The 139,970-nt window shown below is 36.7% G+C and overlaps 8 protein-coding genes, 2 long non-coding RNA genes and 4 pseudogenes across 12 annotated transcripts; 7 read left to right on the top strand and 7 right to left on the bottom strand.

The window, feature by feature from the left end:
• Window positions 1–13,406: 13,406 nt before the first annotated feature.
• LOC113275195 lies at window positions 13,407–16,361 on the top strand. Its single transcript, XR_003323500.1, has 3 exons — window positions 13,407–14,886; window positions 15,456–15,538; window positions 16,119–16,361. It is a non-coding gene; the product is annotated as an uncharacterized LOC113275195 (long non-coding RNA).
• Window positions 16,362–18,195: 1,834 nt separating this feature from the next.
• Window positions 18,196–21,549, top strand: LOC113275194. Its single transcript, XR_003323499.1, has 3 exons — window positions 18,196–18,530; window positions 20,473–20,557; window positions 21,519–21,549. It is a non-coding gene; the product is annotated as an uncharacterized LOC113275194 (long non-coding RNA).
• A 4,636-nt stretch (window positions 21,550–26,185) lies between these two features.
• On the top strand, window positions 26,186–27,394 carry LOC113272377. Its single transcript, XM_026522221.1, has 4 exons — window positions 26,186–26,527; window positions 26,713–26,985; window positions 27,085–27,195; window positions 27,281–27,394. Exons 1-4 carry the CDS (start codon window positions 26,186–26,188, stop codon window positions 27,392–27,394), a joined length of 840 nt encoding a protein of 279 aa, XP_026378006.1.
• Window positions 27,395–47,478: 20,084 nt separating this feature from the next.
• Window positions 47,479–56,011, bottom strand: LOC113275190 (annotated as a pseudogene).
• Window positions 51,679–53,673, bottom strand: LOC113272376 (peptidyl-prolyl cis-trans isomerase CYP21-1-like). The gene is made up of 6 exons (XM_026522220.1): window positions 53,496–53,673; window positions 53,162–53,229; window positions 52,860–52,964; window positions 52,441–52,519; window positions 52,315–52,340; window positions 51,679–51,690 (listed from the first exon to the last, which is right to left on the bottom strand). Exons 1-6 carry the CDS (start codon window positions 53,671–53,673, stop codon window positions 51,679–51,681), a joined length of 468 nt encoding a protein of 155 aa, XP_026378005.1.
• On the top strand, window positions 55,518–59,692 carry LOC113272375 (annotated as a pseudogene).
• Window positions 59,693–67,253: 7,561 nt separating this feature from the next.
• Window positions 67,254–71,812, bottom strand: LOC113275189 (annotated as a pseudogene).
• LOC113275191 (peptidyl-prolyl cis-trans isomerase CYP21-1-like) lies at window positions 68,887–75,921 on the bottom strand. The gene is made up of 10 exons (XM_026524639.1): window positions 75,686–75,921; window positions 75,176–75,254; window positions 74,390–74,437; window positions 73,719–73,742; window positions 73,279–73,461; window positions 72,939–73,013; window positions 72,021–72,082; window positions 71,470–71,890; window positions 70,988–71,225; window positions 68,887–70,789 (listed from the first exon to the last, which is right to left on the bottom strand). Exons 1-8 carry the CDS (start codon window positions 75,785–75,787, stop codon window positions 71,876–71,878), a joined length of 588 nt encoding a protein of 195 aa, XP_026380424.1. The 5' UTR covers window positions 75,788–75,921; the 3' UTR covers window positions 68,887–70,789; window positions 70,988–71,225; window positions 71,470–71,875.
• Window positions 75,922–76,149: 228 nt separating this feature from the next.
• Window positions 76,150–77,438, top strand: LOC113273758. The gene is made up of 4 exons (XM_026523378.1): window positions 76,150–76,281; window positions 76,381–76,598; window positions 76,745–76,805; window positions 76,984–77,438. The coding sequence occupies exons 3-4, from the start codon at window positions 76,754–76,756 to the stop codon at window positions 77,331–77,333; spliced, it is 402 nt and encodes a 133-aa protein (XP_026379163.1). The 5' UTR covers window positions 76,150–76,281; window positions 76,381–76,598; window positions 76,745–76,753; the 3' UTR covers window positions 77,334–77,438.
• A 16,437-nt stretch (window positions 77,439–93,875) lies between these two features.
• On the bottom strand, window positions 93,876–95,669 carry LOC113273757 (annotated as a pseudogene).
• Window positions 95,670–121,692: 26,023 nt separating this feature from the next.
• LOC113275187 (cytochrome P450 84A1-like) lies at window positions 121,693–122,431 on the top strand. The gene is made up of 2 exons (XM_026524637.1): window positions 121,693–122,126; window positions 122,368–122,431. Exons 1-2 carry the CDS (start codon window positions 121,701–121,703, stop codon window positions 122,425–122,427), a joined length of 486 nt encoding a protein of 161 aa, XP_026380422.1. The 5' UTR covers window positions 121,693–121,700; the 3' UTR covers window positions 122,428–122,431.
• Window positions 122,432–122,561: 130 nt separating this feature from the next.
• On the bottom strand, window positions 122,562–129,650 carry LOC113275185 (UDP-glycosyltransferase 72B3-like). Its single transcript, XM_026524632.1, has 2 exons — window positions 128,781–129,650; window positions 122,562–123,108 (listed from the first exon to the last, which is right to left on the bottom strand). The coding sequence occupies exons 1-2, from the start codon at window positions 129,417–129,419 to the stop codon at window positions 122,587–122,589; spliced, it is 1,161 nt and encodes a 386-aa protein (XP_026380417.1). The 5' UTR covers window positions 129,420–129,650; the 3' UTR covers window positions 122,562–122,586.
• A 133-nt stretch (window positions 129,651–129,783) lies between these two features.
• On the top strand, window positions 129,784–131,440 carry LOC113275186 (abscisic acid receptor PYL1-like). Of its 3 annotated transcripts, none has more exons than XM_026524633.1 (2): window positions 129,784–129,906; window positions 130,485–131,440. In XM_026524633.1, the coding sequence occupies exon 2, from the start codon at window positions 130,520–130,522 to the stop codon at window positions 131,147–131,149; it is 630 nt and encodes a 209-aa protein (XP_026380418.1). In that variant the 5' UTR covers window positions 129,784–129,906; window positions 130,485–130,519; the 3' UTR covers window positions 131,150–131,440. The 3 variants fall into 3 exon arrangements, with proteins under 3 accessions (XP_026380418.1, XP_026380420.1, XP_026380421.1); XM_026524635.1 differs by lacking the exon at window positions 129,784–129,906 and having other exon boundaries at window positions 130,361–131,159; window positions 131,270–131,440; XM_026524636.1 differs by lacking the exon at window positions 129,784–129,906 and having other exon boundaries at window positions 130,361–131,159; window positions 131,266–131,440.
• A 2,357-nt stretch (window positions 131,441–133,797) lies between these two features.
• LOC113275188 (probable calcium-binding protein CML13) lies at window positions 133,798–134,667 on the bottom strand. Its single transcript, XM_026524638.1, has one exon. It carries the CDS (start codon window positions 134,504–134,506, stop codon window positions 134,063–134,065), a length of 444 nt encoding a protein of 147 aa, XP_026380423.1. The 5' UTR covers window positions 134,507–134,667; the 3' UTR covers window positions 133,798–134,062.
• Window positions 134,668–139,970: the final 5,303 nt, after the last annotated feature.

Genomic DNA, 139,970 nt, shown 5'->3' with positions numbered 1-139,970 from the left:
AACCTGATTTGAAAACTATATAAAGAAGAACTCTAGAAACTGGGAAAACTAATCCCCACACCTCATGTGTGTTACTAGTTGCATAAGCTAGAGTTGATTCTCCTCTAACCTTAGGTTTTTCATGAAACCTTATAGTTAACGACTTAGAGACTTCATTGGAATTGTGAAGCCAGACCCAAATATTTTCTCTGTAGTTGCGTGTTCTAATCTTGCGATGTTCTATCGTGATTTAGTATTATCTTCTCTGAGATTCTAAGATTTGCTCGAGAGTGATCTCCGATAGGCAAGATAAAAATAATTCAAATACATCTTCATCTCATCGTTTGTGATTCCATAATATCTTGTTTTGTTTCCATACGATTAAGATTATTGTGAGGTGATTGATAATACAAGGCTGGTCTTCGGGAATATAAGTCCAGTTTATCAATTGGTTCATGTGCACCTTGATTTATCAAAAGACGGAACAAAAACTCTTGGGTATTTCTTTGGGAGACAGATTTATTCAATCTATATACTTTTCTGTGTGAGACAGATTTGTTTGTCAAGTCTTCGACTTTGGGTCGTAACAACGCTTGGTTGTGTGTGAGATCATCTAAGGGAATCAAGTGTGTGGTATCCTGCTGGGATCAGAGACGTAAGAAGCGCAACTGTACCTTGAATAAGTGTGAGATTGATTATAGTTCAACTACAGTCCAGTCTGAAGTTCATTGGTAGTATGCTAATGGCTGTAGCGTCTTAATACAGTGTGGTGTTCAAAACTGAACTAGGTCTCGGGGTTTTTCTGCATTTGCAGTTTCCTCGTTAACAAAATTTCTGGTGTATGTGTTATTTCTTTTCCGCATTATATTTTGTTATATAATTGAAATATCACAGGTTATGCGTTGAATCGATCAATTGATAAATCCAACCTTTGGTTGTTGATTGGAATTGATTGATCCTTGAACATTGGTCTTTGGTACCGTTCAAGTTATTTCTCTTATTCAATCGGGCTCGCAAATTTCTATTTTCTGATTGCGGACTGAATTGAGAATTAGAGATATTAACTCTTAGATATAATTTTTTATATATTGAGTATAAATGTTTAGATGATTCTCTTGAAAGTATATTGGCGTTTGTGTATTCACATTGCCGAACGAAATATTGGGTGTGGTTGTTACACCCCCCGTTTTTTCATAAGTGTTCAGGATTTGTGAGGTTTGCTAACTTTATCTATTCCAAAAGAATTTCCAATACTTAATCTTTAATCTAAAGGGAAATCAAATAGGTTTATTTTTTAGAGGCGGGTTGGTATCAAAAGTTTTCTTTTAGTTAAAAAAACTCTTAGTATGTAAAGGACGTCATCTAAGGGAATCAATTGCGTAGAGCCTTGCAAGGTTCAAGAGAAGTAAGAAGCGCTACTGTAACTGAATTTCCTAGAGGGTGGATTCGGTCTCAACTACATTCTTGTCCAAAGTCTGATAGTAGGCTAGTGTCTTTAGCGTCTTAATATAGTTTGGTTTTTATATTTGGACGAGGTCTCGGGGTTTTTCTACAGTTGTGGTTTCCTCATTAATTTTTTTATGGTGTCTTGTGTTTTTCCTTTTCGGAATTACGTTGATTATCCATAAATATGATTCACACAAGCAGTACATATTTAATTCTAGTAGATACATATATATAATTAAAATCAATTAGGAGACTTGTTTCTTGTAGAATTCGTATCTTGAAAGATAGATGACAAGTTTCATAATTGATAGAATTCAGATTTGAATATATTTGATACGACTAGATTTATCATGGATATTGATATTTGAGATCGTCCATGTTACAGCATTGCTCGGTTGAAATCATAAGTGTTTCTATCTCAAGCTTGTTGTCAAATTTAGTTGATCAAAACTATATCTTGATTTCTAGTCTACATTTCAAGTCTCGGATTAGGATAGAAGTGTATAGTTGAGTACGAGACATCATTGCTGTAAGGACCCTCAAGCTCGTCAACTCTATTAAACTAGTCAACAGACGATTTAGTCGTTCATGAATCGATTAGTTTAACACGAACATTAATAAATAGAAATTAATCTAACACCGATATAGATACGAAATCAGTACTTCTCGATAGGTTTCGAAAAGTTATGCAGAATGGAGTACTCTAACGTGTCAATCGGATACCGAACGAAGAAGATATCAACGGATAAGTATGAAGGGCCAAATAGTAACTTCGTAGCTTAGTTGTGTGGCTTCCCTTATCTTCAACGAGTGTCGTGGAATTTGGTGTGGTCGTGTCAATACCAAACCGAGAGGATAAACTCGCTCTCTTTCTTTTTTCTTTTTTTTTTAATTATTCTTCGTTCTTCTTTTTCTGCTTCTCTTTCATTCTTCTCATGTTCCTCTTCTTCTGCGAGTTCGAGTGATGAATTTGAGAGCACGTTTGAGAGTTTTTGATTGATAAAAATCAACTGATGAAGATGTATAGATGATGGAGGAGTCGAGGTTGTTATTAATGAAGAAGAAAAGATGATTCAGAGAACCAAGTTGGGGTTGTCTGTGATTATGAATTGGGGTTTCGAAATAGTGATGATTAAGATGAAATTGAAGATGGGTTTGTTCTTAATTGGGTTTGATAGAAGTTGTGGGGTTGTTCTGAGGTTGATTTGAGAATTGAATCAAGAGCTAGGGTTCATAAGAAAAGTTCAGGGGAGAGTTTGAAGATGAAGTTATTGGTTTAGGAGATTGAATTAATGATGGGTGTGTTCTGAATCGAAGAATAAGTGGATGTATTGGGTTTAATTGCAGTACTGTAGGAAATTGAATCTGAAATTAGGGATTCTGATATAATGGAGATTTAGGGTTCTTGGACTTGAAGTTTAACTGGAGAAGATGAAATCGACAGTTTAGGGTTTTGATGAAATCAAGGTAGAAAATTAAGCATAGGGTGAATCATCCATTTCAATTTGGGATTTAGTCTGATAACAAAGAAGAGGTTGAATTCGAAGTTGGTTGAAAGAAACTTCTTTGAGGTAATTGTTATCTGAGTTGATTTAGTAAAGTCATTTATTTTATTGATTGAGTATATACAGTTGGTAATTGAATTAAGAATAGCTGGGTGTTTGAGTAGATGTTGTATGAATGGGGATTACAGGTAGTGGTGGTGTTATCATCGCTGTTGTGTATTGTGGAATGCAGGGGAGAAATTGGAGGTTTGTTTTGGTTCCCGGGGAGTTGTTATTTGAATTGAGAAGTAGGTGAGCTGTGTTAACTGTAGTGGTGCTATAAGGTGAAGAGAATGTGTGGATGAGTGTATATGTATTACATTTGGTGGTGCAAGTGGTGGTTATATGTGATGGGAAGAATTGGGAATTGTTAGGTTGCAGGTAATGGTGTTTAACTGATGTTGTGTTGTTTTTAGTGAAGAAATTGTAGTTGATGGAATTGTTGTAATGAATAGTTGCAGAAGATGGATTACAGATATGTCCAACTGTATAGGGGTTGCCTGTAATGAAGGTGATGTTGTTGTTGGGATTCAAATTGAGCGTGCAGATTTGCCTGAGTTGGTAGTGTTGAACTGAACTCAGTTGAGTGGTTTGTGGTTTGGGTTATAACTGATAAAGAATATGGTTTGTATGTAATTGCTGAATTTAAGTTACATCAGGGGAGAGTTGAGTTGTAGTGAAGTTATAATGGTTATGATTGATCCAGTTGAATGAGATAATCCGAGTTGAAGTTGGTTTGGATGTTGTGTTGGAATGAGTAGATGTATTGTTGAAATGGCAGTTGATAGACACATTTTTGTGTCTAATTTGTCCTCGATATCCGTATTGTTGGAACTCTATTTTTGTACTAATATTGTGTTTTTATGTATTTTTAGGAAATAATCATTTTTGGAAAATTCGGCTCGAAAAGTTGATTTTGGCACCCCGGAGGACAAGTGTTATTCAGACTCTCTCTTTTGGATAAGGGGTAACCTAATTACTAAGGGGCACCCCCAGGTCACCCCAAGGCAGCTGCTATTCGCACCCCAGTTCTGGTTAGGGGGAGGACATCTTCTTCCCAAATTCAAAAACCAAAAATTGGCGGGAAAAATTGTTCTTGAACTGCCGTGACTAGGGTAGAGGATTTGAAGGTGTTCCGGTGAGATTCAATGGCCCAAATTAAATGGGTTTGTTCCTAGGGCCTAGATAGAGCTGGTATGGGTGTTGGATTCGGTCAAAATTGGTTAGATAACCGGTGGTAATCAAATCAGGGAAGATAATCTAAAATAGGAAAAATATTCTATTCTTGGAATTCTTGGATGGAAGAGACGTGCATGGGTTGATTCTATTGGCTGGAAACAATCCCTACAGCTCAAGGATGACGCGTGAAGAGATAAAACAGGGAACAATCCGTAACAAATCAGAGAATTAAAGAAAAAAGATATCGGGAATATTTTCATTCACTGCCGAGTAATGGGAAGATTTTTTGGATTAATGAGAAGTTATTCTTGGTCCAAAGGTGTATAAATATAACTCTTGGGTTAGCATATAGGGGTGTCGAGATTTTGGGGTCGAGAGGAGGTCCAGAGAAGCAGAAATCAAGAGTTGATGAAACTCTGTTGCTGCTGCTGATGATGAAGAACACCAAGAACGCGAAGAACGGACCTGCAACAACAGTCATTTTTCTACAGCAATAACGACTCACACCTGTGGGTCGTAATCAGGCAGTCTTATTTTCCACAACATTTGCGACACAGCAGCAACAGTCTTATTTTGTCACTGAGGGTCGTAGGTCTCTGGTTTTATTGTATTTCTCATATTCTCATCATTTGTAAACCATTTTTGAGCCATAATAAATTATTTTGAGAGCATTTTTACTATGATGAGCTGAATCCCTCGTAACCAAGGCAATGGAGGAAGCTATTCACGCAACATAAATGTCTAACTATTTCATTTAATTATATAATTCACCTAATCGCTGCTTTTGCAGAGCTTTAAATTATTTGAATGATTGTCTTAATTATTTGTTATTCAGTTTGATAGGTCATGCTTGGTTTAATCTCTTGATAATCTATGCTTAAGGTTTACAAATAATGTTTGAGAATCTGTATGATTGATAGTGAATTAAAGATAAAAGAGGACTTAAGAATTGAATAGAGTTTTGAAATATTTATCATTCAATTTTGCATAATAGTGGAATCTAGTGTCTTGTTTACCTCTCGCACTCCTTGTTAATAATTTTGTATACAATTTTATTAAATCTTTAAATTTAATCTTCACAAGTCCGAGAGTTTGAACCTCATTACTACAAACCCCAGAAAAATCTTAATCATTTTGGCGCCGCCGACGCGGACTTGTGCTTATGTAGAATTTTTTTTAGGTTTATTATTTTTTTTTTAGAATTGTTTGTTTCTTTTTACGTTTATTTTTGTCTTTATTTTGCAGGTTCAAAGTGAAAACTAAGGACTTGGAGAGGAAAAAGCTTAAAGCGAAAAGAGAAGAAAAAAGGACAATTTTAGGATTTAATTTTTAATTTTTAATTTTTTTTAGAGTGTGTGAGGAAAACTGTAATTATTTATTTATTTATTTTGGACTTTGGACTTTAAACAATTGGACTTTATTATTTTTTTTTACCCTACGGAAGGGTATTATTATTGAAATTTTTTTTTATATAAACTGTGTGCAGTGAAGGACGACGATTACTATATCGTCTCGCCCCCTCGGGTTCGTACATGACATAGGAGTCGTGGCCCGTGTCGATTTCAACGGTTCATCCGCCGTCTGGTACGGGAGGTAAGTGCATCGAAACACTCGCGAATCTCCTGTAAGCGAGTTACTGTATTCCTTAAGGTGATTCATTGATTGAGGACGAATTTTGACTGTTTTTAAATTCCTAGTAAAGGGTAAGGCCTGGCCAATAAAAGATAAGGGTTTGGATTTCATCACCGCTCCCTTCTTGCCCGCCTTAGGAAAACGAAACCTAACGCGAACCCAAGCTTAAAATTTGGAATAGAACGAGACTGATAGGGTAACGATATTAATAGGAAACTCGTTCGAAAAATATTGGTTTCTCTTTAAGCACACTCCAAAGTTCATGATGGTTTCTGTGAGTTGAATGCGTGACTGCGCCGCCTTGTGATAGCGGTGAGGCCTTGGGTATCAAAGCTCCACTGAGCTTCCCTCGCCTCAATTCAACTTACTTTGACTCGGATTGATTCCAGAGGGGTTTGCTTAAATTGTATCGAATTCCCTTTCGAAAGATAGAAACTGGTCTAGAAACAATCTAAGTGGAGCCATCATGCTTTTTGTTTGCTAGATTTTATAGGTTTGATTTGGTCGAGTCAGCCTTGTTTTGTGTAGAATTCCCTTGCAATTAAGAATGTCGAGTTGGTATGTTAGAAGCCAATACAATGAATATCGACCTGAATTTGAATATGGACATCATCAGTTTTATTACCATGGTGGGAATAGTGGTTGGGAACGCCAAACTTTTCAAGGTTATGGTTCATACCATGGTGAGACCAATCACTATCCTCACAACCATCAGTCATACGAGAAAAATTCTGCTAATTCCTCTTTACTTGAGTCGACACGTAAGTTAGCTGAGACAACACGTAAGTTCGCTGAAATGAATAACTTAGTTAGGGACGAAAATAATGCAATGAGTGAACTTTTTTTACCTGATTTCCTAGATTACGTCAGGAATTCATGTGAGTCGGCCCAAAAGCTTTTGTTAGAGACCCAGAATAGAACTTCTCTAAAAGATCTAAATTTCCAAAATAGTGTTTCCAATTTTACCCTTGATGTAAATAGTGAATAGTTGCCTAATCTAGAGGACGAGGTTAGAATAAAAAACACTACTTATTTAGATAAGGTTCAATCATCTTCGTACTATGATGATGAGGATAGCAGTAATGAAGAATCTGAAATATGTAGGCATAGTGATCAGGAGTCTAATAATCCAATTGAGCTGTATAGTGATTATATTATTTCTAGTTCAAATCCAAATAATTTTTATGATTATTCACCTATTCAAAAAGACGAGGATTTGATTAGGGATACCACCGTTTTAGACGATGTAGTTTTTCCTTTTGATTACGAAGCCGATAGTAGTTTAGAGGAACGGGTTCATTTCGAAAATACTGTCTTAGAGTCTAGCGACTTAGAAACAATAGTCTTGGAAGAAGAAGATAGACCCGTAGAGATGAGTAAAGATGCACTACCTGATAATAACTTAGAAGAATCTCTTGAATATTTTAAGGACTCTGAAGATACGGAAATTCAAGAAATAATTAGAGGTCTATCTAGAGACACTGAAAACTCTAAGTTTGGGGGTGATTATCACTTTCTTAGTGCCTTACCTTTAACTCTCAGAAAGTCCCCACACTTAGGACTTGATATCTCCGCCTCGACCATTTTGCAAGATTACCTTCATACTCGTTTTCCCGAACCTAATGATGTCCAGGAAGAAGTTCAGTCGTTAGAAACCCATCCTCTGGTTGATGTGGTTTGCCCAGGCTATGATACCCAGATTGACTTTGTTTTCCCACCAAATAGTTTTCTTCCAAATGTGGGAACGTTTATATTTCAAATGTGTCGAATTTTAAGTTGTGAGACTAAACCTAAATGCTTTAGGAAATTAGAATCGACACATTTGCTTAAGAATGACCACTACTCTCATTTTGGTCAATATTGTAAGTCAAATCTTATTGACTTAGAGGATCCTCAGTTATTTAGGTTATTATTGTGCGCTTCTAAGATCATATATGAGTTTTTCCAGACTCTAGGACCTAATGATTCGGATCCCACCTATGAAGAAACGCAACCTATGAAAATATTTTATTTAGACCCTTTCATAGAACCTGAACCTGAATCGCAATTAGCGATAGTTTTCAGGAAACTAGGTAAGGGCATGTTATTCTTGTCCATTTTCTTGGTTCACTGCAGTTTCCTATGGTCAGCTCTATTTGGTTTTGATGACCCACAGTTATTTCGACCGTTACTTTATGGTTCGAGTTGACTAATCCTTTCCTAAGTCTGGCTGAAGACTTTAAACTTAGCACTTCTTGGGAGGTAACCTAATCTCACGCAACACGGTAATATCTTTCCTCAACCCTTTTTGCTTCAAGTGGTAATAATTTCTCCTCGTTCATGCTGTTATCATTGGAAACATTGAGGACAATGTTAGATTTAAGTTTGGGGGTATGGGAAAATATTTTAGTTGCAATAAATAAACTCCAGAGCCTAGAAATTTATGCGTATTCAGGATGGAACTAACTAATCTAAGTGGATGGAAACATCTTGGTTGTAGGAGTTGAGGAACCAATCTGATTAGATGGAAACATCTATAGAGTCTATTCATAAAAGCACAGAGCTCAGGTGTTAGAAATAACATGATAGTTGCACCATATCTCGTTGAGTCCTTTTCACTTCTATTTTTATTTTGTTTTTAAACTATGTTTCTCTAAGTGATAGGTGGGGCCCACGATTCAAGTTGTTACCAATGCGAGGGTGAATTAGAGTGATTGAGGTACCATGAAAAAAAAAGAAGAAAAAAAAAAGAAAAAGAAAAAATGGTAGTTAAAAAAAAAATATATTGAGACCAGACCATTTGACCAAAAGGAATAAATTCAATAAAGTCGACCACTCGTACCCTTGTATATGCCAGTTGTGTTGACCTAGAGTTAGGTTATCGACCACTGGTACCCTTGTATATGCCAGTGTGTTGATATTAGTCAGACTAGTATCTCAATCCATTAGGATTTTGGCGGAGGCCTTCAGACAGATATGAGAAACGCCGTTCACTTAGTAAACATCAAAACCATCTATGTTTTTTTATATCCATCTCTTAATCTTTCCATGTGATTAGTTTGACTCCGAATATGATGTCCATAGTACAACTATATGAGTAGAGCTCTGTCACTTATATATGAATTTTAGTATGCTTGAGTGCAAACTCGTGTACATCAATTGGAATTTCGCATCAGGGTACTTCCTCTTGTAGTCAGTAAGTATGACAACCAAGGAGATTCTTTAGTGCCTTCCAAGGTTCGTTGTAGATAGCTAGGGCCTGGAGTATAAAGGTTTTGTGGGTACACCTCTGGTAAACCCTCCGGAGACAACACTCCGCCACTAGGGCCACCTAGTGGTTTAACGGCTTGCTGCACGTGCTAAGTGTAGTCATTTTACTTTCTAGATTAGATTTGCTCGAGGACTAGCAAATAATAAGTTTGGGGGTATTTGATAGACACATTTTTGTGTCTAATTTTTCCTCAATGTACGTATTGTTGGAACTCTATTTTTGTACTAATATTGTGTTTTTATGTATTTTTAGGAAATAAACATTTTTGCAAAATTCGGCTCGAAAAGTTGATTTTGGCACCCCCGGAGGACAAGTGTTATTCGGACTCTCGCTTTTGGATAAGGAGTAACCTAATTACTAAGGGGCACCCCAGGTCACCCCCAAGGCAGCTGCTATTCGCACCCCAATTCTGGTTAGGGGGAGGACATCTTCTTCCCAAATTCAAAAACCAAAAATTGGCGGGAAAAATTGTTCTTGAAATGCCGTGACTAGGGTTGAGGATTTGAAGGTGTTCCAGTGAGATTCAATGGCCCAAATTAAATGGGTTTGTTCCTAGGGCCTAGATAGAGCTGGTATGGGTGTTGGATTCGGTCAAAATTGGTTAGATAACCGGTGGTAATCAAATCAGGGAAGATATTCTAAAATAAGAAAAATATTCTATTCTTGGAATTCTTGGATGGAAGAGACGTGCATGGGTTGATTCTATTGGCTGGAAACAATCCCTACAGCTCAAGGATGACGCGTGAAGAGATAAAACAGGGAATAATCCATAACAAATCAGAGAATTAAAGAAAAAAGATATCGGGAATATTTTCATTCATTGCCGAGTAATGAGAAGATTTGTTGGATTAATGAGAAGTTATTCTTGGTCCAAATGTGTATAAATATAACTCTTGGGTTAGCATAGAGGGGTGTCGAGAGTTTGGGGTCGAGAGGAGGTCCAGAGAAGCAGAAATCAAGAGTTGATGAAACTCTGTTGCTGCTGCTGCTGCTGATGAAGAACACCAAGAACACGAAGAACGGACCTGCAACAGCAGTCGTTTTTGTACAACAATAACGACTCACACCTGTGGGTCGTACATCAGGCAGTCTTATTTTCCACAGCGTTTGCGACACAGCAACAGCAGTCTTATTTTGTCACTGAGGGTCGTAGGTCTCTGGTTTTATTGTATTTCTCATATTCTCATCATTTGTAAACCATTTTTGAGCCATAATAAATTATTTTGAGAGCATTTTTACTATGATGAGCTGAATCCCTCGTAACCAAGGCAGTGGAGGAATCTATTCACGCAACATAAATGGGTAACTATTTCATTTAATTATATAATTCACCTAATCGCTGCTTTTGCAGAGCTTTAAATTATTTGAATGATTGTCTTAATTATTTGTTATTCAGTTTGATAGGTTATGCTTGGTTTAATCTCTTGATAACCTATGCTTAAGGTTTACAAATAATGTTTGAGAATCTGTATGATTGATAGTGAATTAAAGATAAAAGAGGACTTAAGAATTGAATAGAGTTTTGAAATATTTATCATTCAATTTTGCATAATAGTGGAATCTAGTGTCTTGGTTACCTCTCGCACCCCTTGTTAATAATTTTGTATATAATTTTATTAAATATTTAAATTTAATCTTCACAAGTCCGAGAGTTTGAACCTCATTACTACAAACCCCATAAAAATCATAATCAACAGTAGCTTGTGAAAGCCTACAATTGCAGACCAAGGTAAGCTTAGCTTACATTTGTAAATAGATTTTGTAATTGTAATTGTGTTACAAAGTTATTTGAGATGTTTAAGTTACTGCAATAGAGTTTTTAATTTAAGCTTGTTAGTCTTCCCAATCAGTTTAGCTGACTTAGTGTGACTAACTGAGTTAACTCAGTAGACCAAGACCGATTTGATCAGTTAGCCATTGACTTGACTTTGACCTGGACTTAGATGTTGACTGTTATTTGACCTTGTTGACTGTTATTTGACCTTGTTGACTCTTAGAGACCATTAGTTAACCCTAGTGGACCAGGCCTTGTGTAATGGGCTTGTTTAGTGGACTTGGGTTTTGATTTAGTGTTCCTATTTTGATGTGTTGGACCCTTATGGTTTGATTTAGCCTTCGGCTTCTTCTACAAAGTTGTAGATACTCATTTGACTTAGCTAATGGATTATAGAATCAACCTAATTCGATTAGTAAAATCTTTGTTATGTTAAGGATAGAGAATGAGATACCATAATGGGCTTAGAACCATTAGATATAATTATATGATTCTTCTGTGAGCCTTTTGGCTAAACTCTTAGAGTTCTTGTATGATTAACAGTTAGTCTATTAACAACGATCGATTCAAAGGATGAACTAGTGGAACGTGGATCTCGAGATAGGCGTGGCTTGTCATCAAAAGAGGTGGGAATACTTTAACTCTTTTGCAACCATTGTTGTTGTTTCTTTTATAAAAGGCTTTGTTTAACAAACTCATGCATTGCCTGATTGTGTATTCCATGCATTGTTTATTTTAAATTCCGAAAGTAATGTTGATTCTTTTAATCTTTCCCTTGCCTGGAAAGGAATTGTAATGCTTTGTGTGTCTTTATGATTGTCTATGGGAAATGAGAATTTCCAACTATGGTATATTGGATACGCTCCTTCGTTATTTTATTTTTGTGCTTTATTCGGTGTGAAATTAGCATCAATATTACGGGTGTGTACATTCAACCACAAACTATCTAGGTGGTACGACCATCAATATTACGACATGTAAATGTCGCCACAAAAAGTTATCAGGTGTGTAAATGTCACCGCATAAACTAAAGAAGGAGTTTAGGTCCATATACATGATTGTTTATTTCAGTGGTTTGGTTGTCTTCTAATGTTTGGGAAAACATGTATTGTTTTCCAAATCATGCCAATGATTACTTAAAAGTTAATTGTTATTCCTACAGGACACCCCTTTTAGGGATGATGTGCTCACCCATTCCCACTTTCAGTTTCAGAGACAGATCAGAGTTGTGCAGCGAAAGCTTCGAGACGTTGAGTCCGTTAGTTGGTTAACTTCGGCTATGATTATTATGATGGATATTATATTCGTAAACCATATGACTATTGTATATGTATCATTTGAGAGGAGTTCTTGTATATATATACTTTCCAGAGCGTGGCTAGTTTTGGGGTTAAGTTTTGAAGCAGATTTCTTAATTGAATGTTTAAGTAAATGATTTTGATTCGTAGTGCCTCTTTATTTAGTTAATCTCTCGGATTAGTTCAGCTGCTAGCTTAGGGGGCGCTACAGTGTTGGTATCAAAGCTCAATATTAAATCTTAAATGGGAAACAATAGATAATAGCCAGTGCCAGATATACTAATAGAATAGTTTAGACTGGGTTGGGTTTGTGAGATAAATCTTAATCACTAAAAACAATCAATGAACTAAAATATTTTTGAATTGAATTGATTTGTTGGATTTGTATAACATGTTGATTGTTTGTTCTTTGTTTGTGTAGATTTGTTATTTTATAATTTATGACGTAAAAATTGTAAGTTGAAACCAATTATGGTATAGTCTAGAAATTTTATTATAGAACTAGAGATTAGTTAGTCTCAGTTTTTTTGACATGTAATTAATCTAGCACTGGAGAATAGTGAGGTTGGAAATTCTGGTGTGATTGTGTTGTCTTTGTTCGTGGGAAACCATCGTCGGGTCTTGCTAACCTGGACAGACCAACTACAAGCATGGATCACTATTCATATTAGGAAGACTTGCTTCTGTTAGTGAACTGATAGATCCCAAATTTTACTTAGAAACTTTATCATAGAGTATTTTCTCTCGTAACTAGAACCATTGTATTTTTGAAATAGAAACTAGTTTGTTGAACCTAGAGTCATAAATTTTAGTTGTAAAAAGCAATGTAGGTTTGTGCTTTGTTTGTTGTTGTTTGCGCTTAGACAAGAGATAAGATTATTCTGTAAGGTGGGGAATTTTTGAGGACCAGAAGGATGGTTTGATTTTTGAGGACGAAAATGATACAAGGTGGGGAGAATGTAAGGACCCTCAAGCTCGTCAACGCTATTAGACTAGTCAACAGACGATTTAGCCGTTGATGAATCGATTAGTTTAACACGAACGTTAATAAATAGAAATTAATCTAACACCTATCTAGATACGAAATAAGTACCGCTCGATAAGTTTCGAAAAGTTACGCAGAATGGACTACTTGAACGTGTCAATCGGATACCGAGACGAAGAAGATATCAACGGATAAGTATGAAGGGCAAAATAGTAACTTCGTTGCTTAGCTGTGTGGCTGCCCTTATCTTCAACGAGTGTCGTGGAATTTGGTGTGGTCGTGTCGATACCAAACCGAGAGGATAAACTCGCTCTCTTACTCTTTTTTTCTTCATTATTCTTCGTTCTTCTTTTTCTTCTTCTCTTTCATTCTTCTCCTGTTCCTCTTCTTCTGCGAGTTCGAGTGATGAATTTGAGAGCACGTTTGAGAGTTTTTTATTGATAAAAATCAACTGATGAAGATGTATAGATGATGGAGGAGTCGAGGTTGTTGTTAATGAAGAAGAAAAGATGATTCAGAGAACCAAGTTGGGGTTATCTGTGATTATGAATTAGGGTTTCGAAATAGTGATGATTAAGATGAAATTGAAGATGGGTTTGTTCTTAATTGGGTTTGATAGAAGTTGTGGGGTTGTTCTGAGGTTGATTTGAGAATTGAATCAAGAGCTAGGGTTCATAAGAAAAGTTCAGGGGAGAGTTTGAAGATGAAGTTATTGATTTAGGGGATTGAATTAATGATGGATGTGTTCTGAATCGAATAATAAGTGGATGTATTGGGTTTAATTGCAGTTCTGTAGGAAATTGAATCTGAAATTAGGGATTTTGACATAATGGAGATTTAGGGTTCTTGGGCTTGAAGTTTAACTGGAGAAGATGAAATCGACAGTTTAGGGTTTTGATGAAATCAAGGTAGAAAATTAAGCATAGGGTGAATCATACATTTCAATTTGGGATTTAGTCTGAGAACAAAGAAGAGGTTGAATTCGAAGTTGGTTGAAAGAAACTTCTTTGAGGTAATTTTTATCTGAGTTGATTTAGTAAAGTCTTTTATTTTATTGATTGAGTATATACAGTTGGTAATTGAATTAAGAATAGCTGGGTGTTTGAGTAGATGTTGTATGAATGGGGATTACAGGTAGTGGTGGTGTTATCATCGTTGTTGTGTATTGTGTAATGCAGGGGAGAAATTGGAGGTTTGTTCTGGTTCACGGGGAGTTGTTATTTGAATTGAGAAGTAGTTGAGCTGTGTTAACTGTAGTGGTGCTATAAGGTGCAAGAGAATGTGTGGATGAGTGTATATGTATTACATTTGGTGGTGCAAGTGGTGGTTATATGTGCTGGGAAGAATTGGGAATTATTAGGTTGCAGGTAATGGTGTTTAACTGATGTTGTGTTGTTTTGAGTGAAGAAATTGTAGTTGATGGAATTGTTGTAATGAATAGTTGCAGAAGATGGATTACAGATATGCGCAACTGTATAGGGGTTGCCTGTAATGAAGGTTATGTTGTTGTTGGGATTCAAATTGAGTGTGCAGATTTGCCTGAGTTGGTAGTGTTGAACTGAACTCAGTTGAGTGGTTTGTGATTTGGGTTAATACTGATAAAGAATATGGTTTGTATGTAATTGCTGAATTTAAGTTACATCAGGGGAGAGTTGAGTTGTAGTGAAGTTATAATGGTTATGATTGATCCAGTTGAATGAAATAATCCGAGTTGAAGTTGGTTTGGATGTTGTGTTGGAATGAGTAGATGTATTGTTGAAATGGCAGTAGCTTGTGAAAGCCTGCAATTGCAGACCAAGGTAATCTTAGCTTATATTTGTAAATAGAGTTTGTAATTGTAATTTTGTTACAAAGCTATTTGAGACGTTTAAGTTACTGCAATAGAGTTTTTAGTTTAAGCTTGTTAGTCTTCCCAGTCAGTTTAGCTGACTTAGTGTGACTGACTGAGTTAACTCAGTGGACCAAGACCGATTTGACTCAGTTGGCCATTGACTTGACTTTGACCTGGACTTAGATGTTGACTGTTATTTGACCTTGTTGGCTGTTAGAGACCGTTAGTTAACCCTAGTGGACCGGGCCTTGTGTAATGGGCTTGTTTAGTGGACTTGGGTTTTGATTTAGTGTTCCTATTTTGATGTGTTGGACCCTTATGGTCTGATTTAGCCTTCGGCTTCTTCTACAAAGTTGTAGATACTCATTTGACTTAGCTAATAGTTTAGAGAATCAACCTAATTGGATTAGTAAAATCTTTGTTATGTTAAGGATAGATAATGAGATACAATAATGGGCATAGAACAATTAGATAGAATTGTATGATTCTTCTGTGAGCCTTTTGGCTAAACTCTTAGAGTTCTTGTATGATTAACAGTTAGTCTATTAACAACGATCGATTCAAAAGATGAACTAGTGGAACGTGGATCTCGAGATAGGCGTGGCTTGTCATCAAAAGAGGTGGGAATACTTTAACTCTTTTGCAACCATTGTTGTTGTTTCTTTTATAAAAGGCTTTGTTTAACAAACTCATGCATTGCCTGATTGTGTATTCCATGCATTGTTTATTTTAAATTCCGAAAGTAATGTTGATTCTTTTAATCTTTCCCTTGCCTGGAAAGGAATTGTAATGCTTTGTGTGTCTTTATGATTGTCTATGGGAAATGAGAATTTCCAACTATGGTATATTGGATACGCTCCTTCGTTATTTTATTTTTGTGCTTTATTCGGTGTGAAATTAGCATCAATATTACGGTGTGTACATTCAACCACAAACTATCTAGGTGGTACGACCATCAATATTACGACATGTAAATGTCGCCACAAAAAGTTATCAGGTGTGTAAATGTCACCGCATAAACTAAAGAAGGAGTTTAGGTCCATATACATGATTGTTTATTTCAGTGGTTTGGTTGTCTTCTAATGTTTGGGAAAACATGTATTGTTTTCCAAATCATGCCAATGATTACTTAAAAGTTAATTGTTATTCCTACATGACACCCCTTTTAGGGATGATGTGCTCACCCATTCTCACTTTCAGTTTCAGAGACAGATCAGAGTTGTGCAGCGAAAGCTTCGAGACGTTGAGTCCGTTAGTTGGTTAACTTCGGCTATGATTATTATGATGGATATTATATTCGTAAACCATATGACTATTGTATATGTATCATTTGAGAGGAGTTCTTGTATATATATACTTTTCAGAGCGTGGCTAGTTTTGGGGTTAAGTTTTGAAGCAGATTTCTTAATTGAATGTTTAAGTAAATGATTTAGATTCGTAGTGCCTCTTTATTTAGTTAATCTCTCGGATTAGTTCAGCTGCTAGCTTAGGGGGCGCTACAATTGCGTTATACCGTTTGAAGGCGAAGGTTAACCAAAGCTTTTGAAGAACCTCATCAACAAAAGGTAAGTGAAGACTGAACCACATATTACTCAAATTTTCACCTTTCTATCCATGAGACATTGTCGCATGACTAAAGTAGATACATGCACGACACGAATTTCGAGTCAAGTTTATCTTTTTAATTATTCTCGAAATATATATGACTAAGTTTAAGAACATTTGTTTATACTTGATAAATTCGGTTAAGAACAATTTATTGTTTATGACCTAAATCGTGATTCAAGATTTAATCATTTGAAAATATCTTAGAACGGTGATATTTTCATTGATGTTATTCAGGAATGTTTCACAATGATTATTAGAGAGATATAAAACTATTGTTAATCTGGATACAAGACAGTATGTGAAAATACGGGGTTACCAAAATACACCACCAACTATATCTTAGGAAACATGTATGGACAAAACCTAAATACAATTCCGAGAGTTCAAATTAATTAATCTCAATCAAGGAATAATATTCAGAGTTTATATATCTTTCTCCCATAATCAGAAAGTTTACACATCCTAGTCCGGGAACCTGATTTACGGGTGAGAGTACTTGGACGATTTCAAAGATCAATATCCAAGAATCAATCAAGTCGTATCCAATCAATTACAATGGACGTATCTCTTTGATTGATTTACGTACAACCTGTGATATTTCAATTATAAAGATAAACAACATAATGTGAAAAAGAAAAACATACATACACCATAAATTTTGTTAACGAGGAAACCGCAAATGCAGAAAAACCCCGGGATCTAGTCCATATTGAACACCAAACTGTATTAAGCCGCTACACACTCTAGCCTACTATCAATACTTCGGACTAGAATGTATTTGAGGCCGATTTAAACCCTCACAATTCAGTTACAGTCGCGCTCCTTACGCCTTTTGAATCTCAGCAGGACTCCGCGCAATTGATTCCCTTAGCTGACGTACTTTACAGCCTAAGAGTTGCTTCAACACAATTGAAGACTTTATACCAATATTCCTCCCACAGATAAGCCTATATGTGATTTCCTTTCTGATCAACTATCACAGTAGAAAAAGTCTAGCAAACCTCAAAATCCGGACTTGATTATTATTCACCTCACAAATATTAAACATGTGGAATCACAAAGTCTGAGACGATGAGAAATTCTCAATTTATGTCTATCTTGTTTGATGGAGCAAGGCTCAAAAATCGAAACAAGATCAAGATACGCAAACTATCAAAGATAGTTTGACCTGGCTTCAAAAATCCCTAAGTGAAGTTTTTTTAGTCGCTAAATCCAAGAAGGGTTTGACGGAAAGGATGACTCTGGTTTACATCTAGAAACCACAAGAATGTCGTCGGGATTCAAAAATCCCAATTGCTTAGGGTTCTCTTGTAACGAGCCTCAAGCTCGTCAACGCTATTAGACCGGTCAAGAGACCATTTAACCGATAAGGACTCGATTAATTAGAGATGAACGTAAATTAATAGAAATTAATCTAACAACGATATAAATACGAAATTAGCATCATTAGATAGATATGGAAAATTCATGCGAAATAGATTACTCGATCGTGTCATTCGGATACCGGACGAAGAAGATATCTTTGAATGAGTGCAAGGGTAAAAATAGTTTCTTTTCCTTAAACCGACCTGGCGGCCCTTATCAATTCAATGGGTGCCTTTATAATTTTTGTTGCCTTATCATCACCAAACGTGTCGATGAGATGCATTTCTCTCTTTTTCTTCTTCTCTCTTCTTTTCTCTTATTTTCTTCTGTTCTTCATTTCTTCCTCTCTGTCGATCTCAGTTCAGAAGAACTGAGTTGTTTGTGTGTGAGTTTTTGATAGAATGTTAGGTAGCTTGATGAATCAAAGAAGATGAAGTTAGAAATGAGGTTGTTTGAGTTCCAGGAGAAGAAAAAAGTGATGTTGATGTTGAATTGAAGCTAGGGTTTCTAGTAATTTTAATTCAAGTTGATTTCGTGATGGTTAAGGAAGGATTGAGAACTGGGTTTAGTTGATTGAGGTTTAATTGAAGTTCCGAGGCTGTCCTGGTGATGAATCAAATTCAAAACTCAACGGAAAAGGTAAATCAAGGATTTAAATTAGGGTTTCTAATTTATTGAATTTCTTTATGAAATTGAGTTTTTCTTGGTGAATTATTTCATGGGTTTGTTGTTATTTGAGGCGTAGATTATAGCATGAGGTTTAATTTTAATTTCTTAGAAAATTAGGGTTTTCCCCTGTTCTTCCCCAAATTAGAAGTTAGAGGTTCAAGTTGAATCACATGTGATGGAGATGAATTAGATAATGGCAGTTATGATGGTGGTGTAGTTATGAAATGGTTTGGGAATGAATATCTCAGTTGGATGAAGATCTCAATTGTAATTGGTGGCTGGTCATGGGAGTGGTGGTGCTGCTGCTCAGTTGATGAAGGTCATGTATGAATTGTTGGGGTTCATTGTCCAGAAAGTAGAGCTGGTGTTGCAGGATGTTATAGAACTTAAATGGGGATGTGAATTGATTTGCAGGTGGCAATGTTTGATGAGTACAGATCTTTGGAGATGATGTTGCAGCTTAGATTCACAATTGTGATAGGTTGTATGCAGGACATGGTGAAGAAACTAATATGGGTTTAGATGAATGAAGTGTCGCAGCTGGAATTACAAGTGGTGTTGCAGGTCGTATTAGATGATTGCAGTTGAACTGTTGCAGGTGGATTTGTACCAAGGACGGACCCAGAAAGGCTAAATTTCCTTTTAAGGCCCTGACTAGAAGCCTTGGTGGAGTAGAATTTTTTTTTTTTTGGCTTGTGGACTGGGAGGACTACCCGGGCTAAAGCCCCCTTTAGCCCAGCTGTAGGTCCGTCAGTGATTTGTACCAGAAGCGTTGAGGCACAAACTAATTCTGTGGGTGTTGGTGATGTCGTGAAATGATGACATTGACAGGGTTGTGTCACAGAAATTGGCGGGATTAGTGAGTTGAGCTGGGACTATAACTTGTGAAGATTTTAGGCTAGCTATGATTGTTACTGTTGTTCGAATGTAATAGCTGAAGTTGGCTTGAGTCCGAGATGCTATTGGTTAGACAGTGGTCTGGTGGTGGCATGAATTTGCAGTGAAGAGTTAGAATGAGGCTGTGGTTGTAGTCTAGTTTCGGTTTGATTTACACAGGTGATGAATCTGAAGATTAGTTGAGGCAGTCATTGTATTACCACAACTATTGGAATCTAAATGAGCAGATGACTGTGTTGTTGGGTTGAAGATGTAGTATTAGTCTGAGTTAAGGGGGAATAGATTGCAGTGTATTTAGTATTTGAAGTTGAGGGTGTAATGCTTATGTAATCAAGATAGTAGTTAGAGTTGGTGTGAGTTAGATCTAAGAAGTTGTCTTCTGCTAGAGCTGGCCTTTGTGAATTTATATTTTTGGTGTTGTTTGAATGAAGTTTTGTTTCTTGATTTCAGACCTATTAGTCATCCTAGTCAGATTGTCTGTCTGACTCTGTCCTTAGCTGACCTAGGATATCTGACTGAGATGAGTCAGTCTAACCCTGAGTTGACTCATTAACCAGTCTTGACTCAGTGGACCTTGACCGAGTTAACCCTTTGACCTGGACTTGACCTTGACTATTGACGTGGACTGCTGTTGACCTTTGACTGTCAGTTTGACTGTCAATTGACCAGATTGACCGGGCCTTGTGTTAATGGGCCGAGTTTAGTAGACTTGGGCTTAGAATTAGTTTTCTTATCTTGTTGAATTGGACCCTTATGGTCCGAATTAGCCTTTGATTTCTTCTACAAAGTTATAGATGATCTTAAGATGTATCTAATGAATTATAGAACCAACCTAATTGAATTAGTAAACCTTTATTTGTGTTAAAGATAGATAATGAAAATGTTTAGAATCATTAATGGGTTTAAAACCATTAGATAGTTCACTTAACCTATGATTAGAGAATTGTATGAGATTATGATTTGAGCCTTGTATGAGCCTTTTGACTAATCTTTAGAGTGATTGTGTGGTTAATAGTTACTCTTTATTAATAACGACCGATTCAGAAGACGAACTACTGGATTGTACATCTCGAGGTATGCGAGGCTTGTCATCAAAAGAGGTGGGAATCGATAACGAACTCTCTTGTATTCAGTATTGTTTTAAAAATCTATCTTTTATGAAATGCATGCATGTCTTTGTTACTATATGATATGTGTACGCATGTATCATATGTGTTTATTACAAACTAGTTTTCTTTTACATTTTGGGATGGGCTTGGATCTTTAGAATCAACTAATATGGAGTATTTACTTATTTTCCAAAATGTGATTCTTTCCATTGACTGGAAAGTGGTTACAATCTTTATTTGTTGTTAACACGAAAGGGAGAAGTTTTCCTTTTGATTGGTGTGAGATATGTGCTCCCAAATGTGATATCTATTTATTGCAAACCTAGATAGGCCTCGTTGGGCTGAATATTATATAGGTCTGGTTTTAATTTGGCCATTATATTTTCCCTATTTTTGTACATGAATGTTTACTGTTCTTTTAAATTACTTTCAAAAGATATTATATTATGTTTTGGTGTTTAGAAAAAGTGATGTTGAGAATCTTATATAAGATTGTTGGATTTACGCGGTGTATATGGCTCTGCACTGTGTAAGCACTTCGGTCGGATATAATGTTGTTACCATTTGTTTCCTTTGAATACTTGCTATGTAGAGTGCGCGTAGAATAAGGTACTGGTAAGGTACATATCGTTTATGACTTGAGGACGGAAATCTCATGGGCGTTTTAATGATCATTGAAGAATCCGCAACAGTCATGCCTTGCTACTTCGAAGGAAGACGTCGCTCAACTACTATTTATGTTGTGAATGTGTGCCGGTTTATTGGTTGGAGAACTTTATAATTTCAGTATTACTATTATTTTAATATGCTTTATATGTTTTTTTGTGTTTTATCGGTTTTTAGTAAAACCTGCATTATCTTTAAATCATTTTAATGATTACTTGAAAGTTAGTTGTTATTTCTACGGGGAACCCCTTTTAGGAATGATGTGCTCACCCATTCCCACTTTCAGTTTCAGAGACAGATCAAGTTGTGCACGTGGCAATGAAAGCTTTGAATAGTTGGTTTCGTTAGTTGGTTAGCTTCCACTATGTATATTTTGTGTTTATATTCTATTTGTAAATCAACTCAAAATTAAATATGTAACACTTGAGAGGAGTTCTTGTATTTATTTCAGAGAGGGTTTAGATTCGGGTTAGTCTTTGTTTAAAACTTCTTTCTTAATGTTTAAATAGATGTTTTAGACCGTTAGTGCCGCATTTTATAGTTAATCTCTTGGATTAGTCAGCTGCTAGCTTAGGGGGCGCTACATCTCTCTTATATAGACTTTCAAAAAATATGTTGCTTTAGGTTTAAGCTAAGATAGCTTTGGAATCAAGCAGACAATATCCATTGTTAGATGAATCTTTGAAATGATATTAACATAACAAGATATACACTCTGGTTAGGATGAACCACAACCAAACAGTGTACAAAGACGTTGTTCATAAACGGTTAGCCAAAACTAGCCAATTTAACCATAAGTTTAATCATTTCCATATAACACTTAATACTTTAATCTTGAGTCACAACCATAGGTTATAATGTGATCAGATATTTCTATAATTTTTTTAGAGATTTATTCAAATGCCAATTATCTCACATAAATAATTTTATGTGTATATGAATATAGTTCATATACGGTCTGCATACAAGGTATGCGTACCATTCCAGGTTCACGAGCAACTGACTTTTTATGGTATGGATACCGGGTATGCATACCATAAAATTGTCGTCGAACTATAACTACGACGGTACATGTACTGCGGCGCCGGTCCTATAACAGTTTTCCCAGCGGCTCCAGACCTATAACAGTTTTCCCAGTTTGTGAAACTGGTATGCATACTGTCATGTATGCAGATTTACGGTAGTTATATATTTCTCTCTAAAAATCAATTCTAAATATCCCAAATAACGTTAATGACATATATCACTGTTCCAGGATATTTTCGAATGATAATCTTGAATCACGATTTAGATTATGAACAATAAATTTTTCTTAATCGAAATTCATCAAGTATGAACAAATGTTCATTAAGCTTAGTCATTGATTTCGAGAAGGATATTACCGAGATAAACTTGACTCGAAATGATTGGTATGATTTCGATAGTCTAATTAGTCATGTGACACAGTCTCATAGATGGAAGGATGAATATAACTTGAGAAATAGGTGGTTCGGTCTTCACTTACCTTTTATTGAAGAAGTTCTCCAAAAGCTTTGGTTGATTTTCGCCTTCAAACAGTAGAACGCAGTAATGTCTGAATCTCAACTACACACTTGAGACTTATATAACTGTAGGCTATAAATCAAGATATAGTTTTGATCAACTAAATTTGACAACAATCTTGATATAACAACACTTTTTAGTTCGACCGAGGAGTGATCTAAAAGTATGCATACCAGTTCACATACTGGCACAACTGTTATAGGTCCGGAGCCGCAATACATGTACCCAGTACACGTACCGGCGTATCTATAGTTCAGAAGTGACTTTTTGGTACGCATACCTAGTATGCACACCTTAAAAAGTTTGTTGACTCGTGAACCAAGAATTTACGCATACCTAGTATGTAAATCGGAAAAGATATGTGGATTCCTGAACCAGGACTGTATGCATACCCAGTATGCAAACCGAAAAAGATATGTGGATTTTCGAATCCATTTTTTTCCTTAAGGGTACACATAACCGGTACATGTACCATGAAAAAAATACTTACGAATAGGAATACGATACACGTACTTACTATGTCGAATATTTTCAGATGCATCAGAATTATTTCTTTGAGATAATCGTTATTTGAATAAATCTCTGATAACACTATATAGACATAGTTGATCACATTATAACCTATGGTTCTGATTCAAGATTAAAATTTTTAATATTATATGGAAATAGTTAAGCTTGCAGTTCGTCTGGCTAGTTTCGGCTAACGTTTCATGAACAAGTCTTTGTACACAGTTCGGTTATGGTTCATCCTAACCAGAGTGTATATTTTGTTGTGTCAATCTCAAATCAAAGATTTATCTAACGTTCGATATTGATTGCTTGATTCCAAAGATATCTAGCTTAAATCTTAAATAACCTTTGATTTTGAAAGTTTATATAAGGAGAACCTCAAGCAACTGGGATCTTTGAATCCCCGACACTATTTTTTGTGTCATATTTGTAAACTAGAGTCTTCTTCTCCTTCAAATCCTTTTAGGGTATAGATACTAAAAATACTTCACCTAAAGATTAGTGAAGCCAGGTCCAACTAATTTTATCTTGATAGTTCATATATCCTGATCTTGCTACTGATTGTTGAGTCTCACTCCGAACAAGAAAGATAGATATAAATTGTAAATTTTCTTCGTCTCAGACTTCGTGATTCCACAAGTATATTCATCCATAACGATTATTTGTTGAAATCGAGTAGGAATTACTTGTGAGGTGAATAATAATCTAGGATGCTCTTAGAAAGTCATGAGTACCGGACTTGTGGTTTGCTAGACTTTTCTATTACAAACGATTTCTTATCCCACCTTGATCTTTGATCAAAACGTAAAACACATATAGGCTTACATGTCGAAGAAAGATTGGTTTAATGTTTTCAATTGAGGTGAAGAAACTCTTAGGTTGTAAAGGGCGTCAGCTAAGGGAATCAATTGCGCAAAGTCTTGCGGGACTCAAGATATGTAAGGAGCGAAACTGTATCAGAATTATTGTGAAGGTTTAATCCGGTCTCAACTACATTTTAATCTGAAGTTTTGATATTATGATAAAGTTTGTAGAGTCTTAATCAGTTTAGTGTTCAAATCTGGATTAGGTCTCAGGTTTTTTTATGCATTTGTGGTTTCCTCGTTAAAGTAGATACGTCCATCGTAATTGTTCGATACGACTTGATTGATCTTGGATACTGATCTCTAGAATCGTCCAAGTACTCTCACGATATAATCAGGTTCACGGACTTGTATCCGTTTACATATAGATTGTGAGAGAAAGAGATATTATAAACTATTGTTGTAATTCCTGATTGAGGTTCATTAAGAGGTTCATTAAGTTGTCATTCTCGGAATTGTATTTGGGTTTGGTCCATATAGATTTCCTAAGAAAAATTTGGTGACAATATTCTGGTACTCCCTCATTTTGAGTCCAAGTACTCTGTTTAACAATCAGGTTTATGATTGAGTAGAGGTTGAGATATAAACTATATATACATATTATCAAGGATCATTCATTTAGTCTACTTGTTATTGTATTAATTTTTGTCTATACATATTGTTGAACAAAAAAAGTTGGATATTTTTGTTATCAAGATAAATTACATAATCCATAAAATAAAAAAACACACGACACCGTAAATTTTATTAACGAGGAAAACTGCAATGTGCAGAAAAACCTTGAGACGTAGTCCAGAATTTGAACATGATACTGTACTAAGCCACTACGGATGCTAGCCTACTATCAGAATTCGAAATGGAATGTAGTTGAGACCTGAAAACACAGGGGTACCAAGTACATTTGTTAGACAAACCGCATGGACAAAAATTAGTAATACACTTGCAAGTAGACCAACTGAATGATCCTTGACAATATGCATATATAGTTTATATGCCTACATCTTCCCAAATCAATATCTATATAGACAAGGAGTCCATGAACCTGATTTTCAAGAAGAGTACTTGGACGATCTCAAAAGTCAATATCCAAGATCAATCAGTCGTATCCAAATAATCCAATCGGAATTCTGCAAGTAATTAAACTTGTCATCTATATTTCAAGAGACGAGTTCTATAAGAAAAGAGTCTCGTAATCGGTCACAATTTGATGTATGTATCTACTAAGATTGAATACGTACAGCTTGTGTAAATGCAATTATAAAGATAAACAATATAATGCAGAAAAATAAAAACACAAGACACTCGAAGTTTTGTTAACGAGGAAACCACAAATGCAGAAAACCCCCGGGACTCCGTTCTGATTTGGACACCTGTACTAAGCTGTTACCCACTATCATACTTTAGACTGGAATGCTGTTGATACCAAATTCACACTATAAGAAATTCAGTTAGAGTTGCGCTCCTTACATCTCTTTAACCTCGCAAGACTCTATACAATTGATTCCTTTAGTTGACGTCCTTTACAACCAAAGTGAAGAATTTTGATACCAATCTGCCTTTAACATATCAACTTATTTGATTTCCTTTAGATCAAATATCAAGGTGTGGATATTTTTTCACAATAGACAAAGCTATAAAATGTCACAAATATGGAACTTACGACTCCTGAACAGAAACCTATATTTTTAGCGAACTCTTTGGCCGGTTCCTATGGGGGTGGCTAAACCCCCCATTTTCCATGCCAGCTGGCCTGGAAAACTGGCTGCGCCACTATGGGAAAATGATTAACCGGTTGAGTTTCCACCGAGTGGTGGAGACTAGACCGCTAGCGGTGTACACTCGACCGCTAGCGGTTTTCATAAAACCGGTCGGTCTTATATTTGTCGGTTATTAAAATGTAGTAACAACTATTTCCCCCCCACATCTCCCTATAAATTCACCCCATTCAATTCAGTTTAATCACACCTCATTTTTTCATTAATCCTATCATCTTACTCTTTTATACCTTTAATCCTTTTTAATTTTTATTTCTAAATCAATGGATTCCTATGACGACGAAGTGCGTATTCATATGGATCCATTTGAAGAACAACAACGGATACTCGTTCAGGCGCTTCAACAAATTCATGATGAGTCAGATGAAGATAAAGAACTAAGCAACAATTTGCTGCATCTATATTCATCGGGGAAAATACCTAGAGATCCAGAGCCAAGAGAAGTGTTCACAAGAAGATATACGTACAGGTGTCGGGATGAATGGCACCAGAAGCTGATGCACGATTATTTTCTACCCAATTGTGTGTTCTCTAATGAAAATTTCCAAAGCCGGTTTCGCATGCCCCGACATTTGGTGCTAAGGATTATTGGTGAGCTTTGTCAGGTAAAACCTCAATTTAATTATCAGTATGATGTACTGAATATTAGAGGTCATATCCTAGGATATGGCAGACCTCCAGATTCTAATGATGAGTACCTTTGCATTGGAAAAACAACCACATACGAGTATCTTTCATTGTTTTGCGAAGTAATGATTAATCATTTTGGTCCAACCTATGCGGATGTTAGAGAGCTATTAAAGACAAATCAAGAAAGGGGATATTCCCTGGAATGCTGGGTAGTCTTGACTGCATGCGTTGGGTATGGACAGGGTGCCCTAGCTATTGTGCCGGTCAGTATAAGGGTCACCACACAAAACCAACGGTTATACTTGAGGTTGCTGCTTCTTATGATTGTTGGATATGGCACGCTTTTTTTGGCCTCTCGGGATCTCAGAACGATATCAATGTCTTACAGAAATCGCCTTTGTTTGAAGATTTAAAGTATGGAATTTCACCTCAGGTAAATTTCACTATCAACGGGAATCACTACACTCATGGTTATTATCTTGCAGATGGAATTTATCCAAAATGGTCAACTTTGGTTCAATGTTACCGTCAGCCACCTTCGAGGGAAATGGAACGTTCATATTCATATTTCAATAGTAGACAAATGGATCTGAGAAAGGATGTGGAACGAGCTTTTGGAATTCTCAAACAGAAATTCGCCATCGTGTGGGCCTTATCGTGGTCTAATTCCTCGTGAAATGCATAAGACTATGCTGACTTACATCATTATGCATAACATGGTAATTCAGGAAACCCGTCGTAATAAGGATTGGACTAACCATGCATATGAAGATTTAAGGCCCGAGGTTCAACCAGAAAGAGGAAGCCGCAAGGGACTATGCGCAAATAACAAGTCACATTGAGAACAAAACTTTGTATAACAGGTTATGGGAAGATCTCAGGGCGAATATTTGGGCTGAGTTCGGAAGAGATGGAGGACGAATTTAGTTGTTTTTGTTATTTCATAACTTTTTTGTTAAGTTGTTTAAGTTTCATTTGTTGTTAATTGTTAAGGTTACATCTTGTTGATGGTGGATTTTAGTTCAAGGCTAAAATTGTAAAACCAATATTTTATGCGTTGTCACCCTGCAAAGGGAAAAGCCGTTTAAGAAGTGAGGAGTGCAGAAAACCTCTTCACTTTATTTGAAGCAATTCAATAAATACACAAAATTCACCCAGAATGGTGCGTGCAACGACAATCCCAAATATTCTGTGAATTTTTAGCATTATTAATTAATGCATTATTTGCCTGGTATTTTCCGTGCTATGTTCTCAGCCGAACTCTTATTATTGACATGGCATGATGATTGAATGTTCACTCTCAGCAGAGTAGCATGAATCTCCCGATCGAAGTGCCAATATAGAGATTTGCATGAAATATCCACACAGGCTACATCACTCTCTGACAGAGAGAGTCTCGCATCGACGCGCTTTGGTTAGCCCGATCGAGCATGCTTAATTTCCTTAAGGGAAATCTAGACTGTCCATATCAGTCTCAGTAACGATCGCGGCCACACAAGTTGGATGCACAATTTAACAAGCCTAGCCAAACCCTGACAAGAATAGGAGATTGTCGTGATGACCACCGGCGGGCCCACTTATTCCCTAGCCGGTCGGACATCACACGAACATCTCCTAGCACCGTCAAACGCCAACCCTAAGTAGGGTGGCCATGCTGCTTTGTGGAAATTTGATCGAACATAGACTGTTCAGGGCAGTCTTAAAATGATCACGATCGTCCAACTTCGCCAGCCTGGTTGGACGGATTAGATCATCCCATGAATGATCAGGGAAGCGCTAACGCACACCTTGGCGGGTCCACTTCTCCCTCACCCGATCGATTTTCTCACGACAAGGCCATGGAGCAATGAAACGTTTGCTCAAACTATGGTAGGCGTGATGCTTCTAAGGGTCGCGGAATTTCACAATTGTCTTAAATCGATCACAACCATCCAATTTAGCCAGCTTATTTGGGTGGCTAAGTTCATCAGGAAGGTGCACATACGTTCAGGCCTTGCGCATAATTGTTTCAGTTCAGCAATCTTCATCCTCCGTTGTAACTGAAACATGTATGACATAAGCAAATCATTAGAAGAACTAAAAAAAAAAACATAAAATAAATCAGATTATACCATAAATAATAACTAAGTACCTTATTCTTTTTATTTGAAACCCCTCCTTTCTCATTCTGGTTGTTGGCATCTTGCTCTTCTTCTTGATCTGAATCAGTGTCATCTTTCTTCTTTGTTACCTTTTTCTCCTCTTCATCCTTCTTATCATTATCCTATATAAATGACACCACAAACCCCAAATCCAGAACCCAAACCCAAATCAAAAATTATAAACGAAAAACACAGACAAAAAGAATAAAACCTCAATTCAAAATCTATGAATTTATTAACTCTGCATCAGCAACTTCCTTAACATTAAACTTCTCAAAGACGCTCTTCAACTCGGCGTAAGCATCCCCAAATTAAAGGTTCTCGGTGACATACTCAATTTCAACTTTTTCAAGAGGATGTTAATTCTCGAATAATCAACACATTAGTAAACCCAATTACAACATTATACACAACATGAAACCCTAATGCGAATTATAACATAGATATAACAAAAACCCTAACACTATAATGAAGAGAGTAAAACAAACAAAAAAGAAGAAATAATTACCTGGTGCGGATCGAAGTTTTCTCTAACGTTGTCATCACTATCATTATCAGTTTCAGTGATGTTATTTTGTTTCTTATTTTTCTTTTGCTTTCTCCTGCGTCTACGCTTCTCGCTCTCTTCAAATTTATTGTTGGTATTGTTTTGCTTTAAATCTCCATTAGGGTTTTCAATTTCGACTGCCATTCCGCCAAATCTGAAGAAGAAATTGAATTGAGAAGAAGAAATCGAGCGAACAACGAAGGGAGTATATATTTAGGGATATTTTGATTTTGGTCCCAAAAAAGTGACGCGTTTGGGTCCTAGAAATATACTAGTTAGAGTTTGGGTCCCAGGACTAAGGTTGACCATATTGACAGTTACGGAATCTGTTTAATTATGTAGATGATGAACATAGTATAAGAATTGGAATTATTTACTAACCTAGCCATTCTTCTTCCGTTAGCCAGACGTGTGGAACCATCAAAATATTCTTTTTAACGAACGCATAAAAGTTTACATCTCCAAATTAAAAAAACAGATCGAGCTGGTTTCCTAGGGTTCTAAGATGCGACTAAATTGGGGAGTTTATGTTGGAAAATGGGTTCAAACAGAGGATGAAATAAACTGAAAAGAAATTGTTGTACACTTGACTTTCAACGCTCGAATAGGTTTCTTTTAGACGATTATTTCTACCCTTCGAATATCAATTGGTGATTACAACAGGTATGTGAAATAATGCCTTCAGGATACAATGAAAGCCCTACAACAGAAAATTGGATTCAAGGTTTGTACCCCTTGACCCAACCAAGAACACACGAGAGAGGTTTCTGATGATGCTTTATAAAGAGAGAAAACAAGTTTAATTGATGATTAGAATGGGAGAACATCTTCGCTATTTATAGGGATATCCATGCCTGTTGGTAGTGTCGTTTCATCACCAACATACGCTTCCAAAAGCCATCAATGGTGACTTATGGGAAGAGACGTGTCTACTCAGTTTCAATGGAAACTTCTAGGTTTTTTTTCAAATTAAAACCAGAAAAAAATTCCACGAGACGCTGTCTCAGACTCTGCTAGGGGGCGTTGTCCCCTAGACCCCCACGACCTGACCTGTCAGGTCGAACACAGCCGAGAGGGGCTACGCCCCCCTGGACCCACCCGAAATAGCGGAACACAATATTGAAAATATCCAACAGTTTATTCTTAAATTATGGATTTATCAAAATCCTAGTTTGTACGGTTTAATTTAGGATTTTGGTTTAATCTGAGATGGTTGTGTTGATTTGGGTTTGGATGAGTGATGTGATAGAGACTGCTGATGATTTCGTAAAGAGAAACAATATTCGAATGATGATTTATAAGAAATCCACATAAGGAATTTAAGGTTGATTTAGGTGGTTAATCAAAAACGGAATGATATCGTTGTCCTCTTTATCATCAATTGGATTATCGTTTCCGTTAAGAACTCAGTTTGTTCACTGATTACGAATTGTGATTGAAAAAAATGTCTGTATTGACTAGCCATTTGTGGCCGAGAAAAAACTAATTTCCGGTCTTAATATTTGGACTCATGTGTAGTTGTGTACCCAAGTTTACATCATCACTATTTTTTTTTGTAAATGATGCACGACTGGTTCTTGATTTATTTCCAAAACTGTTAGAGCACTGCTCGGTTGAACCCACCAAGCGTTGGTATGTCAAGTTTGGTTGTCATATTTTAGTGAATCAAAACTCAATTAAAGAGTCGCTTGATTATATACTAGAGTCTACTTCGTACAGGTTAGCTTGAAGTATTAGGATTTGAGACTTACAAGTATTACCGAAGACTTGAAGACGTGAAGAAGTATGGAGCTACAACGACAACAATCATCCTTCATCTTGAGGTTAGTAGTATTTGACTTGAAATGTTTCGTTCCCTAACGTATCTTTCAAGTCGTGCATATTGAAAATGAAACTGCGAAGCTGTGTATGAACTCTAGATATACATAGTATTAAGGAATACGATACGAGGTTTATTGCTTAACCATTAAACTTTATATATAAGACATTGACATAATCGTTTAAATATTATTGTGATTATGTATGGGTGTGAGTGAAGATTTCATCCTATGAAACAATGTTTACATTCGTTTAAAGGAAGTACGTTCACAAACTTGTTTGTGGATCGAAAGGGAAATCGTTAGGCTTATTGGTGATGTTATTCATATTGCAGATCTATTATGAACTAACAATATGGGTGATGTGTATAACCCATCATAAACTTGTTTATGTGGTTGGTAAAACTAATCACAGAGGTCCGTCTTAAGTTATTGATATAACTTTTATTAGTAAAACCGATCTTAAGAAATCACTCAAGATGGTATGATCTATACCTTGCAAAATAGTAACTTTTATTAGTGAAAAGGAAACGGATCCTAGTAAGAGGTGCAATAGATTTTGCAAGAAGGGAATCGATCCCTATAGGAGGTGCTACAAGTAAGTAGTGTGAGGGGAACCCATCCTATGAACATGTGCAACAAGTTCTTAGAAAAAAGGGAACCGAACCTATGCACATGTGCACCAAAATACGGGTGGTTACCATATTACGTGGGGAACCGATCCTAGTACCTAGTCAACTGAGTTTTGGTAACTAGTGTGACTATTTAAAGTACTCACTGGAGGTATAACCGAAACTTGTTTTGGTAGAACCGATGATACCCATGGTTAGTGATTTGATAGGATGATCAATCACATGGTGCTTAGAAATCGAATCTTCGTTTCTAAGATTGTAAGTTTGAAAGAGAACTTATAAAGTAAGGATGTTGTCATTCTTTGAATACGAGTTGTAATTCTTATCATTAATTGTTCAAAGATATTCCTTGATAGCTAAGGAGAATCCCGGATCGAAATTAATTGAGAATCCTTTTTATTAAAGGTTGCTTGATTTTACATGGTATTTAATTTCCAGCAATTAAATAACATATCGTTAGAAAATATTATTTAGTAATATGCATTTACTAATTAAAGAATTTTCTAAGTGAATTTCGTTCAAAGTTGGACAAACCATTTCCAAGGAATTATGAAAACCGAATCTGACTTTATTGCATATCTTGAAATTCCTTGGTGTCCAAACTTCCTTGTCTATAAATATCAAAGTTTGCATCTCTAGCAAACTAATCCTCAGAGCCAACAAAACTACCTCAGTTGTGTTGTTACTGGTGGAGCCGCCTATCAGAGTGGAGAGTACCCTAATTAGGAGAAATCACTTACGGCCGCTCGGTTTAAATACTTCTTTGGGATTGAGAAGCTCCATTAGTACCGTTGGTGGGAAACTAGATAATTGCGGTTTATTATTAGTTTTCGATTGATTTGATTGACTAATGGTGGTTGAACTTTGATTGCACCTAGTTTGTTTATGCTTGAGAATTTTCTCTCATGATATAAGATTCGCTCAAACTAGATCGAAGTTTCGACGGGAATCTTTAGACTGTTTTTAGATCTAAAGATAATCTTGTGATAATCCAACGTTAACAGACTCCGTTCTGTGTGGATTGATCATAAGATGATTCAAGTTGATTGTGTGCAGGTGTTTATTGAAGATCAAAGAAGATTTGAAGACAAAGGAGTTTGCATTCATAATATTTGGTGTGCACAATACTTTTTTCGGCTGGAAAGGGATACGACTTCAATCAGATTTATTCTTGTGATAATCTTGGATTAGATTGTCGTGTAGATCTACATCAACACCGTTATTTGGATTAAGAGTGTTGATTGCGTGTGTCTTATAATCACCGGGTGATTGATAAGAATGAGATCTAAGGACCCGACAAAGGTGTTTATGTGATTTAAACGAGAGAGCCTTTATCAGACTCATATCACTGGTTTGAAAAGAGTTGTTACCGAACAGATTTGTTGTTCCTTTACAGTTTGGAATACGAGCCAAAGGAATTGCAACGGGTGCATGGACTTGGAGAAGTTGGAGGCGCATGGATACTGAAGGACCTAGGTAAGCTATAGAGTTAGTTATTTAGTGTCATATATACGAAGTGGGTTTAGATTTTGTATAGCTGTATAATTCTGAGAGTATTCAATCTGGACTAGGTCCCGGGTTTTTTCTGCATTTGTGGTTTCCTCGTTAAGAAAATCTTGGTGTGTGTTTCACCTTTCTATTTCCGCAATTATAATTGTTTATTATAATTAGAAGTAAAATACACAAACGTTACATCCCATTTACTTGATATATAATCCTATAGTGTTTGGTTAAGTCCGAACCTATTATCAAGTAAACACACTTCGTAGATTGTATTGTCTCGATCTCGTATCCATAGACGATCACTCGAAGTGTGATGCCGATTAGTTTTATTGTCTCGACTCTATCCATAGACGATCACTTTCGGAACAAGGGACTTATAGGTGCAAAAGTTTTAGATTGAGGTATATTTGGGTACCCTCGTCTTTTCAATTGGTATCAGAGCAAGCAAACACGAAAAGATCTAACAATCTGTGTTTGGTGCGATCCAACCTATAAGAAATGAATTCGAGTTCTCACGAATCGACTTCTATTAACGTGCCGCCAAGATTTTATGGATCAAACTATCTATGGTGGAAATATGATATGAGATATTTTGTTCAATCACGAGACTTTAATACTTGGCTATTAGTCGTCGATGGTTATGATCGTCCGAAAGTTGCAAATTCGGAGACAGAGTATAAACATTTGGTTGATTACTCGACAGAAGAAAAGGCTTTTGCTAAGCAGAATTCAGATGGTTTGAATGCTATTATACATGGTGTAAGTCGTGATCTACAACATCATGTATCATCTTCTCTTTCTTCGAAAGAAGCTTGGGATAATCTTCAGATAGCATTCGAAGGAAATACTGCAGAGAAAGAAGGTAGACTTCAAACTCTTTTATCCGATTGGGAAAACCTTCGAATGGATGACAACGACACTTTTGAAGAGTTTTACCTCAAACTCTCTGAGATAGTTAATGCCTCTTTCTCACTTGGAAAGACTATTTCTGAAAAAGATATAAGATGCAAAATTCTCAGGTCGTTGCCATAAAGATATGATTCCAAGAAGCATGCAATAGTGGAAGATAACGATCTCTCTTCCTTGTCGAGATGTTCACTTGTTGGAAAACTGAAGATATTTGATCAAGAGTTTTTGCCTAAACAAAAAGAAAATTTATCATTTAAGGCTAACAAAACATCTCCGACCCCGTGTCTGAAACTCTCCAAAGATCTGGAGAATCAAAATGGTGATGAAATCACCCATCTACTCTCGCTCGTCTCTCAACAATTTAAAAATTTGTGGAGATATCAGAAGAGAGAATATCCTGTGACAAATGGGATACAAAAATCTACGACTCGTAGAAAAGACACTTGGGATGACGATGACAATGTTCCTCAATGCTACAAATGTAGAGGATTTGGTCTTATCTTTCCTGACTGTCATACCAAGGAGAACCATTGGAAGAGAAATGCTTACTCTGCAACACTAGATTATTCTGATGAGGATAATCAAAGTCTGGAAATGGACTATGTTGCAACAATTGCAGAGGTCTCTAACTCCGAAACTTCCTCGATAATAGATACAAAAGAAGAGAACGCATCCTCGATGTTAAAAGAAATTTATCCATATGCTAATGGAATTATTTCATATCTTGATCAACTCAAAACGAGTTTTCTCAAAGACAAAGAGAAGTTTAATAAGCGACTTGAAAAAATCGAGGTTTATCAGTGTTCTGAAAAGATTCAAGTATCTAAACTAATTCTTGATATTAAACTATGTCAAGATGAAATAAGGAAGTTGAAAGCTGAAAATCAAAAGCTTAGAGACAAACTTAAATATTTCAATAAAACAATAATAGATATCAATCTATCAAAAGAAAAGGATTCCTGGTCAAACAAGTCTGTAAAACCAAAGTTCTATAACCAGAATACTTCTGGATCTTGCTTTCGGTGCAAGAAAAAGGGGCACTATCAATGGCGGTGTCCTGGTAATGGAAAAAAGAGTGGTTGCAAAACCAAGAAGCAAAGATTTCGATCTTCAATTACGTCGAAAGGAGTGAAACTGATGGATGTTCATCAGGATCAGTTATTAAACACTGAACCATGTAATACAGGCATGATGATCTCCCAAAACATTAAAGGTTATGATGTCTTCGACAGGAGAAGATTAAGTAATCGGAATGTGATAATCTAACAGATTATCATAACTCCTTACTTGTTACCCTCAAAAGTACACAGTAAGGATAAAAGTGTAAATATTTGAATAAAATATTTCTAAAAGTATTTTCGGTTAAGAGTTTAATTAGAATAATATTCCATAAGATTTTTGGGAAAAGTATGTAGTACTATAAGAGAAAGGTTTCACTTGCTTCATTTTACAGAGTTTGACAGAATGTCTTCCTCTAGCTGCAATTCTCGCAAAACTGAAAATGTCTGGACGATTTTGTTTTCTAACAGGAAACTCCATCTTGAATCATCCGACTGTATTTCAGATCTATCTCCAGATGATCATCAAGATTTTCAAAATGAAGAATTCTCTTTAATCAATGATAATATTCTCAAGAATATTTCATTAAAATTAAATCTAATTTTATGTGAAGTAAGGAACATGGAGAAGGATTTGCGAAAAGAGGTAAAGGAGGTCAATAACAGTGTTGATAGTCTGGAATCCAGACTTGTTATCATAGAAGAAGATTGAAATCCTGAAAAATCTTCTGATCCGACCTCATCCCTGGAAGATTCCCTAAAATTAAAATAGATCTTCCAGTTAGAATAGACTTTAGTGTTTTGGTTGTTTTTTAATAAAAGTCTATTATGAATAAAACTATCTTTATATTATTTGAATAAAATTATTTGGTTATAATTTTTATTGTGATAGTTTTGGTTTACATAGCTTGTGCTTAATTGCTTTTTAATATTGCTATGTATGATTATGAGATGTTTGATTTCGGTTTTACTACTGTGATATTCGATCTCATATTATGTAGACCCTTATGGTTTGCGTGACTTTTTGATTTAGCGGGATTAAATTCTAGCCCTAGTTGGTAGGCTTTATCAAAGGATCATGAGGGGTGCTAGGAAACAATATGCGAAAAAGTCATAATATGTTGGATTTCGGTTTAGCATAAAAGCATATGTGTTTCAAGGTTCTAAATTTTGCTTGCAATAGTTAATACCGGTTTTCAACCTTTCTCTGGTAAAGGTTGGTTGTTGTTATTCTTTGCTTAAGGATGACAACATGATGATACTTCGTATCAATGCTCCCGGAATAAAGATGCAAATATATGGAGTTGAGGATGCGAAAGTGGAGGTAACAATGTTGTTAGTTAATTGTTTTCCTGTTTAAGAAAAGCCATGATTTTATTTTATATTCCTATTGCTTTTTCTTAACAAAATGTTTCGGTTCATTTGATGTTTTATTCCATTATGCTGTGTGGATGTGTGTTTCAATTGGTTTCGGTTAAGAAAAACATTTGTGATCTTTTTGATTTCAATTGTTTAGGCTTACAAAAGGTGTGGTATAATTGATGTGTTGTTTCAATTGGTTCCGGTTAAGAAAAACTCTTGTTATCTTTTTTATATCAATTATTTAGGCTTACAAAAGGTGCAGTACAATTGATGTGTGTGATTCAATTGTTTTCCGGTTAAGAAAAACCATTGGTGTCTTTGATATCAATAGTTTAGGCTTACGAAACGATGGTGCAATTGCGGTGCTTTAATGTTTATGTTGATTCAATTGCTTCCGGTTAAGATAAACAATTTTGCAAGTTAATTTTTTGGTTTGTATGGATTGATTAAGGCTTAACGAAAATTGGTGTTTGGTGTCATTTGTGTAGTCCAAATGATTTCCGGGTAAGAGAAACTAAGATCTTATGATACAAGTTAGACTTATCAAAAATTGGAGGATCCGTCTATTCAAGTCTAGCCGTAAACCTTAACGAGAATTACTAGTTAACTAACCTAGTATTTGTCTTGTTAAAAGGGTAGGTCATTGTTTTTCTTTGAGAGAAACTAGAACCTAGACGAGTAAATAAAGTTAAGTTCTTATCTTTATTTAGATCTTGTCCAACAAGCGATTGTATTTGTACAATCGGTTTAGCAAAGAACTATGTGATTATTCGATTTTTTATTTGCTAAACTATTCACTATTGCTTTATGCAATTGGGTTCTAAATAACATATTAAAATCAAAATTACTTGTAGTTTCGGTTTTAGTATTGTGTATCTAAAGGTGGTGTGTAAAACCCCCATGCTTAACTCTTATAGGTTTATATCTACTCTTTGTGAGATTTGTAAGATCCTTTCGGTTTGTCCTTTGTTTTTTCGTTTCTTTGTCATTTTTGTGACAAAAAGGGGGAGAAATATATAGAGTAAACAAGTGATATTTAGCTTATGCTAAGTTGGTAAGTTGGTATCACTAAGGGAAAGGACATTTGTGCTAAAACGTTTATTCTAACGAATAGGGTGAAAGCATAGACTAAGGGGGAGTCGCATACCATGTGATATGTCGTAATGAGGTACTACATTGGAATAACAAAGTTGTGCGGATTGAAAATCTACCTAACTTGCCTTTAGGGGGGAGTATTATCTTTGTTATTATGATGTCATCAACGACATTTGAAGATTGAATTTAATGCAGGTTATGTGCTGTTGAACTTGGAATCAAGCGTATGTGTATAATGAATTCTTGTAATTTGTTTATCCATATGATGTAAAAGTTTTGTCACTAAAATTTACAAAGGGGGAGATTGTTAGAGCACTGCTCAGTTGAACCCACCAAGCGTTGGTATGTCAAGTTTGGTTGTCATATTTTAATGAATCAAAACTCAATTAAAGAGTCGCTTGATTATATACTAGAGTTTACTTCGTATAGGTTAGCATGAAAGCATTAGGATTTGAGACTTACAAGTATTACTGAAGACTTGAAGAGGTGAAGAAGTATGGAGCTACAACGACAACAATCATCCTTCATCTTGAGGTTAGTAATATTTGACTTGAACTATTTCATTCCCTAACGTATCTTTCAAGTCGTGCATATTGAAAACGAAACTGCGAAGCTGTGTATGAACTCTAGATAGACATGGTATTAAGGAATACGATACGAGGTTTATTGCTTAACCATTAAACTTTGTATATAAGACATCGACATAATCGTTTAAATATTATTGTGATTATGTATGGGTGTGTGTGAAGATTTCATCCTAGGAAACAATGTTTACATTCGTTTAAAGGAAGTACGTTCACAAACTTGTTTGTGGATAGAAAGAGAAATCGTTAGGCTTATTGGTGATGTTATTCATATTGCAAATCTATTATGAACTACCAATATGCATGATGTGTATAACCCATCATAAACTTGTTTATGTGGTTGGTAAAACTATTCACGGAGGCCTTTCTTAAGTTATTGGTATAACTTTTATTTGTAAAACCGATCTTAAGAAATCACTTAAGATGGTATGATAGATACCTTGCAAAATAGTAACTTTTATTAGTGAAAGGGGAATCGATCCTAGTAAGAGGTGCAAGAGATTTTGCAAGAAGGGAATCAATCCTTGTAAGAGGTGCTACAAGTAAGTAGTGTGAGGGGAACCGATCCTATGAACATGTGCAACAAGTTCTTAGAAGAAAGAGGAACCGATCCTATGCACATGTGCACCAAAATACGGGTAGTTACCATATTACGTGGGGAACCGATCCTAGTACCTAGTCAACCGAGTTTTGGTAACTAGTGTGACTATATAAAGTACTCACTGGAGGTATAACCGAAACTTGTTTTGGTAGAACCGATGATACCCATGGTTAGTGATTTGATAGGATGATCAATCACATGGTGCTTAGAAATCGAATCTTCGTTTCTAAGATTGTAAATTTGAAAGAGAACTTACAAAGTAAGGATGTTGTCATTCTTTGAACACGAGTTGTAATTCTTATCATTAATTTTTCAAAGATATTCCTTGATATCTAAGGAGAATCCCAGATCGAAATTAATTGAGAATCTTTTTTTATTAAAGGTTGCTTGATTTTATATGGTATTTAATTTCCAGCAATTAAATAACATATCGTTGGAAAATATTATTTAGTAATGTGCATTACTAATTAAAGAATTTTCTAAGTGAATTTCGGTCAAAGTTGGACAAAGCATTTTCAAGAATTATGAAAACCGAATCTGGCTTTATTGCATATCTTGAGAATATTTTTGGTTTTGGAAATTTCTTGGTGTCCAAAATTCCTTGTCTATAAATATCAAAGTTTGCATCTCAAGCAAACTAATCCTCAGAGCCAGCAAAACTACCTCAATTGTGTTGTTACTGGTGGAGCCGCCTATCGGAGTTGAGAGTACCCTAATTAGGAGAAATCTCTTACGACCGCTTGGTTTAAAGACTTCTTTGGGATTGAGAAACTCTATTAGTACCGTTGGTGGGAAACTAGATAATTGCGGTTTATTATTAGTTTTCGATTGGTTTGCTTGAATAACAGTGGTTGAACTTTGATTGCACCTAGTTTGTTTATGCTTGAGAATCTTCTCTCCTGATATAAGATTCACTCAAACTAGATCGAAGTTTCGACGGGGATCTTTAGACTTTTTTTAGATCTAAAGATAATCTTGTGATAATCCGACGTTAACAGACTCCGTTCTGTGTGGATTGATCATAAGAGGATTCAAGTTGATTGTGTGCAGGTGTTTATTGAAGATCAAAGAAGATTTGAAGACAAAGGAGTTTGCATTCATAATATTTGGTGTGCACAATACTTGTTTCGGCTGGAAAGGGATCCGACTTTAATCAGATCTATTCTTGAGATAATCTTGGATTAGATTGTCGTGTAGATCTGCATTAACATCGTTCTTTGGATTAAGAGTGTTGATTGCGTGTGTCTTATAATCACCGGGTGATCGATACGAAGGAGATCTAAGGACCCGACAAAGGTGTTTATGTGATTTAATTGAGAGAGCCTTTGTCAGACTCATATCATTGGTTTGAAAAGAGTTGTTACCGAACAGATTTGTTGTTCCTTTACTGTTTAGAATACGAGCCAAAGGAATTGCAGCGGGTGCGTGGACTTGGAGAAGTTGGAGGCGCATGGATACTGAAGGAGCTAGGTAAAATATAGAGTTAGTTATTTAGTGTCATCTATACGAAGTGAGTTTAGATTTTGTATAGCTGTATAATTCTGAGAATATTCAATCTGGACTAGGTCCCGGGGTTTTTCTGCATTTGCGGTTTCCTCGTTAACAAAATCTTGGTGTGTGTTTTACCTTTCTATTTCCGCAATTATAATTGTTTATTATAATTAGAAGTAAAATACACAAACGTTACATCCCATTTACTTGATAGATAATCCTATAGCCTAGTTAGCAATTCGGGATACAAAGGGGAGTTCGGGACAACATACATCCCGGAATTATACGGTTTCAGTAGGTCGGATTCGGTCAAAAATGCGGTCAACGGTTGGTTGTTCGGAACGGCATATGTACGTGTATAATTCGTTTTAGAAATATAAGTTCGGTATCGAAAATTCAACACGCATTAAATTATTGGAAAATGCATTCTAGTGTAGAATCATATAGAAATATGATTTAATCTGAATATAACAAAGATATCTAATTCATAATCATCAATCAACATGTAGTTCATAGGTTGGAAACTTATTTAACACCCTTGAGGTCAGGGGTTCGAACCCAAACTTCTGACCCACCCATATTATACGCGTACTGGATTCGGAGTTTAAGTAATTCGGAAATATCATTCGAATTCGGGCGATTCGGTTCGGTTCGCGAATTATTCGGGAATAATTCGCCGAATTACTAACTAGGTCCTGTTTCGCGACAAATTCGGCTGACCCATATTATACGCGTACTGGATTCGGAGTTTAAGTAATTCGGAAGTATCATTCGAATTCAGACGATTTGTTTTGGTTCGGGAATAATTCGCCGAATTGTTAACTAGGTCCTATAGTGTTTGGTTAAGTCCGAACCTATTATCAAGTAAACACACTTCTTAGATTGTATTGTCTCGATCTCGTATCCATAGACGATCACTCGAAGTGTGATACTGATTAGTTGTATTGTCTCGACTTTGTCCATAGACGATCACTTTCGGAACAAGTGACTTATATGTGGAAAAGTTTTAGATTGAGGTATATTTGGGTATGCTCGTCTTTTCAAAAACAAGCTTTTATGAGAGCTTTTTTTTGTACAACTTTGATTACATGGGTTCCATACTATGCTTATGGAGTTCTTGTTCTTTAGCAAATTCTACAGAAAGCTTAGACGAGACGGATGATATCCGTAACCGTCCACGTATTGTATATGAACTAATCTAAACAGTCAAGTAAACTCATGTTTGCCTCACGAGTTAACAGAAACTAACACCGTTAACTTATTATCAATTAACTAGCACAGGCTCAAATTGGTTGTCCCTTATAAGTTGTCTTATTCAATGCTTGTTCTGAAGTACCACTATCAAATAGTACCAACACCACATTGTGATCTTTTAACATGAGAAGAACAGTTGGAGATTAATCTTTATAACTTGATTTTTCATACATTTCAATTCTGATATGCTAAGAGCAACTGCAGTGGTGCGAGTATAACCAAAGATCAAAGACCAAAAGAAATGATCAAATTTGAGTTTACTCTGTACTGTTACGTTAGGGGTAGAAGATTAAATTTGGTCGAGCGTAAAATTAATCACCGCATGAAATCGGGCGTAAATTTGGTGTACGCTTGAATGGGGCGTAAAACTGGTTTACGCCCGAAATTTGAATGGGGCGGATGGTTTGGTGTACGCCCCATTGAGTAAGTGAACGGACGGATGGTTGGGTGTACGCCTGATGAGATTTCATTTTGAATGGGGCGGATGGTTGGGTGTACGCCCCATTGAGTAAGTGAACGGGCGGATGGTTAAAGTCACGCCTGATGATAAGCGTAACTTTGGTATACGCCCAGCAACAAGCGTACTTTAAATTTACGCCCGACTATATTAAGATTTGGGATTTGGTCGCGACCAAATATGGTCTGGAATTTGATCTTTGGCTGGGATTTAATCTTTACTCTGTCCCACTGCATTACGATCTCATCCCAAATTTTTGGTTATACTCGCCCACTGTGGATGCTCTAAAGAGAACAAAAAGAAGATGCTATAGAGAACAGGAAGACAATCCTAGACTTACTAATCCCATTCTAATATTACTTCAACCACGCACTAACTATTTATATGGCAAAAACCACCATGTGGTGTAGTACTGGAAATTCCAATGAACCAACAGTCACCACCTATCAGAGATTTTAGTTCAATGTAGCATCTTCTCACTCTTTAACAAATACTATAGTTGCCATGATCTCTTCATCATAATCCAGTCTCGCCCTATCCTTGATTTCGCAGAAAGCGACGTTCGAAATGGGTAAACCGAAGGAAAGATTACACCTAGCTTCCATATCATTTTTCAAATATCCGTGTGCAGACTATTAGTGCTGCAGGGTGCAGAAAAACATTGATTTGCAAGAGACTTCAGTCTCCACTGTCTGCAAATTCAATGGAAGATTACTTAACTAATGGAAGATTACTTACCTAATCGTTCCATCGGTAAGAGACTTCAGTCTCCACTGTCTGCAAAAACTTTGTATTGTCATGTCAGAGTTTCTATAAAATCTCAAGGCCCATTAATGTTAAATCTCGAGACTTGTATTCTGCAAATGAGTACACATTACATCATAAAGTTTCCTGAACTCGTTATCACACTGGTTTTGAGAACATATGCCCGGGTTTTATATTATTAGGACTGATCACCCTAAGCGAACATAAGACAGCAAATTTAATGTGCTCAATTAATGAATCGCAATTCATACAAACTATTCACAGCTGGAACTGGAGTTAACAACACTACATTACAATAAGTGGAAAATAATAGCAATCCTAGCATTTGCGAACGTATATAAATGGCTAAAGTAAGTCTGGTCCTAGCACATACATGCTAAATGTGCAAGTAAATGTAAGCCATTGCACATACCAAAGGATAATTAAATTTATCATTCAAAGTTTCAGTGTTATGAGATATCTATTAAAGTACAAAGTTGAAAAGCTTAATGTAACAATGAACTAAATTGTTTCAAAAATAAATAAGATGAGATACTAAATATATTTCATCCCCTATACAAAAATAGGAAGGCAGCTCTAAAGTGTTTACATTTCATCCCCTATACAAAATATGACATGAAACGAACTCAAGTAACCATTTTCTTATGTTCCGTAACTTGTATTAAAACTCAAAAGAGGCCTGAGTTTACTATATCATACTATTAATTATTTCTTTTACTCCCTGCAGTTAGGATGACGACATACATTCAAGCTAAACTGAACTAAACTACCTCCGTTTCACAGGAAAAGTGTTACTTTCACTTTTTCGATTTGGCCTATTTTTAGGCTAAAATGAAAAAGTGAAAGTAAAACTTTTCCAACAAAGGGAGTAGCATATTTTTAGAAGGCTGTTATTGGGGCGTCACACTCCTTTAGAGAGGCATCACCTAATAAGACAAAAACGGGTCACCTATAAGTAATATCAAAAACCCTTATCTTATATAATTTTGTGATGACCAAACAACTCTTGTTTGGCTAATTTTAATTTAGTTTAATTAATTACGCCTAGGTTGGACATATAGCAAACCCAGGCGTAAAATTGGAGTTATGCTTGGAAATCAACTAAACCTAGGCGTAAAATTGGAATTACGCCTGGAAATCAACTAAACCTAGGCGTAAAATTACGCCTGGAAATCAACTAAACCTAGGCGTAAAATCGGAATTACGCCTGGATATCAACTAAACCTAGACGTGAACGACATGCAAATAAAAGTTTACGCTTGAATTGAACTAAACCTAGGCGTAAGTTCTTCAAAAACTAAATTATGATTGAAAAATCTAGTATCGTACCCAGGCGTAACACTAGCAGAAAGTAAATAAAATCCTAATTTTACTTTGATTTCATTCGATTTAAGCACAAAAACGAGTACGAAAAGATGGGTTTGTTCGATTATTACCTTTATACACCATGGGTTGTTGTTGAGGAGTTTGAAAAATTCATTCTTCAATTGATTGAATCGGTGGAATGAGTTGAGGATGAAGTTGAGGTTGATTGAGATGTTGATTACCATCACTAGGATCAGTATGCTTCTTCCTCATCTGTTTTTATTAGTTTTAATTGAAGGGTCATTTTGGACAAATTGTTATCGAATCAAAAATATCCCTTAACCAGATTTTTGATCACCAGATATCCAAGTGACGCCATTCTAAAGGAGTGTGACGCCCCAATAACATCCTTCTATTTTTATCATATAAAAGGTCCTAAAAAATATGAAATAATTCATAAAATTTAATAAAAACCCTACCAAACACAAACAAATAAATTTTTTGTTGATAAGGATCCCACAAAACACAATAAAACATACTACTTTAATAGAATTTGCCATTTTTATCAAAGTAGTTTACCATGCCACGTGATATGGCAAAACAACTTTTATACACCTCCACCATAGGAACCGGTCTTACTTACGTTAAAACGAGGGGAGATTGGTGGGCCAGGTGGCGTGGTGTCATTTGTACTTATGGTAAAAAATGATGGCAGTGGTAGTTTTTGGCAATTTTCTATTACTTCATTTTCTTTCCCTTTTTTTATATTTTTTTCATTTATCGGTCAAAAAGTTTGGTACCGACAAGTTTCAAACTCAGGTCACTAATCTGTATTTATGGGATGTGGCAGTTGTGCTACTTGATTATCTAGAACCATCTACTGGGTACCCAGTGATTTACTTCCGGAGCAAATAACTAGGAGTTCGGACTAGGAAACAGAACATTGCACATTCAAGCTAGATTAGATTTCTTTACAGCTAAGCCATTCTGCATCCATGTAGCATATCCTCCTCCTCACCCTCAAACGAAAAAAAAAGAAGAAGAAGCAGACCAATGTTATTCTATCATTACTTCGGTAAGCTCAGAGAGGCCGCAACTCCTGATAGTTGCTGCCATTTCACTTTTTTTTTTTGTTTTTTTGAAACAAACTCGAATACATACTTTCTTTTCACTTTTTCATGAAAACAGTGTGATCTTATAGACTATAACTGGGAGTAGTCGCTCCCAATAGAATATAAGCACAAGCTTGGGGAAGGCTAAAAACTCCCGGCTGTAATCCAATACTGATGACGACAATGTAAGAACTAAAACAACAGAATTCTCCATTTTTAATGAAAAAGCTGATATTATTCATTAGGACACAGAAATTGATCAACAACCTATCCATTATAGTGCCAACTGCTCTTTTTCTATCCTAGCCTAGCTAAACAGACACCATTATTGTGTTTCTGTTTGACCTGTTTCAAACATACCTGCAGAAGACGTCAATTCAATTTAAATATTTCCTGGATCAATCTGTTTATCCTTTGGAATGTAAAAAGACATCAACAACAAAATGCTTTAAAGTAATTTCAGAAACACATTCCTGTACAACTTTACGCCAGTGAAAGCAAGAACCAGGATTACAAAATTCCTTAAGGTTTCTCTTTTCTCGTATCATCTTTGTGTATCGTGGGATGATTTACATTATACTGCGAGAGGTCTAGACACTACCCTTGAGAAACCATACATGACAGAGCTTCTGCCAGCTTCACATAGCTGCATAGACTTTTTAGAATGTTGGTCGACAAGGAAACCATGATACATCAAGTCTAAATCAGATGGGGTTGTGTTTCTCTACATGTACATTATCACAGTGTAGGGATTCCATATACAGATGTCTGGAAGGGTTTTGCTTTGCAAAAAGAGAACCTCCGTTGTCATTCTAATGAAATTCAAATCCACATATTTTTTAATACAAACAGAAGTAAAAGGTGATTTCACCTTGATATGGGTGTGTAAGTGAGTGGTGGGTGTGTACAGATCCTCACCCTCAAACGAAAAAAAAAAGGTAAGAAGCATACCAATGTTATTCTATCATTACCTCGATAAGCTCATAGAGGCCGCAACTCCTGATAGTTGCTGCCATTTCTGCCATAGGCAACCTAGCCTAAAAAAGAGGAAACAAGAAAGCTCAGTAACACTTCATGGAAGGAAAAAATCACCTTGATAAAAGATGGGGAAAAGACAAGAAAGAAACCGATATATCTGCTTACCTGTGCTAGAACGGCAGCAGTAACTGTAGACTTGGCTCTAAAGTCTCTAGGACAACCTGGTAAGTGAGTTGATTACATTGTGCACATTATCTAGAACAGCAACAGTAACTGGAGACTTGGCTCTAAAGTTTCTAGGACAACCTGGTAAGTGAGTTGATTACATTGTGCACATTATTAAGTGGAGGTGTTGTGACAAATCTTGAAAGGGCTCCAAATCCTTATAGCCATTGGTTGATTGGTCAATGGAACTCTATTAACCAAAATGTCCTTTTCACTTTGCCTATTTTTTGGGTATAGATGGAGCATACAATATAACTCATATAAAATAATAACGTCGGGACCGGTAAAATGTATCAATTATCGCGATATTAAATAATCAAATAAATTAATAATTATTAAATTATACTCCATATTAATTCTTTTTTAACTAGTTTATCAAAATATTGTTTAATTCTAAAAAAAAAGTAATCAACAAAATGAACCAATACACCTTATTCCATTGCAAATTGTTTTCGTCATTACAAGATTTGTTCAATAGATGACACCATATCAAAGAATCGAAGTGAAGCGTTAGATAATAAAGGAACTAGAGAATCCCAAAATTCAATCAATGGGTTGAATTATCACAGTAGAATGGATGTTAAATTTCTTTTAAACATCCCTCAAAAGGATATTATCTCAGATTTATTAACCGACGATGAAATAATTGAGAGTGTCATGGGAAAATATGAAAGTGATGATGTGGAAGTCAAAGATGAAAGTGTAGTTACAGAATCACCTTCCCGTAAAGAAGATACCAAAGCTACAAAGATATTGAATATGTTTTTATTGCATTGACAACACCAAAAAATCTTCTATTGTTAAGAAAAATCCAAGATGAAATTCAACGTGACATCAATTTTAAGAAAAATCAAGTCACGATTAAATCATTCTTTACCAAATTAGTATAAATGTAATACTAAATTTATATAAATTGAAGAGTTATTAATTTATATATTCGAATTGACCTATAAAAAGCTAAAAAAAATTATTATTTTAATTTATGTTGCAAGAAGATGAAAAACTCAGGCAGCCTCATTTTAAGACCATAATGACGAGTAGGGCACCATCTAACAGCGAAGATTGGGATGCAGATAAGCAAAAAAGGACAGAGAAAATAATACATACTATGTAGTCTCCCCTGCAATATAAGTTGAAGTTTCAAGATTAAAGAGTATATTCCTCAGTTAACAAGACTACAGATGAGACTTACTTATAAACTCAGCTCAAAACATTTAAACCAGTGCAGGACATGAGAGAAACTTCTGCCAGTTAGAAAATGCTAAGAAAACCAAAATATACAGATCCAGTGCTTTCCGCATACTTTCCCCAGGCTCTGTTACTATTCAGTTACTATTCTAACACAGGTACAAATATTACAATATCTAAAACTTGAAATCTTTCTTTTTTGATTTCCCATCCTTCTCGTGCATCTTTCTCTTCCTCTTCTTCTCATTCTGCACAAGTCCCATCAAATTTATGAGTGAAACAGGTGAATATATAAAACTACCATGAAAATGGCAAACTGCAGAGACGTCAAACATACCTCCGCAACCATATCGCTGAAATCCTCACGCTGGCTACGCTGTTTCTCTTCTTCCCTTGCTTCCTCGTACCTGCAACAGAGAGAGATCAAACATTAGCAATATATTCCTCACAAAGCAAAATATTAACCCAGTCTTTTGACAACAATCTCTGTTACAGTTTCTCTCTTACTTGGCAGCCAGAACACCATCCAGGTTCTCCAACCCTTCCAATTCCTCTGGTTTGAAAGAGACATCAACTTTATCTGCCTTTTGACCTCGCGGAAGAACACTAGTAAGACGAATGACTAGGACTTATCTTACAAAACTATGAGTGATCAAACCAGGAGACCGCATACTGCAGAGTGGAAACAACTTAACTCGAAATTACTTTTTCATCTCCTAGGAAATTTTGACATTAATTCAAGTAATTATGACAAGCTAAGCCACTTCTACATGTAGCCCAGCTTCATAGACATTGCAAAACATAGTAGTGCAGAGAACTTTCAGATACTTGGTGCAATCAATATTACAATGAGCTAACCTACTATCCAGTGCGCCATACCAAAAACCCAACATGCTTATAGCAGTCAGATTAGAATAATTAGTTACATAACATTGGTTTTGTTTAAAGTCTCTGCTATGTATATAGTTAGCTTTCCCCTAGTTAACATTCAAAATTTACTAGAGCAATGAATTCCCTATTAAAATAAGGATGGAAGAAAGGAAGATAACAAATCAATACCCTTTTGGAAGCTGCAGCCTTTTCCTGTGCTCCAGTACCAACCACATACCTGAATCCAGAAACAAATGTTAAAGACTTTTTCTAAATCATTATCAAATATACTATAGTCAATTCAACAAAACTACGTGACTATCATTGCCATGTACATACGTGTGTGTTGTCCCAAGCAAGGTTCCAGGAGCGATCTTTTCTTCTTTTTCTTCAAGCACCTATATGAGAAGGACCACAAGAAGGTAAGCAAGAATACAAACAATGACTCTGCTGCTTCCGTAGTTCAATGACATCCGGTGTCTCCACACCACCGGAACTGCTGAAAAAAGAAAAAGCTCATTAGTACACATTATCTAGCACACGCTACCACTAACCATATTATGCAGAAGGAAGAAGTTACCTTGACAGTATACTCTCATAGTTAAGTTGTTCCTGTTGCTGCACTCCAAAGACATCTCCGTATAATGGACGCCCATACTATACAAATATTGAGAAGAATTCCCAATGTTAACAAGCATTCCTCAAATTAGCGAAACAGAATCTAATAAAAAACTGAAGAAAAAAAGTGAACTCACTTCGTCAACAGGCGGTTTACCCCAACCTCCAGGATGATAACCGAAGCTAGCACCGGGAGGAATAGGAGCATTCAGACCAGGAATTTAGAGATGTGGATAAGACGGAGGGGGGCCATATCTCTGTTGAACAAAAATAAGAGAGACTGTCTCAATTAATGAATCAAGAAGCTTGTGATACCAATTAATGAAATCAGTAATATATTAGCTAAAATTGACCTGCATATTAATAAGCCATGGGGGAGGCGCACCCTCTGGCATACCAAGGGCTTCTTTTAAATCCTGTGACAGCATACCTGGCTTCATCTCTCGTAATTTCACCTGTACACACCAAAATAACTGTAAATACAACTACTAGATTGGTTTCTATGAACTCAGTAGATTAACCACAGAACCTATACCTCAAACTCTTTCCCTTCGTGATAGAGCTCGCCATGACTAGTAAGCTTAGGCTTGGTCTGATATTTAAAGAAGGCATCATGGAGAACCTGTATATGTAGAACCATTATGATTAGCCAGAGAACATAATGTGTAATATACAAGACTGGACTTTCTGTATAGAAGTAAAACAACGAAGGAGAGAGACGCGTGATAATTCATAATATCATAAAAAGTTGCTCAAACCTGATAATCAATATCCATCTTTCCCATCTTTGGTTGCATTCGCTCACGTTGCTTCTGTTTCAACTTTTTACTGTCCTCTTTCTCAATGTACGCCTACATATGACACCATTGAAACCATTAACTAATAGAATAATTAATAGAATATAAACCGAGAGAACATGACAAATAATTGGAAGGATCATTATCTGGCTACACAAAGAGGAAAGCAACAGAGTTATGTAACCATCTTCCAAAAGAAGGTGAGAGGATTCTAACAGCTCAAAACATTCTTCAAATATACTGAAGTGTTTAGAAAACAACTGATAGCACAATGGCTAGTGGCGCAAAAAGAATAAATGTCTCAAAATTGGATAACATTTAATCATTGCAGACCTAAGCATCCAGTTATACCTGTCTAATTTTCTCGATTCCGGTTGCCGCAATGAAGTCAGGGAGTTGAAAAGGCTGTTTCTCAATACCACGTTTTCCCTAAAAAACACATAAAAGATGGATTAGTGATATTAGATTCTCCGTATCAAAGCAGCCAATGGGCATAATTATTCCAGTGGACTATACTGCCGCAATAAAAAAATACATCCAGTCCATGTATTGCGCAAAGTAAGCCCACACAAGCTGCATTGCAACATCAAACATAACCCGACGACCCGCTCTCACTCAAACTTGTCTAGGCACCTTAGTTTGATGTATAATTCAACGTCAAACGTAACCTGACAACTCATAGCTCTCACTCAAACTTGTCTAGGCACCTTAATTTGATATAGAACAAAAAACCTACATAACCCCTAGCAAATATGTTAAAAAATAAACATATCAAAGATTCTTTTCAAAAAATACCACCTACTTCTGTCTCCATGATTGTTACAGCCAGTCCCCTGCAAGAACCTTATTGATTCTATTATTTTCGCTCACCCTCTTACATGAACCCCTTTTACAGTGTAAGTTCATTTATCATGCATGTACATACTAAGTAAACTATTATCTATGTCCAGTCGACCACTCACCTGTAAGAATTTCCTCTTTTGACACCAGTGCAGGAACAGTATTTCAGTACGATTTGAGAAACACTAGCAACTTTGGGTCTGCTGCTGTTGCATCCCACACCTAAAAATATATGAAACATCCAAATTTTTTTGTCAAACAAAAAAATACAACTGAATACACCAAAAAAGAAGAAGATATCATAATATCATATATATATATATATATACATACATACAGTATGGCATACCTCAACCACATCAGGCCTTGCGCATAATTGTTTCAGTTCAGCAATCTTCATCCTCCGTTGTAACTGAAACAGGTTTGACATAAGCAAATCATTAGAAGAACTAAAAAAAATAAACATAAAATAAATCAGATTATACCATAAATAATACTAGAGAGCATCACTGGTAGAAAAAATTATCTGAGTGACAATTTGTTTCGGGAATCTGCTTAAATTTTTACAACTCAGGCTGATCAAAGAAATAATGATGTGGTTCCCCATTGAAAAATTTGGCTTCGTATTAATGAGATAGTTAGAAGAACATATTTGCCAAAGGAAAGTTTACTCCAATAAGACAATTCAAGGTCATCAAATTTCCTAAATATAGACCATTGTAACATGCAGTTTTTGAACAGCCGTAAAATTTAATTAAGATCTATACACCATAAAGTTTACTTTCCTATTATATTTGATTTCAAACGGCAAAATCAGTTAAAAATGCTTAATCAATGAAATTGATAAACTATGATTCCGTAGGTGCAATTATAAAGGCAACATAGAAAGGGATCACATCAGGATCAAGATCATAAAGTAATAGGAAAGGTGTAGGACATACCAACTGTTTTGGGGACAACCTGGCCATACAATCCAATTACCAATCTACCTGCAGAAAGTGCAAAGGCAGTTCTCAGAGGCACATAAAGTTAATGACCGGATACATAATACCACAAACTTAAACATGCTGTTTCATTTTTAACAATACTGTTTACTGAGTTATCAAAACACTGCAAACATCAGAGACTGGTACAAAAGTAAATACACAAAACTCAAAATGTTAAGCATGTGAATAAAGGTAACCCATCAATTTGGGATCCAATTCCAGATTTTCCTTGGAAGGTATTGGAATGCAATTTATACCGATTCATAAAGAAGAAAAAAGATTGCTACTTTGAACTCAAATTTAAAAACAAAAAACAATTGTCTGTTTTTCTACGAAAAATATATAACATAGCAGGGCAGGAAAACAATTATCTAGTGAAACCGAACCTCAGCTATGGAGTTAGAACTGTTACAATAGTATATTAGTATGTCACGGAGATATGACCCATTGTTAACTTTAAGACCCCACAATTATCGACTCAGAGTTGTCCTCGGCAATCTACATAGTTTATTGATTAAAAATCACACACGAATGAAGTTTTAAGCAAATCCACCATGGCGAAATTGGAACAGATATAAAGAGCAATAGATGGACCGCACATATACTTCTGACTTCTGAGCAACTTACAGCATGTTGTAAAGCAAAACACATGTCTGCTTTTCCAGAACCACAAGTAATGCAGAAAAGGTAAAATAAACTGCATTTTCAGTTTAAGCTACTTCACATACAAAGAGTAGTATATAGCTTTTTTACCTATACGTTGTTCACCAATATCAACATCCAAGAACATCCTGTGAGTAATTTCGTGTACCTCTTCTGCCTTATCTTCTTCCTAATTTGAGATTACTTGTGTCAAAAAAATGAAAATTTTCATTAGGCAGACGCAAAAAAATGAAAATTTTCATCTACAAGACTACTAGTGAGACTGTATCTGTATTGTGTAACATTGTTAGCTAGCTAACGTGCTAATGCACAAATTAAATGCTCTGAACGAACAGTTGGCAAAAACAAAGGCAAAACAGATCATCTAGAAACACATGTCAGATGATTAAACACTAATGCCATGCACAGTCAAATCATTTGCAACGTAGTACTTCTTGAAGAGTCAGATTTTTTCATGTTTCTTCATCCCACTTGCTCATAAGTATCTCTCCTGAGTCTGCAATCACAACCTTCTTCCTGGGTTTACCGTTGTAAGTTCCAGCTCCACCATCTATTGCATATACAGTGTCCATCCCTTGAATCACTTTACCAAATGCAACATGCTCCTCATCCAGCTTTATTCATACAAACAAAACATATGGTAAATAACAAGTAGTTAGCCCTAGCCAAAGCATGAGAAGAGAACAGGAGAAACTGAAAATAGATATTCAATATGTATACATGCATGTATATGCTCATGTGACCACCATAAAATCATTAAGCATGCAGTTGGATTTAATTGGATATCAAGTGAAGTGACTTACCAGCTGGCCTTGACTGTCGTTATGAAGAATTGTGAGCCATTTGAATCAGGTCCAGAGTTCACCATGGAAACAATACCTACAACCACCAGCAGCCTACAATTCAGAAATCTGCATCACTTCAGGGAACATTCAGACGAATGCATTCTCATAGGAACCAAAAAAGAATGATAACGAAATGCAATCAATAAAACTCATGTAATTTAGCTCACAATGATTTAGTGTATTTTTCTTAAAATAGAAACACAAGTTACCTTGCGTTATATAACATATAATACGAAGGAAGGATAAAAAACTCGGGATGTTTTTTTTAGGTTGTTCTAATTGAATATGCCAAGGACCTACCTGCATCTGAATGTTTGACCTTGAAATTCTCATCATGGAAGGTGCCACCGTATATAGATTCAGTTCCCTTCCCATCCCCATGAGCTATATCACCACCTTGTACTACAAACCCAGAAATTATTCGATGAAATGGTACTCCCTTGTATTGGAGTTCTTTTCCATTGACACCCTGACCCATTTCTCCTACACTTGAAATAAAACTTGATCATAACCAGAGTCTTGCAGAAGTTTGGTATTGGGTCTACAGTTATATGTTCATCATATCCAGGAACCATGCCAGGAGAGATGATACACAGATCTAAGTAGAAGTTACGATGAAACCAGATCGGACGTTATTACCATGATGCTGGGATGAGATGTATATGATAAAAATATACTGGAAAATGTGCTTCTCATAAGTGATCAGTTAATTGCTAAAGAGATCAGGAAGCTTGACGCACCTGTACACTGAGCCCTGAAATTTTCTGCAAAAAACAGATATAGCTAGGCATCAGGCATCAATTTATATCCATGTAAACAAAGTATGACTTGCTAAATAGATCAAGTATTGTTTGAACTTCCAATACGGAGTATATATAGTGGTATATCAAGCAAATGAATCAAGGAACACATGAAAGAAATCTAAAGTAGAGAACATCACTGGTACAAAAAAAATATCTAAGTAACAATTTGTTTCGGGAATCTGCTTAAATTTTTATAACTCAGACCGATCAAAGAAATAATGATGTGGTTCCCCATTGAAAAATTTGGCTTCGTAATAACCAAAGGAAACTTCACTCCAATTTGACAATTCAAGGTCATCAGATTTCCTAAATATAGACCATTGTAACATGCAGTTTTTGAACAGCCGTAAAAGTTAATTAAGATTTATACACCATAAATTTTACTTTTCTATTATATTTGATTTCAAACGGCAAAATCTGCTAAAAATGCTTAACCAATGAAATTGATAAACTATGATTCCATAGGTGCAACATAGAAAGGGATCACATCAGGATCAAAATCATAAAGTAATAGATGAAATGTGTATGACATACCAACTGTTTTGGGGACAACCTGGCCATACAATCCAATTACCAATCTACCTGCAGAAAGTGCAAACGCAGTTCTCAGAGGCACATAAAGTTAATGAAGAGATACATGATACCACAAACTTAAACATGCCATTTCATTTTAACAGATATTGTTTACTGAGTTACCAAAACACTGCAAACATCAGAGAATGGTACAAAATAAATACACAAAATTCAAAATGTTAATCATGTGAATAAAGGTAACCCGTCAATTTGGGATCCAATTCCAGATTTTCCTTGGGAGGTATTGGAACGCAATTTATACTGATTCGTATAGAAGAAAAAGATTGCTACTTTGAACTCACTTTCATAAACAATTGTCTATTTTTCTACGAAAGATCTATAACATAGCAGGGCAGGAAAACAATTTACAATTATCTAGTGAACCGAACCTCAACTATGGAGTTAGAACTGTTACAATAGTATATTAGTATGTCACAGAGATATGACCCATTGTTAACTTTAAGACCCCACAATTATCGACTCAGGGTTTTTCTCGGCAATCTACATAGTTCATTGATTAAAAATCACACACAAATGAAGTTTTAAGCAAATCCACCATGGCGAAATTGGAACAGATATAAAGAGAAATAGATGGACCGCACATATACTTTTGACTTCTGAGAAACTTACAACATGTTGTAAAGCAAAACACATGTCTGCTTTTCCAGAACCACAAGTAATGCAGAAAAGGTAAAATAAACTGCATTTTCAGTTTAAGCTAATTCACATACAAAGAGTAGTATATAGCTTTTTTACCTATACGTTGTTCACCAATATCAACATCCAAGAACACCCTGTGAGTAATTTCGTGTACCTCTTATGCCTTATCTTCTTCCGAATTTGAGATTACTTGTGTCATCATTAGCTACATAATGAAAGTAATAATGCACATTTGCTTCACTAACTCTTAAAACAGTACAGAGTGAAACAAATTAAACAAATATAAATGGCAGTGCCTGTTTTTCGTAATAACAACATGATAAACAATAGCATCCCTACTTGGAACCCCGTAGATGGTCTCTCTCACTCTCTCTTTGTTACTACTAATTGTTTCTAAAAGTTAAATTAGGGTACATCCAGGTCAAAAAATAGATCAAGGACAGATCAGAATGAATAATTACTTACTTTGCAATCTAATGATCAAACGAAATTAGAGAAATCCCAAAAATGTTATCAAATTAAAAGCAAAAACTGAAAGAGACGATGAAAACGTACACTTACCCATTGAAAATTTGAAAATGCCAGAAAAATAACAATGAATATAAGAAGAAATCTAGGTTGCAGATAAGGTGAAATATCTCAACGCATCATTTTTTTTGTGTCTAGTTTTCTTCTTTACGCATCATTGAATTTCTCTCTGAGAAGTGAGATCTCTCGCAGTTTCTCTCTCCTTCTCAACTCTGAAAGCACACTGAAGAAGAGGAGTGAGACTCATGTTTCTCCTCGTTTCGTGAGAGTGTTGAAAAGACAACATTAGATTTTCATCGACCCATGGCCCATTAAGAACATGGACCTATGGATTGGGCTTTACCGCTTACATATGAATTTCCCCCCAAAAAGGAAATTCTTCGATCCGTCAATTAGTTATGGATATCACCAAGGGTTTGGAAGAGGAGTTGAATTCTTCTGTAACAGGGGTTCGGTTCGATTCTCAGTGAATTATATTATCAAAAAAAAAAGATGATGAAAACGAAGACGGAAAGACGAATAGAGAGGATGATCGAGAGATTACAGGGATCATATTCTTGGGAAAATTGAGGATATACCCCAAAATCCGGTGTAATTTTGGGAATATGTCCCGAGATTCCAGTTTTGGGTAATATGCCCCAGCCGGTTATATTTCCATCCAAAAATGTTAGTAGTCAATATCTCGATCTTGACCGGTCAACATCTCGATCTTGACCGGTCAACATCTCTGCTTATGAAGAAACTGCATACAAATTTAAAATGGAGCAGCTGTATTCATTATCTAAAGAAACTGCATACAATGAAGAGCTTTTGATCTAACAAATTTAAAACCAGAATAAGTACTAGCTTGACCTTTTCCCCACGTCTTTTGTTCACTATTAGAACAAAAAAGAAGATGACCTTCCATAATCCCTGAACTGCTATACCACCATTATTGAACGGCAAGTTCTTGTAATTGATGATGATTTCTTCTTAAACCGATGAAAGGGTACTTCTTAATAATGTGAAATTCTAGTTTTATAAGTTTGATTTTTCCAGTTTCAACGTTTGGGGTTTTCAGATGTAATTAGGGTTCATATGTGAAATTGAGGATGATTTTATGGAAATTAAGATGCCTAGTGATTGTGGTGTTAGTTATTACTAAAAGAGGTGGACTTGATAATATAATTGAATCTTATATGCTTAATTTCGAATTGATCTACAATGATCTTCAGGCTTCCCCGAACTAGCTGATATTGTTAATGGTGTTCTGTAACATTGATTCTTGGTCTGGGAAAGACGATAAAGAAGATGGTCTAAACTTATGCATGTGGTTTACACATGCGTTGGGAGGGTGCAAATGTATTTATTTACACGTGTTATCTCGCATGTGTGCATACATTGACTACTAACATTTTTGGACGAAAATATAGACGGTTGGGGAATATCACCCAAAACTGGAATATCGGGACATATCCCCAAGATTACACCGGATTTTGGAGCATATTTCCTATTTTTCCTATTCTTTACTACCTCGAGAACTAACTCACAAGGTTTAAATTATCAACTCAATTTTAGTTAGTCTGGGAGAAATTATTGACTTCTAAGGATTATATGATAGTAGTATATGATTAGATTATGTTGATTTTCAGGATCAAAATGGACGACGGCCTAATCATCGATGTTTTGTAAATGCTTTGAGTGGCCATGGAGATTCAGTTGTAGCTTTGTGTTTCTCGGCTGATGGTCGAAATTTGGTTACAAGTGAAATTACTCTTTATTGTCGTTAGTTTATGTTTCATCAACTTGGTTTGGGAATCAGATTTTGGTTTTACAATGCTAGCAACTGATGCACTGTAAAGTGTAAACAACAATTAGCATTGCAATTTGAATGTTCTCTGTATATTTATATTGTTTATGTGTGAACTTACTTTTTGAAAAGAGAGAAACTGCCTTTTGACATAAAAAAACACCACGATAAAATCCGCGTGTATTTGAAGATAAAATTGTCTGGAAAACGTACCATCTTTACATTTCGAAACTTGATGACTGTAGAGGCGTTCCATGTAAGTTTAATAGCTCAGATACTTGTAAGTTGGTTCTTCAACGCAGACCTAACCTTCCACTTACTTCGTCTAGGGTCATAATTGGGTAAAGGCTAGCTAATTTATCCCAATAGTTTGTTGAGTGACTCTGAACTGTGATTTACCTCGCCACTGTTACTTGAATTACATGGATGATCATATTGGGAAAGTCCACTTGATGACATTCGTGATTCCTTTGACGGTTGAGAAAACTTTAATGATTTGATGACAAGTTAATTTGGATTTCATGTTAAACTAAGACTGTCATTCATGTTTTTATATAAATTACATTTTGTTTACAGGTTGTGCTGATGGGGTTGCCAGGGTATTCAAATTGGATAATGTTCAGAGTTCAAGCTTCAAGTATGTATGTGTATGGAAATTTATTAAGAGTTATCACTACCTTGATCAATCATCACCAAGTTGATCATTTAGATTATTACTTCTCGTTTTGCAGAGTTGTAAAAATTCACTTACCGGCTGGTGGACAACCAACAACAGTTTCCTTCTCTAATGAAGATTCATCTGTGGTTGTGGCAGCTCAATATAGTTCTGGTTCTAATTTGTATATGTACGCTGAAGGAAATTCAAATACCTCAAAGCACAAAAAGCATGAGAAACCTAAATCTCTTGTTCCGGAAATGAAATGGCTACGCATGAAAGTCCATCAGACGAGGGCTATTGTAACTCTTGCTGGAACTACTGCCAATTATGACACTGCTGGTGGAAGTCCATTCATTGTTTCGTGTTCCGAAGGTAATGACATCATTATTTGGAATGGAAAGAGTGGGAAGATTTTTGGAAGCACTGACACGAACGAGCTAAAAAATAGTATGGCCAGAATAATCCATAACGGGAGGTTAATAGCTGCTGCTGCAGCGTCTTCTGCAGATGTGAAGATATGGGAGATCATACTTACCAAGGCTGGATCAGTAAAAGAGATTACAGGAGCTATGCAGCTGAAGGGTAATGAGAGTGTTGTGACTTGGTTATGCTTTTCATCTAATTCGGAACAAATCATAACAACATCAAAGGATGGTACCATAAGAATATGGAATATTAATGTTCGGCATGATTTTTATCAGGATCCCCAGATTCTAAAGGTGTTCCCAATTACACTTCATGACTTAAAAGGGAACACGTTGCACTATTAGCATATCTATATCTCGCCTGATGGAAATATATTAGCTGCCACCCATGGTCCAATACTACAATGGATATGTGCTGAAACTGGGAAAGTTTTGGAAACACATTATGAGGCACATGATGGTATGCTAGTTTCTTACCACTCTTTTCAATTTTTTCTTGTGAAAACTTTTCTCAGTATGCATAATATTCATCTCATTCCCATCTCTTGACACTAATCCCCTGGTAAACCTCATCTTTCGTGCAGAGAAAATCAAGGTCGTTGCCTGTGCTCCGAAAGAACTTCGTGTTGGTTAGTAAACTTTCTTTTCTTTTTAGTCTTCTCCGTTGTTGTGAGGATTGTTATTTTATCTATTGTTTCTCTTTTATAGTTTGATCTTACATCATGGTATCGTGTTGTTTTGCAGGACGTGACCATAAGATGGTTTTAGCCACAGCTGGTGATGACGAGCGAGTGAAGCTTTGGGTGGTTCCAGGTGACCCGCCGCTTTGATGTTGATTTGGTTGTGCAATAGACAAATGGGGGTGAAATTTTCCAATCTTCACCTTCGATCCATAACAAGGTGCAGCAGTGAAATGGGACTAATGAGCAAAAAATGCCAAGTGTTTTTTTTAGACTCGGGACTATCAGAGTGTCGGCAATCCCTCTTTAACTCTATTGAATTAAAGTGGTACTGGCATATCTGGTTGTGTAGATGTCTTCCTAATAGTATATCTAATCATCTTTGTATTATGTCCTTAGTCATTGTAGACATCTAAATACAATGTGCTATCCATGATCTTACTATGGTTGAATTAATATATAAAATGTTTCATTCTTGTTTAGATCAGATAGACATTGATTTGATTTCGAGTTTCATGCATCATTCTTGTTATTCCATTTCCCCAACAAAAAAACAAATTGTCACTTGTATATACACTTATCAGATTTTATGTGAAGATGGTGGTTACACCTACCAAGGTCATCACAGCTGTTGATGGTGGTTTTTAGCTTAGGGTAAAAATCGTAAAACCTAGACTTGACGTGACGTCACTCTGTAAAGAAATAGAGCCTGATTACTAATGTCTCCACTAGAGCATTTATTGAGTCTTTCAATACGTCTACGAGAAGTTACCAGGGTACCTTTTTTACATACATGCTATGTTCCACGATAGAACCTCAGTATTGACTGGCATCATCTCCGCACATGCCAACCGCGCACGCTACCCAAGCATGCCAACCGCGCATGCTGTATATTCTAATTAGAGTTTCGACATGCTAAACCCTAATTTCCGCATCTTCGCGCCAAAGGCATACCATGCCAGCCGCACCACTGTGCCAACGGCATGCCAGCCATGCCAGCCACATCTCCACGCCAAAGGCATATCATGGCAACCGCACTACCGTGCCAACGGCATGCCAGCCACATCTCCGCGCCAAAAACATGCCAAAGACATGCCGACCATTCCCCCATGCCGCTGGCTTCCAAACGGAGGGTTGCAACAATCAACGGCAATCCTTCCTTTTGAGATGCAAATCTCAGCCGTACAAGTTCGCCACCAAACGCGTGGCAACTTCTGACTTAATGCCAAATTCCACGGTTTATGCCAAAACCCTAATTTGACCGCGCCTAAAACATGCCAAAGCCATGCTGGCCATGCCTCCATGCCGCTGGCAACGACTCCCTTCCAAGACGCAAGCACTTCCCTTCCAAACCGCACGCTACCAACGGCTCCCGTCCAAGACGCAAGCGCTTCCCTTCCAAGCCGCACGCTGCCAACGACTATCCTTCCTTCTGAGATGCAAATCTCAGCCGTACAATCTCGCCCTTAAACCAAACGACTTGTGGTAACCTTTGGATACGATGCCACCTCTTTTGCCACGACACACACTTAGCTATGCATATTCTTTGGTCAGGGCACCAAACCCTAATTAGCCACGCCAAGAGCATGCGCAAGCCATGCCAACACCGTGGCCACGCTACTGGCTACTAACGGAAGGTAACCAAAATCAACGGCTAACCTTCCTCTCAAGATGCAAAATCTCGGCCGTCGAAGGTCACCACATAACCGACAAGCCTCTCAATCTTAACTTGCCAAACAATAGCAACATGCTACACGTTTTGCACGAAAACACTCGAGACATCAAAACATGTCACAAACTGGGGGATGCTCATCAAAACATCTTTTCCAGCGCTGACAGCTTGCGTCCTTCCAGCGCCGACAACTTGCATCTTTTCCAGCGCTGACAACTTTCATCCTTCCAGCGCCGACAGCTTGCATCTTTTCCAGCGCTGACAGCTTGCGTCCTTCCAGCGCCGACAGCTTGCATCTTTTCCAGCGCTGACATATTGCGTCCTTCCAGCGCCGACAACTTGTATATTTTCTAGCGCTAACAGCTTGCGTCCTTCCAGCACCAGGAGCTTACATCCTTCTAGCGCTAACAGTTTGCTTCCTTCCAGTGCCGGCAGCTTGCATCTTTTCCAGCTAACAGCTTACATCTTTCCAGCGCCAGCAGCTTGCACCCTTCCAGCACAACTTCTCCGCCCATAGCCGATTGCACCAACAACTCCACGTCCCAAGACGAGCCAACGACGTTGACGGCTCACCAAGCCAAGATGGAGCACGCCGAGCCAATGCTAGCGGCTCCATGTCAAGCCGACGCCAACAGCTCGCGTCCTAGCCGGCAGCGCCATGGGACATTCCTTAGCCGGCCGGGGCAGCGCCATCCCCCTTTCCATATCCAGCCAGAGCACCGTCTCACGGACTAAGTTACAATGCCACCGCTACCGATCAGTGGCCAAAGTTGCAGCGCTGACGCCAACACTCAATGGGCAAACCAAATTTATGCAAAGCCGCGAATGCAAGGATCACAGATTCTTCATGCCTCCTATCAGAGTGACATTAATACGCCACCTTTCAACACCAGCGACGCAGAAAATGTCCCTTCAGGCGTTACACCTCCGATCACCAGAGCCAGAGGCGCTTCCGTCACACCCAACGTTTCTTCAAGTGTGACAGCTCCAACCGTCACCAGAGCCGCTGCTATTCCACCATCAGGATGAGAGACTGGAGGAGCCAGAAGAGGCCGACCTCCTTTTACCACAGTTGATTTGGTGGAAAGAAAAAAGGTTCTCGTAAGGCTTAGAGAGACATGGCTATAACTCAGAAAGAGATGCTTATTTTCCTCAAGACACTGACGGATCGACCACCATAAGAGTCACGCTAACCCAAGATGGAGCTACAAGGAATGCTTTTAACATCCGGCGCAGGCACTTCAGCAGGACGTGCGTTTATAGATGAAGATGCTTGCGTTTCTATTGAACGCCCATTAGAAGGGAATCATCAATCCAATTTCATCACACGTAAAGATCAGGAACAACTTCTCCAAAATCGAGGCAAAGAAACCCTCATGAGTTCACAGAGACCCTCTTCCTGTCAGGAGCTGCACGATTTCTGGGGACTTCGCCCAAAAAATCGTGCAGTCTATGATGAAACATTTATATGAGATTCTATATTTCTCCAAGGAGCAGCGTCAAGACATATTTGCATCCCTCAACCGCACTGCATCAGGAAAGTAGCTGTTTCCAGCCAGGGAAGCTGTTCCCAAACCCCAACCTCTCATGGGAAGCACGATTGATAGATGAAACTGGGGACTCCTAACCACTGTTCACTTGAAGGATGTCGAGTTTGACAGAACGCTGAGTGACGTGGTCTCCGAATTCAACATTGTAACCGTCAAGGCTCTGAGAGTTGAAAGGAGCCGCTTCAAAGTTCTCTCTTGAAGTGGCCCCACTTCAACGTTCTCCAGCAGCGGCTCCGCTTCAACGGTCGCTCCAGTAGCTACTCCGTTTCAACATTATCTCCATAAGCTGATCCAAGATTCGAAGCCTAAGCTTCAGCGTTTTGCTCCATAAGCTTCAACGTCCTCTCCATGAGACGAAGCCGCTTCAACGCCTCCTTCCTGCCAAGGATTGTGTTGTAGCCGCCACACTCCTTCTTTCCAAGACCTGGGGACTTTTGTTCGTCTATCAACCCGTCATCTTCCTGGTGCCATCACCAACCCAAATGATGCTCACTCATGGGAGAGCCTAAAATACCCAAAGCCCAATCATGCGCGAAGAACATGCCTAGCGGAGACAGAGCTAAGTAACTATCCTTAAACTAAATGCTTTATATCTATTAGGCGTATTCAATAAGTTTTAAAAATATCTTAGCGTGTCGAGACGTGAAAATTCCTCGACACTCACTACTGTGTTGCCAGGCATACTGCCTCAACACACCTTTTTTAGTAGTGTTGAGACGTGCAAGTTCCTCAACACTCACTACTGTATTGTCAGGCATACTGCCTCAACACACCTTTCCTATTTCGTGTTGAGACGTACAAATTCCTCAACACCCACTACTGTTTTGCCAGGCATACTGCCTCAACACACCTTTCTTAGTAGTGTTGAGACGTGAAAGTTCCTCAACACTCGCTACTGTGTTGCCAGGCATACTGCCTCAACACACCTTTCCTAGTAGTGTTGAGACGTGCAAGTTTGTCAACACTCACTACTGTGTTTCCAGGCATACTGCCTCAACACCTTTCCTATTTTCGTGTTGAGACGTGCAAATCCCTCAACACCCACTACTGTGTTGCTAGGCATGCTTCCTCAACACACCTTTCCTATTCGTGTTGAGACGTGAAAATCCCTCAACACCCACTACTGTGTTGCTAGGCATGCTTCCTAAACACACCTTTCCTATTCGTGTTGAGACGTGCAAATTCCTCAACACTCACTACTGTGTTGCTAGGCATGCTTCTTCAATACATCTTTCCTACTAGTGCTGAGACGTGCAAATTCCTCAGCACTCACTACTGTGTTGCTAGGCATGCTTCCACAACACATCCTTCCTCTTCGTGTTGAGACGTGAAAATTCCTCAACACTCACTAATTTGTTGTCAGACATACTATTCAATGCATTATAGTACTGATGGCTCCACCAGCTCAACATTCATCCTTGTATTCAAGACTATGCCAGCAGCTCACGCACGCCAAGTGTATCCCAACGTGCCGCCGAGTCGATGCTAACGGCTCCGTTCCAATCCGACCAATGCTAACGGCTCCGTTCCAATCCGACCAATGCTAACGGCTTACTTCACGCCAACCAACGCAAGCGGCTCCACTTTGAACCAAATCCGCACGGAACTGCCAACACGAGAGTCGCAGATTTTTCTTACCTCCTAAAAGTTTAGCCGAATCTTCCTGACCATATTTCATAACTTTCCGTTTCGATTTTTTCCTTGCCTGTCACCATCTCATGCTTACCTCGCAACAAAGCCCCTGTTCCGAGCTTAGCAGAGGACTTAATGTTGATGGTGGTTTTTAGCTTAGGGTTAAAATCGTAAAACCTAGGCCTGACGTGACGTCACTCTGTAAAGAAATAGAGCCTGAGTACTGACGTCTCCACTAGAGAATTTATTGAGCCTTTCAATACGTCTACGAGAAGTTTACCAGGGTACATTTTTTTAATACATGCTATGTTCCACGATAGAACCCTCGGTATTGACTGGCATCATCTCCACACATGCCAACCACGCACGCTAGCCAAGCATGCCAACCGCGCATGCCGTATATTCTAAATAGGGTTTCGACATGCTAAACCTTAATTTCCGCATCTCCGCGCCAAAGGCATACCATGCCAGCCGCACCACTGTGCCAACGACATGCCAGCCATGCCAGCCACATCTTCCCACCAAAGGCATACCATGCCAGCCGCACCACCGTGCCAACGACATGCCAATCATGCCAGCCACATCTCCGCGCCAAAAACATGCCAAAGCCATGTCGGCCATGCCCCTATGCTGCTGGCTGCCAAACGGAGGGTTACAACAATCGACGGATATCCTTCCTTCTGAGATGCAAATCTCAGCCGTACACGTTCGCCACCAAACGCGTGGCAACTTCTGGCCCAATGCCAAATTCCACGGTTTATGCAAAAACCCTAATTTGGTCGCGCCTAAAACATGCCAAAGCCATGCCGGCCATGCCTCCATGTCGTTGGCTGCCAAATAGAGGGTTGCAACAATCAACGGCTACCCTTCCTCCTGAGATGAAAATCTCAGCCGTCCAAGTCCGCCACCGAACTAAATGACTTGTGGCGACTTTTTTGGCCACAACGCCAAATTTTTTGGCTTGTGCCACCAAAACCTAACTTTGGCCATGCCGCCACCCATCCTGAATTCCTCCTGAGTTTTACTGTCGGGCTGTTTTCACCCCCTAAACGAGCTCAAAACCTAAATATTCTCGCGTAGGGAGATAGAGAAATTCTTTTCCGATCGGAATGGAGGGGCGGACCGTCAAAATACGAGTCCGTACGGGAATTATACGGAGATTCTAATAAAGGGCTCTAATTAGGGTTTCGGCATGTCAAACCCTAATTTAGACAAAGCCGCAAGCGACTCCCTTCCAAGCCGCACACTTCCAGCGGCTCCCTTCCAAGCCGCAAGTGACTCCCTTCCAATCCGCAAGCGATTCCCTTCCAACCCGCAAGCGCTTCCCTTCCAAGCCGCAAGTGCTTCCCTTCCAAGCCGAAAGCGCTTCCCTTCCAAGACGCACGCTGTTAATGGATCCCTTCCAAGCCGCAAGCGCTTCCCTTCCAAGCCGCACGCTTCCAACGGATATCTTTCCTTCTGAGATGCAAATCTCAGCCGTACAATCTCGCCCTTAAACCAAACGACTTGTGGTAACCTTTGGCTACGATGCCAACTCTTTGGCCACGGCACACACTTAGTTATGCCAATTCTTTGGTCACGACACCAAACCCTAATTAGACACACCAGATCATGTGCAAGCCATGCCAACACCATGGCCACGCTAATGGCTACCAACGGAAGGTAACCACAATCAACGGCTAACCTTCCTCTCAAGATGCAAAATCTCGGCCGTCGAAGGTCACCACGAACCGACAAGCCTCTCAATCTTAACTTGCCAAACAATAGCAACATGCTGCACGTTTTGCACGAAAACACTCGAGACATCAAAACATGTCACAAACTGGGGGATGCTCATCAGGGTATTGGTATGGCGGTTTACAGCGTGCGGCGTACACTACGCCCATTACAAGAAAGTGTCATAAGAGTGAGGCGGTTAGTAAATACAACGAGTAATGGTGAAACGTTTCCTTCATTATGGACATCAATTCCAGGCGTTACCCGTTACCGCTTTCTTCCGTTTACTCAACCGTTTCCACTTCTTACGAGACCAGGGTACATTTCGTTGCGACTTGTATAAATAGGTCTCACCTATTTCCACCAAAAAAAAGTTTTTGGTTAGGAGCATACAACACTCAGAAATCACTTGTTAGCTTTCCAATCTGCTAGCGTTTCACTTTCTGATACAAGTCGTCAAACAACTACTCTTTCGGAATCAACTATTCTGGTCTCAACACTCTTTTCGCTTCCCTCCCCAAGACCAACCCTTCTCCTTCACTTTGTGACCGAAGCAAGTCTGGAACAACCATTTCTTGGTTTAGGCCGGATTTGTACAGATTGACCTCTATAATCTAAAGTACTCCCGTGCAGTACATAGTTTAGGGTTTAGACTCGTATCTCACCCACACACGAAATTAACGAAATCAGCAGAAACTGTTTTCACCCACAAACAACATCCTGACCAACGACTAAGACAACATAGTTGGAAGATTGAACGAAGTAGATATTTAAGAGGAGCGACTGTGATATGAGGTGTATATTAGCTAAATCGCTAAAAATGTTACCCATCAAGATAATGACAGCTGAAAGTGTTGTAGACATTGGAATTCAAGCATGTGAGTAGGACAAAGTACTAGCGGTCCATCCCCTGATAGACTTTTTTTTTCATCTTGTTATCACATGATTCACGTCGTTCCAACACCGTGCCCCATTGAAATTGCGCAGAATAAATGTGGTCGGTGTTTTTTCCTCGCACAATAAACTGATTTCGATTTTCCTACTATATTCATTGGAGGAAAATGCAAAAACAAAAAAAAAAACATACTAGAGAATCTTTCATTTAGTTAGAATTTTCATCTGCTCCTCCAATAGCTGAGAATTTCTAGAGGGCAATGACGTAGACAGAGGAAGGTGCAAACTGGCCCTCTTCTTAGTTGTTTGTATCTTGTACGAGCAAGAGTAAAAGCAACTTACAAAAATTGGCATTATGACTTGTGAACTCAACTGTATAAATATGAAGGAAGAGAATATGAATAATCTTACGGTAAAAGCAAAAATAAAGCTTGTCATTAAGATCATTAAGAATAACCTTCTATAGAGAAGGGGCACATGTAACATCATTGTTTCTAGATAAGCCGAAAAAATTGTCCAACTCTCATTCAAACTTGAGTGCTCTCTTAGCTGAGCTAAGGGTATTTGATAGAAGCATGGCTATGGTCAACATACCGACTCCACCAGATACTGGAGTAATTGCGGAAGCTACTTTACATGCCTCGTCATAGCAAACATCCCCAACCAACCGGTAGCCTCGAGGACTTTCTGGGTCCTGTCAAACATAAAAGCAATTTCAATAATCTAGGTACGCTTCAACCCGAAACATGACTACCCCCGAGCTAAGTTAGTCCAACTATCTTCTTTGAAATGCTTTATGGGGTTAGTAGGAAAAGAAGGCTAACATATCTTGATTACAGTATGGCTACATAAATTTCAAACTTAATCTTTTTTTTGCTGGTATTGTCAATATTGTGAACTAACAAAACAAAAATAAGAAATCAATAAGAATGATCTTTTCTTCAAAAAAAAAACATCCACATTCCGTTCAGTAATAACCTTTTTTAGCAGTAAAAATAGTTAGCACATCCATATAGAATAGCACAAAAATTGGACAGACCCTACTTACATCTATTGGGTTGATGCCGACATCAATAATAACAGCCCCTGGCTTAATCCAGCTACCTCTCACCATTTTCGCTTTCCCAACAGCAGAGACGATGATATCTGCCTGTCTCACAATCTCCTCAGGATTCTCGGTTCTAGAGTGTACAATAGTGATGATAGCATCTTCCCTCTACAAACATCACACATAACTATTTAAATCAGTAAGACACCATAGATGTGAAGAATAACAAACTAAAATAAAATTTAACAAACTAAATCAAGTTATATAGGTTGACATGTATGACAAATAACAAAGCAACAGACGTACTTGTCGCAGTAGTGACACGGGAAGTCCAACAATGTTACTACGACCAATTATAACTGCTCTCTTCCCCTTGATAGTGATGCCATATCTGTGCAACAACTCTATGCATCCTTTGGGGGTACATGAAACAAAAAAGGGCTCTCTTGGCAAGAAGCCCGATGTTTAGTGGATGGAATTCATCTACATCTTTATCAATAGTAACGGCATTCAAAATCCTTGCTTCATCCATATGCTGCCACAAAGACCATAGAGTTCATAAGATCCCTTTACCACATAACTCCCTAATCCCTAAATTCATCAAAAGAACAACTAGGGACTAACTAATAGCAAGTATCTTAACAGTCCAAGGTTGCACCACATTTGAACAAAAACTGTTTCTATTATCTTAACCTTCAAAATCGAACTTTGCAAGGTAAAGATTAAAACTCAAAATCTACATAACAAAGGTACATCAAAATTCAAATGTCAGTACTAAACCAAACAGTACTGAGACATTAATTGATATTCTATTATAATTTTTCAGAAAGCATATTTACACGAGGTAGAGGCAGCTGAATGAGGATACCATGAACTTTGGGATTCTCATTGTAATCAGCAATATGCTTGATAACATCTTCTTCTGTAGAATCCTCAGGCAAGCAAATTTCATAAGATGTAATCCCAACCAGTGCCGTCTCTAACATATTAGAGGCTTGGGGCGAGCACTCGAAAAAGGGCCTTTTTTGCTTATACACATGGGAAAAAAAAACATAATTATAAATGAAGAAATGACAATAGATTGAACAATCTATTAATGCGTACATATTAAATTTTAATAAGGGTTAAAAAGCAACTCCAATTTTAAGTGAAAGGTACCTATTGATAAAAAAAATAAGAACATCTGCGAAGTAGCAATAGAACTGCCAAAGAAAAAACATCATCCTATAAAGATTGCCCTTCCTGGGGTTCTGGTTGCGAATGCATTAGTTATCTTGTCAAGATCAAGATCATCCAAAAACTCATGTTCAATAGCTAAGATAGCCAACCCATTTAATCTTTCCTGTGACATAGTTGATCTCAGATAAGATTTCAACAACTTCAACTTCGAAAAGCTTCTTTCTGCAGTCGCTACATTCACGGGAACAGTCAACAATATTCTATATGCAATACACGCGACTGGAAAACACCCTTGTCTCTTTAGAAACCGTAAGGTTTCAACAGCAGTCATCTGTTCAGCAGGCAGAATCATTCGAATGACTTGAAGTTCACCAAATAAATCATTTGCATCGATGTCAGAAGATGATTAATGTTTTAATGCAGTTTCAAGACGATCACAACATGCTTTCAAACGAGCATCATCTAATGAACTTAAATTCACTGAACCACACAAGAAACCAAAAATATCCTCATATGCTTTGTAATTCTCAAACCGTGTCTTCAATGAAGCAGAAACTTGATCGACAATAAATAAGAAATAGTTAACTCTAAATGATTCTTCATGTGATTGTGTTGTATCTTCTACATCTCTAGTTTCATCAAAAAAAATCTTTCTAGTAATCTTTCTTGGTACATAAAATTCATGGTCTACTCCCATTTCGGTTGCAATTTCTTTAGCTTTGATCATTGTATCTGCAAACCCAGTATTTCTGTAATCTTCAAAATATTTAATAAGCCCTTCAATTTGTTTCATAGCAATGTCAATAAGCATGTCTTCAGATTGCAATGTTTTGCTAACAACGTTAACAACATTTAAAATATCATACCAAATAACCAAGCTTAATATAAATTCTATACTTGAAATTCCACCAATCTTACCAATAGCAAAAGTTTTTGCCAAACCTCTGTCGGAATCATCGTCATCACTTTCAGATAGTTTGAGTAGTGCCTCTTGTATTTTAGCAGTTTGAAATCTGACCGCTTTAACACTTTCAATTCTACTTTCCCATCTTGTGCCGGACAAAATTCGTCATCACAGTTTCTGCTTTAACACTTTCAATTCGTCATCACAGTTAAACCATCAACATTCTCCTTCAATATTTGACATCGTCTTGTGGAACCTGAAAACAATTTATATATGTTATTTAGCACACTGAAAAAGTCTTTCGCCTTAGTACAACATTTGGCCGTATCAGAAAGAGCCAAATTAAGACATTTGTAACACTTCTTTCCAATGTGCTTTTTCACTATTAATTCGAGCTTGAGCATGCTTATCAATTGTTTCATTCTTTTCCATTCTTATACGCATTTCAGCCCAATCTAACATGTGAAGAATGTGTGCTTTTCGTACTTCATGTTTACAAAGTTTTTCACTCATATGTCTCCACTCTGCAGTACCTTCATTTACCAACTTACCTCTCATTTCCGCTTTTTAAACAACTTACAGCAAAAGCAAAATACCCTGTCCAACTCCTTTGAATAAGCTAACCACTGCCTATCTTCTTTCTCACCGTTAGGTAGATGTCTTGTATAGTATGTTGAAGAGAAATGTCTACCAAACCTGTTTTTGGGACCATTTTCCAGCATAGGATCTCTTAACAGACCATTTTCTACTAATACTTCTCTTGACCTTATATCTAGATCATCCCAAGCCGCTGGATTAAAAATATTCACATTGCCTGGCAGACTTTGTGCTTGTTCATTACCGAATTCAGTAACATTAATCTCTGGTTGTTCGTGTTCATTATCTAATAAATACAATCACAAGCAAATAAAGCATAGTTGTTGTCAAATGTCAATGTAGAGAAAAACTACAGCAAGTATTGCATCTGAGAAATGAATTGGCTGCAACTTTTGTTCCTTTACTATAATATCCGCATAACACAAAAAGAAATCGAAAGAGATGTCAAAAAACATAATCATAGCAAATTCAATGAAAATGTTACCTTCAAAAGGAACCTCTTCAGTTTCATGTTCATGTTCGTCATTTCTTTCGACAATAACATTTTCAATTGATTCAATTTCATTTCCATCTGAATTTTCGGCTAAACGACGTGGTCTCTTAATAATAAACTTATCAAGCCCTCCTCTTTAAGAGTCAACAAGTCTTTCTTTTCTCTTTCTCTCCTTCATTTTCTGACTACCAGACTTATACTTGGGAGCCATTTTGACAAAATGCTTCACCTGCACACAGTTTAAAAAACACAAACTTGCAATTAGTAATATAACACAGCTCACAGATACAAAAAAAACTTTGAAATTAAGATTTATCAAAAACATATGATCATGTCCAAATCCAATTTCTTAAAACTACCCTAACCCCAAACAGAATTAAGTGAGAAATACTTCAATTGAGTCCAAATTTACTGTAAATGCAACATCAACTATTCAATTAAACTAGGCAAACATCAAATTAAAAGAAACATACCTGAAACCTCAAAGATCGAGACGCAGTTTTGTGCCCTAGCGGACTATTCACGAAACTTCACGCTGAGTTGGTTTTCCTCTTTACTTTTCACGGCCAATTGACACGTTTAGGACAGATATCTAAGGAATATATATAGGTTGGGGAAAAAAATTTTGGGCCCCCAAATTATTGGGCCTAGGGCGGTCGACCGTTTCGCCCTATGCCAAAGACGGCCCTGATCCCAACTGCTTCACAAGCCTTCTTCTTATTGCGCACATACGTTGCAGAATCCTTCCTGTCTCCAACTAGAATAACAGCTAAACCTGGTACAACACCAATTGCATCCTTCATCTTCAATACTTCAATTTTGATTTCATCTTTTATTTGTTTCGCAACCGCCTTTCCATGAATTACTTTCGCAGAAGTTTCAGTGACATAGCCACTGTAACAAAAAATTTTATTTAACCAAATACAATAAATCTTTAAGCATTTGGGTGAGAAGGTATTGAAATAGTATGCCCTAATAGAAAAATCAAATTATAAATGACATAGTTTAGAGGTTTTACACATACCAGCAGTGGAGTAAGAACTTCGCCGCTGCGTACTGAGAACACCAAAGCTGGGATTTCGAGGTCTGCAAGAAACAATAGCTGATGATTGTCTTAAATGAAAAATACCAGTTCGGATTTTATTGAATGTGAAACCCCGAGTTGTTGCGGATGAAGAACAATCTGAGAAAATTGTTGAGGCCATTGCTCAATTGAAGATGGCCTAGATTAGGGTTTATGGTGGTTGTTGGAAGTGAGAAAGAGAAAAAGAAGGCACGGTTTTAGGGTTTTAGAGGGAGTAGAATAGTGCGGCATCTGCAGAATGTAATGAAGTTAACGCGATTAAATCCCTCCAAATAAAGGTGGCACAGCTTCTGAGAATCTAGAAGAACCTTTATGAGAAGGTCAATTACAAATATACCATGTCATCAGAACTGAGTAGTTTCCGGGAAAATTTGTTTTCAGAAGCAAATGAGTGAAAATTTTGGTTTATTGACACGAGACTATGTTGGATTTCAGACCCTCTTGGTTTGAGTCGTATGGTTTTACACAAGTAAAGTTTCATTAGGCAGACGCAAAAAATGAAAATTTTCATCTACAAGACTACAACTGAGAGTTTATCTGTGTAGTGTAACATTGTTAGCTAGCTAACGTGCTAGTGCACAAATTAAATGCTCCGAACGAGCAGTTGGCAAAAACAAAGGCAAAATAGATCTAGATGATTAAACACTAATGCCATGCACATTCAAATCATTTGTAACGTAGTACTTCTTGAGGAGTCAGATTTCTTCATGGTAGATATCAAGTAGTTAGCCCTAGCCAAAGCATGAGATGAGAACACGACATGCGTGTATATGCTCATGTGACCACCATAAAATCATTCAACATACACTTGGATTTAATTGGATAGGCCTTGCTAATCTATCAAGTGAAGTGACTTACAGCTGGCCTTGACTGTCGTTATGAAGAATTGTGAGCCATTTGAATCAGGTCCAGAGTTCACCATGGAAACAATACCTACAACCACCACCAGCCTACAATTCAGAAATCTGCATCACTTCATGGAACATTTAGACTAATGCATTCTCATAGGAACCAAAAAAGAATGATAACTAAATGCAATCAACAAAACTCATGTAATTTAGCTCACAATGATTTAATGTATTTTTCTTAAAATAGAAACACAAGTTACCTTGCGTTGTAAACATATAATACGAAGGAAGGATAAAAAACTCAGGATGTATTTTTTAGGTTGTTCTAATTGAATATGCCAAGGATCTACCTGCATGTGAATGTTTGACCTTGAAATTCTCATCAGGGAAGGTGCCACCGAATATAGATTCAGTTCCCTTCCCATCCCCATGAGCTATATCACCACCTTGTACTACAAATCCAGAAATTATTTGATGAAATGGTACTCCCTTGTAGTGGAGTTCTTTTCCATTGACACCCTTGCCCATTTCTCCTGCACTTGAAATTAAACTTGATCATAACCAGAGTCTTGCAGAAGTTTGGTGTTGGGTCTACAGTTATATGTTCATACATATCCAGGAACACATGCCAGGGGAGATGATACACAACTCTAAGTAGAACTTAGGATGAAACCAGATCTGACGTTTATCATGATGCTGGGATAAGAAGTAAATGATAAAAATATACTGGAAAATGTGCTTCTCATAAGTGATCAGTTAATTGCTAAAGAGATCAGGAAGCTCGGCGTACCTGTGCACAGAGCCCTGAAATTTTCTGCAAAAGACAGATATAGGCTAGGCATCAGGCATCAATTCATATCCAAGTAAACAAAGTATGACTTGCTGAATAGATCAAGTATTGTTTGAATTTCCTTGTACTAACAAATGAATAGATCAAGTATTGTTTGAATTTCCCTGTACTTGATATAGTGGTATATCAAGCAAATGAAACAAGGAACACATGAAAGAAATCTATACTAGAGAGAATAACTAGTAGAAAAAATTATCTGAGTGACAATTTGTTTCGGGAATCTGCTTAAATTGTTACAACTCAGGCTGATCAAAGAAATAATGATGTGGTTCCCCATTAAAAAATTTGGCTTCGTATTAATGAGATAGTTAGAAGAACATATTTTCCAAAGGAAAGTTTACTCCAATATGACAATTCAAGGTCATCAAATTTCCTAAATATAGACCATTGTAACATGCAGTTTTTGAACAGCCGTAAAATTTAATTAAGATTTATACACCATAAAGTTTACTTTCCTATTATATTTGATTTCAAACGGCAAAATCAGTTAAAAATGCTTAACCAATGAAATTGATAAACTATGATTCTGTAGGTGCAACTATAAAGGCAACATAGAAAGGGATCACATCAGGATCAAGATCATAAAGTAATAGGAAAGGTGTAGGACATACCAACTGTTTTGGGGACAACCTGGCCATACAATCCAATTACCAATCTACCTGCAGAAAGTGCAAAGGCAGTTCTCAGAGGCACATAAAGTTAAAGACGGGATACAGAATACCACAAATTTAAACATGCTATTTCATTTTTAACGGATATTGTTTACTGAGTTATCAAAACACTGCAAACATCAGAGACTGGTACAAAAGTAAATACACAAAACTCAAAATGTTAAGCATGTGAATAAAGGTAACCCATCAATTTGGGATCCAATTCCAGATTATCCTTGGAAGGTATTGGAATGCAATTTATACCGATTCATAAAGAAGAAAAAAGATTGCTACTTTGAACTCACTTTTAGAAACAAAAAACAATTGTCTGTTTTTCTACGAAAAATATATAACACAGCAGGGCAGGAAAACAATTATCTAGTGAAACCGAACCTCAGCTATGGAGTTAGAACGTTACAATAGTATATTAGTATGTCACGGAGATATGATCCATTGTTAACTTAAAAACACTACAGTTATCGACTCAGAGTTGTCCCCGGCAATCTACATAGTTCATTGATTAAAACTCACGCACAAATGAAGTTTTAAGCAAATCCACCATGACAAAATTGGAACAGATATAAAGAGCAATAAATGGACCACCCATATACTCCTAAGCAACTTACAATGCAAAGCAAAACACATGTCTGCTTTTCCAGAACCACAAGTAACGCAAAAAAGGTAAAATAAACGGCATTTTCAGTTTAAGCTAATTCACATAAAAAGAGTAGCATGAAGCTTTGTTACCTATACGTTGTTCACCAATATCAACATCCAAGAACACCCTCTGAGTAATTTCGTGTACCTCTTCTGCCTTATCTTCTTCCTATCTTCTTCCAAGTAGGGATGCCTTATCTTCTTCCTAATATGAGATTACTTGTGTCAATAATGCACATTTGTTTCACTAACTCTTAAAACAGTAAAGAGGGAAACAAATTGAACAAATATAAATGGCATTGACTGTTTTTCGTAATAACAACATGATAAATAATTTGATCCTAGTATAGTCAATAGCATCCCTACTTGGAACCCCGTAGATGGTCTCCCTCACTCTCTCTTTGTTACTATTAATTGTTTCTAAAAGTTCAATTAGGGTACATCCACTAATATTAGGTCAAAAAATAGATCAAGGACAGATCAGAATGAATAATTACTAACTTTGCAATCTACTGATCAAATGAAATTAGAGAAATCTCAGAAATATTATCAAATTAAAAGCAAGAAGAAACTGTAAAAGAGATGGAAACGTAAACTTACCCATTGCAAATTTGGAAATGCGAGAAAAATAAGAATGATAGCAACAATAAATATAAGAAGAAATCTAGGTTGCAGATAATGTGAAATATCTCGACGCATCATTTTTTTTTTGTATCTAATTTTTTCTAATCTAATTTTCTGCTTCACTCATCATTGATTTTCTCTCTGGATTTTCTCTCTGAGAAGTGAGATCTCTCTAGTTTCTCTCTCCTTCTCAAGTCTGAAAGCACACTGAAGAAGACGAGACGAGAGAGACTCATGTTTCTCCTTAGTTCGAGAGTGTTAAAAATACAAAGGACCCATGGCCCATTAAGAAAATGGACCTGTGGATTGGGCTTTTACCGCTTACACACGAATTTCCCCCCAAAAAGGAAATTCTTCGATCCGTCCATTATGTAGTTATTGAATGGGAAAATTATAAGGGGTTTGGAAGAGGAGTTGAATTTTTCTGTATCAGGGGTTCGGTTCGATTCAGTATCAGGAATTATAATTATCAAAAAAAGATGATGAAAACGAAGACGGAAAGACGAATGTAGAGGATGATCGAGAGATTAAAGGGATCATATTCTTTACTACCTCGAGAACCAACTCACAAGGTTTAAATTCTCAACTCAATTTTAGTTAGTTTGGGAGAAATTATTGAGTTCTAAGGATTATATGATAGTAGTATATGATCAACTTATGTTGATTTTCAGGATCAAATCGGACGTCGACGACCTAATCATCGATGTTTTGTAAATGCTTTGAGTGGCCATGGAGATTCAGTTGTAGCTTTGTGTTTCTCGCCTGATGGTCGAAATTTGGTTACAAGTGAAATTACTGTTTATTGTCGTCAGTTTAAGTTTAAGTTTGGGAATCAGATTTTGGTCTTACAATGCTAGCAACTGATGCACTGTAAAGTATAAACTATAAAGTATAAACAACAATTAGCATTGCAATTTCGTGTTTCCTTTGTCCGGTTTAGAAAACTTTAATGATTTTGATGACAAGTTAATTTGGATTTCATGTTAAACTAAGACTCTCCTTCAATTTTTAATATAAATTGGTTTTTGTTTACAGGTTGTGCTGATGGGGTTGTCAGGGTCTTCAAATTGGGTAATGTTCAGAGTTCAAGCTTCAAGTATGTATGTTTATGGATATTTATTACAGAATTATCACTATCTTGATCAGTCGTCACCAAGTTGATCAATTAGATTTTTACTTCTCATTTTGTAGAGTTGTGAAAATCCATTTACTGGCTGGTGGACAACCAACAACAGTTGGCTTCTCTAATGAAGATTCATTTGTGGTTGTTGCAGCTCAATATAGTTCTGGTTCTAATACAGCTAATTACAGAAAGCATGAGCAACCCAAACCTCTTGTTCCAGAAATGAAATGGCTACGCCATCAGACGAGCGTTATTGTAACTCTTGCTGGAACTACTGCCAATTATGGCACTGTTGGTGGAACTCCATTCATTATTTCGTGTTCTGCGGGTAGTGATATCATTCTTTGGAATGGAAAGAGCGGGAAGAATTTGGGAAGCACTGACAAGAACGAGCTAAAAAACAGTATGGCCAGAATATCCCCTAACGGGAGGTTAATAGTTGCTGCTGCAGCGTCTTCTGTGGATGTGAAGATATGGGAGATTATACTTACCAAGGCTTGATCAGTCAAACAGATTACAAGAGCTATGAAGCTGAAGAGTCATGAGAGTGCCGTGACTTGGTTATGTTTTTCATCTAATTCGAAATAAATCATAATAGCTGAAAAAGCGGGGTCTAACAACACCACCCAATATTTCACTTAGCAATCTGTATGGACAAACTCGAATATACTTTTAAGAGAATCAACAAGACTCAATCAATAAAAGTATATCAACGAGTTTATATCTCTCTCTTGATTTGATTTCCTCAAACAGAAACTGCGAGTACTAATCAAATACAAGGAATAACTTGGATAGTACTAAAGATCAATATCCAAGGATCAATCAATATCAATCAATAACCAAAGCTCGGATTTCCAATTGATTGATTCAAACGCACAACCTGTATTATTTCAATTATATAAACAAATATAATGCGGAAATAGAAATAACACAGACACCAGAATTTTGTTAACGAGGAAACCGCAATGCAAAAAAAAACCTCGGGACCTAGTCCAGATTGAATACACACTGTATTAAGCCGCTACAGACACTAGCCTACTCCAAGCTAACTTCGGACTGGATTATAGTTGAACCCCAATCAATCTCCCACTGATCCAAGGTACAGTTGTACTCCCTACGCCTCTAATCCCAGCAGGATACTGCGCACTTGATTCCCTTAGCTGATCTCACCCACAACTAAGAGTTGCTACGATCCAAAATCGCAGGCTTTGACAATAAACAAATTTGTCTCACATAGACAAGTCTATCAAAGGATCAATCTGTCTCCCACTGAAAAACCCTAAAGTTTTTGTTCCGTATTTTGATATATAATCAAGGTGAACATGAACCAATTTATAATCCGGTCTTATATTCCCGAAGAACAACCTAGATTAATCAATCACCTCACAACAATCTTAATCGTATGGTAGCGAAACAAGATGTTGCGGAATCAAAAACAATGAGACGAAGGTGTTTGTGATTACTTTTTATATCTTGCCTATCGAAGATATCAATCTCAAGCCAATCAATATGATTGTACTCGTACGATAGAAGATGCAAGATCAGATCACACAACTACGATAAAAGTGGTATCGGTCTGGCTTCACAATCCCAATGAAGTATTTAAGTCGTTTAACCTGGTTTTAGAAGAAGAAAACCAAAGGTTAACGGAGAACCGACTCTAGCACGCAAACTAGTATCACACGTAAGGTGTGGGGATTAGTTTTGCAGAGTTGCTAGATGTCCCCTTATATAGTCTTTCAAATCAGGGTTTTGCCTTGGTAACAAAGCAATCAATATCCACCGTTAGATGAAAACCTGATTTAGATTCAAGCTAATATTTCTCAACTGTTAGATCGAAAACTTAGCTTGTTATACACAAATGAAATGCATGCTTCTAAGTTTGTTAACCGTACCTAAACGTGTACATTGTTTGTTCAACAATAGTTAACCAAAAGGTTATCCATATGAGCATTTCATATCAACCATGTTCTTCTTCACCATAACTAGTTCAAATGAACTAATTAGAGAGTTGTTCAATTGCAAGGAAATCTTATGTAACTACACAAGACGCAACTGAAGCAAAGATGATTTGATTCACTTGAATCGGTTCATGAACTTTATAGCCACGGTTTGAAAATTGCATTCCTTAGTCTTTATAAGTTTAAGATCAGAAATCATCTTTAGATATATAACCTTCTTAAGTTCGCACACTAGGTTCGCGGACTTAAGCAACCGGGCAGAGTTTACAAACTCCAGCAGAAAATCTCGGCAAAAGAATTTCCGCCGGTTCGCGGACTGGAACTCACGCAACTAGTTTGTCAACTCCAACAGAATTTCTCGGGATGAGAAGTTCGGCAGTTCGCGGACTTGGCAACAAGCCATTCTTCCGGTTTCTCTTGATCAACAAAGTTCGCAAACTTTGGTTCAAGGAAGAGGACTTATGCACATATGTGTTTCCACAACAATACTTATGTCCATCATTGGTTATGTAATCTAAACTCTCATTCCAATCATCGAAACATTCTTAGAGGATGTTATATAGTTGTTACACCATTTCTCGTCAAAGCAATTTTCAAAGTGATTGAAACAGATCATGACTTTCGTCACATGGCAAAGATAAACTTGGTTAAAGCAAAAAGCTTACCAAATCATATTTTGAGATATAGATAGGCGAGGTATACTCATCTCGAAATACCAAATGTGTATAACCTAAGTCTATATATAGCATACGAATTTTTGTCTCAAGAAGTAGTTGATAGAATAGATAGTCTTTTGAGTGATAGATAAGTTCAAGTCTTCACATACCTTTTTGTCGAGAAGTTCCACCGGTTCCTTGAGTAGTTCTTCTACTTGTATGATGAATCCCCATGAAGTCCTTGAGCTCAACTACACTTACTATCCTAGTCCGAGACCTAGCTATAGTAGACTAGAAATCAAGACTTATAGTTTTGATCACTAACATTGACAAACATGTTTGATATAGCAACGCATGCGAGTTCGACTGAACAATGCTCTAAAAATCTCCCCCTTTATCATTTTTAGTGACAAAACTATCAATACATATGGAATACAAAAAAGATAATGAAACTTTAGTAGCTCATATTCCACATGTCTAATCTTCAATATTCCTCGAAATCTTCGTCACTTCCAAGTACTCCAATGATCCCAAAGGTTGTAAGTTTAGCATCACCTTTGTTGAAGATCCGTAGCTATAACAATGAGAAAACATAATTCTCGATCATTTTTATACAATGTCATAGTATTATTAGACAGTGTCAAAGTTCAATTGTATCACAACTTTAACAATAATACTATGGTGATATGTATCACTCCCCCTTAGTCAATAATCCGTCTCACATGGAAACCACTTCCCTTTACACAATGATCCAAAAACCATATGTATTTGTAGTGTGAACTACATATTAATTCTCCCTCTTTTTGTCAATAAAATTGGCAAAGGTAAAAGAACGAGATCATAATGAAATTTCCGTAAGAGACATTTCATGATTAAAAAGAAAGAACACACATCATATTATTTAGATGTAATCATATAGCCGAAGCTAATAGCATTCATCAAGGAGTTTAAAGATACAAGATAACCTCTCTAAAATTCCACAGCCGCACACCCCTCAAGATATAACCATTAAGCACAAGTTCAAAAGAACTCTCCCCCATTTGATGTCATTCCCAAGGGAACAAAAACGAGCGACCTTAATTTCAAAAGAAACAAAGGATTTTGAAAAGAAAAATGACACTAACACGACAAAAACAACTCTACAGAAACTGAACTAGAGTAATCCTACTGGAGTTTCAAACTCAATTGCCCAAAAGATAGAGATAAGCATAGGGGCAAGAGTTATGGAAACACTTAATGAACCAAAACAACACCAATAGACTTCCGAAAGTGTTGAAATGTAGCAGTGTCTAATGGTTTGGTAAGAATATCAGCCAATTGTTGTTCAGAAGGCACAAATTCCATACTTATGATACCATTTTCATAGAGATCACGAATAAAATGGTACCTTATGTCAATGTGCTTTGTTCTTGAGTACTCAAAGGGATTCTCAGTGATTCGAATCGCACCAGAGTTATAACAAAAGATCTTCATTATTCCAGTATCAACTTCATAATCAGCTAGCATTTGTTTCATCCATATGAGTTGAGTACAACATGATCCAGCAGCAATATATTCTGCCTCACATGTAGACAGGGATTGAGAATTTTTCTTTTTGCTATGCCAAGCTACAAGATTCAGTCTTAGTAGAAACCTCATGATGTACTTTATCTGTCTTCTACACATCCTGCCCAATCAGCATCTGAATAAGCAGATAAATCAGTGTTAGTATCAAATGTGTAAGATAACCCATACCCGGAAGTGTGATTAATGTATCGAATAATCCTTTTTGCAGCTGCAAGATGAGATTCTTTTGGATTCCCCTGAAACTTAGCACAACAACCAACACTGAAAGAAATATCAGGTCTAGTAGCGGTAAGATACAAAAGGCTACCAATAATAGATCGATACAACTTTTGATCCAATTTTGCTCCTTTCTCATCACTATGCAGTTTACCAGTAGTGGACATAGGTGTCAATTTTGGAGAAGACTTATCTAGACTGAACCTTGTCACAAGATCCCGTGCATACTTCTCTTGGGATAAGTAAATTCCATCCTTTAAAATTCCGTTTAGGAACGCGGATTTTATGTCCATTTGAAACATCTTAACTTTAAGAAAACAAGCATGAGCTAACAAAATTCGAATGGACTCAAGGCGTGCCACGGGAGCTAAGGTTTCGTCAAAATCAATCCCTTCAATCTGTGAATATCCTTGAGCGACAAGTCTAGCTTTGTTTCTGACAATTGTGCCAAATTCATCATACATATTCTTGAATATACATTTGGTACCGACAATATTGATATTGGAGGGACAAGGTACAAGTTCCCACACGTCTTGTCTTTGAAATTGATTTAACTCTTCATGCATTGCATTTACCCAAAATGGATCGTTCATAGCTTCATCAATATTCCTTGGTTCTACTTGCGAAAGATAACATCCAAAATTGCACATATTCTGAAGTTGTCCTCTTGTTTTAGCTGTAGAATCTCTTCCTCCAACAATATTGTTGGGTCATGGTTCCTTTGAACCCAGAGATGTCGTGGAGGGACACATTCTTTTTCGTCAGGAATGGCTTGATCAGTGCTCTTTTCCTCGTCACTAGAAATGTCAGGATCAGTAACAGTTGGGATAACTTCAGCTGATTCTGGAATTTCTTTGACTTTCTCAATTGTCTCGGTTGGAGGCAATTCAGCAGGAGGATTATCATGACGAAAGTTAAAAATATCTTCGATGATAACATTAGCAGATTCCATCATGACTTGGGTTCTGAGATTAAACACTCGAAAACCACGACTATCGGAAGCATAGCCAAGAAAGATACCTTCATCACTTTTGGTGTCGAATTTCCCTTTATGTTCTCGATCCTTCAGAATATATCACTTATATCCAAACACCTTGAGATAGTGTAAGTTGGGTTTCCTTCCGTACCACAACTCATAAGGTGTGTTAAGGGTTTTAGACCGTAAATACACACGGTTGACCAAGTAACATGCTGTAAAAACAGCTTCTCCCCAAAATCTTAATGGTAAGATTTTGTTATGGAGCATTACCCTGGCCATTTACTGAACATTCCTATTCTTTCTTTCAACAACTCCATTGTCTTGAGGAGTAATAGGTGGTGAGTATTGTTGAATGATCCCTAGTTCGTCACAGAATTCAAATAATTTGGTGTCTTTGAATTCAGTTCCACGATCGCTTCTAATTTTCTTTAGCTTGCGACCTTGTTCGTTATGCATCCTTTTATGAATAATCTTGAATTCACTAAGAGTTTCATTCTTACGAGATAAGAATGCAACCCAAGTGAATCTGGGGTAATCATCTACCATAACTAAAGCACACTTCTTACCAGCAACAGTGGGTTGTTAAATTGGTCCGAATAGATCCATATGAATTAAATCAAGTGAAGCTTTAGTGAGAATATCTCGAGATGATTTGTGGTGAACTTTCGTTTGTTTACCCTTTTGACAGGCACCACATACACCTTCAATCTTTTCATTGATTTTGGGAATGCCTCTAACAAGTTCTTTGTTAATGATCTTAGTTAGAAGACGATAATTGATGTGACCAAAACGCTCATGCCAAAGATGTGTAGATTCCACCTTAGTCAAATTGTAACGGTTACTGAACTGAGTATCGAGAAGATAACAGTTATTTTTACCACGAGTTCCTTGAAAAATTACTTTCCCAGTTTTGTCACAATGTCACATCCGTTTGCATTGAAGACAACTCGATGGCCTTTTTCACAAATTTGACTAATAGAAATAAGATTAGCAGTCATACTTTTTACGTATACTACATCATGGATTTCTGGAACATCGGGCAGTTTGATTGTTCCTTTCTTGCTGATGTAGCAACAACTCCCATCTCCGAACGTTACATAACCTCCTTCATAGTCAATAACGAAACAAACCATGTGAGATCGCCTGTCATATGTCTACTACGTCCACTATCAAGAAACCATTGAAAGGGAGACGTAGATCTTAAAGCAAAGGTACACATACTATTAGTACTTCTCTGTTTAGAGTTTCCTAATAGTTTTGTATGTCCTTTCAGAGTATCAAAAAGTTGTTTCGCTTTCTTACAAAGATCACTTGCAACATTTAGACTCCTTTGAAACGACATACAAACTTGTTGACGGTGATCGGAAAAGTCACAACACCAACATGTGCCAAGACTTTCAAGTTTGTCTGAGTGGTTCCTAGTCATATCAGTTTTCATAACAACCGGTCGTTGATTACCATATGATTTATGACTATTCTTTAAATAGGAACAACTGGAGTTACTCAGATTCACCAAGGGACTTTTACAAGATATCAAATCCTTAAGAATTGCAATTTCTGCAACAAGACCAGAGTTGATCCGGATTTGTTCATCCAACCATTTTTGAAAAGTAACCAGTTTATCAGACTTTTTCCTACGTTTGGTTTTTAAACCTGGAGATGCGTCAATTGAGACTTTATGGTCCATATTGTAGGATCAGAATCTCGCAGCAATAATTCCTCAACGAAATTATCAACAACACAACACAACAGCGTCGCAGAACAATTTTAGAAATGACATAATAAACGACTTCAGCTAAAATCATGAGAAAAATGTGATGGTCCTGCGAAAATAAGAGAGTTTGCGAGATTAACATTTGTAAGGTTGCGAGAATGTCGCAAGTCATATCCGAAAATAAAGGACAGATTAGCTGTCATCCACTATGTAATTCCCTATAAATAGCCGTTCAATGGTAAAGGAAAGGAGGGAGATTTTTTTTGAGTGAAAAGCAAGTAAATAGGAGAAAGAAAATCTAGAGCAGTGGTTATTCTTGATTCCTTTATCTTTTCTTGTAAGATTGTTCAAAGATTGATCAATAAAATTAAAATTGTTAATCCAAAAATGAGTTGAATGTTAATGAAATCTTGTGAGGGGTGTAGTGTAGGATTTCCTGCAACTACATAATGGTGCTAGAAACAGGGAAGGATTGAAGATTGAAGATTATTCTAGAAAAATTTGAAGATTAATATTGAGATTTGTGAAGATTTGGAGTGATTGATTAAGAATTTTACATAATCTCTTGCAATTCATTAATATTGAAGAAATGGCTAGAAGAAGAAATACATCAGACCAACCAACTACTGTTAGAAGAAGCAAGAGAATTGCTGGAAGGGAAAGAAGTGAAATGGGAGAATCTACTAGAATGAGAAATAATGTAGAAAATCAAATTCAACCACCAGTTCAGCAAACACTAGTACAAGGAAGGAATATAGATTATGATAGGGTGAGTATACACACTTGGCAATCAAATTCCGCAGAAGAAGTAGAAGAAGAGCAGCAAACCAGAAACCATAGACAGGTAGAGAGAAATCAAGAAGCAGATGAAGGAATAATTCATGGAGATGAGGAAATTGGAGCGTTAGAAACGTTGAGACGAAGAATACATGAAGAAAGAAGAGCTGAGGCAGAAGAACGTGCAAATCTAACAAGGCAAAATCACGAATTGAGAATGGAAAATATGAGACTACAGAGTAGAAGATCGAGAAGTATTACAAAATCATATTCAAGATCGACTAGAAGAGAGATGAGGCGAAATTCACCCACAGCTAATGCTGGAAATAATATTCGAGAAGAAATATCAAATCCTAATGAAGAACATCGCGAAGATAGAGAAAGAACTGATGATCGTTACATTCCACAAAATGAAACTTTTGATGATAGGCAAAATGATAGAAATCAAGAGAATGGACAACGTCAGGGACGAAATAATCAAGATGGCGAAGGGAATCGAGAGGAAGAAAGGAGAATTTTACATGAGAGAGAAGCTCAAAGAAATCAACAAACGATTGAAGAAGAAATTGAAAGACATTACGCTGAACAAGCACGTTTAATTTGCGAACGTGAAAGATTGAGAGCGGAAATGGAAGAACAAGAGATTCAGGAAATAATTCGCCAGAACAATCACGAAAATCGAGAAAGAAGACGAACACAAAACCGGAATAACGGTAACATCAATGAAGAGTATGATAGAGTACAGAGGATGGATGAAGACATCGAATGGAATTGATGAGAAATGAACAAAATCATGGAGGGGAAAATGAGAGACATCATCATATGTGAATTCACGATAGAGATGAGGAAGGGAATCGCAGAAAAAGACGAGATGAGGATGATGAAGAAGAAATGCAAAATTTCGCGAGAGAAGAAAGACATGAACGCAGAAGAAAGGAGGCGAAATTAAAAAGACCAATGGATCAAAATTCAGGTGTAAATAAGCAAATCTTGAAAGAATTAGAATAAATGAGAGGAATGATAAATAATAGAGGAGAGGTAGGCAGAAGATAATTAGATGAAGCTATAGAAGAAGCTGCGAAAACTCCATTTACAAGGGAAGTACAACTAGGAGGAATACCTCCGAAATGCAATTTGCCCGCATTAACCAGCATTTTTGATGGAACAACTTGTGCAATTCAACATATTAAAGCCTACGTGAGGTGCATGTTACAATGGGAAAATCATGATGTCGTATTATGCAAGTATTTTGCATCCAGCTTAACAGGGGAGGCGTTAAAATGGTTCGAAGGTCTACCAAAGAATACAATAACATCCTTCAATCATTTGCAGACTATATTCCTGGGGGCATATATAAGTGATAATTCTTCGCGGCCTGGTATTGAAGACGTGTTTGGATTAAAACAAAGGATTGGTTAAAGTTTGAAGCACCTAACTAAAATATGGAGGACTATGTGTAGCGAAATGGCTGGCCGTGTGGATTAGAGATATCTTATCTTATCATTTATCAATGCTATGTTTGCAACCAACCTATTGTATATCCAAATTTTCAGAGTCAAGAATACGATCACAATAACTGAATTGCGAGAACTTCAGGAAGAATATATTGCTCTAGAGGAAAGGCAAAATGAAATGGAATCATACCCAGTTGCGAACACCAGTTCAAAAGCAGCAAATGCAAGCTTATTACCCAAACTAATAAACACAGTTGTGAGCACTTCGCAAATACAACAAGAGAAGGTGACGAACAACAATCAACAGAAACTGGTGGCTATGGGAAGCCGAGATCAAGAGGAGTATGAAAGAGAAATAAATTTCTACAATCGTGGTGAAAATAAAAAGATTCAAAGACTCGATCAACCGCAAGAAACTTATGGAGGTCAAAGACAAAACTATAATAGAGGACAAAGAGGTCACAAGGTAGTATGGGAAGAAATCAAGATGCCACCTCTAAATGCAAGTGTGGAGAAAATATGGGAAGCTATAATTTTGATGGAGAATATACCAACACCATGGAACATGGGAACGGAACCACCTCCAAACCACAGAAGTCGTGAATTCTGTTCTTATCATCATTTTCATGGACACACTACAAATGATTGCAGAAATGTAAAAAGAATTATTCTGAGAATGATAGATCAAGGAAAACTAAACCACTTTTTTATAGGGCACCCACAATCTCAACCATTGCCACCACCACCAGAGCATCACAAAGTAAACACGATGAAAAAGAAAGAAACATTCTTTATAGAAGTTGGTGCAAAAGCAAAGAATCTATTATGTCACTCTAGCATACATTCATACAAGACAATTGAAGATTTTCATGACAATGTTTTAAGTAGAGTGTTCGCAAGAGATAATGATGGAAGAGAAATTATGAATATTGCGAAAATCTCGCCACTGGAGGAATGACAGAAACAGATTATTTCTTTTACCGCAGAAGAAATCCCCGAAGGTGAAGAGGTACATGATAATCCATTGGTAGTAAAATTATAAATTAATCCAAAACCGAAAGAATATGAGAATGATGAAGCTGAAGATTCATGGGCAATTAATAGGATTCTAATCGATACTGTAAGCTCCGTGAACATCTTATTTTATCATACTTACAAAACTATGGGAGGAAGAGATAATGATCTTATACCATCAACATATAAGATATATGGTTTTAATGGTACTGACAACAAGCCTAAATGGGAGGTTACTTTGCGAATTCCATTGAACTAGATAGAGAGTTGTTCAATTGCAAGGAAATCTTATGTAACTACACAAGACACAATTGAAGCAAAGATGATTTGATTCACTTGAATCGGTTCATGAACTTTATAGCCACGGTTTTGCAAATTGCATTCCTTAGTCTTTATAAGTTTAAGTTCAGAAATCATCTTCAGATATATAACCTTCTTAAGTTCGCACACTAGGTTCGCGGACTTAAGCAACCGGGCAGAGTTTACATACTCCAGCAGAAAATCTCGGCAAAAGACTTTTCGCCGGTTCGCGGACTGGCACTCACGCAACTAGTTTGTCAACTCCAGCAGAATTTCTCGGGATAAGAAGTTCGGAAATTCGCGGACTTGGCAACAAGCCATTCTTCCGGTTTCTCTTGATAAACAAAGTTCGCAAACTTTGGTTCAAGGAATAAGACTTATGCACATATGTGTTTCCACAACAATACTTATGTCCATCATTGGTTATGTAATCTAAACTCTCATTCTAATCATCGAAACATTCTTAGAGGATGTTATATAGTTGTTACACCATTTCTCGTCAAAGCAATTTTCAAAGTGATTGAAACAGATCATGACTTTCGTCACATGGCAAAGATAAACTTGGTTAAAGCAAAAAGCTTACCAAATCATATTTTGAGATATAGATAGGCGAGGTATACTCATCTCGAAATACCAAATGTGTATAACCTAAGTCTATATATAGCATACGAATTTTTGTCTCAAGAAGTAGTTGATAGAATAGATAGTCTTTTGAGTGATAGATAAGTTCAAGTCTTCACATACCTTTTTGTCGAGAAGTTCCACCGGTTCCTTGAGTAGTTCTTCTACTTGTATGATGAATCCCCATGAAGTCCTTGAGCTCAACTACACTTACTATCCTAGTCCGAGACCTAGCTATAGTAGACTAGAAATCAAGACTTATAGTTTTGATCACTAACATTGACAAACATGTTTGATATAGCAACGCATGCGAGTTCGACTGAACAATGCTCTAAAAATCTCCCCCTTTGTCATTTTTAGTGACAAAACTATCAATACATATGGAATACAAAAAAGATAATGAAACTTTAGTAGCTCATATTCCACATGTCTAATCTTCAATATTCCTCGAAATCTTCGTCACTTCCAAGTACTCCAATGATCCCAAAGGTTGTAAGTTTAGCATCACCTTTGTTGAAGATCCGTAGCTATAACAATGAGAAAACATAATTCTCGATCATTTTTATACAATGTCATAGTATTATTAGACAGTGTCAAAGTTCAATTGTATCACAACTTTAACAATAATACTATGGTGATATGTATCACTCCCCCTTAGTCAATAATCCGTCTCACATGGAAACCACTTCCCTTTACACAATGATCCAAAAACCATATGTATTTGTAGTGTGAACTACATATTAATTCTCCCTCTTTTTGTCAATAAAATTGGCAAAGGTAAAAGAACGAGATCATAATGAAATTTCCGTAAGAGACATTTCATGATTAAAAAGAAAGAACACACATCATATTATTTAGATGTAATCATATAGCCGAAGCTAATAGCATTCATCAAGGAGTTTAAAGATACAAGATAACCTCTCTAAAATTCCACAGCCGCACACCCCTCAAGATATAACCATTAAGCACAAGTTCAAAAGAACTCTCCCCCATTTGATGTCATTCCCAAGGGAACAAAAACGAGCGACCTTAATTTCAAAAGAAACAAAGGATTTTGAAAAGAAAAATGACACTAACACGACAAAAACAACTCTACAGAAACTGAACTAGAGTAATCCTACTGGAGTTTCAAACTCAATTGCCCAAAAGATAGAGATAAGCATAGGGGCAAGAGTTATGGAAACACTTAATGAACCAAAACAACACCAATAGACTTCCGCAAGTGTTGAAATGTAGCAGTGTCTAATGGTTTGGTAAGAATATCAGCCAATTGTTGTTCAGAAGGCACAAATTCCATACTTATGATACCATTTTCATAGAGATCACGAATAAAATGGTACCTTATGTCAATGTGCTTTGTTCTTGAGTACTCAAAGGGATTCTCAGTGATTCGAATCGCACCAGAGTTATAACAAAAGATCTTCATTATTCCAGTATCAACTTCATAATCAGCTAGCATTTGTTTCATCCATATGAGTTGAGTACAACATGATCCAGCAGCAATATATTCTGCCTCACATGTAGACAGGGATTGAGAATTTTTCTTTTTGCTATGCCAAGCTACAAGATTCAGTCTTAGTAGAAACCTCATGATGTACTTTATCTGTCTTCTACACATCCTGCCCAATCAGCATCTGAATAAGCAGATAAATCAGTGTTAGTATCAAATGTGTAAGATAACCCATACCCGGAAGTGTGATTAATGTATCGAATAATCCTTTTTGCAGCTGCAAGATGAGATTCTTTTGGATTCCCCTGAAACTTAGCACAACAACCAACACTGAAAGAAATATCAGGTCTAGTAGCGGTAAGATACAAAAGGCTACCAATAATAGATCGATACAACTTTTGATCCACTTTTGCTCCTTTCTCATCACTATGCAGTTTACCAGTAGTGGACATAGGTGTCAATTTTGGAGAAGACTTATCTAGACTGAACCTTGTCACAAGATCCCGTGCATACTTCTCTTGGGATAAGTAAATTCCATCCTTTAAAATTCCGTTTAGGAACGCGGATTTTATGTCCATTTGAAACATCTTAACTTTAAGAAAACAAGCATGAGCTAACAAAATTCGAATGGACTCAAGGCGTGCCACGGGAGCTAAGGTTTCGTCAAAATCAATCCCTTCAATCTGTGAATATCCTTGAGCGACAAGTCTAGCTTTGTTTCTGACAATTGTGCCAAATTCATCATACATATTCTTGAATATACATTTGGTACCGACAATATTGATATTGGAGGGACAAGGTACAAGTTCCCACACGTCTTGTCTTTGAAATTGATTTAACTCTTCATGCATTGCATTTACCCAAAATGGATCGTTCATAGCTTCATCAATATTCCTTGGTTCTACTTGCGAAAGATAACATCCAAAATTGCACATATTCTGAAGTTGTCCTCTTGTTTTAGCTGTAGAATCTCTTCCTCCAACAATATTGTTGGGTCATGGTTCCTTTGAACCCAGAGATGTCGTGGAGGGACACATTCTTTTTCGTCAGGAATGGCTTGATCAGTGCTCTTTTCCTCGTCACTAGAAATGTCAGGATCAGTAACAGTTGGGATAACTTCAGCTGATTCTGGAATTTCTTTGACTTTCTCAATTGTCTCGGTTGGAGGCAATTCAGCAGGAGGATTATCATGACGAAAGTTAAAAATATCTTCGATGATAACATCTCTGTATTTTTGTCCTTAGTAATTGTAGACATCTAAATACAGTATGCTATCCATGATCTTACTATGGTTAAATTAATATATAAAATGTTTCATTCTTGTTTGGATCAGCTATACATTGATTTGATTTCGAGTTTCATGCGTCATTCTTGTTTTTCCATTTCCCCAACAAAAAAAAACAAATTGTCACTTGTATATACACTTATCAGATTTTATGTGAAGATGGTGGTTACACCTACCAAGGCCATCACAGCCTGACCAACGACTAAGACAACAGAGTTGGAAGCTGGAACGAAGTAGATATTTAAGAGGAGCGACTGTGCTATGAGGTGTATATTAGCTAAATCGCTAAAAATGTTACTCATCAAGAAAATGACAGCTGAAAGTGTTGTAGACATTGGAATTCAAGCATGTGAGTAGGCCAGAGTACCAGCGGCCCATCCCCTGATAGACTTGCTTCTTCTTCTTTTTTCCATCTTGTTATCACATGATTCACGCCGTTCCAACACCGTGCCCAATTGAAATTGCGCAAAATAAATGTGGCCGGTGTTTTTTCCTCGCACAATAATATGATTTCGGTTTTCCTACTACATTCATTGGAGGCAAATGCAAAAACAAAAACAAAAACATAATAGGGAACCTTTCATTTAGTCAGAATTTTCATCTGCTCCTCCAACAGCTCAGAATTTCTAGAGGGCAATGAAGTAGACAGAGGAAGGTGCAAACTGGCCCTCTTCTTAGCTGTTTGTATCTTGTACGAGCAAGAGTAAAAGCATCTTACGGAAATTGGCATTATGACTTGTGAGTGGACACCATGAGTACGGATCAAAGGACTTCTGCTTGTCAGGGCAACCTGGTCTGAATCTAACCAATTAAAGAGCACATATATAATAAGATAAGAAGAGAGTCTTATCAAATGCTGATAGCAACGGATATCAACTGTGATTGTATACGTCCCTACCTTTTTGTTGGACATGCAATAAAATGCAAATCTATGGGATCCAAAATTAATTGACTAGTCATATACCATTATACCAACCAACACAGAATTAGACATAAATAAAATACAACGTGATTTCTGGTGGGGAAAAACATTTAAAATCTAAAGGGAACCTATCTCAAAGCCTGGGATAACTTTTGTAAATCATTAGAATATGGTGGTCTAGGACTCCAAAACATTGAACAATTTAACAAAGCAGTGTTGGTAAAGATGGGATGGAGGCTTGAAAATGAACTTGATTCCCTATGGGGATCAATTCTAAAAGATATTTACTTTCCAAATACTGACATTATGCATCTAGACCCTTCGCCAAAGAGAACGGATAGTTGGATTTGGAAAGGAATCAAAAGTGGGATCAGCATAATGCAACCCAACTGTTTCTGGTCTCTAGGTAAGGGTAACAAAATAAAAATCTAGACAGACTATTGGATACCAAATGTAAAACCACCTATAGTTAAACCTAATATAGATACTTCCACTCCAAATCATGTTAGTGATCTGATGACCCATGATAAATGCTGGGAGATAGCTAAATTACACACATGTTTTGATAATCAAACTGTGAACATAATAAAACAGATCGAAATACCAACTAATAACATTGAAGATAAAGCCATATGGACTTTAACTTAGGATAACAACTTCACTGTAAAATCCTTATACAACAGGTTAAACAACAGCGAACCAAGTACTACTGACTGGGGGAAAATTTGGAATCTGTAAGTATCACCATCTATAAAACTGTTCATGTGGAAAATAGCTAATTCAATACTTCCTAACAGCATGCTTGTAGCGGCTAAAATACCAAATATAAACATTTTTTGTCAATTGTGCAACAATCATAATGAAACTCTTACACATCTTTTCTTGGATTGTAACTTTGTTAAACAAGTTTAGAACCACCTAAACTTTCAGATGGATTATGTCAAAAACGGAACTACTACGTGCCATGATTGGATAAACAATTGGTTTAGAGATAAGGAAAGAGACAGTAGTTACATAGGATGGGCATAATTCTGTAGTACAATCAATTGGCACATTTGGAAGGCTCGTTGTGAAAAAGTCTTCAAAAAGAAAGATCAAAACAGTTGGTATACTGCTAATACCATAGTTAAAATACCTAAACTCTTATAACCACATACAATATGCTAGCTATAACATCAACCAAACCCTGTATTATAATCCTCTACATGATGTTGATCTCAAAATAACATATCTAAATAGATGGCAGTTACCTGGACAATTTAGGCATAGAATTAAATATCTTTAAGTACCTATGAGCAAGTGGGATGAAGAAACATGAAGAAATATGACTCCTCAAGAAGTACTACGTTTATACCTAGTAGAAAGCAGACAATATGTACCTTCTCAATTGGTATCAACTGTTGTTACAGGCCATAAAATGACTTAGGGAGAAATATTCTGAAGTCTTGTTCCAAAGGGTATTTTAGTAATGTATTATGCTTAGGGGTATTTGTAAAGTTCAAAAGGGTATATTTGTAATGGATCTCATAATAGGGGTATATAGATAATGTTCCCTTTTCTAAATAGAGATATGATTAGTGCCAAAAGCTCTTGGATCTGGAAGGTATATATAAATGCAAAGACATAATAAAGAATAATAGTTTCTGGTGTGTTAGGTGTGGCACTAAGATACATATTTGGTTAGACTGTTGGGTTATTGGTTTGGACCGTCCCCTTATTCTAATTGCAGGTTTGGCTATCACCCAAACTCTTACCGTGGTTTCTGATCTTTTTATAGCTAGCACAAGAACATGGAATGATATTTTGATTAATAGTGTCTTTACTATTTTGATTAATAATGTCTTTAGATGCTATCATTCAAAAAGACAAATACAACTTGCACTTGGATTACAAACCAGCACAACATATTTATCATAGGTGTAGCGATTAAAATGAGCAAAATGATATAGCATGATAATGGCAAAGATGTGAACTCAATTGTATAAATATGAAGGAAGAGAATATGAATAAGCTTACAGTAAAAGCGAAAAGAAAGCTCGTCATTAAGATCATTAAGAAAAACCTTCTATAGAGAAGGGGCACATGTAACATCATTGTTTCTAGATAAGCCGAAAAAATTGTCCAACTCTCATTCAAACTTGAGTACTCTCTTAGCTGAGCTAAGGGTATTTGATAGAAGCATGGATATGGTCATCGGACCGACTCCACCAGGTACTAGAGTAATTGCGGAAGCTACTTTACATGCCTCGTCATAGCAAACATCCCAACCAACCGGTAGCCTCGAGGACTTTCTGGGTCCTGTCAAACATAAAAGAAATTTCAATAATCTGGGTATGCTTCAACCCGAAACATGAATATCCCCGAGCTAAGTTAGTCCAACTATCTTCTCTGAAATGCTTTTTTGGGTCACTAGGAAAAGAAGGTTAACATATCTTGATTACAGTATGACTACATATATTTCAAACTTAATCTTTTTTTTGCTGGTATTGTGAATATTGTGAACTAACAAAACAAAAATAAGAAATCAGTAAGAATGATATTTTCTTAAAAAAAACATCCACATTCCGTTCAGTAATAACCTTTTATAGTAGTAAAAATAGTTAGCACATCCATATAGAAAAGCACAAAAATTGGACAAACCCTACTTACATCTATTGGGTTGATGCCGACATCAATAATAACATCCCCTGACTTAATCCAGCTACCTCTCACCATATTCGCTTTCCCAGCAGCAGAGACGATGATATCTTCCTGTCTCACAATCTCCTCAGGGTTCTCGGTTCTAGAGTGTAAAATAGTGATGATAGCATCTTCCCTCTACAAACATCACACAACACTATGTAAATCAGTAAGACACCATAGATGGGAAGAATAACAAACTAAAATCAAATTTAACAAACTAAATCAAGTTATATAGGTTGACATGTATTCCAAATAACAAAGCAACAGAAGTACCTGTAGCAGTAGTGACACGGGAAGTCCAACAATGTTACTACGACCAATTATAACTGCTCTCTTCCCCTTGATAGTGATGTCATATATGTGCAACAACTCTATGGATCCTTTGGGGGTACATGAAACAAAAAAGGGATCTCGATCTCGCTTGGCAAGAAGCCCGATGTTTAGTGGATGTAATCCATCGACATCTTTATCAATAGTAACGGCGTTCAAAATCCTTGCTTCATCCATATGCTGCCACAAAGACCATAGAGTTCATAATATCCCTTTATCACATAACTCCCTAATCCCCAAATTCATCAAAAGAACAACTAGGGACTAACTATTAGAAAGTATCTTAACAGTCCAAGGTTGTACCACATTTGAACAAAAACCGTTTCTATTATCTTAAATTTCAAAATCGAACTTTGCAAGGTAAAGATTAAAACTCAAAATTTACATAACAAAGGCACATCAAAAATTCCAATGTCAGTACTAAACCAAACAGTTTTGAGACATTAATTGGCATTCTATGATAATTTTCGGAAAGCATACTTACACGAGGTAGAGGCAGCTGAATGAGGATACCATGAACTTTGGGATTCTCATTGTAATCAACAATATGATTGAGAAGATATTCTTCTGTAGAATCCTTCTTGTCTCCAACTAGAATGACATCTAAACCTGGTACAACACCAATTGCATCCTTCATATTCAATACTTCAATTTTGATTTCATATTTGCTTTGTTTCGCAACCGCCTTTCCATCAATTACTTTCGCAGAAGTTTCAGTGTTCAGTGACATAGCCACTGTAACAAAAAACAAAATTAACCAAATGCAATAAATCTTTGAGCATTTGGGTGACAAGGTATTGAAATAGTATGCCCTAATATAAAAATAAGATTATAAATGGCATAGTTTAGAGGTTTTATACATACCAGCAATGGAGTAAGAACTTCGTCGCTGCGTACTGAGAACACCAAAGCTGGGATTTCAAGGTCTGCAAGAAACAATTGCTGATGATTGTCTCAAATGAAAAATACCAGTTCGGATTTTATTGAATGTGAAAACCCAAGTTGTTGCGGATGAAGAACAATATGAGAAAATTGTTGAGGCCATTTCTCAATTGAAGATAACCTAGATTAGGGTTTATGGTGGTTGTTGGAAGTGATAAAGAAAAAAAGAAGGCACGATTTTAGGGTTTTAGAGGGAGTAGAATAGTGCAGCGTCTGCAGAATGTAATAAAGTTAACGCGATTAAATCCCGCCAAATAAAGGTGGCACAACTTCTAAGAATCTAGAGGAACCTTTATGAGAAGGTCAATTACAAATATACCCTGTCATCGGAACTGAGTAGTTTCCGGGAAAATTTGTTTTCAGAAGCAAATGAGTGAAGATGGTGGTGGCAAGGTGGATTTTGGTTTATTGACACGAGACTATGTTGGATTTCAGACCCTCTTGATTTGAGTCTTATAGTTTTACACAAGTAAAGTTTCATTAGGCAGACGCAAAAATGAAAATTTTCATCTACAAGACTACTACTGAGAGTGTATCTGTGTAGTGTAACATTGTTAGATAGCTAACGTGCTAGTGCACAAATTAAATGCTCCGAACGATCAGTTGGAAAAATAGATCTAGATGATTAAACACTAATGCCATGCACAGTCAAATCATTTGTAACGTAGTACTTCTTGAGGAGTCAGATTTCTTCATGTTTCTTCATCCCACTTGCTCATAGGTATCTCTCCCGAGTCTGCAATTACAACCTTCTTTATAGATGTAACATTTTTAGCGATTTAGATAAAATACACCTCATAGCACAGTCGCTCCTCTTAAATATCTACTTCGTTCCAGCTTCCAACTCTGTTGTCTACTTCATATATATAAAGGCTTATGGACGTCTATAAAGAAGAAGGTTTCTGGGACTTACAACGATAAACCCTCTGAATATTGTGTGATGCCAAGTCATAAATTTTGTTGAAGAACATTCGAAAAATCCTATTTAATGTTGAATTCCCTCGAAATATGAAACCAAATCCGCTGAGAGTTAGAACAATGGAAAAATAATTGTTTTATTGTTTCATCGACAATATCACGAAACTTGCATCTCACTTGCACCACATAACACTCCTTGCTCGCATGTCTAAGAACTTTATCACCTTAAATTCACGAATCGCAGGAAGCAATGACGGACATATGAGGGGGTTAATCCGACTTTATCCCTAGTAGTTTTATGTTCCATCATTCTAACAAAATTCCTTCGAATATTTATTTTTGGTATATTTTCTGTCCCAAGTGGATGGACAAATCCAATTTTCGACGGTGGTGAAGAGGTTTATTTACAAGATTGAGCCGACAGTAGAAGATAGAGACTGTCATTTCAGATTGAGACGAGCCTATCGTCTTCGACAACGGTCGAATTTCAAACGACTATTTTCATACTTCTGTAAATAACACTCCCCTTGAAACACTCATACTACACTAGAATTCAATTTTCTCTTGAAATTTTTCCACTAAAAATCTTTCTAATTATTATTCTAGAATTTTGAGTTCATTAATTGAAACGTCTCAAAAAGTTATTACACCTTTTTGTGAAGCCACTGTTGATAAGATATGTGTTAATTAAAAAAAAAATACTAAAGGGAGAAGAGTAGTGCAACTTTTAGAATTAAATCTAGGAAAAATGTTGATCTATAATTCCTCAATTGAAACATCTCGAAAAACTATTACACCTTTTTGTGAAGCCAAAACTTGAAGCCACTATTAATAATATATGTGTTAATTTTTTAAAAAATAATTAAAATAGTAAAGGGGAAGAGTAGTGCAAGTTTTAGAAGTTAATCTAGGAGAAAATTTCTGTTAAAAAGCAAAGAAGAGCTCAAGTTTTTGAAAGATACCAACCAAAGTTGAAAAAACAAAGAAAAACCGTTCAACAGTGCGTTAAATGGAAGATACGTCAAATCAAGATAATCCGGAGGTCAAAGATTTTCCAGGATTTTTGTTGAAGTCTTATTTAAGTTTTTATTTTCTAAAAGTTTGCATCTTATTACAAATGAGACAACAATAAATCGAGAATATCTTGTAATATTTATTAAATCGAAATACATAAAACTTAAAAAAAATAGAATTTCATTTTTAACTAATCAATATTTTTTACATTTGGACTTACATTTAATAAACTTGGTTTAATAATGGTAAAATAACAACCATGTTTGATTGATGCAAAATATGGAGTATTACAGAGAATTCAAAGAGAGTCATTGGATATCGACAACTAGGGAATGACCCGTGGCTATTTCACACAATTTTAAGCTGGGGTGTTAGACATTTCAGTCAGAGTCTACTCCTTGTTTTATCTTTTGTTTATGTGTAGGTTGAAAAAATGTTGTGATTTGTTTATGTAGTCCATGTCATTATTTTTTGAATCCTCCAACCACATACCCATTTTTAAAACTAATTTTAAGAATAAGAATCTAATGACCCGGTTTCAGTTTTTTTTTTTTTTTTAGAGGCATGCAATATATGCAGAATCTTTTTTTTATAGAAAAACCTTAGCAAAAAAGCTACTAAGGACTATACAAAGGGATAGCAGTGCTTATAGAAAGTCTGCTTTCATTGTTTTTACATAATATAGTTAAATTTAAAGCTTCCAAATTGTGAATTCTGTGAATTAACTTAATACTACTCAACATAAAAGTGATAGGCTTGATTCTTGAGCTATGCTCTTCAACATTGTTTGGTGGATGGTCATAGTAACTGGGATTGAATCTTTCCTGTATTTCTTGATGGTAGAGATAGTGGAATCTGAGAAGAGTTTCCTTTGATTTAGCATGTACTTCAATGTTCATGTGTTGCTTTTCTTTGGCCCAGCTGAAACCTAGGTCTGCACCTCCTGTTGCTTCCATCCTCCAGAGTGGCTTGGGTATCCTTTGCTATCAATGTTGTTTCCTGCAGCATCAGAAATAGTTAGTGCAGAGAAAAATTTGCAAGTCTCAGGGCTCTGTATAGTACATATCTTTATGGTGAAACCAGACTCCTGTGGATTGTGGTTCAGATCATAAGGAATATGAGTGACAGAATTTGTATCAGTCCCAAAGTTGTTTGAGAAGAGATCATTGAGAGGATGAGAAGGTAGGTTGTGCACTCTTTTATAATCACATAAGTATTGTTGAATACACTGAGAAGTGTGTTTAGCATTTGGGGTTATGTGATTGAAAATCAGATCACACCTAACTTTCCATATATGTCAGCAGGTGGTAACATATTGAATAGGTGATCCAAGTATGGCTCCAAACCATGCATTGAACCAGTCCATAAAGTTTGTGTTGTTGTCAAACTTTCCATGATTTGTTCCCAAGATTTCATGCCATATTGCAGTAGCATTTGGGCAGTTTAGGAAGAGATGTGTCATTGTCTCCTCTCCACTACTGCAGACCTGACAAATAGGATCAATGTAATGCAAGATGCTTGCAGTCTTAGCATTGGTAGGAAGAATTTCATGAGCACACTTCCAAAGGAAGATCTTTATAGTAGGAGCAGTATCTAATCTCCAACTAGCCTCCCAATTTCTGTTATTGGTGTCATTTATGTATAGGTATTCTATCTTAGCCTTTTATAGGGCTTTGATAGAGAATTTTCCAGTTTCATTTAAATTCCATTGTATTGAATCTTCTTCTCCTGGGTTGGTGTTGAGGTTCGGGATTGCTTGAGAAATGTTCTGATTGAAAATATGATGGATGAGTTGGATATTCCAGCTTCCATCATGATGCATAATCGGGTACTTATTGACACTTCCCTTATTCTACTGAAACATATAATCACATTATACGGGTGGTTTTTGTAAATTCAAATTATAAAGGAAGATCAATGACAGGACGGATTCTGACGATAATGTTGTATATATTTGGACTCTAACGAAAAGGATTATGAAAGAAAAATAGCGAAAAAATTATAGGAGCATGCGTGTATCGTTTCTCCGCAGGTTTCGCAATTGGATAACTCCATAACACCAATACTCAATTTATAGCGTCTTTGCTCTGGCTTGCATTGTATTACCATTATTGCAAGAGACGGGATGTTGCATTTTATGTGGAACAAACATTTCCTTATTACTAAAATTGCAAGAGACGGGTATAAATCACCCATACCCATATCAGCAGAGTAATATTTAATAAGCGTACTTATATTGTCCCGTAAAAAATATTCTAGTTGGTTGCCTGGTAGCTATTGTTACAGAAAATCATGAAAGGAACGTTTTGCCTCCGCTTTTTAGTGTCTAATTTGTATTGTATAACTCTTTTTTTCAGGCTGAATGGAGTTAACATATGCATTATTCATTGATCCAAAAAAAAAAAACCGTGCTACATGAACAGCTGTTTGACCGCTGAATAACAGCGGGTGATGATGTGGCACCCATGTCGATGAATAGGTGTAGTTTCTATCTCCGCCACGTTGCATGAATTAAATAGAAAAAAAAAAGAAAAAAATCACAGATTTCTTGTAGATTTTTTTTTAGAGAATTCAAGTATAATTTTTTTTACAGATTTCTTATGTGTATGTACCATCGGTTCTATCTATTGGTTGATGAACAGTCAAGACATCAGATTTTTCGATCTGGAATGCAAAATTTCGATCTTTCGCTTCTTCTGTTTTGTGAAGCAAAACTAGGGTTCTGAAAACCCTTGATGAAAACGATATCAGTTCTTTGATATATACCTCTAATTAGAGTTGTTTCCTAATTGTCAAGATCATTAGCTTTATTTTAACAACATAACTTAGATGACAGCAATCTGGAAGAGTAAAACTAGGATTAGAGAGTTTATTAGATGTTTCAGTTATGTTTGAGAGACATGAAGTTCAACCTCTCCTTGGAGCAGAAGAACTCAAGTCGGGTAAACATGTCCGCACGATGCACCCCGCCCTATAATGTTTGCTCGAGAGAATATATATCAAACTTATAGTTTATTTTAAGTCATAGATCCTGCACAACTAAAATAAGGGAAAGAAGGGCCATCACAATTCTCTAATTGCTTAATTAATCTACCAACATTGCACATGCTGCGCTACATCACAGAGAGTCAAATATTAAATCCATATTCAGAAATCATTTACCAAAATCTTCAGTGAAAGAATAACAAAAATATCGATTATTAGAAGGAGACATAAAATATCGATCATCTTACTTTGATTGTTGGATAGGAGCAGGCTGTATATCTCATCATTTTTATTACAGAAAATCTGCCCAGTCCAACTGCTGATGCAGGTGCAAAATATGTGAAAAAGAACGGCGACCACAAAAGCACCGGAAGTGTATGGGTTGGGATAAAGATGTTGAGCATGGTGATGATACTGGATGTGCTACTCTTTGGTGTCTGATAAGCTCCGCTGTCCCTCTTATCATTTTATTTGAAGCTTATTATTGGGGCTTCACATTTCAATAAAGGGACTTCACTTGATAGGACAAAAACGGTCACCCATAAGTAATTTCAAAAACCCCATATCTAAAATAAATTTATATTGGCTAAACAACCCGCATTTAATTAGTGTGATTATTTAATTAGGTTCACTAATTTAATATTAATGATTAGATTAGATCAGCGATAATTAGAGATAAAAAAATTACAATTAATAATTAGATTAGATCAGTGATTTCGATTTATAATTAAAGATAAAAAAAAAATTAAAATTAGTGTTATCAGTTTTTGTAGAAAATAAAAAAAGAGAAAAAAGAAAAGATTTTTGGAAAAAAAAAATTCTAAATTGATTTTTTTAGCTTTTTAGACTAGGGCTGTTCATGGTCGGTTTTGATTCGGTTTCTAGCCAAACCAAAACCGAAACCAATATTATTGGTTTCTAAAAATCTAAACCAAACCAATCCATTAACCATTGGTTCGGTTTCCAAATGACTCCAGTTGGTTTCGGTTTGTCCCAGTGGTTTTTGGTTAACCAATAATTATGTCAAACCAAAAAAAAATACACAAATTTACAGATAAAAAAATCGCAGTTGCCGATAGTATTGGTTTACACAAATATACAGACAAAAAAAAATAAATCAAGAATAGTTAAAGCTTACTCTAATTCTAGAGATCAAAAGAAGATATATAATATATCTTAATTTAGTTATTGACAAATAAAAAAGAAGGAAGATGGGAAGAAAAAAGTCTAGTAGCAGCAGCTGTTGTTGGGGGTGGAGAAGGGAGGCGGCTGAGAGAAGGAGAAAGAGAAAGAGGGAGAGTATCACAATGAAATATTAGATTTAGGGTTTCTATTTATCCTCTAAATCAATGGGTATAATCTAATACTTTTAAATCGACGGTAGAAACTAAGTTTAAAAATTAATCGGTTCCCCAATGGTTTTTGGTTCGGTTTTCAGGTCAAACCAAAACCAAACCAGTAATGTCGGTTTTTCAACTTTTTTTACCAAACCAATCCAAATCTAAATGGTTTGGTTCGGTTTCTTGCTTATTGGTCTGGTTCGGTCGGTTTCCAACAGTTAACCGATACCATGTTCAGCCCTATTTTAGACAGTTTTACGGTTGGGTTTTTCTTTTTGCTAGCCGTAAAGATAAGTTTGAGGTTTGATAATAATAAGCTCCTACTAAAAAAACTAAACTAAAAAAACCAGTTACGGTTGGGTGAAAAAACAACCCAATCGTAAACTTGGGTAAAAAACCAGTAATTGTTGTGTAAAGAAACAACCCAACCGTAAATTTGCTTACGGTTAGATTTGGTCATTATTTACCAACCGTAAAATAAACTACCCATATATATATGGTTTGGTAATAAAATCCGTGAATTTTAGTTTGGTAAATCAAGAATATTTAGAATATGCACATGTTAAGTTTATTTAGAGAATCAGATTTCTTTGAATATTTGGTAATAAAATCCGTGTCATTGAGTAAATCTCTACGAGATCATTCTTCCTAAAATATATCTAACTTATTCCTTTGTTTATGAATTTTCAATGAGACTAATTCCTTTCCCTATTTATCTCACAAGACTAAAAAATCTCAACATAACTTATTTTCCCTAAAAAATCCTAACAGATCATTCTCGTGAACCATTAATGTACAGGACATTTTACGGTTAGTTAAATTTAAAAGCAAACCCAAACGTAACATAATTAAGGTTGGTTTAAACTCAAACCCAACCGTAGATCTAACTAAAAGCTTCTGAACTTTTTTTCAATTAACTGATATCTAGGTTGGGTTTTTTTAAAATTTATCTTAGATTCCGCTAGAAAAAGATGAAGTTTAAAAGAAGAAGATGAGTATACTTTTGTATTAAGGTTTTAATTTTAACTTTTAGGTTTTTCATCTTAGATGGAGGGTAACTTAGACATTTGTTATTGCCTCAAGATACCCCATAACTAATTTTTTAGTCAGTAGGAATCCATGTGAAACCCCTCTATTGGAATGTGACCCCCCAATAATAGGCTCAGAAACCTACAATAAATACTGCACGTGCACAACGTCTAACTAGTATACAATGGCAAGTACAGGTCGTTCCCATGAGGAGTGTGAAATACTTCTACTAACTAATACCAAGAATCAACAAATCAATAAGGTGATGTTTAACGATTTTTCAGGAATTCGGGACAAAATGAAATAATAAATAATTGTTAACAATAAACGGAATGAGAGCGGGTTATTAGGATTTTCGGTTTCCACCAAATAACTATGCAAACTCTACTAATCTTTAAAAATATATTTCATGCTTTTATTTTCAAATACTGTTTCTCCGCTATAGTTTTCTTCGCTTCATGGGTAGTGATTCTAAAGCATTACCTATCAATCCTTGCATACCACGTTTAGGGATTTAACCGAAGCACGAAATATCAATTCAAAAGCATAAATAATCAAGAAAATCACATAAACGATTAAACACCAAGCTTTGTGAAAAAAAACTATTAATCAATCAAATCATTATTAAGCATATATCAATGTAGAGTTTTCACAATTAATTGATTTCTACCTAAACCCTAACATGACTCTATCTAGACATGGCTTTCTCAAAAGCCAAAAACATATTAAAATCAAACTCTAACTAATGAAAAATGAAGAATCGAAAACAAAACTTCAAAATCCTTCTCTCCTGCTGTTCACGGCGTCCTCCACTCTTCTTCGGCGGCTTTCGGCTCTGTAGCCGCAGCTTCTTGTTGTCGGAACCCCCTTTCTCTTTCTTGTTCACATCGATATATAGGTCTTGCTTCTCCAATAGCAACCACCAAACCCCGGTCAGTTCTGGTCCATTTCTATTATTTGACCCTTTAAGTTCAGTTCCTTCTCAAGTCCGGCTAAGCATGACTTCTTAGTTTCTGTCCGTCTCGTGAACGCTGCCAACATCCCTCATTTCTCGTCTAGCCACAGGTCACTCTGTCTGGTTGTAAACAACTCAGCCGATCACCACCAGCAACCAGTTCAGCCAACATACGAACTAGTTTTCGTCTTCCAACCAATAACGACAACAGCAGCATCATCGAAACAGCACACCAGCTTGAGAAAAAACCCAAGATCTGTTGATGCTAAAATCCGTCGCAAAGAGCTGCCGTAGCGAACACCATATTCCCTTCCTAACTAAACTGATTGTACGCAATTCAATCTCCAACTGCAGCCAGCACAACTAACACACACACATCCACACTAACGTTCATGATCAATCTCAGAACCTGGAAAATACCCACAGATCCATTCTCGTTGCTGCTGTGTCGATCTCCATTACCAGCACCTGAGACATCGACATTCCCATCAACAGCAGAACCCAACTCTTCTCAGTCATTTCCTTCCAAACTCCGGCCACGACTAGCATTACGCTTCTTCCATGTCCGAGCTCTCCATCTCACGTCTTTAATTATCTCCGTAGCTGTTCCAATTTCCAATAATGACAGGCTCCTCCAAAGACTGCAACTAACTTTGCTGCTGCCACTAATCATTTCAGCCATCATCATGTATTCATCGCCAGCAAATCCAAATCCTTCTCTGAATCTTTAAACCTCCTCTCATCACAACGAGCAATCATTGATCATGAAACTTTTCCAGCCAACTCTCTCGTCATCATGCTCAACAGCTACCATCGTTCATGAGCTAGATCCATCTCCTTCTCCATTTACGTAAAACAGCAGCAACTCCATTCTCTGACCATCTATGCATCACTTCCCTTCTCCGGCAAAAACCAACTCACTGCTATTGATCTTTGGCAGTACTTTGAACCAACATCTCCACGTTCATTTGCCGCTGCTTTCGAAAACCGAAACCCCAATTTCAGCCGACACAATTCAGGTCAAGTATCACCCGAGACTCCATCTGATCCAACCATCCAATTAAACCAGCACCCAATATTCTCAAGCTCAGGCCACTGCACCGACTGTAACAACTCAATCTCCATTCTCTGATCCTCTAACCATCGATGGCATAGCTCATTGTAGCTGTAAGAACTAAGTACACCACTGGAATCTTCTTCACGGACTGAATCCTTATGTGGAATGACATCTCCATTCTCTGTAGCTTGAATTCGAAGTTGAACCCATTCACGGTACCAAAAGCCCCATACAAATTCAGCCAAGTTCATTTTCGTTGTTGCGGTAGGAACTCGAAATCACCACTGTCCATGTTGATAATATGAGACGGAAAACACAAACTCCATCTGTAGAAAGACTTAAAGTAGACGCCAAGAATCGCCTTGCTGTAGTGGTGAACATTTGCATTCTCATTCTCCATTTAATAAGAACATTACTTAGAAAAAGAAATGGGAATTTCTTCTCTATTTTATAAGGAAGAGAATGTGTCGTTTCGGCAAACGCCATTTAATTATTCATCTAACCGCTTATTCTTTCGATCATCGTGTTTGCTTGTACTTTCTACAAAAACACTAAAATAATGTCATTAACTAAATTATCGAGTCATAATTAATAGAAATGTGGATATAAAACGTAGCACTTACGTGCTTATCATTAATCATGTAAGATGCATTATAACAACATCTTTCTCTAACATTTCGAGCTCAGCAAACCATTGTATACACCGTCTAGATTCGCACTAAGCATAAGAAGTGCCACATTGTCCTGATTTCCAAAGCAAGTGCTAATTAACTGAATCAAACTCAGGATTCTCCACAAACGAAACTACTGAAAACCCCAAAAAGATCAAATAAGAACTCACCTTTTCTGCAGTTATAATAGCTTTGATGTGCTGAAAATTACCAGCAAAAAAACAAACACAAAATCATTAAAAACCCGGACTAAAACCCACCCAGAAAAAAAATTACCTCCAAATTAACAACAATGACTCTTTCTCCCTGTCCCCTAAACTCGTCATAAGTTCATGTGTAGAACTCAACTCGAAAACCGATTGACTAGATGTGGGAACTCATTAACTTATAAACTACCAATTAAACCCCATCTAACCAATGTAGGACTAGAATCCCAACACTTTCCCTAAGATGATAGAAGGATAAGTTAATAAAGGATCAAGAATCCTTAAATCTCTTGCATGAATCTGAACCCTATGCATAATAGCATATTTATCAACATTTAAAACAGTACCTTCACCGGTACAATCTAACATAATCCAACTTCTTGTTGCTGTTGTTTTATTCGTTACAGCATGTGTATCCAATGGAACTATATGCCCTTCTCGACTTATCTCTTCTAATCATTCACAAAAATCCCCACCCAAATCAATGGGAAAAAAAAACCAAGAATTTATAAATTAGGAAAAATAAATCACAAATCAAAGAATCTAAGGATCTGATATTATTCGCCTCATTTAACAACCTTTCTCTTGTGATACCAACTCCTAACCAAACTGGTTTTCCTTATTTAGTTTGTTTTAGTTCTCTTTATTTAAGCTAGCCTAGTTTCCTAGTTTGAGTAGAATTCTTAATATAGATTTTGCTTGTTTACCAAGGCTTTGAAGCTATAAATAGCCTGGCCAAAACTTGTTACGGAATATCAAGAAAAATATCAAAGTTAAGTTTATTTGTTTACTTTCTCAGAGCTGGTGGATGACCCCAATTCAAAGGGTTTATCCAGCTCTTTTCTTCTTCTTTGTTATAATACAATCCTGTGAAGACCATCTTCACAACGGTTTCTTCTGTGAATACTGTCTTCACAGCTTAATCCGGTGTTAAAAGGTCTAGAACCCTAACACCTGGTATCAGAGCAGGTTTAGCTCAATTTCCAAATTCGACCAATTTTGTTTTTAGGGTTCTTTCTTTTTGATCGAGATGTCTTACACAGAAAACTTGAAAAACGTGCATGAAACTATTGAAGTAGTTGGAGATAAGCTCGACAATCTTGTTGAAGCTATTACCAACCTCCATGTTCATGATGAAGAGACTCAGAGGAAGAAGATGGCAGAGAAGTTCTTACTCCGTGAACAAGACCGTACTGCTCTAGCTACACAGCTTGCTTCAACCATGGAAACCTCTTTTCGAAATGTCTTTCGAGAATTTATACCTTTACTACAACAGCGTACTGGTGCTGCGCCACCTCCTCCACCACCTCCTCCACCACCCCCACCACCAATTCCACCTAATCAAGGTCAACCACAACAGCTGCGCCCTAATATCAACTTTCCCAACTTTGCTGGTGAAGACCCCGATGGCTGGATTTTCAATGCAGACCAGTATTTCAGTGTTTACCATACATCTGATGCTCTTAAAATTATTGTCACCTCTGCTCATCTTAAAGGCGAGGCCAATCAATGGTTTAGATGGAGAAGAACCAAAACTGAAGTAACTTCATGGGAATAGTTATGTACTTTAGTTCGTGAAAGATTTTCTCCGGAGAAATTTGTTGATGCTCGGTTAGCTATTAGCACCATTAATCAGAAAGGTACAGTACGAGAACACATACCTGAATTTGAACATCTCTTAAACTTTGTTGATTTCCCTGAGGACTATTTAATCAGTTGATTCATTCGTTCTTTGAAACCTCATATTGGTACTATGGTTAAGTTGTTAGCAACACAAACATTACTTGAAGCTTTTACCAAAGCAATTCATCAGGAAGAAGCCTATGCAGTTGTTGCAAATACTGTCACAAGACAACCTTATCGTCCTCCTCCATTTAGGCATGCTGATACTGTACAACCTACTCCATACAATAAGTCATATATACCACCAGGAGCTAGACGTTTATCACCAGCTGAACAAAAAGAAAGAAAAGAACAAGGCCTTTGCTTTAACTGTGATCAACTCTTCACACCTACTCATGTTTGTGTGAATCCTAGATTAACTATCCTAGATACTGTTGAAGAGATTAATGAAGATTCTACGGTACCGTCTGAGGCTTTACCCCTTTCATCTCCTGAGGACAAACCTGTTGCTTTTGAGGTTATAAACTCAGTTGACACTGAGCCTAAAATTTCTTGCAACTCATTAGTGGGGTCTACCTTTCCTAGTACTATGCGCATTATTGGTACTACTAAGACTCAATCTATTACAGTTTTGATTGATTCAGGCTCGACTCATAACTTTTTGCATCCGTCTGTGGCTAAGAGATGTGGTTATACGATTCTCTCTACAAAATCTCCATTAAGTGTTACGGTTGGTGATGGTGAAAATTGGATCCTGGGGGTTATTGTCTAGACGTTCCTATACAACTTCAGCAATATGAGTTCACCAATGATTTCCATTTGCTTGATATTAGTGACTGTAACGCAGTTTTGGGAGTTCAATGGTTAAAAACACTAGGACCAATTAAATGGGATTCTGCTAAATTAACCATGCAGTTTCACATTAATGACGTTGTTGTTTCATTAATGGGTAACAATCAATCATCAGTAATGATTTTAGATGCACTTTCAATGCAGCGCTTATTACGTAGTGAAAATTATGGGATTTGTTTTCAACTATCTGCATTCAATACTTCCATGCATACTTCTTCAGTTGTTCCTACAACAGTACAACAATTAATCGCTGAGTTTGCTGATGTATTTCAATTACCAACAACTCTTCCACTTGAACGTGCTCATGATCACCATATTCCGTTATTGCCAGATTCTTCTCCTGTTAATGTGTGTCCATATTGATATCCTCATTTTCAGAAAGACGAGATAGAGAAGATAATTATTGAGCTTCAACAAGCTGGGTTTATACGTCCAAGTTCAAGTCCTTATTCTTCTCCCATTCTTATGGTACGCAAGAAAGATGGATCGTGGCGTATGTGTGTGGACTACAGAGCTCTAAACAAGCTAACTGTGAAGGATCGTTTTCCAATTCCAATAGTCGACGAATTACTTGATGAATTATTTGGTGTTGCTGTGTTTACTAAGTTGGATTTATGTTCGGGGTATTATCAAATTCGTCTTTATCAACCTGATATTCCTAAAACTGCTTTTAGGACAAACGATGGTCATTTCGAATTTTTGGTTATGCCTTTTGGATTATCGAATACACCTGCAACTTTTCAGAGTTTAATGAATCATATATTCAGGCCGCATTTACGGAGGTTTGTCCTTGTCTTCTTTGATGATATTCTAGTCTATAGCAAGAATATGGCTGATCACTTATAACATTTAGCTATTGTGTTTAATATTTTACACACTAATAAGCTATTTGTCAAAGATAGCAAGTGTACTTTTGCACAACCATCTGTTGGATATTTGGGCTATATAATCTCTTCTGCAGGATTGTCAATTGAGAATGATAAGATCCAAGCTATATTGTCTTGGCCACTTCCTTCGACTGTTAAAGGGTTACGCGGATTTCTTGGGTTAGCTGGTTACTATCGTAAATTTGTGAAGAATTTTGGTGTCATAAGTGCACCTTTAACACAATTACTCAAGAAAGATGCTTTTCATTGGACAGAACAAGCTACTACTGCATTTAAATTGTTACAACAGGCGCTTACTACAACTCCAACTCTTGCACTTCCAGATTTTACAAAAGAATTTTTTTTGGAAAGCGATGCATCTGGCAACGGTATTGGAGCTGTTTTAATGCAATCAAAACAACCCATTGCGTTCTTTAGTAAACCTCTTTCAGGAAAGAACTTAAACTTCTCTATTTATGACAAAGAAATGTTAGTTGTTGTTTCTGCAATCCAAAAATGGCGTCCATACTTGCTTGGAAGACACTTTAAGATATATACGGATCATCGTAGTCTTAAGTTTTTCTTGGATCAGAAATTATCTTCCATGGAACAACAAAAATGGTTGTCCAAGTTGTTAGGTTATGATTATGAGATTATTTTTCGTCGTGGAAAAGAGAACGTTGTAGCTTATGCTTTATCAAGATGTACTCATTTTCATATATCTACACCTATTTTTTCCGGGATTGATGACATTAGTCAAGAATATCACAATGATTCAGACTTGGGAGTCTTAATTCAATGTTTATAACAAGATGCAAATTTTAATAAAAAATTTTCTTATGTTGATGGTCTGTTACGTTATAAAAACCGTATAGTGGTACCTTCAACTTCTACATGGTGTGTCAAACTGCTTGAGGAGTTTCATTCTCAACCTATTGGTGGACATTCTGGGTATCTGAGGACTTTCAAGAGACTCCAAAAAAAAATTTACTAGAAGGGAATGAAGAAATCCATCAAATATTTTATTTCCCAGTGTGATACTTGTCAGCGAAATAAGTCAGAATCTATATCTCCACCTGGTCTTTTGAATCCTCTTCCTATTCCTACTGATATATGGTTAGATATTTCAATGGATTTTGTGGATGGATTTCCAACTTCTAATCGAAAAATTTTGATTCTGGTGGTAGTAGATAGACTATCTAAGTATGCACATTTTATACCTCTTACACATCCATATACTGCAAGTTCAGTGGCTGAGATTTTTGTGCGCGAAATTGTACGTCTTCATGGTATTCCCAAGAGTATTGTTAGTGATCGAGATCCAATATTTATCAGCAATTTTTGGGAAGCATTCTTTGCTTTGCAAAATACCAAGTTGTGTCGCAGTTCTGCATATCACCTACAATCTGATGGGCAAACCGAAGTGACAAATCGTACTTTGGAGTGTTATTTACGTTGTTTTGCTGGAACTAAGCCGAGTGATTGGCCAAAATGGCTTCCATGGGCAGAGTGGTGGTATAATACTAGTTTTAATATTGTTATTCAGATGACTCCATATCAAGCAGTATATAGTCGACTACCTCCTACAATATCATCATATTTGCCAGGATCCACCTCTATTCATGTTGTTGACTCTACTTTGAAGGCAAGAGATTATACTCTCAAACTTTTACAATCACATCTACAAGCTGCTCAAGAGAGAATGAAGAAATATGCGGATACAAATCGTACTAAGCGCAATTTTGTTGTTGATGATTTCGTTTTTCTGCGTCTACAACCTTACAGACAAAGCACTGTCTCTACTCAGGCATATTCTAAACTTTCTCCCAAATTTTACGGCCCTTTTCGAGTTCTAGAAAAGATTGGATCTGTAGCCGATAGGTTGGATTTACCTGTTACAAGTCGCATTCATCCAGTATTTCATGTTTCATAATTGAAGTTGAAACTGGGTTCCGACAATTTTGTTGATACTAACATTCCAGTCGTAGTTGATTATGCTTATTGGGAACCTGAGAGCATTTTAGAACGCAGAATGTTCAAGAAAGGAAATCATGCAGGAACCAAATGGTTGGTTAAGTGGAAGGATCATCCAACTGAGGACGCTACCTGGGAAGATGCTGGCAAGATGTTGTTGCGTTTTCCAGACTTTGATGCTTGAGGAAAAACATATTTTTCCAGCAGGGAAGGATGTTGTGATACCAACTCCTAACCAAACTGGTTTTCCTTATTTAGTTTGCTTTAGTTCTCTTTATTTAAGCTAGCCTAGTTTCCTAGTTTGAGTAAAATTCTTAATATATATTTTGCTTGTTTACCAAGGCTTTGAAGCTATTAATATCCTGGCCAAAACTTGTTACGGATTATCAAAAAAAATATCAAAGTTAAGTTTATTTGTTTAGCTTCTCAGAGTTGGTGGCTGACCCCCAATTCAAAGGGTTTATCCAGCTTTTTTCTTCTTCTTTGTTATAATACAATCCTGTGAAGACCATCTTCACAACGGTTTCTTCTGTGAATACTGTCTTCACAGCTTAATCCAGTGTTAAAAGGTCTAGAATCCTATCACTCTCTTAGTTGATGCTAGTAATAAATCAATAGTAAACAGAAAAAATAAAGAGAATTGAGAAGAGATGGGAGTTGAAGAAGAGAAAGCCTATTGCTCCTTGCAAGCTTGTGTTTTGCTTGATCAAACATTATCGTGTGTTTTAGGGTTTTAGTTTGCTGCGTTTTCTCTTCTCGGCGTGGAAGAGACAGTCTATATCTTTTTTTTTCTCCTTTATTTCTCCCGTTTTTTTCTCCGGTGTTTCTCCCATTTTTTTCAACCGAAAAAGTTATTTAGTGTTACATTCATATAATTTGAGGAAAAGTGGAATGGAGAATTTTCAAGGGGGGACACTCACCCGAGGGTGGGTATTCTCACCGCGCGACGTGAAACCTTATATGACTTAGGGTTTAAAGAGTTTGATAAATGCCTACATGGTGTTTGGTTTTCCGTCCCTGCTACAGATTAAATAAAGCCATATGGCCCACTTTTGAAGAAGAGTGGGATCTTTATGCTTAAAGAGTGTGCACGAAACAAATTAATTTTATTGGTTGGTCTAAACCAACCGTTAACTATTTATTAAAATCTGTTTCTTGTTTTATTTTAATTCAGTCAAAACCTAAATATTGTATATCCTACCCTTAAATACAGGGGTTACAAAACCTAAAAATGGTAACTCATGTTCCCCATTTGTAGAGATTTTCCTAGCTGGTAAAATTGCACAAGTAAACCAATTCAAACATGGTACTGAGCTTCTTCTTTTATATTGATTTTTTTTTTTTTGAGTTTTCAGTATCAGATAGTGGTGGGCCCGGAGATGTGTGTAAAATTAAGCGCAATAAAAACGCGGGCCTACAGTAATACCGCAAGTGCACGGTCGTCGGTTGTAGCTCGTGCAAGTACGGGTCGATCCACAGAGACTGGGTGTGTTTTGGAGTTTTCTAGCTATTTTGGGCTCCTAAATTGTTGTTGGGTTTTGAATGGTCAATGGCTTTTGAATACCAAAAGGGATATGGGTACCAATGAATTATGGGCTTACTTGGAATCAGAGTAACTTGGCCTTGATTTAGCTTTGGGCTTTGATTAAGCTTTGGGCTCAACTTCACCCTAACAGTGAAGTGGGCTTGGTACTTGAAATGAACTGAGCTGAGCCTGAAATGAACTGAGCCTTGGGCTCAGTTGGCTAGGTGCTGAAATGATCTAGGCTTGTGGTTTAATTGGCTGGGCCTCTGCTCCAAGAGTGAATTGGGCCTTTGGCCAAGCAGTTAACTGGGCTTATGGTCCTTGAACAATCAATGGGCTCTTGGCCTTTTAACCTGGACTGGGCTTATGCTGTGAGCCAAACTCAGTTGCAGCAGCAGCAGTGGAAAGCAGCCCAGTTGCAGCAGCAGCAGCAAGGAAAAGAAAGCAGCAGCAGCAGCAGTACTGCACAGCAGGGGAAAGAAAGCAGTGCACAGCAGCAGCACAAGCAATGCACAGCAGCAGCACAACAATGCACAGCAGCAGCACAACAACAGCAAGTAGTAGCAGCAGAACAAGGAGTAGTTGAAGTAGCAGGAGCAAATAGCAAACAAAATGAAGGACAAGTGAAAGTAAAACAGTGGCAGTGAAGGAATGAGGAAAAGTGACAGTGCAATGAAACTAAACAAGAAAAATGGAAGTAAACCAAGGCCTAAGCCAGGGCAGGGGTGATGGTGAAGGTGAAATGGTGAAGGTGAGCCTAGGCATACTACTAGAGTGGGAAGAGAACTAGTTTGCTCACAGTCACTAGTGAGCACTAGTTTCTCCCCACTGCTCAATCAACACAATGCTCTAAAGGCTTTAGCCTAACATTCACACAAAACAGTAAACATGAGTGATGAAAGAACACTAGGATGTTGAATCCACCATTAACCTAGGGGATATTCTACTCACAGCTAAAATAGTTACCAAAGTACTAATTGTCTGATTAAAGTACAACTAGTCTAAGGGCTTAACAACATTGGACATGAGCTGCACATGATGAAGACTATCTTATTGATTCATGGTTTCATCTAGTCCTAGCATTTGAGGTTTAGAACATACATAACAAGAACATTACAGAACATGATACAAACATTACAGAAACATAACATAACAGGAATATGGGAGTGACAGCAAAGAACAAACATAACACAACAGTGGAGTTCATAACAGGAACAACACATAACAACATCACAGTGACATAAAATGGAGAAAATCAAAACATTAAAATGGATAAACAGTGAACAGCAAAATGAACATTTAACAGAACTAAGTTCTGGACGCCGGCTATTCCAGGCATAAAACCTCACACACAAACCCACAGTTCCCTTTTATACCCAATACCCAATTTAGGGTTTATAGAAAAATACCCAAATTCAAACAGTGAAATTAGGTATATGATTTACCTAATTTTTGACAGTACAAATTGAACCCATAACTAATTCATTGCTTCTCCTAACAGAAATTAGGGTTTTCGTAAAATCTTACTTTGATGGCGCAATTTCTTCAATCAATCGCTGACCCATCCTTCCTCTGACTTCACTGCTCCTTCCCATGCCTTTTCTAGCTTCGATTGATAACATGCAATCATTCTCATCAATTCCACACGTCACTGAAATCGTGTGATGTTGATGAAGTTGATTGAAAGTTACCATGTGCGGTAGGTGGTGGTGATGATAAAGAAGGTGGTGTGGTTGTGGCAGAGTTGGTGGTGGCGGACATGGTGGTACGGTGGAGCGGCAGTGGAGTTGGTGGTGGTGCGGGTAGAAGGAAGAGAAGAGGGGAGTGAAAATGATTAGGGTTAGGTCTATTTTGGGGTTATATATGCTAGGGTTATTTCGGTGTGAGTCGGTACAGAAAAGTTTGATGTATCGCAAGCTGAAGCCTTAGGATATGGAGATGGTAGGTGGATCGGACGGTGAGATGGAACAGAGTTTGTAGCAACCGTTGGATGTAAAATACAACGAAGTTAACAGTGCAAGATTAGGTTAGGTGTTGTAGTTTAAGCGGGAGTATCGATATTTGATGCACAGGCATAGGAGCGACCGTAGGATTCAAAGGCAATCTAATCTGAAGGCTTGGAATTTAAGCACTATGGTGTTTGACAAGAACCTCGGATTTTGATGCACTTTACTAAAGCGACCATTGGATTCAGCTGAGATCCAATCTGACGGCTACAGGCGGAGGCGGGAATGGATTTGGGTTTTAGGCTTTGGGTTTAGAATTTGGGTTTGAGAAATGAGTTTTGGGCTTGGAAAATCTAGAGCCCACTTCTTCTTTAAGATCAATTCTTCTTCTTCAAGCCCATTTCTACCCTTTTGGTCTTCCGCACATCATTCTTCACGGCTTCCTTGCGTAATTCCTCCCGGCTTTTCACTACTTTTCTGCTCTTTTCCGCTCCGCAATTCATCCAAACTTTATTTATTACCTAAAAATGCAAATTAAGTAAGAAAAATATTTATTCTTGAAAACAATGAAAATACAGAATATGGGATAAAATGTAGAATTAATGCGCAAAAGATGAGTTAAATGCCAACAAAAAGGGATAAATATATACAATATTTGGCACTCATCAGATAGTCCAGCGAAGATCCATGCATCAATCGCTGACATTTTATTTTATACATACATGTTTTAAAAATGCCAAATCAATGCCTCCAAAATACAACGATGACCAACAAACAAAATTTGAAGTAGCCAGAATTGGGAGGAGAAAGAGAGAGATTCAAGTCCTTTGGATTAAATTCCCTTCATATATAGTGCTTTGAACCTTTTGAGTTTGATTAAGGGCAATAGGATCGATCATGGCATGATAATATCATTCGGGAGTTTTCATCTGCTGTAATTAATTGTTGAACTAGGGAGCATGTTTCTCTTAACTAGTTTCACCCATGTTAAATAACCGTTCAAAAAAAAAATACAGTATTATGAAGCTCATTTCTTACTGATCTTTCTTAGAAGTTTTTTTGAATTATTAATTCGTATATTTATTTTCTAATATATAAATAGTATTACATTAACTAGTTGGAAGCCTAACAATCTAAGTTCCAACAACGTACTACTACATTAATTGAACATGTTGTCGTGCTAGCCTACCAGCTAGCCTCATGAGTAACCTAGCCAAAGGAGCCGAAGCGGATGGGGCTGAGATTGTGTCACAAGGGGACAAGCTGACTCTACTTTCCATGTTAACTGAGCCTGCATACAGTTCGGTTCGGTGCGGTTATTGCTAAAACCGCTGATCTAACCGTTTATGGTGCAGTTACCACAATTGAAACCGAAACCGAACTGTTTAGTATTCGGTTCGGTTTTTAACCGCACCGAACTATTCGGTTATTTTTCGGTTCGGTTCAGTTTTCTACCTATACATGCACCTGTACATTCACTGATATACATCCATTCTGAAATTCTTAATAAACTGATACATTCCATACTTAAGTCTTAACAAGATAAAATGATACATTCAATACTTAGTCTTAACAAGATAACCAAAGTCTAAAGATTAAAAACAGAGCTGAAGTTCAAAAACAAGGTAACCAAAGTCTAAATGATAGCCAAAGTTAAACAAAGCTGATGTCTACAGATTAATCAAAGTCACTAAAGGTGAAAGACCTCAGTCCATCCATTTCTCAAGCCAATCATCCCCTTAATCTTCAATCTTCATCCTTGCCCAAAATGTTTGCAACAAGAATGCCAAGAAGAAAAGCAACAAATAAGAATGTTAACATGGCATTGCAAATTGCAATAGCAAATTTCCAATTTCAAAACCACATTCAGTAAATAAACATCCAAGTTACACTAAGTTATAAAGTTGCACCACAAGATAATGATGCAAAGTTGACGGAAAGAATGCAAGTAAGTAAGCAACTGGAAGTCTGGAATGGGATGACTGAAACTGAAAGCTACAGCTAATGCCAGGGCCGGGCGGGAAGGGTAAGCAGGACAAATGGGGTTTTGGGGCAACCATGGGTGGGGGACAACCAAACATATCTTTTATATTTGGAGTTCTTTGTATAATAAATAATTATTAGGGACCTGCATATAATTTACACAAAATATAAGGGGAAAATAGGTCAATTAAGACTTAAATAGTTATACTCCCTCCGTCCTAATTTGATTGCATCTTTTGTTTGCATTTTTTCAGTTTTTTTCTTTACAAATTATTATCTTCTGATTATAACTGAATAATTTTAAGAAAATAAATCATTTTTTTTAGTGGAACATTATTTTTATATGGTTGATTGATTTTAGAGAATCGTAATTTTAATTTACTAATAACTGAATTGAATCCGTCTAGAAAATTACATACATAGTATTATTTTCTGTTTAGAAAAACATATATAATTTATTGCATTTTTGTTGGCGTACGTGATGCTTTGGTGAGTTTTTTTAATTTAGGTTATGAATTTTTTTTTATATCCTTACGATTAGTTAGTCATTTGTGCAGTATAAGATTACAAAACAATATGTAACTAATACTTGTCATTAAAAAAAAAAAAATTAGAGCCTAGTTTGATTTGTGTACCAACCTTGTATACAAAAATTTATTCGTTGCATACTAGAGCACTTTAAGAAAACTCATTTTGAATCCCTTGAAAACAAATGTGATAATGATAGTGAATCACAGTAGTAAAATGACACGAATGTGATCACGTTTCTGCTTAATATTCTCTTTAGCGGGGCAAAACATAATATATTGGCTTTGGGGCAAAAGATTCCCAGGAACAGCCCTGCTAATGCTTATGGGGCTAAGATGCAGATTCCAAATACTCAAACTGGTTTTTGACTTCCAGATTCTACTAGGATCAGATACAAACTGACAACATGGTTGCAGACTATAAATAAGTGGATTATATTACAAAGATGTGCTATAACTACAGATTGAAATGACAAACAGCTTTGAAGAGAACAAAATGCAAAATATATGAAAAACATATGACTCAACAGTTACTATAGCTAATATACCACATAACTAAGATATGAAGTTGTGCGATGAAACTAAAATTAAAAACTACAACAAGTGTCACAGAACTAAGCTACATAATGCAATATGTACTGAAAGTGGATGACTGAGATTAAGAGTTACATCCAACACTAAGATGCAGGTTTCCTATAGCTCTAAGACGAACCAATTGTTCATGAATCAAAGCCAACTGCCATAAAAACTCATGTGTAGTAACCTGTGTTGAAGCAGAGAACTTAACAGTAGCATCAAAGAAGATTTTTAAACATTTTACAAACATAAGACAACCAAACCTCACCTCTGATGATCTATCTTGAGGCTCCACACTTGCTTTCGAACCCTGAAAGCACCATAGAATAAAATCAAGAATTAACTTAAGTGTTTTATCTTTAAAAAAAATGAGCAAAATCTGGGACTAACATTAAGTAGTAAATTAACTTAAACTATTGCAATGGGTGGTGAGATACCAATATTGTTTGAGCACCATCAACAGAACAAGTCAAACTGAAGCACTAGTTACCTGTTTGAGCTGACAATACTCTCTAGAAGAACTCCCTATTTTTTAATGAAGAACTCCAGCTGTTGGTCCTGCTCTTCAAGGTCTGAGAACATAAAAACAAAAAAACAAAGAGATGTTACAGATCATCAATCAACAAGCGAAGCAAACAAGGGTCTTATCAAATCACCATTATCATCAAACTCAAACAAACTAAAACTCAAATAAGCAAGACACATACTATGAAACAAACCCATACTATATGAAACAAGCTCAAATCTATAAACCCTATAAATCTCTATCAAAAACAAAAACAAAATCTCTGAACAATAAGAAGAAACACTAGTTAGTAGTTACCTGTTTGAAATAATCCACAACTTTAGTTAATGAAGAACTCAAGTTGCTGCTGCTCCTGCTCCTCAAGGTCTGAGAAAACAAATAAAAAAACAAAAAAAATAATAATTATAAGTTTATAACCCTAACATAAATCGGTTGATAACAGAAACCAAACCATCTGTTGGTAGTGAATCAAAAGAAACCTTAAAAACAAAAAAAAAACCAAAAAAAAACCTAGAAATTGATTAAAAAAAAATCAATCGACGACAAGGAGAAACATAAGAGGAGAAAACAGTTACCGATGTGTATCTCTTGAATGATAGAGGTGGTGGTGCTCTTGAGTGTTGAATCTGATAGAGGTGGTGAACTGGTAATGGAGGCGAAAGAAGTCTAGGAGAGGAAGAGAAAGAGAAGAGAAAGAAAGAAAGATGCTAGCAGTTTAGGGTTCAAAATATATAGTGTAGGGTTTAATCTAGACGGTTAGGATTGATCAGGATAAAAATACATCAACGACCTACAAAATTCGGTTTTTCGGTTCGATTAGGGTGCGGTTATGGGTAAAACCGTTGACCGCACCGAAGATCTAACAGTTAACATAATTAAAACCGTGATCGACCGTTGGATTATCGGTGCGGTGCGGTTACGGTTCGGTTAGTGCGGTTATCGGTTCAGTTGCGGTTATCGGTTCGGTTCTGTGCAGGCCTATTGTTAATTCATATATTGCAGAGAAAGTAAGTACGTTGTAATTTAGGAAAGGATTATATATTTAGAAAAAGAAAGTAGATATTATTGCCTTCATTAGATTTAAATTAAATTATAACAGAACAAAAACAAATACTACCTCTGTCCCTAATTAGATGACCTAGTAAATTTAGAAATGATTTATCTCTCAAACTATACAACGGATATTCGTAAACTTTGCATCATCGGAAAGCATTTTAAAACACCTATCTAATGAATATAAATATGGCTATCAGATTTTACATATTTCTTATAATAATATTAATCTATCGTTCCACTTATTTGTGGTATAGGTCATCTAATTAGGGACAGAGGGAGTATAAGAAAATTGGATAACTATCCGTTAAGGAGGACCGATGAAAACAATTTGTTACGTGTTCTTTAAAGGAGTGTGCACAAATTTGGACTCTAGATTTTAAGCATTTTCTGATTTTTAATAGTAATAACGTTTTTTTCCCTCTTTATATTTTTACTTCTCCCTGACAAAACCGTCTTTTTATGGCTGTCGCAGGTAGTGCGTCTACTAAAAAAAACAGAAGAAGGAATATGACTAGCAAATTCGATTCTAGAAGTTTGCTCTTTCTCGTTTTCAACACCAATACTTGATTAGGTTTTGATTATCCCCACTTTAATAGGTTTGTGTTACGGTACCGACCCCAATTCATCTCATAAGCTTATGGGTAGAACTTAACTCGAAAACCGGTTGATTAGATGAGGGAATCCATTGACTTATAAACTACTAATTAAGTCCCATCTAACCAATGTGGCACTAGGATCCCAACATCCCACCACGCTTTCAAACCCAACGTCCTCGTTCGCCCACTCTATCGACACTGACCCGAAGTTTGCTCTTTCTCGTTTTCAACACCAATACTTGATTAGGTTTTGATTATCCCCACTTTAATATGTTTGTGTTAGGGTACCGACCCCAACTCATGTCATAAGCTTATGGGTAGAACTCAACTCGAAAAACGGTTGACTAGATGAGGGAACTCATTGACTTATAAACTACTAATTAAGCCCCATCTAACCAATGTGGGACTAGGATCCCAACATCCCACCACGCTTCCAGATCCAACGTCCTCGTTGGCCCACTCTATCGACACTGACCCGAAGGTAGCCCTTTCTCTTATGGCGGCTTCACTCCCCTATCAGTGTTCAATGCGGGTGACAACTACGCTCATACATAGATGCCCCTACACCTTAATCCAGCCTATAGGTCACCCCTTTCGTGGGGCGGGCATGGGTCGTGGTGGTTGGCTCTGATACCAAATGTTAGGGTACCGTCCGCAACTCGTGTCATAAGTCCATGGGTAGAACTCAACTCGAAAACCGGTTGACTAGATGAGGGAACCCATTGACTTATAAACTAATAATTAATCCCCATCTAACCAATGTGGGACTAGTATCCCAACAGTTTGTCTTTAAATTTTATGTTCATTTGTGATAAAATTATGGCTGGTTTGAAATGCAACATGTTTGATTTGACGCCACTTTTGTGTTTGCTGAATGTTCTAACTGACCAGTCTTTATCATGTACCTAGTTTGCTTATTCAAGTTCTATAGAAATCATTCATAATGTGAAACATTAGTCCACGTTCAAAAACATTAGTATTAGGATAAGATACTAATAAATGAAAACAAGTTTGTGGAACACTCCGTTCAAAAATTCATCATGCAGGGTATTGAAAGAGGAAATTTCTCGAACCATTTTGCTTAATTGTTTAGTCAATTTTGGTTGCTATTTCGATATGTTTTTTTACACGTTTTCTTTTAGATATTTTGATATTAGGTGATAGTTTACATACATATGTATATTCAGTTCATTATCTCTGTGATCATTAGCCAGCCTTATCGCAATTTTCTGTGTGGAAATAGTTTAGGCAGGTAGATACTTGCAGGTTCGTTTTAAATGATTTTGCAGATTTCAGATTTGTCATGGTGGCGGTGGGTCAAAGACGTCACAAATGGTGAAACCAAAATCAACACCGGAGTCTCTGTGGTAGTTTTGGTAGGAGACTGCAGAGGAGGAACAACGGAAATTTAAGATTTCCACCTGGTCCTCGAGGGTTACCTAACCTTCTTTCCATAGAACCTGATCTCCATAAATACTTTGCAAAATTGTCTAAGATATATGGTCCAATTATCAAACTTCAGCTTGGTAGGATCCATGTTATTGTGTTGAATTCTTCATCTGTAGCAAAAGAAGTCCTTCGAGACCAAGATGCCAACTTTGCTGCCAGAGATGTACCGACAGCAGTATTGGCTTTTTCTTACGGTGGGAAAGATATCGTCTGGGGTCATTGTGATCAAGAATGGAGAAAGCTCCGAAAGATATTGAATCAAGAACTGCTGAGTAGCACAAGTCTTGATTCTTCATATTCTCTACGTCGATCTGAGATTAGACGGATGGTGAAAGATGTTTATGGTATGATTGATACACCCATAAGTGTTGGTGAGCAAGTGTTTGTAGCAACTCTAAATGTGGTATTGAACATGTTATGGGGTGGCGAAATTCAGGGGGACGAGAGGATTCGTGTTGGGATTGAGCTTCGGCAGTTGTTTAATAGAAGTACTGAGTTGAGCCTCAGACCTAATATTTCAGATTTTTTTCCAATTTTTAGAAGATTTGACATACAAGGAATCGAGAAGGAGTCGTGGAAGATTTTGGGGGAGATGGATCAGATGTTTGATTCGGTCATTGATCAGCACTTGAGATTTGATAAGGAGAATAATGAACACAAACAGAGAAGCGGTAAAGATTTTTTGCAGTTTCTTTTGGAGCTCACGGAGACACATGATGTCAAAACACGAGTAACTATGACTCAGCTCCAGGTATGTAATTCTTCGTCATTTCTTAGATCACTTTTTATTTGAGCACTATCAGTTATTAAAGGGTATATGTACTTGGTTAAATGCATTAACTGCCTAGTAGTCTTATGTTTCATATGGTCCCGAATTTTGATTTACTTTTTATAATTCATTTGAAGCTACAATCGGAATGATATTGCTATGCACATTCTTTACCTAATTCAAAACTAAATCACTTACCAAAACCGAAGCTCTTTTCTAGTAGCAAGTACCAGGTCGAGCGGAGATAAACCGCATAACAATCTTATCTCCAGAGATGAGGTGAAAGTTTTTGCACCGGCTGCCGAGACGCAACCCACCCGAAGGTAAAGAACATAAACAGAATGTTGTTGTAGCTGGGACTGACACAACGGCTACTACATTAGAATGGGCGATGTCAGAAGTGATCAAGCATCCAGAAATTATGAGGAAGGTTCAAGAAGAGTTAGATGAAGTAGTTGGAAAAAAACAACATCGTAGTAGTTGAATTCCATCCACAATGGCTCAAGAATCCTCCTGTTGATCCATGGTTTAGTATTTGGATCTGCGGCGCCCATGAAGGCACTAAGAATCCCGAGCCATGTATCCTATTCAAGTATCCATCAGGCAGGAAATTGAATGGGTCCGTACTCATCTGCTTGGATAAAGAAGCATCGACTGTTGGTGCTGCCGGGCATTTGACAACCCACAAAAATCTTTGCCCACTTATCTCTAACCCATATGCCAATTCAACCATCTGCTCATAAGATAAAAACCCAAAACTACCAAATGATACATATAAAACAGATTCAAGTGGCTGATTATCCAACCACTGCAAACACCCTGACGCATCATCAAAATCCCTGCCAATTGAGCTACTGCTTGTTACAGGTCCAACCGGGTAAATTGTCGGTATTCCTGGTTGTTTTCCTGCCATCAATACTTTCAAAACACTGGATTCCAAATCAACAAATGTGTTAACCAAAATGTTGGGTGCAATAATCAAAAACAAATAAAAATCAAATAAGCAAAAGTTATTGATACTTAGCTCCTTTATAATGGAAGTGATTGCTTTGACGAAACGAACAAGCTCCCCGTATCTCCGCAACAGCAACAAGGCAAAACTTTGGAAAATAGAGTAAGTCACGTGTTCAACACGCTGTCCTTAAGACATTAGCGCCCGGCTACACTCAAGAGTGATGCTATAGCTCTCACAGGACGGATATCTCCAGGATAAAACACCCTAATACACCTACTACTAGCATATGTAGTAGATGCTCAACTTGAGCTTGGCAACTCCGAAAAAACCGTTAAGGAAAATCGCGAATGCTTAAAAATCGCTATAAAATATTTTCCCGTAGGGGTCCCTCTAAAATATAGAGCAACCCCTTTCCCATAGATTTTACAAAAGTAGTGAATTTCTTTATATAATTGACAAATACAACTTAAGAAGAAAAACTCCCCGATGTGGGACTAAAAGCTTTATATAGTTTCTTAAAACTACTAAAAATTGGAAACTCCACGATGTGGGACTAAAAAGTTTCATTCACAAAATAAAACAATAAATTATAATTTTTTATTAAAACTTTAAAAAATTATTTTTTTATTAATCGTTTTCCAACAATCCCCCACATGAATGAAAACTCAATAAAACATGAAAACGCAGATAGATCTTGGTAAATAAACATCCCAACCTCACGATCCAAACAGACTGATCGTGCAAGTGTTGAAATCATACTAGTCATTTCTACGTCCTCTCCCTCACACAAAAGTGTGTTGACCCCAGGGTCATACTATGGATTGCATAAATCATAATAGTATTGAGAGCTTTCGTCTTTAATTCTCACATGGTGAGACTATAGGTATCTTTCACCAAAGTGAAAAAGTATGAACTAGTGAACCCTTAGTGACTTTTAGGTCCTAAGTTCCAGTAATACCAAAACCATCAAAATGAAAATCACATAAAAAACGCAAGAAATACCATTTTAGGCAGAGGTGTCCATGAGGTCTTGAACCTTTGCTTAGTGAGATATTACCAGAATTACTTGCTAGAGACAGTGAACTATGTCTTGAACTGCTAGCATTTGATGTAATTCGTGATAACAACCACGGGTGATATCTCCAAGATTGCTGCCAAGCTCGTGCCGTTTTGTCCGTTTTGGCCCTGGACGTATCCTGTTTCTCAGAATGCTCTAGAGAATCAGCTCATATTCTCACAGGAAGCGACCCACTTCCTCATTCAGATAGGTGAGTTTCCATAAAGAGTGTTACTGCTACACCCCACTTCAATCTTAAATTGAAACTATAGAACTCATTAAGACTTATTAAAAAGTCATCCTCCACATGCAGTCACACTATCACGTCTACACCATAGGGAAGGGACAGAGAATGAAAATCTCTGATAGTGTTTACCTTTACCCACCACAAATTAGTTGTCTCATTCGAAACCTTGATCATGGGATCTCCAGTCAGCAAGGTTGAGTATCCTTCATGGCAAGTTTAATATATGAGCTTAAGCCCCAACCCCCTCGATGCATTTTTAACTATCTTTTTGTACAAACCTTTCGTCAAAGATTGCGCGATATTCTCCTTGGACTTTATCCAATCAATGGAAATAACGCCGATTGAGATTAGTTATTTCTTAGCTTTAACTATTATAGCTTCGCTAACACAATGTATAGATATAGCTGGCACAGGCCTATGCCAAAGAGGAATGTCTTCTAAAAATCATCTTAGGCACTCGGCCCCCTCTCATGCTTTATCTAACGCAATACTCTCAGATTCCATAATGAATTGAGCGATATGTTTGTTTGGAAATCTTCCAACAACAAACCCACATGTTAGAGTGAAACCATATCCACTCGTAGACTTAGACTCCTCTGAGTCAACTATCCAGTTTGCATCATAAAGTCCCAAGGACAACAAGATACCTTTCATAAATCAAAAGAGTATTTTAGGTACCATAATACTCTACTCAGTGCATCTGAATTCTCTTGTCTGGACTACAATTATATCCACTTAACTTACTCACAATATAGGCAATGTCTGGACTCTTACAGTTCATTAAATTCATCAGACATCCTATAACTTTTGAGTATTCAAGTTAAGATACTCCACTACCCTTATTTTTCTTGAGACTACAAGAATAATCGTACGAAGTACAAGCAGGTTTACAATCAGACTGATTGTATCTCTTAAGCACAACTCAACATAATGAGAACGACTAAGACTTATAAATGTTTGATTATCTTCTAATCCTCATCCCTAATATTACATCAAAAGGGCCCAAGTCTTTCAAGTCAATGTTCTCATTCAGTGCATGTTTTTAGTGGAATTGATCACATCTATGTTTGTATCAAGCATATCATCAACATACAAGCATACAATTACACAGACATCCTTAACAAGTTACTTGTAGACATACTTGTCAGATTCATTAATTTAAATCCACTATCCATTATCACATGATTAAATTTTCCATGTCACTGTTTACGTGCTTATTTGAAAACCATACAAAGATTTTTCAAATTACAAACTTTGTATTCACAACCTTTCACTACAAAGTCTTCAGGTTGATCTATGTAAATTTCTTTACCTAATTCACGGTTTTAGAAAAAGCTGTCTTAACATCCATCTGATGTATCTCTACGTTCTTTATGGCAGCAATAACAATTAGTATCTCAACGGAAGTAATTTCCGTCACAATTGAATTAGAATCAAGGAAATCTACACCTTCTTTTAGTTTATAGCCTTTAGCTACCAACTTAGCTTAATATTTTTCCACAGTTTCATCTACCTATCGTTTCCTCTTAAAGACTCATTTACATCTCATGGTCTTACAACCTGGAGGTAAACTAGAAAGCTCCCAAGTCTGGTTCCAACGGACTGAGTCCATTTCACTAAATGAAGCTTCTTACCAGAATGGGGTTTCAGTAGATATTAAGGCTTCTTTACAAGTCTGTGGCTCAGACTAAGCTAGGCATGTTATGAAGTCGGTTTCGTAAGAAGTCTCAAGTCTAATTATTTTACTTCTCTTAGGCTCAACATCAACTTCATCTTCCTTTAAAATAAGTTCTGACTATTTGAAGATAAATCTAGGGGGTCAACAACACATCTCTAATGAGGTACAGGTTTAGAATAAACATGTTCAAAGAACTCAGCATCCCTAGATTCCATAATAATATTCACACCAATGTCAGAAAAAATCAGAACACACAACCAAAAATCTATTTGTAGAAGTATACTCAATATACCCTATACGAAAACACAATCAACATTTTTGGTTTCAATCTAGTTCTTTTAGGAAGAGGAATTACAATCTTAGTCAAACGCCCCCACACTTTGACACATTCATAAGAAGGTCACTACCGTTCCATAAACCATATGGAGTTTCATCTGATTCTTAAAAGGGTACTTTATTCAGGATATACTAGTTAAGAGGACTGCCTCCCCCCACAAGGCCGCAGGTAATCCCGAACTAATCAACATGGAAATTATCATCTCCTTAAGGATACGGTTGTTATGTTCAAGGCTTCTAATTGGTTTCCAACTTCAAGTTTATACATCTTAAGGCTTCTAAGGCGTCATCCTTATCCTAAGCAAGTATACAAGATAGTACCTCGTACAATCATCTACGGAAGTTATAACCATCTTTTACCACAGTGGTTTTGGGTTGAACTCATGTCAACTAGGCCTAACTGAATTAATTCTAAAGGCTTAGAATTACTCTGAATATTTGTGCTAAAAGATTTTATAGCATATTTTGATTCTTCACAGATTTCACTTTTGTGTTCAAAATCCAAACTAAATTTGGGTACGAAGCCTATGCTAGCCAGTTAAGCATTGACTTATAAGTTTACGGTTCCAAGTCTACCACGTAAAACAATCAATCACACAAAGATATCACAAGAATCAACTACGTTCACATCATCAGTTTTTCCGTTAAGCTTATATAGACCCAAAGTCCTATAACTCTTGCTTAAAATATCACTGCCTAGTTACAACAAGTTTTCCAGATTCAATTAAGATCTTAAATATTTTTCCATCTACAACAGAACAAGATACAAGATTTTCGCATATGCTCGGAACATGAAAACTTCATTCAATGTGAGAATATTACATATATGAGCTTCTGCTCGACCTTTTCCTTTTATGCAACCTCTATTGCATATGAGTTACTCAATAAGAGTTTCTCGACATCCCCTATCCTATGATAGGAGGTGAACAGGTCTCTGTTTCAACAAACATTCTTGGTGGCTCCAGAGTCCACCTACTAGTCTCTCACATTGGTTATTAAAATAACTTCCGACATCATGCCACCAAACTCGTTCTAGTTTGTTTCAACTAAATTAGCATTAACTTTCTACTTATTAAGGTTTTTATGTTGTCTACAATTTACTGCCGCGTGGCCAGAAATTTTACAAACATAACACTCACCCTTAACTAATGTAATTCCAGATTCAGGTTTACGAAATATACCTTTATCATGAAGACCATGCTTAGAGTTGCGTTCGATGTTCTCACCTTTGCCATCTTTGGAAGATTTGTTTCCAACCACATGCGGCTATTAGCCATGTCCCTCGGAGATGACACCTTTATTCACAAATCACAATTCCAAATCAGAAAGTAAAATATGAGTTTTGAAGATAACATCTATATATACAAACTTCGTTTGAATCAGCGTTTCAAAAAACTCATGGTTACCCCACAAAAATTAATTTAGTTAACAACAATTTTCTGCTCGTCAGAATTTTTCAGAAACGTTTTTCTGTTTTGTAAAATATCAAAAAAATACTTTTACAACTCCAAAAATTCTGAAATTTTACGCGGGTAACTATCAGGATGTCTACTACGTTGTGTCAAAAGGGTTCATGGAAATTCTTTCTAAATTAAAAGATAAAATTGAAACTATACAGCTGACCAGAAATTCGTTTTTGTTTTTTCACTCCACAATTAACATCCATGATTCACAAACCAATCAATCGTTTTCGATTATTACAAAATCTAATGTCTTAAGATTGTTGGGTGCAATAATCAAAAACAAATAAAAATCAAATAAGCAAAAGTTATTGATACTTAGCTCCTTTATAATGGAAGTGATTGCTTTGACGAAACGAACAAGCTCCCCGTATCTCCGCAACAGCAACAAGGCAAAACTTTGGAAAATAGAGTGAGTCACGTGTTCAACACGCTGTCCTTAAGACATTAGCGCCCGGCTACACTCAAGAGTGATGCTATAGCCCTCACAGGACGGATATCTCCAGGATAAAACACCCTAATACACCTACTACTAGCATATGTAGTAAATGCTCAACTTGAGCTTGGCAACTCCGAAAAAACCGTTAAGGAAAATCGCGAATGCTTAAAAACCGCTATAAAATATTTTCCCTTAGGGGTCCCTCTAAAATATAGAGCAACCCCTTTCCCATAGATTTTACAAAAGTAGTGAATTTCTTTATATAATTGACAAATACAACTTAAGAAGAAAAACTCCCCGATGTGGGACTAAAAGCTTTATATAGTTTCTTAAAACTACTAAAAATTGGAAACTCCACGATGTGGGACTAAAAAGTTTCATTCACAAAATAAAACAATAAATTATAATTTTTTATTAAAACTTTTAAAAATTATTTTTTTATTAATCGTTTTCCAACACAAAATACCTTCGGCTAAACTATACCGCCGAGAGTGATGTAAAAACCACATATATGCATCATCTTTCTTGTCTTGAAGCGGTGGGATGAGTTCAGTTCCAGGCATAGGAACGCAACCCGGAAGACAGAGCGGTTGTGGCAGATCCTTGAACTCACCAGAAAAACTTTCATGAAGACTAGATAAATTCAAAAGTAATTGCAATACATTAGCATTACAAGGAAAGAAAACATATGGTGGGATGCCAAATTCATTTACAACATCGAAAGCATCAGTACCAAAGAGATCAATGATGAACGCAGCAACACGTTTACTAGACGTTATGCGCTTCAATTCTTCGCGGAGATAAGGTAATGACCGGACCATGGCAATTGAAATTCTTGTTTCACCTTTAGCATCTTTGGGTTGGTCGTCTAAGTTAACGGGAGATAACAAAATGGAAGTAATGGTTTCCGGTAGACGATCGAGGACGGATTTCATTGCCATGGATGCCGGACCGATAGTCGGAAGTATGAGGGTAATGGAGAAGTTGTGACGGTGAGCGAGTTGTTTGGCTAACTCAGTGAGTGGGATGAGATGACCCATACCTGGCGTAGGAAAGATTACTACATGGGGTTTTTTAGTTTGATGATAAATTTGTTCTTCCATGGTTATTGCCAAGATCAATAACCTGCAAGAATGAGAGAAATGTTTATAAAATAAACTTGTGCATCAAATAGAGATTGGATGACTTTTTGCAAGTTCCACGTAAGCCACGGTTGCCATAGAATACACGTTAGGACCGTCAGGTGCATTCTAAAATAGCCATTCAATGTTATCATATCATGTAACGCGCATTTTCTAATTCTGAATTTTTTTGATAAATAGACTAAAATAAAAAGGTGTCTTTTTAAGAACCGAGGGAGTATGTGTTTTTTTTTTCTTTTTTTTATAATCTGCAGAGTTCGGCTAAGTTAGCCTAGATAAGTGGCGGCCAAGATTACATCTCGCGATAGATAAATTCTCTCTTGATCAACTTCCTTACTCTGATGAAATTAGTTTCACAGGCTGTTCATGATGGTGGTAGACATGTTCTTGGGTTTGGCCCCTACCATCCCCATCTTTTAATGAAATAATGCATGTACTCAGGGATGTGGTGGGTTCTTGAATTATGGTTTCTATGTTAATTGCGCATTCAAGAATTACACTATCTAACATGTCGAATTAATTATTTTACAAGTTCTAATTGAATCAACCTGTTAGTAGATGGTATAATCCTTAGAATCAATTAATCTAATCATGTTTAGATGTATAGTAGCATATTGAGGTTATTTATTATCCGAGTATCATCGTTGATGTAATCAAAATCAACTCTATATGATCTGAAGCCATAAAGTCCAATTCATGGCTGGATCAACTACTGGAATAAAGCTCGGAAAACTTTGTCCACCCACTTTAAAAGTATGTTGACAAAATAGCACCTCCATTATTAATCGTCATCAACATCCTGCAAGTTGCAACCTCTTTGATTCCCCAGAAAGGAATTAAATACTGAAAAAGTTATTTAATTCGTATGAATAGAAAAAATAAAAATAATAAAAATAATTCAAAATAAACCCTATCTTGATCTTTATATTTCTACTCCGTAATATATCAAACACAAATGAAAAATAGCACAACTAACCGCAAGAAACTCCTCTCTGAAAAATCTTTTTTTTTTCCCCAATTTTGTAGATCAAAAAATCTATCAGGTAGAAGTTTAATTATCAATGGCAGATTCATCAACAATACCAGCAGGATTGACAAGGGAAGAATTTCAAGTATTAGAACCAGTAATTAACGAATATCACAGTACATACACAGAGGGAGCTGGGAAATGTTCATCAATTCTATCACAACGTATAAACGCACCATTAGCCACTGTCTGGAAAGTTGTTCGTCGCTTTGATAAACCACAAATTTACAAACATTTCATCAAGAGTTGTAATCTTAAACAAGACGATTCATCATCATCCTCACCAAATTCAAATACTCTTAGCGTTGGATGTTTAAGAGAAGTCAACGTTATTTCAGGATTACCAGCTGAAACAAGCACTGAGAGGCTAGATATACTCGATGATGACAGACATGTTACTGGTTTTAGTATCATTGGTGGTGAACATAGGTTGAGAAATTACAGATCTATTACTACTGTCAATGAATTTAATGATCAGAATAAGAAGAAGATCTGGACGGTTGTTTTAGAATCATATGCGGTTGATGTGCCTGAAGGTAATACTGATGAAGATACAAGGATGTTTGCTGATACTGTTGTTAGATTGAATCTACAGAAATTAGCTTCTTTGACTGAAGGTATTGCGCGTGATGGTGATGTTGAAGAACAAGACGGTGGTCATTAACCAAAAAAAGGTGATGCCATTTACTTTACTTTGTTTTTATTTTTTTATTTTTTTTTCAGTTGATGTGGAGTTACAGTCAGATAGATACCTTTGATGGTGATTATGTGGTGGAATAGACAGGCTGCTTTAAAGAAAATGAAGTTATCTTGAGATGCCATTACCGGCCCCCTGGTTGGGTTTGGGGCAAGGAGGACTCAATTTCAAGTTGTAATTGTGCTTTTGTGATTGCAAGAAATGAAGTTATCTTGTTGAGTAATTTTCACACATGAAATGAAAATTTTTTTTGGATAATTTTTTTTTTTTTATTATTCTTCTTACTCTTAGTTTAGAACTTTAGACTAGTCAGCAGCAGTATCTGTTGTATGATCTTTTGGATTTAGATTCACAAATTGACCAGTAGACATTCGTGGATCACACAATGAAATAGTATCAAAATTTTGCAGAAGAATATGACCCCAAATCTCTGAAGTATATGATCTTAGTTAGATTCTTTACTGCTGACAAGCTTAAGAAAAGTCTCAAAATTGTTTCTTAGTGCTAGGGATCCATCAATCTAGTTAAGATTACAACTACAAATACTTTTCACCATTTCTCTAAGAATTTATATTAGAAAGGAAATTTGCAGAGAACTTCTGTAATTTCCCATTCTAAAATGTACAGACATTGTCCAGCTTTCCCCCCCAGATTGCAATAGGAATGGATTTCCTAATCAACAAATTGCAACGTCTTGCTCGTCAAACCAACTTAAGATGCACAAGTCTAAACTACAGTCTGCAAGATGTTGCACGTCACACCAACTGAATGACCTAGTAAAACAGTGTGAGCTAACTACTTATTGATACTGATTTGGCTTCGCAAAACAGTAGAATGCATTTAAAAACAACAAGGCAGCAGCAGTAAAAGCCTAACATGAGAAATAAACTGCAGCGGAAACCTGGCACACTGATACACATGAAACAACATCTCTTATTGTCCTTTCAATTTTTTCAAGGACGAGAGATAACAAGAAACAACACCATTATAAAATGATGTGCAAACATTGTCCAGTTTTCCCTACAATAGCAACAGTAATAGTAGGAATAAGAATGGGTTTCTTCATCAACTATTGCAATCAACCACAACCAAACAGATTGCAATGTCTTGCACATCATACCAACTTAAGATGCATAAGGCTAACTATAGGTGGCAACATCTTGCACATCACACCATCTGAAGATGCATAAGTCTCAACTACATAAACAAGTGCTGAACCAAAATCAATAGCCTAGTAAAACAAAGTGAGCCAACTAGTTGTGGATAGTGACTTGGCCTCACAAGGAAAACCTAGGATAGTGACTTGGCCTCACAAGGAAAACCTATAGTGCATTTAAAAACAATGAGGCAGCAGCAACAGAAGCCTCGCATGAGAAATTGAAACTGCACCAGATACCTATTAGATTCTGACACACTGATACAAACGAAAGGACATCTCTTTTTCTCCTTTTGATTTTCTCAAGTTACAAAGGATGAGAGATAACAAGAATCAACACCCTGATTGCATCATACATATCTCAAACCACCCTTATAACTACACAAGTACAACTGTTTTCAATGATACCTAAACATCCAATTGAATATAAACCATACTCATACAATTGGCAGAAATGTCTACCAGAGCTCCTCCTTACAAAGTATTCTCGCATATGTTTGTTCCAATTCAATCTCCCGCTCATGAAAAGGGTGATAATCAGAAAGCATGTGATAAAGAATTGAAAAGGGGATCACTTAGCCCTAAAGCTCCATCTCTTAATTTTAAAGGGAGACCTTCTAAAGACCCTCAAATTCGATCACCTTACCCCACGACTACACTATCTTCCTTATGACCTCTCATGTATATTCTCTTATAACATTAAAACAACTCCTGACCAAAAGGTGACGGACATAATATGGCTATTGACAAACAGAATAAGGTAACAGATATCGATTATTAGAGAACTCCATAAAACTTAGAAGCTCGGGAACTCCTTTCCCCATTTCTTTTCATCAAAATGTTTGATCTTCTTCAATTGGACTACAAATCCATCCTAGATTCTATACCGAAAGTAGATATCCTAGCATTCTTCATTCGTGTTATTCAGCTTTCAGCTACCCAACAAAGACAATCACGATAGACCAAGATAACAAAATTATAAATCATTCATCAATTCTTTTATCGGATCGGGTGTGTTTTCAAAACCAAATGCATCATATGAAAAGGCAAAAGCAAAATTACATTAACTGAAGATATTGTTTCAAAACAGCTCCTAACCAAAAGGTAACTGACATACTATGGCTATTAACAAACAGAATAAGGCAGCAGATACCGAATATTAGAGAACTGATTAAAACTCCTGTCCCCATTTCTTTTCGTCGTGATGTTTGAACTTCTCAGTTGGACTACAAATCCTTACCAGGTTCTATAATAAAAGTAAAATACCCTAGCATTCATAAATCATGTCCTCCATATTTTCAGCGAACTACGATAGACCACGATAAGAAAATTCTAAATCATTCATCAATTCTGCTATTGGACCGTTCATGTGCTCACAATTCTGTTATCAGATCACTCATGTGCTCATAATTCTGTTATCGGATTATTCGATGTGTTGGCACTCAAATGCATCACGAAATGAAATGTATCCAAACAAACATTATGGAAAGGCAAAAGCCAAATTACATTAAGAAATTGTTTCACAGAGAACAACATAAACAAACACATTACATATACCCTTATGCACACAAGCAAACCCTAAACACAAGAGTAGAGATATAAGACTTTGAAAGGTTAGTTTCAGAGTTTCAGGAATATAAAACAACAAACCCTAAATTTCCCAAAAATGATAAAAATGCAGATAAAATTAGAGAGAGATAAGGGATTTGTTTACAGATTCAAAATTACTTGGCAACCATTCTGAGAATGAAATCATCATAACGAATACGACCATCAGATCCAACATCAACTTCACGGATCCATTCATCAAACTCAGCAGCCTCAAGTTTCTCACCAATACTAGTTAGCACATGACGCAGATCAGAAACAGCAACAAAACCAGTAGAATCTTTATCAAGTACTTTAAAAGCATCACGAAGTTGACGATCAAATGGTTCAGGTTTCATATGTTTAGACATAAGATCAAGAAACCTAGGGAAATCAAAAGGTGTTGTTAGATTTTCTTGATGTACAATATCTTTTAATTGTGCTTGTGTTGGATTACCACCAAGAGATCTCATTAAGATCCCTAATTCTGATGCTGCTATTTTACCATCACCATCTGTATCGAATAAGGTAAATGCTTCTTTCATTGAAGCTACTTGATCTTCACTCAAATCTTTCCCCATCTTCTTTCTCTACACAGAAAATTTTCTCAGATCTCTCTCTTTTCTTCTCTTTGTGGCTCTCTCTCTCTTTTTTCTCTTCTCTATCTCTCTCTAAGGGGAGATGATTGATTGATGCGAGTGGCGCAGTTTCTTTTTGCCCTTTGTTTTCTTTCGGGGGTTTCCTGTAAAGGTGATTAGATTTTAAGGATTTGGAGGTGATTAGTTTAATTAGAATGAAGTACATCTTGACTAGTGATTTTGGTTGGATTCGAGTTTGAAATTTAAAATTCAAATTAAATATAAATGGGCTCTTATATTACGACATTATGTTAACCGGTAGGTTGGGTCTTGTAGCAAAATGAAAGCCCAATCGTTTGCAAACCAAGTAACTAGTAACTACTGACTTTCATGCGGTGCAGAAGAGTATCGCTTTCTAGTCGTGCATCGTGGTAGTATCGCTTTCTAGTCGTGCATGTGGTATCGATGTCAAATTATTTTACTATTCTATTAGAGATACAATTATCCAAGATGAAGACTTTTTGGGAACTAGGATTACATCGTTTTGACTTTATGTAATGGTGTATGTATATAAGGAGATAATGGAGATATAAATGTTAATGAAGTAACTCAGTACTCACTAGTACTGCCTAACTCTTCTCTATTTTCCTCATAATCTCCAACTACATTACAGACGCATCAAAAAAGATGGATACCTAACAACAAACTCTAAGAACATTACAGACCTACATGTGGATCAATCACCACACTTAATTATTAACAACCGATTAAATTTAAATTAACTGCAACTTAACGATTAAAGATACCCAACTCCAACTAAGGGAACTGCATGGAAATACTCCCCTCTTCGGTATATCATTATCTTTAAGGATGATATTTTGGAAAGTAAGCTCTAACATGAGCTAAATCCTCTCATGTTGCATCAGCAGGAATGGTGTGGACCACTAAATCAGAAGATGTTAAACTTCCTTACCCTGACGAAAAAATTTTCGTGAATCCAAGGTTGCAATAGGCTTTAGAATTACCTCACATTCAAAATCTAGCAATGGCAGTATAGGCATAGTGGCTGCAACACCAATCTTTTTCTTCAGTAGAGAAACATGGAATACTGGATGAATTTTGGAGATATGCGGTAGGGCAAGCTTGTAGCAAATCGGACAATCTTCTGATTTACAGGGAAAGGGCCATGGTAACGAGCAGACAACTTGAAATTCTTGAGAAATGTCGTAGAAGAATGTCTATAAGGTTGCAGCTTCAAGTATACAAGATCACCAACTACAAATGATATGTTTGTTCACTTTTTGGAGCAAACATCTTTATATTGTCTTGTGCTTTATGCAAAGATTCCTTCAAAATATCTATAACAACATCTCTTTTCTGTAAATACTCCTCCACTGAAGAGGTAGTTTCTGCATTAGGAAAAGCCAGGTGAGGTAGAAAATAACCATAGAGAGCTTGAAATGGTGACATCTTTAAACTTGTGTGGTGATTAGTGTTGTACAATCATTCAGCAAGGGGAAGGCAGTTGAACTAATTTTTGGGCTTATGACATGTAAACCATTTATAGGATCATATTCTTCTTATTAGAATTTGGCAAACCTTCAATGAAATTTAAAGGGATATGTTTCCAAGCATGTTTTAGAGTTACAGTGATTGAAGAAGCCCAGCTAGGTATGTATGTTCATCTTTGTTTCTCGGGCATAATCACATGAAGCTACAAATTGAAGAATATAACACCCCTCATGCCAGGCCACTAGAAGTACGCCTAAACTATTTGGTAGGTTCCCTGAATGCCAGAGTGACAACTAATGTCAGATGAATAGAGAGAAGAAATAATATCATATTTGACAGAATCACCAGTGCGCAGAAATAATATGTCTTTATACCTCAGTACTCCTACCTTGTACGAATAATTTCCTATTGTTATAGGAGAGATGAGCAGCTTTGTTGAGTTAGCTACCATATCTTGTTCATAACTCTTGGAAATATCAACTGCCTAAACTGTTCTTTTAGTGGAGATAGTGTTGGAGGAGGCATGTGGAATTCTTGAGAGATGATCAGCTATTTTGTTTTTCAAACCCTTATTATACTTGATTTTATAATCAAATCCAAATAATTTCATTAGCCATCTTGGTAGAAAAAGAGTAGTAACCCTTTGTTTCATAAGGTAATTAATGTTTTGTTGATCGGTATGTATAATGAAATGATTACATGTTAAGTAACCTCTCCCTTTTGTAACTACAATTACAATGACTAACATATCATTATCATAAATAGATAGCCCCAATGATCTAGGGCCCAATGGATTGTTGTCAAAAGCTATAGGTCTATTGCCTTGCATGAGTACTGCCTCGATACCTCTAGCACAAGCATCAATCTTTAAGATTAAAAACTTGGTGAAGTCATGCAAGGTCGTAACTTGAGTTGTGATCATTGCTTATTTGAGTTGAAAAAATGACTGTTCAACTTTGAGAGACCATGCAAAGGCATTTAGTTTCAAAAGATCAGTAAAAAGGCTTACAAATAGATCCATGTATACCCTTTGAAAAACTTTCTATAATAACATGTTAATCTCAATAAATCAATTCTTTTTAAGTAGATGGAGTAATCCAAGAAGTCATGCTAGAAATCTTGGATGGACCAGTTGCTACTCCATGTAGTGTGATTATGTGGCCTAAGTAGTATTCCGATTCTTTTTGAGCAAAGCAACACTTGAACTTTTTATCAAATAATTGATGAGTCTCAGAATATGGAGCACTTACTTAAGTTCTCGAACATGGAAGTATTGGTTGGGGCTACACACAACAAACATTAAGACATATTATCTGAGAAATGGCTTGAGTGTGCCATTTATTAGTGACTGAAAAGTAGCAAATGCATTATTAAGGCTAAATTGCATGACCTTAAACTCATAGTGACCCTCATGAGTGTTAAATACAGATTTCTGGAAATCAGGTTCATAAATTCTAACCTGATAATATCCATACTCAAATCCAGCATCGTAAATACTTGCATAACATGCAATTCATCTAGAAACTTATCAATAACATGTATTGGAAATTTATCTTTTAATAGTTATAACATTCAAACTTCTATAATCAACACAAAACCTCCAGGATTTGTCTTTCTTCTTACCTAGCACGATAAAGCAAGGGGACTATGGCTTGATTGGATAATACCTGATTGAAGCATGCCATGAATTAACTTCACTACGACGAATTTCTGGATGTAGGGGCATATGTAACTGATAAGGTCATTGGTTACCGGTGTGGCGGGAAGAATGAGTGGAACTTTATGAACCAAGGATCTTGGTGGTGGCAGTGATTTGGAATCAATAAAAAATAACATTGAAGTCTAGTAAAAGGTATTAAACGACTGAAGGATTTGATGGGTAATAATATAGGTAGATATTGAGAAAAGGAGACCAATAACTCCATGTGAATTTTTATGAAAATAATTCATAAGTACATTGTTACTCATCAATAATATTGAGTGTAGGTTGTTATCTTGATCCATATTGATTTATATTCTTACCATGATGCTTGAAATAGATGCTCGGCTTCTTAAAATTAAACATGACATCACCTAATTATCTAGGCTAGTTAGCCCCTATGACCATGTCACACCCACCAAGTGGTAGTAACCTCAAATCTCCAAAAAAATTGTTGCCATGCATTGACCAAAACAGTTTACTACAAACTCCGATACTAACAGTCTTCTCTTTTTTATCAACTGTTACAGGTTAATGAGTTATTGTCTCAATGTTATAGTCAATCTTTTGAGCTAAGTTTGTACCTATGAATCTATGGGTACTGCCAGTGTCTATGAGGATTGAAATAAAATTATTCTTAATATATCGTGGAATTCTAATAGTGTCACTACTTATGCTACCAATGAAAGCATGTAGAGATATCTCCATATCAGATTCATGGGATGTTTCTCTTCAACTTCAAGTTGTGCTAGTTCTTCTATCTAATCCTAGGGTTCATTTTTCATTAGCATAAATAACGGTTGTTGTTTATACCTATGAACAGGTTTGATCTACTCATCACAATTGGAGCAGACACCTTTTTTCTTTTCTTACCCTCAGTTGTTCATTAGCGAGTCGCTTCATTGGTGGTAGGTTGGTGGGTCTTGATTGGAATTATCTAGTTGGAAGACAGCTTGAATGGAGCTTTTGGTGGACGTGAGGTGGTGGGCGTGGTTGGAGTTGCGATCTTTGAAGAAATAAACATGGGATGATAGGGTGGGATCTGAAAGTGGGATTGAATTTTTTCTATTGGTCGTCTACAATGACTTCTTGTAGTCTATCTTGAACATTTGGATGATACTTCTAAGTTTATATTTTGACTCACTTATGAATCTCAGGATAAAATAATCTTCAGTGAGATTGGGGTTTTTAATTAACATCAAGGCCTTGAGGGGTTCAAATTTCTCGTAATATTCTTCGACCATATTGGTTTATAACATCTTATTGAACATACCTACATAATCATTAGTTAGTTTTCAAACCAACTATAAATAATAGTAGACAAACTATACAAAGAGACAGTATCTACCAGTTTGAGAATTTAAAAACCATGAATCAACTTATCCTGATATCTTTCTTTATAATTAGGGACCCCACATCGCCACATGCCAACGCAATAATCACTCTTGCATTTGGTGAAGCCATGTCAGTATTAATTTTCCAAGTTGTCGCAATCTAATTGGCTTCTCCAGCAGTCACTAATCTAATTGGCAGCTCTACTAGGCGATTCCAATGATCACTTATAATTTTCCAAGGAAAAAAGAAAAGAAAAGAAAAGGACACATCACATAACCTTTCAGAACAAAAATACATATAACGTAAGCATATGTCTAATAAGGCAAAAGAATATACAATTTGGTTTAAGTTGCAAGAGTTACGACTCTTGACTTGGATGTAAGTATAAAATCTCGATGAATAACATATTTAATCACGATTAAATCAGTAAAAATCATCGAGATCAAGTCCGTGAATATTAGCACTACTGTGATCATGTACGAATTTTAGTCCGTACATGTTGCAGCCTAATATACAAGTAGGAATCTTACTCTCAGTTCTCATTTTCTATCTTACTGTAGGTTTAACTAAGAGGACTGAAGTGCGAAAAGATCAAAGCACATCATCATCCAACATCATATCCATGTCAAAATACAGATTACTGTCAGGTCTTGAATAATGCTCGGAGTTAAGACCCATATGTAGATGGCATCATGAATGTACATGTGGTCCCAGATGAATTATATGACGGAAGATCATTCCAAACGGCAAACTAAGACGAAGGGACAATTGATTGGTGTTTAATTTTAGTTGGCAGAAAAGAAAATCGTAATCCTAATAGTTACGGTAAGCAAACTTGGTTGTTTTATGGTATTTTTTATGTCCACTCTTGATTGGTTTATGTACGACCAACGGATCACAATATCACACCAAAAGATACAG

The sequence above is a fragment of the Papaver somniferum genome, chromosome 4 (assembly GCF_003573695.1).
Source record: "Papaver somniferum cultivar HN1 chromosome 4, ASM357369v1, whole genome shotgun sequence".
NCBI lineage: Eukaryota > Viridiplantae > Streptophyta > Magnoliopsida > Ranunculales > Papaveraceae > Papaver > Papaver somniferum.
This window is presented reverse-complemented; position numbering and strand designations above follow the sequence as displayed.

What these genes read in the sequence shown, in the direction of transcription:
- LOC113275191 (XM_026524639.1), bottom strand. Translation starts at nt 75,787, where the DNA reads ATGATGCGTCGAGATATTTCACATTATCTGCAACCTAGATTTCTTCTT. An exon ending in CATTTCCAAATTTGCAATGG is followed by an intron (nt 75,255 to 75,685) that starts GTAAGTTTACGT and finishes GGAAGAAGATAG; the next exon opens with GAAGAAGATAAGGCAGAAGA. An exon ending in AACGACAGTCAAGGCCAGCT is followed by an intron (nt 72,083 to 72,938) that starts GTAAGTCACTTC and finishes TGTTTCTTGCAG; the next exon opens with ACCTCGAAATCCCAGCTTTG.
- LOC113275186 (XM_026524633.1), top strand. Translation starts at nt 130,520, where the DNA reads ATGGCAGATTCATCAACAATACCAGCAGGATTGACAAGGGAAGAATTT.
- LOC113272377 (XM_026522221.1), top strand. Translation starts at nt 26,186, where the DNA reads ATGGATTCCTATGACGACGAAGTGCGTATTCATATGGATCCATTTGAA. An exon ending in AGTATGGAATTTCACCTCAG is followed by an intron (nt 26,986 to 27,084) that starts GTAAATTTCACT and finishes TGTTACCGTCAG; the next exon opens with CCACCTTCGAGGGAAATGGA. An exon ending in TCAAACAGAAATTCGCCATC is followed by an intron (nt 27,196 to 27,280) that starts GTGTGGGCCTTA and finishes ATGGTAATTCAG; the next exon opens with GAAACCCGTCGTAATAAGGA.
- LOC113273758 (XM_026523378.1), top strand. Translation starts at nt 76,754, where the DNA reads ATGGGGTTGTCAGGGTCTTCAAATTGGGTAATGTTCAGAGTTCAAGCT. An exon ending in GTTCAGAGTTCAAGCTTCAA is followed by an intron (nt 76,806 to 76,983) that starts GTATGTATGTTT and finishes TGGTTGTTGCAG; the next exon opens with CTCAATATAGTTCTGGTTCT.
- LOC113272376 (XM_026522220.1), bottom strand. Translation starts at nt 53,673, where the DNA reads ATGGGTCAGGGTGTCAATGGAAAAGAACTCCAATACAAGGGAGTACCA. An exon ending in ACGGTAAACCCAGGAAGAAG is followed by an intron (nt 52,520 to 52,859) that starts GTTGTGATTGCA and finishes ATCTCAAATTAG; the next exon opens with GAAGAAGATAAGGCAGAAGA. An exon ending in TATTGGTGAACAACGTATAG is followed by an intron (nt 52,341 to 52,440) that starts GTAAAAAAGCTA and finishes CTGGAAAAGCAG; the next exon opens with ACATGTGTTTTGCTTTACAA.
- LOC113275185 (XM_026524632.1), bottom strand. Translation starts at nt 129,419, where the DNA reads ATGGAAGAACAAATTTATCATCAAACTAAAAAACCCCATGTAGTAATC. An exon ending in GGTATAGTTTAGCCGAAGGT is followed by an intron (nt 123,109 to 128,780) that starts ATTTTGTGTTGG and finishes ATTGCACCCAAC; the next exon opens with ATTTTGGTTAACACATTTGT.
- LOC113275187 (XM_026524637.1), top strand. Translation starts at nt 121,701, where the DNA reads ATGGTGAAAGATGTTTATGGTATGATTGATACACCCATAAGTGTTGGT. An exon ending in TAACTATGACTCAGCTCCAG is followed by an intron (nt 122,127 to 122,367) that starts GTATGTAATTCT and finishes CTTTTCTAGTAG; the next exon opens with CAAGTACCAGGTCGAGCGGA.
- LOC113275188 (XM_026524638.1), bottom strand. Translation starts at nt 134,506, where the DNA reads ATGGGGAAAGATTTGAGTGAAGATCAAGTAGCTTCAATGAAAGAAGCA.